Source organism: Lygodium microphyllum, chromosome 25, assembly GCF_053477565.2.
Source record: "Lygodium microphyllum isolate KBCC chromosome 25, Lygodium_microphyllum_v1.1.10, whole genome shotgun sequence".
Classification (NCBI taxonomy): Eukaryota; Viridiplantae; Streptophyta; class Polypodiopsida; order Schizaeales; family Lygodiaceae; genus Lygodium; species Lygodium microphyllum.
The window spans coordinates 23654843-23799021 of NC_141159.1; the positions used below are offsets into that span (position 1 = coordinate 23654843).

Consider the following 144179-nt stretch of genomic DNA (forward strand, 5'->3'; position numbering starts at 1 on the left):
AGATAGACCTCATTAGAAGTAGTTTTCTTCTCACAAGTTTTGTATTGCTTCCTCCATAAGTCATGCAATGGTCTCATTCATAATTGTTAAAAACATAGATCCCTACTACATTAGTTAGTAGTTTTGGCCAATGCATCAACTTCTCACTAGTTATCAATGCTTGTAACCTATATACATTGTCTACATAGATCCCTACTACATTAGTTAGTAGTTTTGGCCAATGCATCAACTTCTCACTAGTTGTCAATGCTTGTAACCTATATACATTGTCTCTATAATGAACAGTATAAACCTTGTCCTATTTTGTAGGTTTTGAAAAACTTGCATAAATTGTAGAAAAATATAAAATAGCACATACAACACTTATATGTAAGAAAAAGAGCCCAAAATCAAATTATATTTTAAAAAGAAGCAAGTTAGGACTTAGTAAACTAACTCAATAATTATTTGACCTCTTTACATGCATCGAGTCCATCCAAAATGAAGATTGTGAAGCCTTTTTATTGATGATATTGACTAGAGACTCCAACCTTCTCTAATACTAGTTGGGGGAGTTGTAAGGAAAATGAAGATTACACACACACACACATACACACACACACACACACACACACACACACACACACACACACACACACAAAAGATATTATGTTTGTGGTGCTTCTTATGAGCAATACTTTATTACCTTATCCCTTATTAAAGAATAAAGAATGAGGGCATACATATATAGTTAGGTGTAGTGCGTAAGATGTATCCCAAAAAGAGAAAAGGTCATTGTCCTTCAATAAATCACACTTTGTGAAAGATCAAAAGTAAAAGTCCAAAGAGAGAAAATAGACTAAATCTTGCAATTTATCGTCTTAATAACTAGAAACTTGAAACTTAGAGAACATTGGGAAGGGAAATTTTGAGAAAGTCTAAAGAGATATTGACAAACCCCAAAGCTTCAAGAGAGCAAAGTCATACATATAATACCATGCATCAAAGCTCAACAAGATCAATAGTTGGATGGAACTCAACATTGCAAGAAGAGTAGATGAATTCCATCCAACTATTTAGAGCACACCATGTTTTGTTGATATACTCTCACACAACAAAATAGAATCTAAGGTCTATAAGTCTTGAATATTTAAGAGTAAAAAAGGATTTAAAAATATTCGTATCTAGTAGACCAAGAGATAAAACCAATGGCTAGTGGACTGGATGGCTAGTAGATCAAGAGATAAAACCAATGGCTAGTGGACTGGATGGCTAGTAGATCAAGAGATAAAACCAATGGCTAGTGGACTGGATGGAGACAAACAAATACACAAAGGTTAGCCTAAGATGCATTGAGTGTGGAACCACTCAAATGTATCCTGAATATCCTAAGTGTAAGGCATCTAGTAACACACCATTTGAGATAAAAAGGCTTAACATTTAAAAGATCAAGTTAAAAAATATTGATCTTTATGAAGAGCTAATACTACTCAAATTTCCTAAGGTCAAACTCGTTGCTAAGAGAGTGCATCATTGAGGCTCTCACTGACAAAGGTTTAGATTTCAATTTCCTAACCTACAATGCATGGATCAAGCTTTGAAAACTCAAAGTGGTTCCAAAAACATGCAACTATCAAATGTTACAAAGGATCCCTGTATTCCCTACTAGGGAAATGTAAAAATCTTTAGGAACATGGAAACTGAAAGCATGCCAGTCATGTTCCACATAGTTCTAAACCAAGAATATGTGGGAAAGAAAGTCCTTCTTGGAACTTGGAATTTCAAGCATGTGACTAAATGTGATGTTGATTATAGGGCACAAAAGATACACTTGACCTTAGCAAACATGAAGATAATCACAACTTTCAATAAATGCCACCTTGACTATTCTCATGGGAATTGTAATAAACTACCCTTAAAATCAATCACAAATGCTAATGAGGAAGCACTTTGAGAGTTGCTCAAGGCCTATGAGGAGAAAAGGGAATGACTCAATAAAAATCCTCCTAGTGCAAAAGGGAGAACCAAGTTGCCAAGGTCAATAGAATATCTTCCAAGTTTACCATGAACATGGTTCCATCAAGAAGGAAGAGGAGACCTAGGACTTACAACTATAAGTATTCATGGAGAGTTAGCATGATGATACAAAGCTTCCCAAAGCTCTATTACATGCTTAAGGGCATTGTGTAGGAAATAAATGGATTTAATGGCGTAAATCACCCACATATTCAACATCAAACATCGGATTTCCCCAATACTGGTCCAATGGGCAAGGATCTTCAATCTATTGTTGAAGCCAAGGCTCAACTATTTCCATTAGATATAAGGGACCACCTTCGGGCTCACATAAGAATGGATTACTGAGAAATTTTCATAATAACTCTTTAAAGACTTGTATCAAGTGTCTTCCAAAATTATTATGTTAGTGGCATTGAAATGAGGTTGACTTGCCCACACTTTGCATAAGTTTCTTAAAAATGCAGGCTTCGACCAATATTTAGCACCAACATAAGGAATGTCACAAAATCCCTCTCACCATACTTCACACTTTTCCTAAGAAAATATTATATTCATATAGAGATGGTAACATAAGACTTCATTAATAAGACTATATATCGCATAAACACCAATGGCCTCCTACAAGTAGCTTTACCTGTAAGAATATTTGGGTTTTTGAAAGTGTATAGGAAGCATGTAGTCAAAATATGCATTAGTTTTGGCCTTCTACAATAGCTCCATATCATAACATTTGCTCAAGATCCTAGTGCTACCAGGAACTTTTTGGCTTTTGGCCTCACCATACAATAACATTTTCTGTTAACCTGGATTGGTTTTGACCCGGTTTAGCTACTCGTGTTTATCATGATATTTTAAATCCTTCAATAGTACCCCATTGACATCCACAATTATCAATCTTCGTTTTCTTGAATGAAGAAAATTTGGAAGCTTACTTTTGATAGCATTATGCTTATCAAGCCACCAAGGTCTCATGGCTACAAAAGAAATGAACCAATGAGATATGTACAAGAGACCAAACAAATAGTTGAACTCAAAAGTGGTATAAACAAGACACATGTGAAACATAAAATAAATCATTGAACCCAAAAGGCACAAAAAATCATGTGTCATAGAAGACACATAACAAATGGATAAGTTACTGTTGAGATATCGAGCTCCACTCGTGATATGCCAGGGTGACCGTTGTGTATTTATGTCACCGACTGGTCAGTTGTAGACGCGGTTGGTACACTGCCCATGAATAATAGCTACATGACATCTATCCTTATCTACTCTAGTTCGTGGCTCAGTTAGAATGCCACCTTAGTTAGTTGAGTTTGGTTTGAGACCCATATATAGGGTTCTTCTATTTCTTTGTATGAGAGTTCTTTTGGCTTACACAACTAAGAAGAGGAAAACTGTTTTCAGCCTCCACCTTTGTGTGTATTCCCCCATTGTGCAAGCAAGAAAGCTACAAGTGAGACTCCTTCCTTCTCTCCCACAATCTTAACATGGTATTAGAGCCTTGTTCGTGGTAAGGAGCTCAAGAAAGCAAGCCAAGCTCGCGGTGTTCTGGTAAGAGGAGCAGTGTTGCTTTCATTTTCTGTTTTAAGAGCAAATCTCTACAGGTAGCACAGCTGGAAAGTGCAGGAGTGCATTGTCTCAGGTTGAGACGCCCTTCGCGGTGAAGCAAGAGGGCAGCATATGCTATGGGCAAGGGCTTTAGCCCTCGACGACCTTGTTTTTTTTATTTGAAGCCATTTCGAGGCCTGTTTTGGAGGCGGAAGTTTTCTACACGCACTCAGGAAAAGGCCCAGTTTTATGTTGTGTAGCCACTGTTCTACAGGTCGGTGAAAAGTTACTGTAGAAATTGCATCGTATGCTTGTGTGCAGAGACATTGGGAGTTACAGAATCATCCTTGTTGCTTGTTGATGCAAAATCGTCACTAGGAAGTGACTGTGTGGTCAAATACCACTTTCGCCAGTTTTACAGATTTTCCCTTGTGAGGGTGAAGCTGTGTTTTTTGCAGTAACATAATTTTTTACAGTGTTCTGTAATGGCGTTTGATTCTCTTTCACAGATTGTCACTGAAAAGCTTGACAAGAACAACTTCCAAGCATGGAAGTTTAGAATGACAAATTTCCTTATGGGAAAAGGATATTGGGAATTTTTTGCAGGAAATGAAGAAGAACCAGTTCTTCCTGATGTTCCCAATCAACAGCAAATGTAGGCATTTAAAGCATGGCATGAGAAAGCCAGGAAAGTTATGTACTGGCTGTCTATCAGCATTTCAGACTCTATGATTGTGCATATTCAAGATGCAAGTACGCCAAAGGAGGCATGGGATACTTTGTCAAAAATGTATAGCACAAATACGCAAGCCAGGAAAATGCAGCTCAAGCAAGAGTTACACAATGTGCAAAGAGAAAGTATGAGCATCAATGACTACCACATGAAGGTGAAGAAGATTGCAAATGCACTTGTTTCCATTGGGTCGCCAGTGGAAGATGATGATTTAGTCTCTGTGACCTTGAATGGTCTAGGAAAGGTCTATGCACAGTTCCAAACATCCATTTCCGTCCGTGAAAGATTTCCTGATTTTGAGGAGCTGATTGCTCTTCTAATTTCTGAGGAGCAGAGAAATGGTGGTGCATCTTCTTCAGGAGGAACTTCAAAAGAAGCTGTCTTCTACTCAAATGCTGGAAGAGGTAGAGGCAGAGGTAGAGGAGGCTGATATAGAGGCCGTGGTAGAAATCAGAATATGCAGCAGACTCAAGAAAACCACTCCTATGGAGGAGGACGTGGTAACTCTAGAGGCAGGGGGAGCCAAAGAGGTCGTAGTGGATGGCAAAGAGGCCAAAATGCAAACAACAATGTTGAATGCTACTACTGTGGTAAAATGGGTCATATGGCTAAAGACTGCTATAAAAAGCAGAATGACATCATGAATGGAAAATTGCAACAAGGGAATTATGCATCTTCTAGTAGATAGGGTGATGACAGAAATGAGCATTTGTTTATGGTGCAGCACATGAATAATTATATGACAAGTGCAGAAGAAAGCAACGATGTATTGTATGTTGACTCAGGTGCATCAAACCACATGACAGGTCATGCAGAATGGATGGAGGATGCAAGGAAAATGAAAAAAGCAGGGCTTGCAAGTAAAATTTAACCATCATGGATGCTTTGTTGAGGATATGAAAAATAAAGGTTGCTTGATAGCAAAAGGAAAGAAGAAGGGCAGAATGTTTACATCGGATGCAGACATGTTTGAATTGAGTGTAGCAATGTTTGCACATGGGACCGGTGTAGTTGGAGATATTGATATCTGGCATAAACGCATTGGTCATGTTAATGTACAGCGACTTAAATCAATGCAGGCCCAAAATATTGTTGTAGGATTGCCCAAATTCAAGGTTGCAGAAATGCATAAGGTATGTGAAGCCTGTCAGTTTGGAAAACAGGCAAGGAAACCATTTCCTAGACATGTTCAAGAGAGTGAGAAGCCATTGGAATTAATCCACTCTGATGTGTGGACTACTAAAGCTGCATCTCTTGGAGGCTGTCACTATTTTGTCACTTTTATTGATGACTATAGCAAAAAAGTTTGGGTGTATTTTATGAAAAAGAAAAGTGAAGTTTTTGGGAATTTCAAAACTCTTAAAGCTATGGCTGAAAAAGAAACAGGCCTGTAGATAAAATGCCTAAGGTCAGATGGAGGGGGAGAGTACCTCTCAAATGAGTTTGCAAGGTTCCTGCAGGAGCATGGCATAAAGCAGCAATATTCATGCAGTCATACCCCACAACAAAATGGAATTGCAGAAAGAAAAAACATGCATATTGGAGAGGTATCTCGTGCCATGCTCAATGAAAAAGACCTGCCAGATTTTTATTGGGCTGAAGCAGTTGCTACAACAGTCTATATAATGAACAGGACTCCCACTGCAGCAATACATGGGATGACTCCAGAGAAGAGGTATACTGGTAGGAAACCAGATATTTCTCATTTGAAAATTTTTGGTTGCATTGCCTATGTACATGCGCCAGATGAGCTGAGATCCAAGTTGGATCCAAAAGCTGAGAAGTGCATCTTTATTGGTTACTCTCTGTAGCAAAAAGGGTATAGATGCTGTAACCCTTCTACTCGTAAGTTTACATTGAGCAGAGATGTTGTTTTTGATGAGATGAGCAGCTGGTATAAACTAGTAAATGTGATTGATGATGTAGATGCACAAAATGGTAATGCTGCACAGAATTTACAGCAGCAGTCACAAATATTAGTGGACTCCTGTCTCTCTAGCAGTGGTTCACATTCTTTGCCATGGACAGGTAGATTGAGATCACGAGAATCTTCTCAAAGCAATGCAGATAGTGGTATGCATGTATCACGAAAAGGAAAAGAGAAGGTAGATCAGCCCATGTTTGATGTGAATGCAAGTCACTCTTATGTGGATGGTGAATCCAGTGGCTCAGAACAGAGCATTGATGATGAGTTGGGTATTCCTTCTATTGTTACACCTGGAGTAAGGAAGACCAGGGATGTTTTGAGAGCACCTGGGAGTGAACCTACTTTGCGCAGGTCTACCAGAGCTAGGTATCCTGTGGATAGGCCGAAATATGATGGATTTACAGCCATTCACTATGCATATATGGTTAAAGTGATATAGGAATCAGAACCCACTTCTTTTGAGGAAGCCATGGGAAAAGAAAAATGGGAGAAAGCCATGGATGAAGAAATGGATGCCTTGGAAGCAAATGCTACATGGGAATTAGTACCTTTGCCTAAAGGTAAAAATGCAATTGGCTGTAAGTGGGTTTTTAAGGTGAAGCACAATGCAGATGGTTCTGTGAACAGATACAAGGCAAGATTAGTAGTCAAGGGGTATGCCCAAACATATGGCATTGACTATGAAGAAACATTCAGTCCAGTTGCAAGGATGGCAACCGTAAGAGTAGTCATTGCTATGGCTGCATCAAAGGGATGGTCTTTACATCAGATGGATGTAAAGAATGCCTTCTTGCATGGTGATTTGCAAGAAGAGGTCTATATGGAGCAACCACCAGGTTATGTGCATGCTGTTCATCCTGAGTTTGTTTGCAGGTTGAAGAAAGACTTGTATGGCTTGAAGCAAGCACCTAGAGTATGGTTTGATAAGATAGGACACTATCTTGTCACTATTGGCTTTCAAATTTCCAAGGCAGATTTCTCACTTTATGTGAGAAAAACAGAGAAATGTATTATGCTACTTGTCATTTATGTTGATGATTTGATTATGACAGGTGACAGTGATGAAGATATCCTTCATGTGAAAATGCTATTAAAGCAGAAGTTTGAGATGAAGGATTTGGGAGAGGTGCTTTATTTCTTGGGCATTGAGGTGATTAGATCACCAAGTGGGATACAGCTCTTGCAGAGGCAGTATGGATTGGACATGCTGTCCAAATATGGGATGACAGGCTGTAAGCCTATTTCAGTTCCTTTGGAGCAGAATGTGAAGCTGAGCACAGATGCAGGTGAGCTTCTAGAAGACCCTACTATGTACAGACGCATAGTAGGAAGTTTGATTTATATGACTATTACCAAGCCAGATTTGAGCTATGCTGTTGGATTGGTAAGTTAGTTTATGCAGGCTCCAAGGAAACCACATTTGGATGCGGCTAGACGCATACTCAGGTATGGACTATTTTATGAGACTGGGATTCAGATACAGCTGCATGGATACACTGATGCTGATTGGGCTGGTAGTATTTCTGATAGAGGATCTACCAGTGGATATGTGTTCTCTTTTGGGAGTGCTGCAGTCACTTGGAGGAGCAAGAAACAGCCTACAGTTGCCTTGTCGATCACAGAGGCTGAGTACAGGGGTGCAGCAATGGCTGCATGTGAGGTAGCTTGGTTGCATAAGCTACTTTATGATATGCATCACTCTACAAATGGGCCAGTTGTCATTTATTGTGACAACATGAGCAGTATACACTTGGCAAATAACCCAGTCTATCATGCTAGAACAAAGCACATTGAGGTGCATTATCACTATGTACGAGAGAGGGTTTTACTAGGTCTTATTGATCTAGTTTATGTCAGCACGGAGGATCAGGTAGCTGACATATTCACGAAGGCATTGGGTGCAGAGAAGCTGCACAAGTTCAGAGACCTGCTTGGTGTGCAGGAATTGGGATTGAGCTTGAGGGGGAGTGTTGAGATATCAAGCTCCACTCGTGATATGCCAGGGTGACCGTTGTGTATTTATGTCACCGACTGGTCAGTTGTAGACGCGGTTGGTACACTGCCCATGAATAATAGCTACATGACATCTATCCTTATCTACTCTAGTTCGTGGCTCAGTTAGTATGCCACCTTAGTTAGTTGAGTTTGGTTTGAGACCCATATATAGGGTTCTTCTATTTCTTTATATGAGAGTTCTTTTGGCTTACACAACTAAGAAGAGGAAAACTGTTTTCAACCTCCACCTTTGTGTGTATTCCCCCATTGTGCAAGCAAGAAAGCTACAAGTGAGACTCCTTCCTTCTCCCCCACAATCTTGACAGTTACAAGGCCATGTAATGCTTGCAAATACACTCCATCTTGCATGCACACATCTTAGGCATATGCAAATTAGAGCACTTTGTCCCTTTTATAGAGAAAATCTCTATTAGAGGAACATCATTTTCACATGGTTGCTACTCATTTTCCATAGGTCCTAGAACCTACTCCTAGTCTTCCTCCAACTCCTCTTTCTACTCTTTACTGATAAAAATTTCAATGGGCTCCTCCTCTCCCTCTAGCTCCCCCTTTTTCTCTTCACATATTGCAGGCTCCATGGGGTCTTTCTCTCTCCCCAAGACCCCCTTCTACAATTCACTTACGATAGGCTTAGTTGGCTCCTTCTCTATCTCCAATAATACTTCATAATTAATAGGTTCTTCCTTGAGTTCCTTGACTCCATCCACCTTGGCTTTTAGCTCAGCATCATGTGTAGCTTGCTGCCTTTTTGCATTTGCATCAACCATCACCTCATCACAATACTTAGTAACTAGGGGGTCATTTACACCCAGTAGCTCCTCATGCACATCAAAAACTACCCAAGAGTCCAAGTCATTATAGCATTCTTATGTATCTACATCAAGTCCCGTATCAAGGCCCTTGTCTTCCATTGAAATGTCCTTTTGCAAATCATCTAGCATATCTTGAATTTTGTAATGGTGTTGTGCATTTCTGTGTCACCTACATTTTTGTGGGCGTCATCAACCCCTTGCAACTCTTCTATGTCCTCATCAAAGTCATGTCAATGCTTTCAGTCCTTATTTGCAGCATGGTTATTTGCATACTCTATATTTACCTCATAAACTTCAAAGTTCAACAAGATGACCCATTACAAATAAGAGAAAGAAAACTAAGGAAGACAATATTTTTAAAAAAGTGGATAGTTACTTTTCTAAAGACATCCCTATAAGCCCAACTCTTGGCCACTTTGAGGATTCATTGATTGCATCCAGCTTCACACAAATATAATTTTTTATAAGAGTGGCAATGAAATAAAGGGAGTGGTATTGGTGCCTGCAAGCCAACATGAAAAAACCAACCACATAAACAATGTTTTAACACTCCCCACAAGCAATACAAGAGCCCAAAACATGGATTGTGCTGCCTTTATCCACAATGTGGAATGTAGGAAATAATGTGAGTCTTCTACCTCTTTTTAGTTCTAGTAGAAGCATTTTAACAGAGCCACTCTAGACCTAAGCCTCTTGACACTAGACCTCAAGAAAATCACATTCCATCTATAGGGAAAACATGAAATGTCACACTAGTAAATAATAGTAAGGTAATGCTCCACAAGAGTGTAAACATAAATAAATAACTAAACAATGGCAGCAATAACTAACAATGAAGCAATCAAGCAATACCAACAAAAAAGTAAAAAAGTTTGATAATGGTACTAAAAAGAATCCAAACTTGGTACTCAACACATGTATGCATATGATGATCCTATCAAATTGTACCAATAGATTAAAATATGTATTTTAGCTATCGTAAAACTAGCGAAAAGTACAAAAAACACATATTATGTTTATTAAATTCACACTAAAATACATCACTTCAAAATTTCAAAGATGAAGCTTAAAAACTCAGCATGTAGAGAATATAATTTGATACAAAAAAAGTAGCAAGGATTTTTAAACATCTATGAGCTCCAAAATGTACCAAATATTTTGAAACACTACAAAAAGTACATATAACTCCTAGATTGTACAAAGAGTACTAACCAGTATAGCTTTCTCCTCTTCTATCGGAGTAATCACAATCTACAACAACTTTAATCGTGACAACAATAGGTGGATTCCTACTACCATCTCTATTGGTAGTTGGGTTATGTTGTAGACAAGGAAGAGAAGATGTGGAAATGAATTCATTGATACCTACAAGGGGCGAGTCAAGGATTAAGGGGAAAATTTTGAGGTGCTTATACAACATGCATATATGCACTCAGAACTACATTTATAGAATTGGCCTATTGACGTGCCATGTCATAGACCAAACTGTAAGTTCAAAAATTTTCAATTGGCTTGAAATTGAGTTTTTATGTTTCAAGAATTTACTGAAGTTTATTTAGGGTTGTAGATATATATCCATTGGACCTTGAAGATTGACAACGTATCAAAATCATACTTCGAATCTTTAATGCCATTCATGACTCTATTGGCGAGTAGTTGTACAAGGTGACCTCTAACATGTCATTGGCTGAGGCTGGGCTTTTTTTAATGAGAAATTTTACAATGCACATTAAGCATAACAGGATTTGGATCTCTTTGTTCTCTTCCACCCCTAGCTTTGGTTTATTGCAAAAAGTACAATGAGACAATAAGATAACATATATCAAAATTTTATAAAATATACCAAAATGTACCAAACACTAAAAATGGTACAAGTAGGTCCCAAATAGTATAAAAGACACAAAAGAGTACAATGCCCCGAAGGTTTGCTGCAAAAATACAAACAGTAAGACAAAATGTTCTAAAATGTCTCAAAATGTACCAAGAGAGAGTAATATAAAATGTATCCAAAGGTACCCAACTATATCAAAATGTGGCAAGATAAAATGTACCATTATATGATGCACCAAGAGATAATGTAGCAAAATGTCCCAAACTATACCTAAAAGTGAAAAATTATATTCGTACTAACATGTGCAGCAATGTACCAAACATTATAAAAAGGTCACAAATAGTCATAAAAGGTGTTTAAAAATGTACTAATAGTAATCAAAATCTAATATAATTTTTTTAAAAACCAATTGATATGGCATTAGGATATATAAACTTCCCAAAGGTCTACCACAAAAAGTACAAACAAACATAAAATCATGGTACCAAAATGTATTAGAAGGTACCAATGATTAATTATAGACTATAGAATATTGTACCAAAATGTCTCAAATATCAAAAGAATCCAAAATTTTCATTCAAAAATATATAGAAATGTACCAAAAAGTGTCAAAATTATGTTCATTTTTGTGCAAAAAACATCAAATTGTACAAAAAAGATCCAAAATGTATCAAAATGCACCTAAATAAAAACAACATAAGCCTAGCTAAGTACAATAACTATCAAAGGAAAAGAATATACTAAAAGGTAAGGTAAATTACCATTAGACCTTCCACCTCATAGGTGAGAAGCTATAAATACTTGGTGATTCCAAATCAATAGATCGTGCACTTTGACACATTTAGATTAGCTTGAAGCTCTTTAGCATCAAGAAAACTTGCTAGTGTAGCTTGATGAGGTATTACTCAAGCATGATCATGTTGTCCTTAATTCTCTTAGCCACAACATTGGACCCCTCAACCCTTAGCAAGCTCTCCTTCTTTTGTTGGAGAGCTTCCCTTTGCTCATACCCATCCAATCTTATGTGTTGATGGGCCATTTTGTGCTACGAATTGGTTGAGTATGACGTACTCATCCATTTTGTTTTCCCTACAATACATAAGTACTTAATTAATTACTGCAAAGTATCAAAATTCATCCTATAGATTTTATATATGATCATGCAATTGCATACCCCCCTTCTTCATTATACTGATTTGTTCTCATGTATAAATGAGGATTTTCTTGTAGTCTCATTGAAGAGTTCATTTTTCTTCTTGGATAATCGACCCATTTCCTACGTTGGTGCTTCAGACCCTGTGCTTTTGTGCCACTCCTTAGTGCCTTAGGCCTCTTTCAGGCTGTTGGTGGGTGTTTTGGCCCCCTTTGTATTGAACTATTTCTCAGAAATAGCTCTAGGACTCACCCTTGGAGTGCAATGTGTGCATAGGTGTCTTCATATGTAGTAACTGCAAATGGAACTCTAAAAGCTTGAAGCTTGATGCCTTCAACTGACACAAGAGATGTTAGGAGGTAGAAGCCTTGGCACAAGATTCCTTGTGAGCTAGAAGAGGACATTTACAGTGGAGCTTTTGTAGAAGAGTCCTCACTAAGCTAGAAGAAGGCATTGGTCATTGAGGAGAGTAGAGATGGCAAAAAGGTCTCATGTAGGACCTAAAATGACATATAAAAAAGCATAAAAAGAAAGCTTTGATGTAGCCACCACTATCCACATGTTCAACTTGTCAAATATCTATACTGTGATTAGTATTCCTGTCATTTGTTTTTTTTAATTCCAAATCTATGTTATGAAGGTTTCTTCAAACTTCAATGGCATTAAAAGAAATACCAAACTTCCTCCAAGTTTGCTAAAGAGGACAAAAGGGGCAAACTAAAAATGGGTACAATTTTTGTACCACCAAACCATGCTTCCACCTAGAGATCATATGTGAAATCAAGTATAATGGTTACTAACATAACATGTAGCTAAGTTACCTCTAGGATTTCTCTTTGACTTCGATAGAAATAAACCTTCATAATCTTAATGCATTTCAAGCACGGCCATATTGGTAAGGATGGTGAGTGGTACCCTAGCTTGTAAGTTGGTACATGTGGAATTAATTCATCAATCATATATTTGGATGGTAATAGTAAGGCTTTGTGCTTATTATTCATTTCTATAGATTATGATTCTTTAGTATGATGAAGCTCTTATTATTTTTGGTTTGTCTCAAATTGTATATTCATAGTTTTGGCTCTCCAATAGTCCATCTTTGAGTAACAATATAAACATAGTCCATATGGTTTGGGTTTTTCTAGTATCTTTGTAGCGTGAGTAAGATGACAACCATGTCCCACGATGGCACTTGCAATAGGCATTAGGTTATAAGGTTATTACCTTCATCTTTTATATGGATGCAACAACTAGACCCTTCACCCAACCCCGAAGCCTACAAAGACTACTCGAAAGGACTCCCTTTCAATAAAATTCAAAATATTTTGTATTCTTTATAACAATTTATTTAACTGCATTCCAAATGACAAATGATATCTTTTTCTTGCTTTACGGACCTTAGTCAATTATAATTAAATGATTTAGTTTTTTGGCTTTCATGTACTTTTTATTTTATCCCATTGGTTATCTTTGAAATAGTTTATTGAAATTGTGTTGATTTATTAATTTTTTGTTAATATTATATGATTCATTTTTATGTGAGGGAACATCTATATTAAACATGTATGCGCGCGCGCACACACACACACACACAAAATGATGTGGGATGGTCCTCCTAGTTTGTGTGCACCATATATGAGCTCAAGGGTCAAGTGAGACATTGCTACTAAGCAAGATAATAAAGTAAACTTCAAGGAAAATAATATTGAAATACTTGAAATTAACCTAGCCACCAAATGTTTTAAATCATGTTTGACACAATTTTTGAGTGCCATGCTCATAAATGTAACTATTACTCACTCCATCTTTTTGTCTTTAAGTATTCCATGGTCATTTGATAGTTAGTAGGCTTAAACACAAACTATAGACCACTTGTTATCTCCTTGAAGGTTATATTATATTGATATTATAAAACTCCACCATCCTTTTTAAAAGGATCTCCAAGTCCACATATATGTTCTTAATTCCATTATAGCACCTAAAATTGGGATCCCATTGAAAATCTACCTTAATGTGTTAAGTCTTACCTAAGCATTGAAGTTGCTCTTGATTTAACCCCTCTCAAAGCCCATTAATATTTGAAGGCCTTAGTAGTAGCTTTTCCTTTATGGATTTCCCCCCAAGCACCAATGAGATTAACTTTTGAATAATAGTCTAGACCTTGTGATTGACATCACTTGCATCCATGACCACTTCCATATCTAGGGGATATCTATTACACAAACTATTGTACTAATTACAAATTTATGTATTATATTTCTTTGAACCACCTTGCATATCATCACCTCCTTTTCATTTTGGAGGGCATTAATGGGCTTTATTGCCTTTTAGGATTAAGTTTTGATCAACATCCTCCTTGCTCATATGTATCATACTCTTATAATCACCAGCAAATATGTATTGTACTAACCACACTTTTAATAGAGAGCTACTATAGCACATTTTATTTTTTGGATTTGTTTATTGAAGTCTTTGAAATTAGGCAACCAAGATTTAAAGTCTCCAAGTCTTACAACTCTCTTTTCTAGTAGTGTTGTTATATAGTTGTTCTCTTATGACTACAAGAAACTACTTGTCTTTTCAACTGTCCATTATCTTCTTCCTCCAACTTAGCTTTATGTATCCTTTACTCTTCTTGTATAAAAAGAAACTTAGTACAATCTTGTGGAGTAGAACTGTCCCAAGAGGCCACTGATACCACACCTTCTAAATGTTATGGCTAAGCTAGCCTTTTATGTGATGTGGTATTTAATAAAAGCAACCTCTTATGCTTGTAAACGAGAGCATACTCATCACCAAGGTCATTATGTAGGTGCTATTTCCTCTTTGTGCTTTTCTAGCTAGCCTCCTTGTTATATTCATGATGTGTATTGCTATTCACCATCACAACATTGGGGGACTAAGATGATTTGTTGAGGTTATCTAAACCAAGCCATATGTATGTGATGAGATTTCTAAAAGTTGAGTTTACAAAATCTAATTCCCTCCAAAACTGCATGTACATAAAGGCAACAAATTGTAAATTAGTTACTTTATGATAACATCTAAAACAAACATTCTTTTATACATTTTAAAATCATATTAATCGTATCAATTTTCAAATAATATTAATGAGCACATGTTCCAAGTCACATTGTTGTGATATCATGGAGAATAATATGGTCCTTATACTCTTTTGTGTACACTTTTGACTTTTTACATCACCACTAAGTTTTTCCTTTAGGACTTTACATATTTCTCTAGAGAGATCATAAATACAAACATCTTGTATTTCTTTACGAAGGCCCTCCAAATGACCTTTGACATCTCCTAAAGCCTTACACAATTTATAAATGAAGGCATCGATGATGTGGGCAAAAGGTTTGAACGAATGATCTCCTTGACCTTTACCCCTTCACATTGTTTTAGGAATAGATTGAATTAGAAGGGCATGTTTTTGTCATCTAATGTTGTGCTTTTACTAAATTTTCAATAGATTATTGGGCCACAATAAAAAACTAGATATCAATGAAACTTGAATTTATAGCCTTATCTCTTATTAGTGTGCTAGTATAAATATTTCAAGCCATTTCAGCATAACAAACATCAACCATGGAAGACACGTCCCACTAGATATTTTGAGGAGAATTGCACTAAGCCTCTACTTAGATGCATCACTTGCGAGGATATTACAGTTTCCAAGAGAAAACATACACTATATATTATGATTTGTGCCTATTTTTCATCCCTTTGTCCATTCTTCTTTTTTTTAAGGACTCTAACCTTCGATGCCTAAATATATCCAATTAAATAATTGTTTGCAACAATCAAACAAACATACTAGGACTAATCTTGCCTCTACACTAAATAAAGCTCTTGTTCATTGATGTGATCTTCTAGGTGCCAATGTTATTTGATATGAATGAGAAATTGTAAGGAGAAGGATGGTTTGAAGATATTCAACTCACTGAGTAATTGCATATGAGAATATATTCAATATGTTTGAATCAATAAAAATAGACCTCTTCCTTATCTTTTCAATATGAGGTTTATATTTCTGTGGGTTTACTTTGAGCACTATAGGTCCATATAGGTTTCATTTTGAAAAAAATTATCCATAGATCAAACTAGCTATCATATCTACTTACTTAGCCTAGAAAAAATTTAATCAATCATTGAATACTAATTGCACCACTTGTTAGCCTATTATTGATACAAAAAGTTAATTATTACTAGCACTTAAAATGAAAAATAAGAAAATCTATTTGGCTTATCACAATCATCCAAAAATAAAATAAAAAGAAGCACTACATAAGAAAGATCTTCATTGGATGAAAATCATAAATCTAACGCAAAAAGATTACAGCCTTTGTCAAAAGGAAAAAGCTACCAAATGTGAAAAAGTAAAGTATGCCATCATGAGAAGGTAAAAGCAAGATAAAATAAAGTAGCGAACAAACAAACATCTCGGAAGGTAAAAGTAAGACAAAATAAAGTAGCAAAAAAACCAAGATCACACACACACACACACACACACATTTGCCCTATTTTCCCTCTCCACACCATTGCTCTTCACTCATCTTCTCCCCCCTCACTCTTTCTTCATTTCTTTTTTCTCCTTAAGATGTACCTATGTGAAGGACCTAAGCCACCACTAATGTTTGCAACATTGTGATGATATCTTAGAAGCATAGTATGATTTCTAGCCTTGACACATGCAATGCATATACTGAAAGGGGGAGAAGAATAACCCTAGATTGCTCTCAAGCTGTCCTGTGGACTGCTTGTATTGATCGTTGTTTTGATAGCCTACAAGCACTTAGGAGATGCTTAAGGTAGCATGGGATTTGTTCTCTTTGCTAACCTATTCAAGCCATTTCTCTATTTTCCTAAAATTTTACGTGAACAAGAATTTGAATGATTTCATTTTATCCACACCAAGCATAGCTAATGATTGGTTTTCCGTAGATGTTCCTTGGCTTCTAACGACTCCATTGTCGTGATTTCCTTTTGCCCTACTACTTGGAGGAGATGACATGATAGAATTCATATCAAAGGTTCTACTCCAAACGTAAATGAGCTCTTCACATCCCTTATTGTCGATGTGCATAGACCCTTATTAATAAACCAAGCTAGCTCTAAAAGCATTAACAAAGCCAAATGTATGGTGTGCACCCTCTTGTATGGCCAAAGTTGCATAGAACCACACTCACCATCACAATTCATCTACTCCACAAACATAATAGATTAGACTAGGCCCTTTGCATGTCTAGAGTAAGTCCTACCAAAGCTTCATTATTTTAGAAATTATCTCATTATTAGCTCTTGTAAATATATTCCACTTTATTTGGTTGGACAATTTTTTTCCTTATAAGGGTAAAGAAGATATTGATCATACGAAAGGAAGTGAAAGATACCAAGACAACAAGTGTTGAGGATGTAAGATCAATATCAAACCACTTATTCTTTTAGGGTTTCTTGGTGTTTAAAACCTATCCCTTAGTATGGTTATTCTATCTCCATGTGTATTGCTCTCTCTTCTCCCACTTCACTTCTACAGCAAGTATTCAAGCTAGAATAAGGAGCAAGTATTGAGAAACCTATGAGCAAGTACTAATCTCTACCATTGTGGTCTAAATGATGTGGAAAGAAGATATGATGGTCTTCATTTTGCGATGCAAGCTTTGTAGCTTCACTCAATCCACTCTCCCTTGATCCCTTCATGATGAACATGCGAATAAGCAAGAGGAAAGAAGATAACACACCTACAATCTCAAGGAAGATCATAGACAAGCATGTAACCTCAGCATCACTCAAGCTCAATCTATGCTACATGGATAAGGGGAAAGAAGATAGACAAAGAGAGGCCACACAAGTTCTCACATAAGAATAACTACCATTTTGAGCATTTCAACATTGTATGCAAGGTTAGAGCAATGTTTCTTCTCTCGAGTTAGCATTTTGGTCCATGTTGTATAATAGCACCTCAGGTATGGCCTTGGCCACTACTATGTTAAGATTGAAAGATCAACACATGCGACATTGATGATGGACCACATACTTAGATGGAAATCTCAACACATGCACCATTGATGATGGACCACCTACTTGAATGGCAATCTCAACACATGCACCATTGATGATGGACCACCTAGTTAGATGGGTCCGCATGTCTACGCGTAGCATGTCAGTGATCATTATGATCCTTACATGGCAACTAACTTGGTTTTTTGCACCTACCTACCGGTAGTATAGCTATAGCAGCAATCAATTAGTATAGTCAATTACGCACTGTTTGACTTAGTCGGCCACTTTTCTTTATGTTGTATCATATCTATACTTTGTGTACATTGTATTGTGTATGAGAGAAGAAGAAGAAACCAACAAGAAAACATTTTGGCTTGCATCTCTCTTCTTATATTCTAGAGTGACCTTTCTCTTATGTGTTTGGTATAGAAGCTCAAGTAAATCCTTCCACCATACAATTCGTGACATGGTATTAAAGCAACACCATGGAGAGAGGCTAGTTTTGAAGGCTGAAGTGAAGAAAAAGAAGAAAGGATTCAAGCTAGTAAGTAACGGATAAGAAGATCTTCCACTCTTTCTCTTGGATAGTGCCTGTGGAGGTATAGAAAGCAGGCCACAGCAAAAATCTTAGATTGTTGTGAGTTTTGGTATAAAAGCAAAGCATTTATATTTACTGAATTGGCCTTCAAGGTTCTCCCACTAATTTCTTGGCCATCTGAGGTCGTTTCAGGCCCCATTTTAGACCCATGAGGTTACAAACAATAGTTTTACAGTATATTGAAATTTCAATTATATTTATAAAAATAGGTGCACATGTTATAAATGTTGAATATATAAGTTTTAAGGTGTTTAATTGAAAAGCAGACAAAAGTTTTATCTACTAACAAATTGTCAATTATATGTGCTATCAAGTAATTAGTGAAAAAGTTACTTGGTGTGATGTTGTCCATTTATTATGAAAGGTTGTAGAAGACTTGCTTGTTGTTTTGTATTAATTTTGTGATAATGGCAGAGAAAAGTGGAAAATACATCATTGAGAAGCTCGACAAGAACAACTACCCATCATGGAAGTTTCATCTCACAAACTTCCTTATTGGAAAAGATCTCTACGAGGTTGTGGTATGTATCTAATGGTAGTTCATTGGATGATGATCATCATTATCAAGATAATTATGTGCAAAAAGAAAAGTAAGAACTGTGTAGTCTTAATAGACCAAAAACATAATCTCATACTATATCTATAGTTAGCTTTTGGTTTGGGAGACTAAGAAGCATGCCTACATCTTCAAGTGCGTCTACAAAGAGAAGAAGAAAGTATCAGATGATAATGATATGTTTGCTAGTAACTTGGTATTTGATGAATAATCTAGTGATTTACATAGTTTGGATGATGAGTTTGGTATTCCTTTAATGATGACACTACATGTGTAGAGAGCACATGGTAATGTAAAGACTCCACTGACTAATCTAGTGGTATGCAAGTCTAAGAGGGTTAGATGCCTTGTTAAAAGTTTAGGTTTTGAAGGTTACGAAACTCACCATTATGGTTATATGCTAAAGGGAGTTGAGGATATTGACCCCACTTGTTTTGAGGATATTTTTTATCATACTCATTTGAATGCAACAATGGATGAGAAGATGGCTCCATTTGAGGCTAATAAGACTTGGATTTGGTACCATTTCCCAAGGGCAAGAAAGCTATTGGCTATAAGTGGGTCTAAAAAATCAAACATAATATAGATAGTTCTATTAGTAGATATAAGGCTAGGTTGGTTACAAAAGGCTATGCTCAAACATATGGCATAGATTATGAATAGACATTTAGTCCAATTTTGCTAGGATGGCAATTGTTAGATGTGTGATTGCTTTGGCAGCCAAATAACAAATGGATATAAAGAATGCCTTCTTGCATATTGAAATACAAAAAGAGGTGTATATGGAGTAGCCAGTAGGTTACGAGGATTTAGAGTATCCCACATATGGTTGTAGGTTAAAGAAGGCGCTCTACTAGGGACTAAGCCAAGCACCTAGAACATGGTCTAAAAAGATCAGAGATAGTCATCTATGTGAATGATTTGATTATTACAAGTAATAGTGATAGTAAGATTGTTGAAGTTAATGACTTTTTGAAAAAGAAGTTTGAGATGAAGGATTTGGATGAACTAACATACTTTCTTAGTATTGAGATGATTAGATGTGATGATGGCATATGGTTATTCCAAAGGTAGTATGGCTTGGATATATTATCCAAGTATGTTATGACACCATATAAGCCTCTTTCAGTACCATTGGAGCAAAATGTGAAGTTGAGTACTGATGTTGGGGATGAGATAGAAGACCCTACTATGTTCACAAGGATAGGAGGAAGATTGATTTACATGACTATCATAAGGCTAAATTTGAATTATGTTGTTGGCCTTGTCAGTTAATGGATGCCTAGAAAGCCTCATTTGGATACATTTAGATGCATATTGAGATATGTGAAGTTCACTTTACATTATGGACTTTTTAATGAAATAGGCAAGGATATACATATGTTTGGATACACAGATCCAAATTAGGCTGATAGCGTGTTTGACAGAAAATCTACCAAGAGATTCATGTTCTTCCATGATAGTGTAGCAGATACGTGGAGTAGCAAAAAGTAACCTACAATTTCTTTATTGAGTATATAGGGTAGGTACAAAGGTGCTCCTATGGCAACATGTGAGGTGGTATGGTTATTCAATGATTTGGATGTGTAGGGAGATGGTCTAGTTGTCATTTATTGTGATAACACGAGCAGTATACAATTAGCTAGGAACCCAATGTTCCATGCTAAGACAAAATACATTGAGGTACATCACAACTTTTGAGAGAGAAGGTACTTGCAAGAGGGATTAACCTTAGGTGATATTTTCACAAATGCATTAGATATAGTGAAGCTCTAAGAATTTTGAAGCTTACTTAGAGTTGTGGAGATACAATTAAGTTAGAGAGGGGGCGTTGAGATGGTAAGCTCAACACGTGCAAACATTGATGATAATTGACTACTTGGCTAAACGGGTCCGCACTTCTATACTTAGCATATCGGTGGTCATTATGATCCTCACATGGCCACGAACTTATCACTTATTATATTTAGTTTGTTGCACCTACCTACAATTGTCATAGTTATAGCACCAAGCAATCAGTATGGTTAATTATGCATTATTGGTATGTCGCTTTTCTTTATGTTATATCTTATCTATACTTTGTGTACATTGTATTGTGTGTGAAATAAGAACCAACAAGAAAACGTTTTGGTCTCCATCTCTCTTCTTGTGTTCTTGAGTGAGCTTCCTCTTATGTGTATGGTGTGTGTTTGGTGCAACAGCTCAAGCAAGTTCCTCGACCATTTGATTTGTGATATACTATATCTTTAATATTCTAAAATTTATATGAGAAACAACTAAAAGGCAAATTTAACACAGACTACTTTGTGCTTCACAGTTTGATGCTCATGCATCTTTAGGTTTATACATTCAACTTCGCTTTCTCCTCTTGATACATTTTCTTTGTAAAACTTCTCTTACTTTTTCATTTTTACCTTGCACATATAAATGGATAATATTAACACCTTGATAGAGTATGCAAGTCCCTTGGCACTCTATGGTAGGTGACAAATAATCCTCAAGGATGGAAGATGGGTTGATGACAAAGGTATGGTTGTGGTCAATGGGTTCCGCTGTTGTAGATGTGAGCAGCCAATGGGTTTAATTCTCGGTTGGTCAAAGCTCACCAAGTGTGTTGCTCATGTGTTTTAATTTTCAAGTTGTGGGGTTCGGCCTTCTAAGAAAAGTCAAGCGTATCCTACCTTGAAGTGCCTTTGACTGATGATGGTGAGGGATGACTTAGGGCATCAAACATCACTAACCAATGTCAAAGATAGCTTTGTGATGCTTAGAGACAGAACTTCCCCCTTATCTCTTGAGCATAATGCTTGTAAATGGAAAGCCCTTGGTCATTAACTCTATCCATTGCCTCTCTGCCTCAATTTTTCTCTATCTAAGAGGACCTTTGGAGAATCATCTCATACATCTCAAAATAAATGGAAATAGATGGGGATAAATTCCATTAGCTCATACAATAAGAAGTAGAGAGAGCAAGAAACTTGTGTCCTCCTTGGGATCCATGAAAAAGTAAATTTGTCAAGAAGATACCTCACGCTATTGAGCATCCACTTGATGATCTCATTTGCAATCTCGCGGGGTTCACTATATATATATTCTCTATATAACGTGTGTTCATGGCTTATTTATAAATATCCTAATCTGTGAATTTTTATTGAATAAAACACAACCCTTTTCTATTCAATCTGTAAGTAATCCCTTTATATGACACCCTTCTGTATGTAAATAATGTATAAAAATGGTGTTTTAAAAACCCCTTTTTTTGAACTCACGTTATATATACATATATTCATGAGTGACCCCCCCGAGTTTGCAATACAAAAGAAAATTCACTTCATAAACTCCACATATGGCATTGTTAATTTGGTAAATAGTGAATTAGTTCTCCTAAGAGAATGATGTTGGAATAAAGCTTGGAATAAAGAGTGAAGATTACATGTCCAATATTGAAGATTAGACCATTTTGTAGCCACTAGGTTTTGCCATTTGAAATCAATAAGGTCTAGCTCATTTTTTTCTAAAATTGGCATTAAAGCTTTTCCAAGGTCCCTTCCAAGAATCTTTCTTTAAGCTAACATGCTTAAATGATGTTCTATAATTTGGCTTTGCTCATAAAAGGATTCCTAAGAAAAGCCACAACATTTTACAAATAATATTTGTTTTCTCACAATAGCCATCATGTATCAAGGCCGAAAGAAATTGTGACTTAGCACAAATTGATTGTGATGATATGCTTAAGTGTAGTGAATGGCATGCTTACTTTTGTGAATGGTCACTCCCTTTTAATGACACGTGGATGGTGTATAGAAAAGGATAGATCAAGCTAGAAAGATTTTAGATGAGGATGGAGGATGGGCATACTAGCAGTGGAGGTTTTAGATAGAAAGGTTTTAGATGACGATGTGCATGTTAGGAGTAGAGGATGGGTTGCCTTGAGGATAGAGTAAACCCTACATATTATGTTTCACATGGGTTCACCAATATATTATATGTTACACTATTGAATATATTTTTTACATGCACCACATGCATGACATTTGGATAATTTATTCAAGCATGCTCTCATTTTTTAAACATAAGGCTAATGCTAACTACCTAATCACAACCAAAAGTGACATTGTTCAAGAGTTGATGTGGCACAAATTTTGTCATTGCAAGTTGATGTTAGGAAGCCATTTGAAAGCATTGCCACCTAGGGTATATGCTTATACAATGATGTAGTCACAAGGTGGTGGAGGTCCCAAAAAATTAACCTATTGTTAACTTTTGTTAAGTGATTTACTTAGCCTTAAAATGTGTGGATATCTTGCTTTTGGAGAAAGAAAGTTTATTTTAGAAAATAAAAAAAAGCTCTCTCTCGCGGAAAAAGAAGGCAATGCTCTTGTGTGCGATAGTGCGCATGCTTGTTTCAAACACAAAGGGATATTCGTTCATAGACTGCTTATTCCAGGCTGCCAAATAGCTATCAGGATTCAGAGGCATGAGTTTGGTTGAAAGAGCTAGCTGTCATAGCCAATGGGCATGATATTGGTTCAAGCATCGGGTTAGTAGGTCTCTTTGACTCCTCTAACGGACATCCGGCATTGATGTTGGGGAGGCTAGTAAGGCTCTCTGGTAACTTGGTAAGGCTCCGCATTTGGGACGTCAGGCCAAAGGCATCATGGGTGGTAAAAGATGTACACGAGTACACCAACAATAACTCTACGCCCCGCCCCGCCCCCCCCCCCCCCCCCCCCAAAAAACTCTCTCTCTCTCTCTCAAGCTCGCTCGCCTGCATGCACCGACGGCATTAGTCGTTAGCCTTATATTACTAGCTAATTTTAATCAACTCAATATATGAAGCTAGCTCATAAGCTCGCTTTATCCATCTTTCCGATTTCCGACCTCCAGCGTCTCCTCCTTCTTCTTTTTCTTTCTTCTTCTTCTTCTCAGGACAACCCTAACAACTTCTCCGATACCGAGATGCAGAACGCGGCGGCCCGCCAGCATTTCATCTTTCCATGAATGCAGGTCGAGAGGATACTGCACCGGCTGCGGAAGGCACTCAACGTCTTCCAAGCACTGTGAAAAAGCGGAGTCAGCAGCAGCTACTCCGGTTCGGCCTCTCTCAAACAAACGCCATGAATATCAAACGCAGCGATGATCATCACGCGCGGCTTAACCTCAACGAGGATATCAATGAAGAGGCAAATGAAACAGCTCCGCAAGCAGCACAAACATCACCAGCTCATGTCGCTTCAAAATATGCTGCTGACGATGAATATCGAGCTGTGCATCACGAGTTTGCAGCTGTGCCGTCGACCGTGCACGCCGTGGCCGTGCCCCGCGGGAAGATCCAGATCCGGCGCATCCCCAACCCTAGCAGCCGCCAGGTCACGTTCTGTAAGCGCAGGCGCGGCCTCCTCAAGAAGGCTCAGGAGCTCTCCACCCTCTGCGACGCGCACGTGGCGGTCATCATCTTCTCCGCCACTGGCAGGCTCTACCACTTCTGCAACACCAGGTTCGTATCGTGAACCCAGCTTGCTAGTGTAACACTGAATTTTGCTTTCAAAAGCCTTCAAACAAGCAAAGCACTGAAATATTTGCCGACCAGTGATCCACTGCAGGCACCCCAACTCCAGGGTTATTTTGTGTTTTGCTGCATTAGTTCTGAAGTTGTTCTTTTAACCCTACGTTAGTGAATGGCAACACAAGTTCTTGGTTATTCACAAAGTTAGGGCTAAGTGTTTCTTTATTGCTGCCCTCACCCTTGATTCACTCCAGGCACCCCAACTCCAGGGCCGTTTTCTGTTCGTTACATTAAATACTAAGTTGTTTTTTAACCCTACATTAGTTAATGACAACGCAGGGTCTTTGTTATTCACAAAAGTAGGGCTAAGTAATTTTTACTCCGACCCAGCCTTGGCCCTTGATCTGGACTCCAAAGATGAGGTTAATTATTAGGTCAACCTTCAAGTTGATCATGGATAAGTTATTCTCCAATACTCTAAGAGGCTCTACACAAATGATTAAGACCTTACCTAAGGAAATAGAACTATGATTATTATACGTGGGAATAAAAAGACAAACAGAGCATATGCTTACCCTAACATAAGATTCATTGCATTGGTAGTACTTTCAATTAGGGTATATGTTGCAATGTTTCATACGTTGTGTTCTTACCTACAAGTGATAACTAATCACTTGGCATTACATGCACATGGCCATAGATATCATAGGTTGGTCCCTTGATTTAAGTAAGTCTTTCGTCCCCTACAAATGAAAAGCTTGGAATATTTTCCACCTACAAACACAAATACTCGATCATAGAAGCATAGATGATTTTTTCTCTACCTTCAAGTTATTTATTATACTACAAGGGATGACGGAAATATTGATCAAATTTAAGGTGAAAATGCATGTAAGATATTGCCATCGGAATAGTCATTGATGAAAGGTTTGGTATAAGTACACTATTATTTGTGTTGATATACACTAGGTAGAAAATTTATTGATGCTCTTTTTGACGTGTGCAGAGAAATTCTCAACATGTATTTCAATGGATGTAGGGTTTTTATATTAGTGTATATACTAATGCTTATGGATTTTTTAAAAGATAAAGTTTTGGCCCTACAAGGGCTAGATCTAGGCTACTACGGCTAGATTCCTACTATCCATATTTGCTATGCTATCACATAATATGAAATATTGTGTAACCATGTAAAAAATCCATCAAAATATACAAACAAATCCGATACTTATCATAACAAATGAAACACTTAGGCTTTGTATAAAACAATGAACATAGTACTAAGTCTCTGATGAAAGCATTTTAAAGATAGCAGTGGTACAAAAATAGTGAATAAATATCGTTAAATTCAAATGATAGAAATTTAAGTGATATTACTAAATCTAGGTAGTTTTTGAAACTACCAAATCTAACTAATGTACAACAGAATGTATGTTTGCATATAGAGGCAAAAGAGATGATATATCTAATTACAGAAATAGAGATCTCTGATTAGAGAATGAAAGTTCTCATCCTCGCGCAATCTCTCTTTTTCCCAATGTTGTAATAAGAAAGAGAGTTCTCATCCTTGCGCAATCCCTATTTTACCCAATGTTGTAACAAGAAAGAGACATAGTTTATAGGTAATCTTGAAGGGAACATAATTTGCAAGTATATAAAAATTCATTAACTCTTCTCAAGTGCTCATAATCTCTCTAGTAATGCCATGATCCCATGGCATGTTGTATATTTTTTCTTTAGTTTATTTGTTGTATGGCTAGTTTTTACATATTAAAAAAACAATAGACATACCATAAATATTAGAGAGAATATATAGATTATTGTAATAAATCTTACAAAATAATGTAAGTTCGTGAAATGCACTTATAAAGTTTTCTTGAAGGAGGCTCAATCACTGCTTCCAAGATGTGATGATGAGCCAAGCTTTTGTAGCTTGTTTGATGACTCACCTTCCTTCACCGTTCATGATGAGTTGATTTGTATGGTAATTGATTATGTAAGAGAAGCCCAAAGAAATAGATATCCTAAGCTCTTAAGCTATAGAAGATGGGGAGAGGTGGTTACTAGAGCAACATGGTTGGCCTGATGATGAGGGGTAGGATTGATAGGTACCAGAGTTTGGATGGGGGTGGAGAAGTAAGGTCTTCATCCGAGGTGGTAGGTACCAAACCTTGGAAACAAGTCTACTCTCACTCCCCTTGGTGTGAGAATGGGCAAAGGCTTTGATAGCCTAGTAGACAAAGGGATTGAATGGGACAATTCACTACAACAAAAAGGGTTCATAGACGCGCTTGTAGACGCAATATTTGAATCGTGAAAAAAAATGTCAGGTGCATTTATTAGCGTGTCTATTTGCACGTCTAAAAGCGCGCTTATGATCAGAGTTACACGCACACTTAGACACGTGTTTAAACACGCTACGTAAATATATAATCATATTTATAAAAAAGTGGACATATTCATATTGTGCGTCTATACAAGCGTGTATCTACATGTCTAAAACCGTGTTTACTCTGAAAGTTTTTGACGAGAATAGATGTGCATTTATCCTGCAATTCAGATGCGCTGATGGACGCGCAAAATAGAGGTATGAAAAAAAAACCAGAGAGCATGTGGTTTTGCAAGCCACATGCTCTTTGGTTTTTTTCCACCCATCAACATCAAATTGTATGCTTAGGGAAAACAGAGAAAGATTATTTCGAAGATTGGATACTGAAAACAAAACAATGTATGTAGCACACGAAAATTCATATATATAGATGAAACGTTTTTACATTATGAGTTCTAGTGCTTGTGACGTCATGGTTGCAAGCACCAGCTCAAAGTAATACATATCAAAAATGAAAATTGCAAGCCAAGGAGAGGCATGCATGTATGGGGCTCCTCTATATATCCTTAGAAGAGGCATCATCATTGCTACCACCACCGCTGCCTGTGCCGCTGCCGTTGCCGCCACCGATATTGCTAGTCCCCCTTTCGCTATCCTCAACTGCATTAGGGTTCGCCTACACAAAGGATTCAGTTATATAAATACCATTACAAATAATAAATTAGAGTTATCTCTAATTTTCATGTAAAAAATAAAACATACCTCTTCTGGTGGTGGAATCCTCATGGCGCGATTATATTGCTCCTCCGTGATGAGTCCCTCCTCGTAGAAATGCTACCAAGTGGACGCCCAGTTATGACCTCGATGGCAGCCTACCTCTTTAGGAGTAGGCATCCTACCAACGATATGATACTACAAAACAATTTGAACATACAACGTATTAAAACACACTACATAATGAAGTGAAACAAATTACAAAATCTAATTTTTAAAAAGAAATCAAATAATACTTACAAACTCAGTCTCCCATGACTCCCTGCCACCGGATCCATAATGCGACGATCCCATGGTTGCCATCTGGATACGTTGTGTCTCTGCATATGCTGGCGACTTGTCATTTTCTCCGCTGCTCTCTTTTTGGCCTCTTTCCACTCCTTGCGGTGGCAATTGGGTGGTTGGCCATATCCAGGGCGCCCCTGCTCTTGTCTCCGCAATGACTCCTTGGCGCGCGTCATAAGGTGAGACCTCTTGTTATGAAGCGCATCTCTCACCTTTGATCGTCCGCAATCATCTGAGAATCGTGAATTCTTCGGATTAGGGTACCTTTTATGTACTGCCCGCATCACCTCTTTCCACAAATCATTTTTTTGGTGCTTGAAGGAAATCATGCAATCTTTGTATGTAGCATGCACGACACTCCTCAAGTAGGCTATCACTTCCCTCCCCTCAAAGTCATGTAAGATACCACCAACATCAGTGATAGAGTAGTACATTTGTGGAGGCTCACCTCTCTCATTTTCCAGTGAAGGTGATCGAGAGCCACCACCTAGGCAACCCCCACAAAGCCCTAGACCTCCTCGTCCTCCCGCACCACTCTCCCTCCTCCCTCAACGTGCACTACCCTCTACCTCACTCGATACACGTGCTTCTGCAGATGCACGTGCTTTGGCCGATCCATGTACCTTAGCTAATCCTTGTGTAGGCAAAGATGTGATAGGTGTCCCAGACATCACACTGAAAACCTCATCTGCAGCAGTGGGAGGGTGACCAAGATAATTTGGTTATCTCCCCCATGAATTGCTCCTTGTTGAATGGGGTGCTGGAGGATCCAGGATTCCACATCTACACAAGAAAAATCATATTACCCTGTGCAGATAAAACATATTACATACAACGTCTATACCTGCGTCTCTGTGCGCGTCTATACCTGCGTCTCTGTGAGAGTCTGTCAGCGTGTCTTTGTGAGCTCTGTCAGCGTGTCTATTTCTGTGTCTATAGCTGTGTCTACACTGTCATCTGGACGCGCTGACAGACGCGCACAGTCGCACCATTTCTTCTCAAACTTGCTTAAAAAATAAAGCTAAAAAACCTCCATAGATGACAAGATCTAGCATGTGAAGAGAGAGACAAACAAACAGAGAAACCAAACAAGATTGAGAGAGAGAAGAAGAACTCACCTTCTTTGCTTGTTCCAACGGGTGGCGGCGGCTAGGTTGCAAGCTCCTTGTCCTCCTTGTCCCTTCCCTTGGTAAGTTACTTCAATCTTGTTCTCTTCCTTGCTGTTTAGCTCTTGTTCTTTACTCTTTGGCCCTTTTTCCCTCATGTCCTCTTTTTACTATTATTTCCTTGCCTCATTGTCTTCATGAAGTGATAGATAGACATGAGTAGTGATGTCGAGCTCGAATTGCAGAAAACGCAGGAAAGCACAGGTTTGAAAAGAAAGCCAGAACTTTTTTTAATTTTTTCTATACTTGCTTGGCGCGTCTGTCAACGCGTGTATATGCACAGATAATTCCTGTTACACGGGCTTACAAACGCGCAGCAACAATTTAAGAAATCAATGCATGCATTTAGGGAATCAATTGACCTATGTGGTGACATATATAACAAAGCTTGAGGATAAGAGATAACACATTGGCAAGTCAATTGGCACATATATATGTAGTGACTTACTAGACCATCCCACTTACAATTGCATATTATCCCACTTATGTATCAATAGGTGGATAAAGCACGAATGGTTTTTAGCTAGAGAAAGATAATGCAATGAAGGTGTACACAAAAGAGATAGAGAAAGGCATATTATCCATCAATCAATCAAAGATATGTGAGCTATAAGTGCACCTTGACATGATTGGAATAGCTTGCATATGCACAAGCCAACTAATTTACATCAATCTACTCATGCTATGAATTGGCATGCATGGCTAGGTTAAGTGCACAGCATTAAATGAGACATGTGAGTATATTGATCAGTTCTCTCTCTCTCTATATATATATTGCAAATGCACAAGTCAACCTTTGATTTATATATACATCCAATCATCATGCCCTATCCAATCACATTTGTGAAGGGCATGATTGGATGTATATAGGGCATAAAATCACATATATGTAATTAGCTTTGAATGATTGGATGTATATTTGTAATACTCAGAAAGAAGTAAAGTTGGTAATGTATATCATGTCCTATGCATGTATATGTTTTAAACTACTCAGAATCTTGGGAAATTTAAAGACAAGATAGGATTCTTTGCCACCCAAGCCTACCCTGCTTACTCTATTGTTGCCTGAGAGATTGTTGCAGGGGCTTCCCCCAATTATGAGGTCAATCTTTCCCACTACATCCACAATCTTAGCCAACTTATCATCAGTAAGATCTCCAACATCATCCTCCATTTGAAATCGGCCTATTTGGAAGGTTTTGTTCCACTAGCTAGCTATTATGTTTTTACATTTATCATTGATCTCCACAATAACAACAGCCTTCAAAATTATACCCAATTTGTGCAATGCCACTTCTTTCCCACCAAGGCTCGAGAATAAGGACATAACTATTAAACCTTGCGGATATAATTCTTTCAGTGGTGAAAGACTGTACGCAATAGTATTGACCTAAAATGAGTTGCCCAATGCATCATACCGATCTGAAAGGGTAGAGCAGCCTCAAGTGTGGTCACGATCATATCCAAGCACCAGCTCAATCTCATGGGGTTCAAGTGGGGCAGCTTGGCCTGCACTGACCCAAACCAAGTTCCATATTTTGCATGCCAGGACAATCTCATGTTGAAGATAAGAAGGTATCTTGCTTTCTTTGTGGGAAGAAAATATTTTTCTGATCAATCCACATATAGTGCTAGCGGCACCCCGTGTGTTTATACAATTTAGCTTCTCTCTTGGATCCCATGGGGGCCAATACTTCTTTGTTTTCGGAAGCACCTCAAAGATTGTCATGGGAGCAGGGGGAAGGATCAACCTTCTTCCATCTATTGGAAGGTTATAAACATAACCACCTCAGCCTAAAGCATGCTAAAAAATATCTAGAGTTTGTGAACTCTGGATCTATGCCGTTAAAATGCGGTTTGATGGTCTCCCACTTTGAATTGGGAACCTTCTCAACATTTTCAAAATAGAAAAAGGGAGGGCCCTCCATCAAACTATTCATTGGTTTTGGCTTGCCTTTAAAAAAGCCAGGAATTCCAAACCCCATGCCCTTTTTGAACTTGAAGGGTAGGATAGAACCTAGATGTGGACGTGATGTTTTTCCATTCATAGATTGAGTCTCGAGCCATAAAACACTCGAGTCTTCACTGGCACTTTTATCCAAGTCTAGAGTAGGAGTAATGCTGATCTTTGTTTTAAGGCCCAAGTAAGTGTACCATCGCTTAAGGGCTCTTTCATCTACCCAGTATATTTTGCTATAGACACCTCGTGAGGGTCCAACATGTCTAGTTATTTGAACACCTCGTGAGGGTCTAGCATGTCTAGTTTGATCTTTTATCTTTTACGACTAGTGCACATTATTCAATGCACTTTGGTGTGAGGGTAGACATCTTCGAACTCAACGTATAGATGAAAAGAGAAATACCCAAGATTGTGGTGTCCTTGCTCACTTCAAGGATGCCAATGGTACTTCGAGTAATTATTAGCTCTATTTTTTTTAATTCAATGATTCAATGTGTATTCTTAATTCTATGGTTTTTATCATGCGTACACGTGCATGCTCAAGAATCAATTTCAGGTTGTTAAATAATTAGTAAATTTGATTTTTTAATTATGTGAATTGCAATTTTAGGTGCTTAAATAATTGTGCGTCTGCTGGCGCATCTATATTAGCGTCTATTTGCGTGGATATATAGACGCACAATTCACGTCTATTTACACGCACTTATAGACGCTATGATAGATGTGCCCGACTTTGCGCGTCTAACATGCGCGTCTATGCCTCGTTTCTGTTGTAGTGATTGTGGTCGTTTGGCTTGTGGAGAGGAGGGAAAGGGGACTTCATTAAGATAAGGCTACTATGACAATGGTGAGATGGCATTATTGTCTCCACAAGGTTCACAATCACTAAAGCTACAAGAACTTAAGGTGATGTGGACTATGTCGATTGTGTATATTAGGAGAGTATTCTGATGACTTTGCACGTGATATTGATTGTAATAAGGATTGTTGTGCTACATAAAGGACTCATTGTGTGGAATTAGGATTCATGCTAGTCACAAAAAGGTATATTTCCTCATCTATCACATGATGACTAATATTGATGAGCATACTACCATTCTTTATAAACAAATAAGTTAAAATATTTAGTTTGGTTCCTCTCTACCTCTTTATCTCTTTTATGCTTCCTTTCTTCCTTTTCCAATCCCCTTTGCCAACGTCTTGTCTATCCCTTGCTTAGACTAGCCTAAAACTTCCCTCCCTTTCCCTTGTTCAAGTGTTGTAGTTTTACTTATTTAAGATTATAAACCAATAATGTATCTAGACTATCCACAATGAGACTTTTCATAGGTAGGAGTTTTATCTATCTAACAATAAATATAAGTCTAAGTAATTAATTTCTTGAACTAATAGAAAAACTTGGCTTTGATACAAAAGCCATTAGATGGATTATGAGCTCCAAAAGAGCCTCGTAAAGAATTTGAATAGAGCTCCAAGAAATCTACTTTCAAAGGAGCATAGCCTTAGTACTATTATGAGAGAAAGGGTGGTTTTCCTTTGAAGAGACTAGAGTGTTTTTTCTTATGTTAAGAATAAGTGTTGTGGTTTGAGATATTAAGAATAAGAGCTTTGGTTTTGATCATGTTAAGAATAAGAGATGTGGTTTGAGATGGTGTCTAACAATTGGTAATTATTCTAGTGATAACTACCATAGCCCATAATTAGGAGACCCAAGTTCAATGCCTTCTCATAATGCTATCAATTGCTTTTGTTATGGTTGAAGAAAGTTGCAACTTCTTATTATGGAATGAGGGTTGTGTGGCCAGATGGTGGAAGCTAATTACTTCTAAAATCTCTTATCATTAGAAAGTTCACTAACTCATAAGCAAAATTATTGTCTTTGGGTCTATGTATGTACCCTATGAGACAATGTATATTTAAGATTAAAAGAACTCACACCTCTTTCTATCTCTCTTGATCTCTTATCCATCTAATCTTTTTTTCAAAAAAGTTATATATCTCTCTCTCGCTTTCTCCTCTAAAGAAAACAAATAAGCCGAACAAAGGAAGTAAACTATAATCCTTGATCTCTTTCTCTATTTTCTTAAAGCAACCAAACCATAAAACTCATCTCTTTCTCATTTTACTCTCGCTTGCACATAAAATTTATGATTAAGTAGCTAAAAATTAACAATAATGCAGTACATGATCATTTTCTCTATTTTTCTTAAGCTTGTACACACACATTCTCATTTTCTCTATTTCTCTTGAGCTTGTATACACACATTGAACTCATTCTCGATAACTAGGTTGGAATATATACTGCAATATATATTATTATATTATTAATTGCATTGGAATATATGCCAATATCTCATTCAAAATATGTGTTGGAATATTGAACCATATATTATTGATACATATACCAATGATTATTTTGACGATCTTAGCATAGGAAATATTGATGACTATATTGAGCTTTTTTTGGTACTATTGTCAAAAACTCCCATTGGTATCTTTGCAATTTGTTGTAGTGTTACTTTGAATTTAGAAATTATTAAATTTTATTTACATCGATATTTTCATGACAAAGTAGATTATACCATGTCTATTGTAGGTATTCTTCTTTCCTCTTCAATTCAGAAAGTTGAGTTATTCAAATAATAACAATGGCATTATTAGTTGGTATTGATAGATCCTAATATTGCACTTCAATATGAGCTCAATGTGAGGATACAACTCTTTGTCTTTATTGAACAAGATCTCAAACTGTAAGCCTTTCAAAAAAACTATGATCGATGTATTTGTTAGAGATGAAGTGGTTAGGGGATACCTTGGTGAACATTACCTTTGATGCAAATGTAGGTTTTTGTATTGCTAGAAAGGGCATTCGAAGGCATTCAAAAAGTCAAGCTCAAAGCCTAAATGGCTAGTTGTTTTCAGGATGAAACGCAAGCTCACTTGATCCATGCCTCATGTAGGTCAAGGCTTATCATGAACCTCTTAACAAATAGTGAGGGATAGTCAACTATGTTGGGGATGGCATCATGTCTCTTTTTGCTTGCAAATGAATCTGTACCTAGGGCGTAGTAGCTTATGGAGTGGAGATTTGATTTTGTCTACCACAACTTTGGCAAGGACCTTGTATTCCATATTCTATATGGCTAGAGAATGCCAATGGTTCACATTTTTTCTTTATATAAGTTTAGTAATTAGTTTACTAAAGCTTAAATAAATTTGGTAGGCATATTCCAAGTACGTATACAATCATTAATGGAATTGAAAAGTTGGGTTCAATGGTCCCAATCCACTTGGAAAAACTTGATTGGAATATTTTTCAACTTAGAGACTTGAATTTCCTCATTTTGAATGCAACATACTTCCATTCAACCACTGTGTAGGGGCAGCTCAAGAGTACAACTATGAGAAGGGAAATTTGCTTTATGAGACGTAATTCAATCATAACCTTCCTTCTTTATATGTTTACTTCTCAAAATATATGATAGGTGGGGTTGGAACTCCTTTGCAATATCATCATCCAAATGAATAACTCTTATCATAATTTTCATTTAAAAAAATGATAATTTTCATCTTTGCTTATATAGAAGCACCTCAAAGTAGAACTTTATCAAGATGTCACATTCCAAGTCTTAGTGTTAGGAATCATCATTTATATGTAATTGCTTGTGCTATTATTTTGTAATATCATGTGAGAGTGGGCTCGCTCCCATGTAACGTGCAAAAATACCCTACGTTTAGAAAGATTTGCAATGAATTGAGATTGTGGACATAAATCTTCTATTCACTTTAGACAAAGTTGGTGCAATTAATGTAAGGTGTATGCATCAATTGAAAAACACTAACCTAGAGATTAGAAAGTGGGTAGAGTGCCTAACCTATGGGGGAAACCCTACACTTAACCATATGCATAAAAATCAAAAAGTGAATGGACGAGATCATTTTTATGTGTGTAACTTTGAGAGAGGCCCTTCTTTTTGATTCCATCTCATCTTCTTTTGCACCTTGTTGAAAGGGAGCGTGAGAGTGTGAGAATGAGATTATAGATAAAGGACTTGGAGAGAAAAACTCCTCTCTTTTCTTGTCTTTCTTCTATAAGGGAGAACGAGAATGTGAAAATGAGATTGTGATTAAGGGACCTGGAGAGAGAAACTATTTTCTCTTCTTTTCTTTCTCTTCTTTTTTCATAGCTTGGAGGGCATGAGATCTACAGTGTGAGATTAAAAGTATCACATTTTCTTTTTGTCTATATATCCTCTCTTTATTGGAGTACATGTAGATTAGATCAGATACAATGTATTGGAGCCGCAAGGAGAATGGAGACTAGAGAGAGAGAGAGAGAGAGAGAGAGAGAGTGTGTGTGTGTGTGTGTAAGAGAGTACATTTGTGATGACTTCAATAACTTATATATATATATATAGTTAAAACTAGGGAGTTCTTAAGATGGTGGGTGGTAGGCCACATAGCCTTTATTGCAATATTTTTTTCAACTTAAAGGCCAATGTACCTTTAGGGGGACAAAATAAGGGAGAATATGTGAGGTATAATACATGTGAGTTACCCTCATCCAATGCTTTTCAACTCTTTGTAGTGTGTAAATGTTTTGAAGGAAGTCCAAGGTTTTCATTAGTATGAAGTTTGATAAGGTCAAACTCACCTATCCTCAAGCACCAAATGAATAAAGTGGTGTCTCACTTTTATATGCTTTGTTTTTATATAAAATAGAGAATTCTTTGCCAACATGATGGTACTTTGACTATCACTAAGCAACAATGGCATATCTTTATCATAGCAGTCAGAAATGTCAGAAATGCAACGTCAAAAACGTGTTTCGTAAGTTTCTTTCAAGAGGGGGTAAAATAAGAAACACAAGTTTTTTTTATATAGGGATTTTTAATAGATTTGATTGGAGAAAGAGATTCTAAGCCTTTATGGAACACTCTCTTAAACAAAGAATGGCTAATTGAGCTTGAGTGATAATAGAGTCAATTGAGAATAATACATTATACATTACATATCCATGATCCATTATTGACTTGTCATTTATGTCAAAGTCAAGCTATACTATGGTTTAGAACTCAAACATTATGATTTATACATATCATACAAAGAAAATTAAAATTAACGTGTGAATAGCCTATCTATAATATGGATTGAGTCAAGTTGCAACATTATGATTCTCATTTTAAAACAAATTGACAAAATGTCAAAATCGATAATGAATTGTAATATATCATAAATAACTTATAAATAAGACTAAGGTTATATAATATTCAAATCTCAATACAAGAATAGATACTAGATTGGCAAAGTTCAACAACTAAACAAAATCAGAAAAAAATTAGTCTCTCATCCAAAATCTTGAGCCCTCACGAGTCATTACATGTCATCATCATCATGTTTAACTTTTCCAATAGTTTTTGTCAAAAAACCATGTTTTGGGTTCCAACTTACCAAAAAAATATAAAAAAATAAAAACGCCCACGTTTTTTACTCTCATAAACATTTCCTACTTTAAGAAACGTTTTGTAAGTTTCAAATTTAAAGAAATGTGTTTCTTAGCTACTATGGTCTTTATCAAGGCCCAAGTCTCCTACTAAATGAGTAAGCTATATGACTTTTTTATATGCCTTTGCTATAATATACTTAGCTTCAAGAGTAGATAATGCCATGTATTTTTGTATGGAAGATGTCCATGAGATTGTACCACCATACAAGGTAAAAATTCATGTGATTGACTTTCTATTGTCAATATTCATTGCATAGTTTACATATATATATCTAAGTACAATATAACTATGTTTTTCAAAGCATATGCACATATCTCTTTATCACTCAAGTATCTCAAGTTTTCTTTCATTGCTTTCTAATGTGATAGGACTTGACATTTACTTTTGTTGACTACCACTACAAATGCAATGTCTAAGCGAGTGATAATCATAGCACACTTAAGACTATCCACACATGAAGAATATGGAACCTAGGCCATGTAAAAAAAAAATTATTAGATCTAAGACAGTTATTCAGATTAAGTTGCACATATAGAGGCAATGTACTAATTATCTTTTTCTTGTCTATATTGAAACATTTCGATACTTTGTTAATATAATGCTTTTGAGAGAGAGAGAGAGAGAGAGAGAGAGAGAGAGAGAGAGAGAGAGAGAGAGAGAGAGAGAGAGAGAGAGAGAGAGAGAGAGAGAGAGAGAGAGAGAGAGAGAGAGAGAGAGAGAGAGCAATCTCTTTTCTTATCCTAAATTATGCATATGCTAAGAATGTGATTTGTATCTTCTATAACCTTCACTTCAAAGGTTTTTATCAACCTTTAAGGCATCAGTCTTGTACAATTTTTTTCCAACTATGAATATCTATAGCCTTTCTAGTTCATAAACAATGGTCATTTCAAAGGTTTTCCTTAACCTTCAAGGCATCAATCTCATACATGTTTTTTCCAACTATGAATATCTTTAGCCTTTTTAGTTCATAAAAAATAGTCTATCTTATTTTTCTTGTAGCCATGAGATTACATAAAGGCATCAAACTTATTACACCATTCTCATGGGGCCTACTTTAATCCATAGAGATTGTTTTTGAGCTTGTAGACAAGCCATGTTTTACAAAACCCTTTGGCTATTGCATGTAGATCTCATTATGAATGCTCCTATGTAAAAATATTATCTTGATATTCAATTGTACAAGGTCTCAATTATCCATAACTACTAAGACAAGCACAATGCAAAGAATAGTCAATTTCACAAAAGTAAAAAGATCTCATTAAAGTCCATACCTTTTTCTTTCTTAAAACCTTTGGCCACTAACCTTGCCTTGTACTTTGATTTAGGATCACTTGCAATCTATCATAGATTTACTTGGATGAAAAAGCATTTTTTCCCTTTCGCAAAGAAACCAACTCCCAAGTTTGATTATTTGTAATGAAATCATTTTAAATTTCATAGCTAGGTCTTAGTTAAGCTTATCATCATGAGTCATGGCCTTCTTATAACAAGATGGCTCTTCACAATCTATCAACATCACATAGTTAGCCCTTGGTTGAAATCTCTTAGGAAAACAAGAGATACAAGTACATCTACATACCACAATGAATTGACTTAGAGTGGGAATTTGAATTTCTAGTCTTTCTTCATGAGGCTCTATAGGGCTCTCAACCATAGTTGCTTGAAACGGCATTTTGGGTTTCTCAAAATGCTTTGGTTCCAAAATGCATTTTGAGATTGCTATTTTGAACAAGCAAGTAAACTACTAGTTTCGTGAGGGGTTTCTCATTTTTACCTTTTACATCTACAACTATGTCTAAAGCGTTGAAACCCTACATTTCTTATCCCTCAACCACCCAATACTTTTTTTAAAATGTCCATGTACTATTTGTAGCACTTTTTTTAATTAGTTCTGGAGTGTTTTTTTTCTAGTGTTTTGAGTGAGAAATCCCTCTTCTCTCTTCATTCTTCACAGTTTGTATTGTTTTGAGCTATTTTTTTCAAGTTTTAATGGTGGTTTTCTCTATTTTCAACAAGGAAAAAACCATAATAAAGTATACATTTTGAAGCCACATATGCATCATCAGTAACTATGAAGCTAGTGATGACTCCAAGTAGTGGGAATGCAACTATTGGCATGCCATATGTGCATGAGAAGCATTACATGAGTAAATAGTGTTAAGGGTATTAATAATTACCTTGATGTGATGATGTGTTTGTTAGTTTAGAGCATTGGAGGCAGCAAAATGACTTGTGGTCAGGGTAATAAATGAGATTGATACACCATGGCTAAGTGCATTCCATGATAGTTCCACCCACCATAGGTGGTAGTGTCCTAAAGAGGAATGAAGTGTGCATAGATGTTGGTGCTTCTATCAGTGCCAACATCTCTATGGATATAGATACAAAGGTGACTTATGTAAGTGTAGGATATCTATTGAGGGTCTAGTTGCTTCAGAGATACCTTTGCTATATCTTAGGGGTGGGTAGCATGGTAGTAGCTCATTAGAAGGTGCATGTACTAGTGGGGCAGCAAGGGGATCATTGGAAAGGGCAAATAAGATAGAGGCTACTCATGAGATCCGGAGATTATTTATACATTGCATCACCCCTTTTCATATTGTACATACAAAAAGGTGAAAAAGAGGATCATTAGGGCATAACTGGGATTGGATGTGAGTGGGAGGGCCCCACCTATGAGGCTTGGTGCACACGTGAGCTTGTTAAAGAGAAATAAACTATTGAGCTAGAGATGCAACTTTTAAAGACTACTTGGAAAAAATATGACTATGACTATACTATCTTATACAATGGATGGATAGATGTGAGGAAGAGGAATGTGTATGATATCTTGGTGCCCTCTCGCAAATGGACCATGTTTTTGCATGCCATAGATACATTAGGGATAGGAATTCATCTATAGGAAAATCATGGCTGCCATTTTGGAGATTGGTGTAGAAAATATAGTGCAGGTTCTGAATGACAATAGTAGTAATTATGTGACTACGGGTACTTTATTAGAGAGAGTTCTCTAAGATCGTGTGGACTCCATCTACATCATATTATTTGGATCTACTCATGAAGATTTTGAAAAACGTTGGACGGATAGATGACCTCTTCAAGAGAGGTAAAAGCATAGTTGCATTTGCATGTGCAAATGGAAGCATCTTGTTTGATCCATCTAGTCTAGTTAGATTTGTTTGATCTATCTAGGATCTGTTTGGTAAGGATTGTACCTTGTGCAAGTGATGGTTGTTTTGATTGTTGGCCTGATCGTTTCTTCATGTTTTATGATCTTTTTTATTATTATTTTAAATTTTTAATTATTTTGAGTCTTTATAAATAACCTCCTTTCACTTCAATCTCCATCCTCAACTTTTAAGTATTTCCTTCTTAAATCTCATTGCACAAGCCTCTACCTCAAGCTCAAAAGTCATCTCCACCTCTTTCTCTCCCTTCTTCTTCCTCTTACTCTCTAAGCTACTAAGCTACCACCTTCTCTTCCTCTTTCTATCTTCTCACCTCTTCCTCTTTCTTCCAACTTCCAAGTTTCATCTCCCTCTTTCATCTTCTCTTCCTTCCAACTTCTACATTTCATCTCCCTTTTTCTTCTTTTGTTCCTCCATTACCACTTCCAAATTACTCCATACCACCTTGTTTTATCACATCTAGTTCCACCTCTTTGACCACCGTCTCTATCTATATTTTCACCTCTTATCACCTCCATCTCCACCTTTGTCTCTTTACCATACATAAAGTCCTTTATAAAATCTTTTCTCTTTACATCTCACACCTTGAGAAAGCAATGAATCATATCAATGTCTATCGTTGGACTTTTGAGTATTATAGTAAGGTCCAAGTAAGTAGTGTGACAGGGCTTCTCATCCACTTTCCCAAGATAGGTGGAGAAAGTGGTCCATGCTCAAAGACTTTTCAAGCAATCGTTAATGAGATCATCAAGAAATATGTCCCCATTCCAAAGGCATCGGGCAAGATATCTTCTAGTATGGTGCTAGCTTAAGAGGAGATAGTCTCCCTTGATATATTCTTATTTATGTCTACTCATTGAGCTATACCTTCGGTTACTATGGAGAGATTTATAGATTTCTCAAATGTCCCTTTCATTTTCACCATCTAGTCACTACTCCCATCCATGTGTCTAAGAGACTCAAGAGACAAGCCACAATTGTTGTGGCAATGGGATGTGTTTCAAGGCCACTCTCCTTTATTTGAGTGACAAAGGAATGTGAAAATTGAGATTGCATGAACCATCATCGAGTGTTATCTTCCTTTCCATATTCTAAGAGTGGATAGGTAGAGATGAATGGTAAAGGTGATTGCCACCATGGTTCATGAGGCATGTTCGAGTGACAAAGGAATGTGAAAATTGAGATTGCATGAACCATCATCAAGTGTAATATTCCTTTCCATATTTTAAGAGTGGATAGGTAGAGATGAATGGTAAATGCTATTGCCACCATGGTCCATGTGGCATGCAATTACCTACTATACCCACATGTGCACAAAGAAGCTAGATGAGGAGATGGATAGGATTACCGAATCTCTCAATCCTCTTCATGTTGGTTAGGTTAAATATGGTTGTTCCATCCTCTTCTATGGTTGGATTGACCAAAAAAAGAGAGGTATCATTAATATAGTTGTATCTTGGCCTCTTAGCCTTTACTTCTTGTGTACTGTGGATGTGAGCATAAAGGAAAATCAGATGATCGATCTATTCATCTACAAGTATTTTTGGCAAGCCACTATAGTCTACATTCTTGAATACTTTATATTTTATAAATTATTTTTATGCTTATTGAATATTATTATTTATGATTTATATTTTATCATTCATGTATTAAATTTTAAACATGTACGCTTCTTGAATCTTGATTATTGAATATATCAATCTCTCACTCTACATCTATCTTTTCCTTCATTAATTGAATATCCACCTTTAAGCCATAGTATATTATAAATTTATATGTATATGTAGACGGGACCAATTCATGAAGAGAGGATCTTCCACGCCTTGTAAATGTCAGAGAACTATGGAAATTTTGTTCATCCCAAGCAATACAAGAAGAATCCTAATCCCAAGAACCAAAAATATATCAACTATCAAATATATTCACTCGAAGAATCTAACAAATAGGATACTAATTTGTATATTAGTCATTTAGAAGCATTTTGTATGCATGCATGCTTGGCTATAGGAATATCCATAGACATCTATTTTTGGAGAGGAAGAAAAAGTACTCCTCTATATCTAGCCATGATGTCTAGGAAGTAATAATTCAATGTTGGCTCAACTAGAAGATAAATCCTGTTTCTAGCAACATTTGACTCAAGTACTTGCTTCAACAATTGAGAAGCCTCTTCTAAGACTTGATTCGTCCATACCTACTTTGCCAACCATGGTATAAAGGAATGATCACCTATGGCTCTACCTCCAATTCTCATTTGGACCAAGCAATGATAGGTTGATAATTTTTTTTACATAGAACATGTAGTTGAAGTAATTGAACATAACTTATTTATTGCTATCTTAAACTTTATGTCTTCAAAGGGAAGTTTTCATAGTATTTGAAACCAATGATTTTCCAATCAAGGGTCATCATAGCAAAAATTTAGAAATACGTAACCTTGATTCAATAGGATATTTAGAAATAAGACTCCAAAATGTAAAACTTGTTATCAGTGTCATTTTTCTATTATATGTTTTGGTAACGGTCTTTCTTACCAAATTGACCTTTGCTTCAATCTTCCTTTGGAAGATTGGAAGGGATCTTTGTGCATGCCATTTCAAGTTCAACCTTCCACTTATCCTAAAAATAAGAAAGGAAAACCAATTTCAAACTAGAATTTACTAGAAATATAAATCACAAAATAAAATTCTACAACTCACAATGTAAACCATACAACTAAGAATGGACTAGATAAGAGGATGCCACACTCTTCTTACTATGCTTGCTTCTAAGACCCATGATTTTTGAAGACTTTGTTTTCTCACCAATGAATCTATCAATAAACTCTTGTTCATCACATGAACATGAAGTACTTCTACAGAAAAAGTAGTCCTTGATGTTTGTGACCACAATAGCATGCTTTTTGAGTCTAGAAAGCTACAACCACACATGTATACCCTAATGAGAACATAAATTTGATTAGACCTAAAATATCAATGACCCATCTTTGAAACCCATGAATATGGAACTAGTTACAAAAAAAGTACCATGCATATCAAAGTAGAGAGAAGAAACCAATATCATGAACAACTTACAAGTTGAATCTTTGCAAAGTTACAATCAAGAGCAGCTCATCTTTGGGATTCACTAAAATTGAACTATGGATGCACTCTCACATGTCTTACCATATTGTTTCTATACAATTCATTAATACTCTACATCCATATTGCAATTCAATGATTGCTCTCCCAAACATAAAACATTTTTTTGCTTAGGATGTACTAATCCTCATTTACTTCCAACTCATTTTCAAACTCATCATTTACTATTTTCCAATTGTTGTTTCACTTAGAGACAGTGTTGCTATCTACCTCTTGTTATGTTTCATCTAGCAAGGTTAATGAGAGGATGAAAGATTCTTTGGTGGATATGTAATCCTCATTCTCAAATGCAACCTTCAACACATATAAATCTTGTTTAAGCTCCCTTACACTTTTATTGCATGTACATCGATACAAAAGAACCAAGGGGGGGACCTTGCCTAGATTGATTGTTGTCAATGTCTCAAGGATTTCACAATCGTAAGATTTTACCAAAGTTTGAGAAATAAAGCAATCATTATTTAACTCTCTTGCCCTTTGTTGCTCCCAATATTGGAAGTGCTAGTATCTTGATAATCACCTATTTCATTTTTTTTGGGATTGAGAATATCATCACGTGTCTCAATTGGTTTAATATCAATCCTCTTGTCTCGCTCACATTTTTCATCGTAAATTTATTTTTCTCCTTTGACTTGAGGTTGAGGAATCTCTTTGTATCACTATGTGTACAACTAATCTTGTTGAGTCAAACTAGCACATTTTAGATACAAATTCTTAAATGTGCATGAAATAAAATCCTTTTTAGTAAAGTAATTAAAACTTTGTATCTAGGCATTGTTGCTCTCTTAGAGCTATCTCATGATATTTGAGATAAGTAGGACATTGTATTCTAGACATTAGCTATAAAAGATAGGCTTCATGACCCTGGATAGCAAGATGTATTTTCTAATTATTTATCAACATTTCAAAATTGAATGCATAATTAAAATGATCTCAATAACTATGAGGTTTTTTTAAAAAATACTAGATATGTTTGACCTTGACTATTAGAATTGTTAATCCTTACATTCTTAAATGCGTTGTTCCATTGACTTGAGACTATCTTGAAAAGGAAATTGGTTATCCAACTAAAGACCTTGAATCTAACCTTGCTCATAACCCTCTTTTTCAAAAATAGCTATATATCAATAGAAGTAGTGACATTAGATAAATACTAAGTAATACTATTAAATAGAGTATTTAAAAAAAAGGATTAGAATCTTCATTATTCAATTTATGTTTAGTAGTAGCTCTAAGAGGGGTATTTTAGAGTCAAGGTTAATATTCTACAAGCCAATAGAAATGAGATCCAATCTAATATTCCTCCTCTACAACATTTAGTTATTTGCTTTTAGTAGAAAATTGTCACTTATGATAGGGTTATAACAACAATATCCTTTTTTATCTAAAGAGTATCCTATGAGAATATATTTTTTAGTCGTTAGATCAAGCTTTCTTTGTAGCTCATGTGTGTGGCACATTAAAATAATGTGAATTATGATAAAGGAAAAGAATAAATCTAGCTTGAGATGGCTAGCTTTTAGCGAGAGATGGAGATTGAACTACTAATAGATGAATGAAAACTCGAGAGTGGAATATATATTGGATAATGGTTCTATTAATGTCTCTAGAGAGAAAGTTGCTGAAGTGTTTGGATTTATCAGTAACACAATCATTATACACCAAATGTCTGATCCACAATCTAGTGACTTATCTTTTGAGCTACATTGCACAACATTAGGTAGTGAACTTATCTACCATTTGGATACTCAATTTGGAAGAACCTTTATTATATGTGGTATTATAAGTGATGTAAGTGCTGCTTCACCCTCATTTAGTTTTACTCAATCCACTAATAGTACTTTGACATTGTTAAGGTAACTTTCAGACCTCCTCCATGAAACAAATGTTTGCAATGGTAAAAGAAATTATATGGGTGGAGGAGTGGCCAAAGAGATATGATGGTAATATCTTATTTGAGCTTCCTTATGCAAAATCTACATCAGATAGGCATATATGGACAAATACTATGACTAGCAATATTTCAACCTTTGTTGGAGTTGTCAAGCAAAGAAAATGTGTGGGTCATTTACAATGCATAAATCTTCTCAGTTCAAAATTCTTGAGAATAGGCTAGAGAAACGACCACCTTGCATCTGTAAGGTGGTTTGATCAAAGTTTGTGAACCAAACCCGATCTTTTAGTCTTTTGGGAGCTTGAATTGTTTCTTTTTCCAATGCACCTCCAATATGTACTTGGACATGTCATACAAACTATTGCTATGTTTTCCATTTGGAGAAGGCAACAAGAGGGTCACAAGAGGAATCATTCATTTGGGATGTCATTTACATCCCGTTGGAGGGGGTGTTTTTCGCCTAGCAATGAAGGATGTTAAGGATAAGCTCCAATGATATGTACAATAAGATGGGCAAGGACATCCAAATTTCTTACAAAATACAATGGAGTCAATTCTATCAAAACTATTTGAGGAAAAAATGGGTGAGTTATTTTGTTGGCTAAAATCTATTCTTGATATGAAAAAGATCACAATGGAGAAAGGAAGTCCATGGATATGTTGGGATGATCATTGATGGTTTTAATGCTTTGCTTTAGCTCAAAAATAGATGTTTGTATGAATATTTCCAAAGCATGGTGTTTCTTGTACAACTTGAGTTTTCATCTTTTCAGAGATGCCATATCTTCAAGATGTCAACCATTGGCCTTGCAAGTGGTGTTAACCTAGTAGACAAAATGTATCTAGGGGGAGAGATTTCCATGTGTTGGATGTGTTTTGATTTCATGAAAATATGAAGGATTGCAACACTGTGGCTTACCATATTTATGATCCACATATACAAAGGCTACAAACAATAGCCATTGGGTATTTTGTGGACATAGAGACTCAAATTTTATTTTGGGAATTGCTCAATAGGATCATGGACAAGGAAGGCTATGAGAAAGCAAACTTTAGAGGATTTATGGTTGATGAGCAAACTTTAGAGGATTCAAGAAAACTGGCATGCAATGACGGCTTTTTCAATGGTGATCCCAACAAGATTATTCATGATAGAGAAACGTCATGTTTCTTCCATTGGGAGAAAATTCTGTAACATCATGTCAAAAGGTGCATTCCCCCTTACAATCAAGAAGAGTTCAAATTAAAGTTTAGACTTTGGAAAAATGTTCCCTCAACGTAAGCTTTGGTTTGGATTCTGGGCTTTGAACACTATATTAGAGAATTTGGAAATTTTCCAAGTCCTAATTTTAAATAAGTGATAAATATTTAACCATGTGGCTAAATCTTGATCCATATTTGAAAGTGGAATTTGGGAAGGTAGCTTATATAGCATTTAGGGTAGACTTCACCTCTAAGTATGATAATAAAATTTTACCATATGGTCAAATAATAAGATATTGGGGATTCCTAAAGTGTATGAAAAATCCCAAATTCCCAAATATAGTGTTTTTGCCATGCAGATAACTTGCAATTGCCAATGCTAGAAATATAGCTTGTGTGGTGGCTTACAAAAGTTGGGCACTGTAGTGAATATATGATCATAGTAATGCTAAACTATAAATTAACTTCATTAGTATCATTATTGATTTTCTATATATTCTTTTAACATTTTATCTCTCTTGACATAGGCAGTCGATAATGATGATAAATACCTTGTTCCATGTATAAATATTTCACAATCACTACATGAAAGTTGGTTGACCTCCCTTGATATGTTACCCTTTACAATGCATGCACTTATGATTTGACAATGGCCTTCCTTCAAAGTGTAAGAAATGTTGCCTTCGTAAAGTGTAAATATATTGCAAGTGGCCTTGGTATTGAATGCCTCAAAAAAAGAAGAGCATCCATTAACAATCCTTCCACTTTAGCTACCATCATCAATTTCACCAATGGTACTATGGAGAAGCTGCATGTGTCAAAAGGAGAATTTCAATTAATGGGCATGCAAAAAGTGTGTAATGAAAGCACAGAGAAAAGATGCAATGTGCAATAGGAGACAATGATCCTCATTGACTAGAGTATGAGTATGTAACTCATCCAATCAAAGCTTGTAAAAGAAGCATCCATAGGGTGGGTCCCTCCCTTATCATTGAGGATGTTTACAAAAAAATGTGGGCGATTCATAAAGCCAATGTTGGTAGTGAGGTAAGATGTCACGGCTATGTTGAGGATAAAGAAAAACGGTAAAATAAGCTAATTGATAAAAAGGATAGTGTTGGTTTGATTGATGTCCCAACTCTTGGCTTCTAGGAATAAGTCAATGTATATGGTTCTAGGAAGCATATGGTATGGTTTTGTGGTGATAATGTTTATGATACATGGACTCCATCAAGTATTATTGAAGAGAATCATGGGACATCTCCTTAAGAGTGGTTGGTTGCAAGGGGCATACTAAATTGATAGCATAAGAAATACAAGAGCTTGAGCAAGGGGGATTGAAGTTTAAACAAAGAGCTAACAGAAGAGTGCAACTTGCTAGTGTGGAGAGTTTGGATGCTTATATAAGAGGTCTAGATGTGAGGCCCTCACATTGTAACTTGTTTTGATATTGCTCAAATCGAATGTGTTGTTCATGGGAAAAGAATGATTGCCAAACATGAGCATGTGGAGTATATTATATCTTTTGAAGATAGGCAAAGAAGGTGAGAGACATACAAAGTTGTTATATCAAGGTTGTCGTCAATGACATGCACTTACATGGACTTCAAATTTCGAGTGGAGCAAGGAAGAAAGTGCATGCAATGCAAACACCTATTCTAAACATTCACAAAGGTATCCGAACTTGATGTAGAAGTATTTAAGTTCATACATCTAGTTGCACTCACCACACATGAACTACATCAAGCTCTTAAGTAGCTATCTCCATGCCTATGATGTATCTCTCAAGTTGCAATCTACTAAACCATGGGGATGTTGATTGTTGTCTTTGTTGTTCAAAGAGACTTCAAAAGGTTATTCATAGAGTTTAGGACTTATGGTCAAAACATTCTCTTTGCTTCATATATAACTCTCACATCATGGCTTCAAATTTGCTATTCTATAGCTTAATAGATTTCATTTTTCATAACGTTTCCAATTGTATATTAGATGATAGCTTTGGGTGACTTCAAGGCATATTTTTTTGAGTCCCAAAGTTCTAAATTTTTAAAAAAAAGAGACTTGAAAGTTTTCCAAATTTACCAAAATTGTGCTATTTAGATGTCATTCATCTCTTGCTATCATTCATTGCGTAGTTACTCTCCTTTTTGCTTAAACAAAAAACTATGCCCTTGGATTTATCAAACGCTCATTTGCATGGACTCATTGTGATTGCTTTCTTTTTTTATTAAAAAAGTATTTTAGTCACTTTTTATTGATCTCCTTTTACACATTCCAACCATTTACTTGCATAGATATACTCGTAGTTTTAGGTATACTTTGTAGTTTCTCAACAAATCTATAAGTGTGGACAATGTCTACAAGTATAATCTTTGCTTGTCATTTTCTCATTTGCTTACCAATTTGGGCTTGCTATTTGCATTCCTCCCTCTAGTTGGTGACCCACATATTGCCACGTGTGAAGGGAAAGGCTACTAATGCTAATGCACTTGAAAGCCTTCTCACGTGTTCCAGCGATGCTCCATGATCAGTCTTTGCCATATGCCAACCATCTTGCCCTCTCTCACACCTAACCCCTTCCTCTCATAGGAATTACATAATGTGCGTCAAAAGAGAGGTGAGAGAAAGGCTTAAATGTAGAGGAGGGAGAAAGACTAAAAAACTAGCATTTTTATTTCTCCATATTAACTTACAAGATTGATATCATGGCAAAGAGTAGGATATATTTATCACGTTCTTTATGAGACAAACAATGCATGTATTGTGCATAGTGATAAAAAAAGAATAAAATGTTGGTGTCCTATTGTCCTACATATTCTCCTCTCTCTCGACGATTTCTTCTTTTTTCTTATTGTTTGATTAATGTCTCGTCAATCTTTGGTCCATTTTCCCCTTCAAAATTGGTCCATCTATTTAAATATTGGCCCTTGGCCTCCTTGGCTGCCCATACCGTATTCTTCCATGAATTAACGTTTCTTGGCATGAAATTATGCTTCAAACATAGGGAATTAATGTTTAAACAATGGCTTGATATTTCATCCTTGTTTATAGACTTGACTTTGTGCTTTGCTTTGTCTCTAGCTTTAAAATGGCCTATATCTTGCACCCCAAATGCTTTCTACCAATGGCCACTTTGAATCTTTAAATATCCAATATCCATTAAAAAAGCCTTATGAATTCGTTAAAAAACTATAAAATCTTAAAAAGTGAACTATCAAACTCTCATTTAGCGACTCTTCTTATACAATCAATGATTGTAATCCATCTCTCTTTTGTTGACAATTTTGTTTCTTACCCCAAGAATAATATCAGGGATGGCATCCAAGATCATCCTACGAGCACCTTGAAGCAAGAAGCTAGCAATGAAGGCATTTCACTCAGCAAAAGGACAATCAATCTCAAGCCCAAGTCTTGGCTCTAGATACATAGAAGACAATACACAAGTGACTACTACCCATTCCTCTTAAAACAAAAAGCAAAAACCAATAAGAGATAAGGTGATAGAGTTACTTAGTATTGAAAATAACTAGGTTGATGTTTAAACCCAAGGAGGTCAGACCTAATATATGTATGTATTACATGGGTTCAATATAAGGGATTTTCAAAATACCATTTTAACACATTTTTCAACATGCATAAGGGTCCCATATAATGGGGTTACTTACAGATTGAATAGAAAAGGGTTATGTTTTATTAAGAAGGAAATCATAGATAAGTATATTTATAAATAGGCCTTGAATGCAAGTGATATAGAGGGTATACATATAGTGAACTCCCTTGGTGCATAAAACACCATTCTGGTATGTGAATGGCCTAAACTCAAAAATCAATCTCAAACAACAACCCGCAGCTTAAAAGCACCTACACGAAGTAAATTGGTCCTCTTCGCTTAATGAAATAAATCAAAAAAATAATAATCTTAGCAACAATATTGTTTCAATCCCTTTCTTTTCTCAAAATCTCTTCTAAAGCACCCTACCTAGACCAAGGGATGGGCCAGTCAAGCCCTATACTAGATGCATCAAGTTATTGGCTAAATCCCCTACATAAATAACAAGGGGCATTTGATGAATATAACATTGAGCAATCCAATGCGTACATGAAAGGATTGGAGGGTAATCAATTGATACCTCACTCATTATCCACACTAATCATGAACAACCAAAGCATGCCATGCCAGTGAGTCCCAAAGTAGCCTCGGGATGATATTATCAGGTAATTCTAAAAGACTCTTAGGACCACAATTAAGAAACTCATTTTCAACAAAGGCATTACTAGGCAAGAAATTTGCAAAGCAGCTCCATTGACAAGAAATCAAGTGACAAGTCATTGATGTGGCTGAAAGATCTCCATCATGTCCATGGATGCATGATAGTTCATCTGTAGAATGGGGTTCCTCACATTGTAGGTCCAATTCAACAAGTTGATCACTAACAATGAGTTGCCTTTCACCAATAAACGATAAATACCACTACATCTAGCTAAGTTTATTCCCATGAGTCAGGCCTTGTATTTTTCCATATTATTGGTCAAAGTGGTGCCTAAATAAACTTCCATTTTCATAATCGCTCTACGATAGGGGTCTTTAGTCATAACCCCTATACTCGCATGCTTATTAGGTCCTCGGGAAGCTCCATCAAAATACAATGTATAGATCCAAGCTTTATTGATGTGTTGTGCCATACTCATCAATCTAATTGTCCTTATGATCATCAAGGTCGAGCAGAGTGAGTGTGTATGTGAGAGGTACAATCTCTCTTTCCTTACTAAACTCAATAGGTATACTATAAAGAACCCTATAATAGTAGTGGCAATAGACGATGTTTCACATGAAAGATATGTCTAGCCACTCAGTAATGTGGCAACCCTTACTCCATCAAATGATAGTAGTGTTGCTCTAAGTATGCATGCCTAAGATAAGGAATGGCTTGTCCCATCCAATACCCTTGGTACACTTTACAGGTTTGGGCTAGATTATGGGAGATTTGCAAAGGCACTAGTCCTATGTTAGCCCCTACACATAATAGACCTTCAGCCTATTGAACTTTGGTCTTAAACTCTACCCCTTGCAAGTTTGCTAAAAGGGTTGTATAACCATTCTTCCCTATACAAACAATTTTTTAAGAGCCATTCCACTTGGGTTTCAACCCACTCTTGAAGCAACAAAGTCTACAATATGATTTCATCAAGATGTGTTAAAGAAGTGAACCACTCTTGTAATGCTTTAGTATTGGCTAAGAAATGATTTAAAGTAAATCTCACGGTAGATAACTCAATCTCAAAGGGCAAGATGCACTCTTTCCCATATAATAACTTGAATGGGGTGTGGCATATTGCTCTTCTGAATATTGTGTTGTAAGCCTACATAATCACATGAAGTTTATCATCCCAATCACACTTGCCCTATGATACATTCTTTAAAAAAATCCCCATAAGCTACTTATTGGTGCTCTCTACTTGTCCATTTGTGTAGGGGTTATATAAGGTATAGTTTAATTATGCTTAATTTTCAAAGCTTTAGTCAAATCTTCTATAATCTTATTTAAGAAATGCGTTCCACAATCAAAAACCAGCTCTTTGGATGGACCAAACAAACTTTTCAAGAATGGAACTAGCTATTTCCTTGGCATTATCCTTCATCATAGAATGAGCTTCAAACCACTTTGTGTAATAGTTAGTCACCACAATGATAAATACTTTTGCATTATAGATGAAGGATATTAATGCCCAATGAGATCAATGCACCACTTTTCAAAGAGTTTCTACCAGGTTACTTATGGATAGGTAATGCATAATAGACACATAATATAACGGGATTGAGATTACATCAATCTTATATAGATCCTCATAGTCACTAATATTAGGCCACTCTTTCTTTGGCTTACTAGAATCTACTAGACATTTACAATTCTTGTAGCTTTGTGGCTTGCTTTGAATCTCATAATCAAACTCTATGCCCTTTTCATACAAGATACTAGCTATTAATGAAAATTGAAATTCTTATTGCTTAATCTTTCTCCTTTCAGTGAAGAGTTTTTTCAAGGTTACTTATGGATAGGTAATGCATAATAGACACATAGTACGACGGGATTGAGATTGCATCAATCATCATAGTCACTAATAACACTCTTTCTTTGGCTCACTAGAATCTACTAGACATTTGATCATTCTTGTAGCTTTGTTTGAATCTCATACTCAAACTTTACATAGTTCCATCCATTCAAAAGTATGGATATGCGACAAGAGATTTGTTAGAGGCAATGAGAGCTTAGCCAATGCATTAACAAATTGACAACGATAGCCCACAGATGAACCTAAGCTATGAACCACATGAGGGTTAGTGGATAGTCTCATGCCCACAATAATAGCTACCCTTTCAGGATCAATTGTAATGCTAGCCACACTCATAATATGACCCAATAATAAACCTTACTCAAATACACACTTTTGAGGATATAATGTTATACAATATTCACAACAATGCTCAAAGTACTTTTGTAGGACAATAAGTGCCTATCATGAGTTGTAGTAGCTCCTAAAATGGTCCATAAAACCCTGAAGCTCTTCATAGTAGATATCAACAAATGTCTTGTCAAGCATTCTTTGCCAAGACCCAAGAGCATTACATAAACCAAAAGCCGTGACATGGTACATGAAGGTACCAAAGACTATAATGAATGTTATTTTGAACTTGTCCTCCTCAGCTATGATGGCCATCTGGCTATAACCCTCAAAACAATCTATGGAGTATATCTCTTGCCTTTTAAACGAATATAACATATGATCAATAAAGGGTAGAGGATAATGGTTCTTTATTGTTTGCTTGTTTGGCTCCTTAAAATCCACACATAGGTGGATTTGATCATTATTCTCACTCCTTCTCACAACCAACAATTATTATTCAATGTGTCCAATGAGAAAGATTAGACCTACCTTTCTCAAACATATTAATTTCTCAAAAAGAGGTTCTCTCTGCTCAAAAGACATGTGTCTAACATTTTGCCTTATAGGCTTGCTACCCTCTTCTAATGGGGATTGTATGCATGGAAACATTAGGGGGAATCTCCTTCAATTCATCATATCTTCATGTAAATATGTCTCTAAACTCTTATAGGAGTACCATATAGTCTATATGCTTATCATTTGATAATATGGTGCTAAGCTTGATTGGGTAGATATCATTAGGAGTCTCAAAATCTACCACTATCACATCATCAAAAGATTTAAAAAAATTGAAATTGATCTTGATTGAAAGCTCAAAATTGCATGGTCCTTTGCTTTATTAATTGAATATATCCTTATTCAAAGCCTATTCTTGTAACATGGGATTGAGGCCCCATAATAGGGAAGCACTTGGGTAGGTATTCTCACTTTCAAAAGGCTTTGCCAAAAGTCTGACTTTTCACCTCTATGGCTCATTTAAGCACACTTGATGATTTTTTTCCATGGTGCAACTCTCATCAGAATCATTAGATCTTGAGGTCCTAATGCTAGAGATTCCTTCAAGTGCCTCCCATTCTGTAGTGGAGGGTAACGCCCTTTCATTCAATGGACACTTGGGCTAGGCACCCAACATTGTTCTCTTCAATCTACGCCCAAAGATTAATTAAAGATTAATTTGCTAATAGTAGTTGGGATATCCAACGAAAAATTAGAGTGTAAGATCCATGGCTGTCCACGCAACAACTCATAGCTTGGCCTCCTTGCAAATCAAATAACGTGAAAGTCAAGAATACACTCAATATGACCTCCTAGCGAATTAATTTATATTGTTTATTGTGGTTGTCTAAAACTATTATAAGCCATTTTTAGGATAGTTATGACATCCTTCTGGATAGGTAAACCTAGCCTCTCCAATAAATCCATACTCATTATGTTCATGGAAGGCTCCATGTCTACTAATTCACTTTCTATTAGAATTCCATCCATGTAAGCTTGTACCCTTAGGTCGTGTTTTTTCACATACTCTCACCATTCACTACCCACTCAATGAATACCAACTGGTGCTATAATATAACCCATTTGTAGGATTTCCTTGAATTTATTGCAAATCTTCGGTGACAATTGGATTAGTTGTAGCAAATTCACATCAGGTTTTACTTCACATAAAGCATTCATTAGATCAAACTCTTGGAATCTTACTACTACTTTCTTCTCTTTTCACACCATTTGCTCTTTTGGTTTACTAATGGACTTAAAAGCCTCCTTTGCTTTTGCTTTTTGTTTTCTTTTAACCACATGATGCTCTAAAATTCACTCATATTGGGCATACTTAGATTTTGATATTCGTGATCTTCTTATCAACCACACTAGTCTTGGGGTTAGCTTTTCTTGTATTATGGTCATCCTCTTAATCTTGTTTCACTTTTTGACCTCTAATAAGAACTTTAACATTGTTAGAAGCTACATTCTCAAGCGCCTCAACTAAGCTAATCCCACTTGGTCCCCCTTTGCAAGATTTTCTTAGGGCCTTCCCTTAGAGAATTGATCCTATTGCAGCAAGTATTGGTTGTATGGCATGACTTTCCATATATGTCATGCTTCACATGATGATAGTTCTATCCTTATTATTAAGATTTCTAATTCCCATTAGGTATTATTGATGCTTCAAGAAATTAATATTCATAGTGATTTGTTGGTATTCTTCCATGATCATATTAGTGTAATGTTTCATCATATCCTTGACTTCCTTTACAATATTGGATGTACAGAAATCATACCTCAAGGCCTAAAGAGTAATCCTGACACTAGATTTTATGTTATACAATGGAGGTGCTACTTGTACAAATCCTTGGTTTTGTGACAAGGACGTGCCCACTGCTCATAGATATCGTAGGTCTTGGTCAGGCCATATTTGCGATAGTAGGGACATTTTTGGAGAAACCCTTGATTTAAGGCTCCTTGACTTTAAACCACTGTGTTACTAGGTAATGTAGGTAATGAATTATTACCCATTAGCACCACATTTGGCATCAATTCATTGATTGAGAGAGGGCTTGCCCTCTTGTTGCATAGGTGGCTTGAATTCTTGGCTTGAATTCTTGACTTGACCCCCTTTGCTACTATTATAGATACATCTAAATTATATAGTGGAGTGTTAATCAAGTATAGTTGGTTTGTAAAATATAAATTTGTTTTGGAAGAACTACAACTGAGGAATAGGGGAATAATTAGAGTGTTACCCAAACAATGAAAAACTTCGCATAGCTTTTGAGCATACACTTGCACACTCTTATTAAATTCTGGTTGAGTTGCATTCAAAACATGTAACCAATAGTGGCTCCCCTTTTTAGAGAACTCACTATGAAACACAATGTAGAACCCTTGCATGTCAGCAATCAAATTTGCCATAAGCCACTAGTATCATTGGGCTGCATTGCCTTCAAAGTCATGTTGAAGAACATCAAATGATATGCTTCCTCATCAACTTCGCAATTAAAGATAAGGTTTCAGAAGTCTTTGATATATAATTCTTCATCTTTGTTTGGACTTTTTGCTAAAGATAGGCAGTGGATAACCTAAAGTGGGTACATCAGTAGTATCACTGGGTTGCATTGCCCCCAAAGTCATGTTGAAGAACATCAAATGATATGCTTCCTCATCAACTTCATAGTTAAAGATAAGTTTTCGAAAGTCTTTGATATATAATTTTGCATCTTTGTTTGGAATTTTTGCTAAAGATAGGTAGTGGATAACCTCAAGTGGGTAGAGCCACCATGACAAATAGGATTTGAGTTGCTTGAGGAGCTATCAAGCGTAGGTGTGTCATTCCTATGGATATAGGAATAGGCTTAGGAAAGACAACCATGATGCTAATAATGGCACCACTAGGTGGTGGGGTTGATTTGCCGCTTTGGCTCATCCTCGAAGGATTAGATTGTCCAACTTTAGGTGTCAAGGTTAAAACTACCACTTTTGTGTATGTTGAGACTACCCTTACTACAAGGGGTTATAAGCTTCCTAACTTTAAGGGATATAAGACTAGTACAGTCGAAGGAGTATTTGCAAAAAAATTATACACATCTCTTAGAAATTCTTCATGTTTCTCTCATTGGATTCGAGATATCTCTAGCTTATGCTCACGTTCTTGCCTTAATAGCTCTTTCTCCACTTCTAAACAAACAATCATATACTCAAGAATAGAGTCTTAAGCACTTATGGGAATCCTAAAAACTCTCAACAAAACACACCATCTGTTAGGACCTAAAATAGGCTCGACATCAGTTCTCACACTCTGAACTCACTCCTAGACCTCACACAACCAACCCTATAGCCTTCTGACCATGAACAACTAGTTATAGCTAGGAGAACTCTCTTTAAATACTAACATACTACATTGTAATCCAATCAACTAACTGTCTATCCCAAACTCCAAGTAGGAGTGCCTAATCTAAGCTGCCTAGTACACCACATAAATGTAATATAAGCTCCTCCCTCATCAATTGTCCCATGACCTTTAATCACAAGAATGTTGATTCGGTTAGGGACTAGTCCACTCGATCCCCATCATATATCACAAATCAATACATTTACTTCACTCTTTCTTACCACTTAATCCTTGTATCTAGAAAGCTTGAGTTTTTTCACACACTCAGTCAATATGAAGACAAATGCTATGCATTGGTGTGTGTAAAATAATGCTTCTATGTATAAAGTGTATTAAAAGTGCACAAGCATCGTTAATTTAGAAGACAAATGCGTATATGCAACAAACAATCTTTCAATATTTTCTCATAAATATGCTCTAAGGATGTGCGGTGTTGCTACACAAACTCATAGGTACTAAGTATCCAAATTCATACCATCCTTGAGTAAATAAATAATACAAGAATAATCTATGCATGATGAGCATGAGAATTTGTTTTATTTCAATGATATTTATCAGACCATCTCCACCATTATGACATGTATGTCACCTTGTGCGAAAGCCAAGGTTGATGATGCTATCCAAAGTTGCTAACATACTTGAAAGCCTCATCATTTGCAACAATGATACTTCACCATCAATCTTTACCACAATCTAACCATCTCTCCCTCTCTTATACCCAACGTGCTTCCTCTGAGACTCCTAGAAATTGCCATTATGTGCATAGAAAGGAGGAGAGAGAAATTTTAAAAAGCTAGCATTCTTATTTTTCCAAATTGACTTACAAGATTGGTATCATGGCAAAGAGTAGGATGGGAGTAGGATCCATTTATCATATTCTTCATGACAAAAGATGCATATCTTATGCACAAAGATTAAGAAAAGCATGAAATGTTGGCGCCTTGTTTCCTTGCATATTCTCCTCTCTCTCTCTCTCTCTCTCTCTCTCTCTCTCCACAATTTTTTCTTTTTCTTCATGTTTTGATTAAGGCCCCTTCAATGTGTGAGAAATGCGGGATCTAGAGCATGGCAAAACTGGAAGCTATGGAGGATGAAATGAGAAGTGTGGACTCATGATGGAGAAGACAAAGACACTGTTTGTTACACAAGTGAATTAGGTTCCAAGATTGAGACTTGGACTTACAAACACAATCTTGTGTATGTGGACAATGACATTGACACTTCACTGAAAAGAAAAGAGTATTATCATTGCATTGAGAAAAAGGAAGCAAGTACAATGCTTTATAGGAAAGTAGGAAACTGCAGTAGGCACCATTGTGCATATGGGATAGGTTAGCTTGCATATCCTTGACCCTGAAGCTCCATACAAAGAGGCTATTTAGTGAGTGTGATTGCTGATTCTCAACACCCTCCTCAATCACAACTAGAAAGACACAAAGTGTGTAGAGGCTGTAATGAGAACCACCTGCAAAGTGTGGGCATACCACAAACATGGCAAAACACCAGAGGCTGTCGTAGAAAAGGCTAAGTGTGGGTACCGTAAACATGGTGGACATCCAGAGGCTGTAACAAGGGCCTCACAAAGTGTACATGGACTGTAATGCCAAGTTACATAAGGAGTTTACAAAGCTTATGGTAGGAAGCATTAGGGCAAGGAAGTACAAGGCTTTTAAAACAGTCTATCAGAATTATGAGAGTACAAGGACTGATGAGTCTTGTCCTTCCGATCCTGGTGGTCTTCATCTTCATCTTCTTCTTCCTTTGCTCCATTTTCTTCTTCTTCTTTGACTGCGACTAGATAGGCCTTTTGGGATCTCTTTCTTGCGTGGCAGAACTTCTCGGTGTGTCCGGTCCTTTTGCAGAAGTCACAGAAGAGCTGATCCTTCTTACCTTTGTACTTGTTGCCAACATATAATGCATGCTCATCTTTAGAGGTACTTGGTTCTTCCTTAGTTTTTAGCTTCTTTTCCTCTTCTAACAGTGATGCCTGGATATCAACAAGTTCAGGATTTGGCATGTTGATTAAAGTTGTTGATACATTATTATATTCAGGAGGCAAACTCTTAAGTAGAACACCGATGCAAACATCTTCATCCATTTCAATGTTGATTCCTGCAAGTTGGGTTAGAAGTCCTTCCATGTAATTGAGATGTGTGGCAAGTGATGTATTGGACTTCATTTCAAGTCTGAAGAACTCAATCAGGAGACCATACTTTGATGATTTAGATTGTGCACCGAACAGGGTGTCAAGTCTTTTCCATGTATCCCGTGAGGTCTCACAGTTATCCACATGGTGGATAACTGTGTCGTCTAGCTACAGTTTGATAATGGCATGGGCTCTGTCATCATTCTTTTGCCAAGTAGTTGCAAGGTCCGCGTCCCGAGGTTTCTTCTCTTTGCCATTTGTGATGGCCCAGAGACCCTTTTTCATCAAGATGAGCTTGATGCGGGTTTGCCAAGTGCGGAACCCGACTCGTTTGAATCGAGCATTTGGAGAGTCTTTGCCCATGTTAGACTTACGGGAACAGTAGCAAATCAACTTCAGACTTATTAGATTTGAGCAGCAGAAGAGTTGGTTGAGAGACACAAGTGCTAAAAAACACTAACTGAGTGCCAATGAATACCAAATCTGCAAAGTCCTTTACTCTTTTTAAATCCAAGTGTAATCTTCCCCTTCTTGATTTGATGCTGATACCTTTAAATCTGAGTGACACTACTTTAATGAACTTCAAAGAGTATTGCTCAGTGATTAAAATCACTGTTGATAACTTCAATGAGAGAAACAGTGAAAAATGCCAGAATTTTGAAGCTTTGGCTATGGCTTTTGCATTAGGGTTTCTGGGGGCAGCCTGGTTTTTTGCTGATTGCAGGAGCTACAGTGGATCATTTTCAAAACTTTTTTTATCAAAATGAAGCTTGAATGATGGGCTATCAATGCCCTATCATGGTCGTCAACATCGCGACCTGTAGCAATGGCGGCAGCAGCTCAAACGTTAGCAGGCGCAATTCTGACAGATTTCTGCGATTTCCGCAATACTGGGGTCAGGGCGCAGTAATGTCGTCAATTCTCGTGCCAGGATGAAGCGCCTTGAGTAGAGGAACAACTCCCTAGAAGAAATCCTGGGCTGAAATGGCCTGGTTGAGGAGTTATTGAAGCTCCAAGTAAGGTAGGTCCTGTCTGGCTATGGCAGACACAGAGCAAAGATTGAGGATTTTCACAATGCTGAGCTCCAGATGGTCCAATGTCCTGGATTGATGTGATACAGGGAAGCTTTGTGAGTTGGAGAATACTTTTCCAGAAGGAAGCTCCAAGAGATTTGACATGTGGAGTGAGATATAAGCAGCTCAATCTGACAGGGTGCTGTTGGCTATGGCTGCCATGGAAGCTTCAGTGAGAGTAGAGTTGGGAGATGAAGTCATGAGCTGACATTGAGATAGACTGAGGTTGAGAGGAATCAAGAGAGGCTAGAGAAGCAATGCCATGCCCAACTGGGCTCTGATACCATGTGAGAAATGCGGGATCTAGAGCATGGCAAAACCGGAAGCTATGGAGGATGAAATGAGAAGTGTGGACTCATGATGGAGAAGACAAAGACACTGTTTGTTACACAAGTGAATTAGGTTCCAAGATTGAGACTTGGACTCACAAACACAATCTTGTGTATGTGGACAATGACATTGACACTTCACTGAAAAGAAAAGAGTATTATCATTGCATTGAGAAAAAGGAAGCAAGTACAATGCTTTATAGGAAAGTAGGAAACTGCAGTAGGCACCATTGTGCATATGGGATAGGTTAGCTTGCATATCCTTGACCCTGAAGCTCCATACAAAGAGGCTGTTTAGTGAGTGTGATTGCTGATTCTCAACACAATGTCTAGCCAATGCCCTATAAAAAATTGGTCCCTCTCTTTAAATCTTGATGTTTTTGCAGCCTCCTTGGCTGCCCACACCATGCTCCTCTATAAATTAAGGTCTCTCACCATTAAATTTTGCCTTAAATGCGGTGAATTAATGTCCAAAAGGTGGTTGGGTACTTCTTTCTTTTTTGTAAACTTGAATTTGTGCTCCACTTTGTCTTTAGATTTAAAACCATGCGCATTGTACACCTCAAACACTTTCCACCAATGCCACTTTAAAGCTTTATTTTTTCAATTTCCACTAAAAATGCTTTATGGATTCACATAAAATGCTCTATAAATCTCACAAAATGCCCCTTAACATCCATCTCTTATATAGAGACTCTTCCTATATAGTTAATGATTATAATGCATTGCTCTTTTAGGTTGCTTTGATGGACATTTGGCTAGGCACTATGTATCCTTTTTACATAGGCATTTCCATCTACATTTGGCTAGGAAATGTAAACCCTCTTTATATAAGTATTTTAATACAAGAAGACATTGTAGCTTTAAATGGAAGGAGGGGAATTAAACACTCCTAACAATAAAAATCGCACTAAAAGATAAAATTAGGGAAACATGATGATAGATTTATATCTCATGTCTTCCAAGAGACTTTACTCAAGGGCTATGCACCACCTTCCACAATAAAAGCAATCATATAATACCACTTTCAACACCTCCCATGTATACTTTTTGATAAATTATTGGAGCTTTGTACCATACCTTCTCCTTATTGATCATGGTACTTTATCTTTGGAATTTCTCTCCTTTCATTTAGCATCATGTTTCAATCAAGAAACAGTAAGGGGAATCTAATTTGATCCTTTATAAAAGATTTATTTTTCCTATGATTTGTTGAGACTTAGTTTCTTACTCCAACAATAATGGGAGGTATCCTTTATGAATCATTAATTGTATACCTACCGTATATCCCAATCAAACTATGCATTATACGAAAGAGTGGAGGGTATCATAAAATAGTATGGTGCCACACATAGTCATGGTGCCAATATCTCAAAAGACTTAATCATCTTGCATGTTAAGGTAATAGTTACCCATTTTAATGTCTTCTTTGCGGGCTTGTTGTTTGCCTTAGGACCTTCCTTGGTAGATGAAGTATTCTTGGTGTTGGCCTATTATAACAAAATAGTTTTGAAGGTTAAAGGTCCATTGTTTATTGTCGGTTTAGTATCTTGGGTTTTCTTCTCCTTAAATACTTCTTCTTCCATGGGATTTTGGTAGGGTGATCTTAGGAAAAGTGATGGAATCCATTACAGAGGTCGTAGGAGAAATAGGGCAAAGTGCATTTCATTGAGGATTTTGGTACAATTGGTATCAAATACTTTGAAGTATTCAAGTATGCCTTTTCTTTTATTTGAGAATATGTGCATCCACTTCTCTAATTGTATGATCTTAAAGTTGCACTTTGAGATGTGTAGCTCCCATTTGAGTACTTCAACCAAAGATTCTTGAGCTTGTTAGTTCTTTGAGTGCTCAAACTCCATCTCTTCAAGTGGCTTTCTAAGGAAGAAAAAGAACTTTATAGGAATTTAGTAGTCAAGAAACCTTGAGAATCTTGTTGTGGAGGATCTTTTCAATGGCTTATATATTAGACTAGGGTTCTTTGAGCACATTAACATAGTCATATGAGATTTGATAAAAATGATTGATGTAAACCATTATACATTTGACTAGTAACGAATATTTAGATAATTGTTATTATGTATGTTAACTAACATACATATGACTAGTAACTAGGATTCAAATGACTATTATCTAGCATAGAGGAATCTTTTAACTAACATGCATGTGGTTTTTACTAGTATGCAAGAAACTGTAAGAAACATACAAGAAAAAGAAAACAATGCATATCAAAGTGATGTTATCTAGAGACCTAACATCATGGGATAGTTTAAACCCAACCATTGATATGCAAAAGCGTCAATCAAGCCTAATCAATGGCAAGATTATAAACTATCCTTAATTCACTCCTAAAGATGTTTAGGTTGGCCTCCATATGTCCATATGGATGACTTAAGTCTTTGCTTTATTGCTCTATAAGGGCTGTTTTTGAACCTTATTCTTTGTTGCTTCCTAAAGAAGCATGAGGAATATATATGGTTGTTTTCATTGAAATGGAGTATGAGTAGCTCTTTAATTAGCTTCTCTATCCTCAAATGCATGATGCATTTGTTGTTCATGTGCCCCAATTTTCTATGCCATACTAGAGTAGTTTGTTTAATGAGGTGTGGATGACTTCATTTTGAACAATCTTATTCCTTCAATAGTTTATTGCAAATTATCTCTTGAGTTGACTATTTTTGTGGAACTGAGGGGTTGAAGTGAATCGAATCACTCTAAGTGATGAGTCACATCATTAGAGGTCCTAGAGTCCATGTACCATGTGTCTTGAAGTTGCTGATTTGAATGGCTCATGCATATGGATATAAAAACTTGTTCATCTTCATTATTGGGCTGATTTGAGGTCGATACAATGTAGTTGTTACTTGAAACTCTTTCATTAGGTACTCCACTTTGAAGTAGGGTCCCTTCTCCATATTGTTGATTTGCCATCTTTTCTCTACAATTTATTTTCCAATGGCCTTCATAGATATAGTAGTTACATTGGCCTTATTTTCTTGGTGAATATCCTCTTGTTTCTTCAATGTAGTTGTCTCTTCCTCCTTGTAGGCAATGTAGTTAATGTGTAATAATTTGCTGAATATTATTCTTGATTTTGAAATATTGAGTTGTTGTTGGAGCAGATTTCTTTTCTCTTCCGTATCTTCTCCCTATGGTTTCTTTTCCTCTTCTCTTACCATGGGTCGATTTTTGTCTATTGGAGATGGGCATGTCTTCTTGAATCTTTTTTATTCTTGATTAAGAAGAGATTTGAGGTTTTCAAGTGAAGGAAAATTTTCTCTCATAACAATGGACATGACAAAATGCTTATAGTCTTTTTCTTACATATTTGAGAATAGCATATGAGATCTCTCTCTCTTTGACATTCTCACCCAATGTAGCTAGTTCATTCTCAATACCCTTAATCTTTAACATGAGTATCATAAAATGTTTCATTTAAATTTTTAGTTGTTCCATTTAGCTTAGATCTCAAATGCATTACTCTAATAATGATGTTCTTACTCAATCATTTTTCCAAAGAGGTCTAATTTCTCCTTTGCACATCACATGAAAGTTCAAAAGTAGATTATGGGAAAGGGGGTTTGTTTAGTGAATCAACTAACCACCCACCCTGTCTCCTCCCCTCATGGCATTCAAGTATGTCTTTTCTCAAAAATTAAAATGCTCATATATAAGTTTAAATAATTCTTAATAAAGTGCATGAACATATGGTAAGTTGAAAATTAATTAAAAATTTACAAGATTGCAAGATTGCAAGATTGCCAAAACTCCAAAAATTACAATAGTTGGTATTATAACTTGTATAGTTGAGTTTCTAAAGGAGACCATACAGTTTCTAAGATGTGTGGAGCTACACACTTTCCACTATGTAGTTAGTAATTGACTCACCTATATAAACCATTGATCACTTGATGGAAATGCAGATTGTAAGAAGAGAGATGAAGCTCTATTTTATGTAGTTTTTTGCTTCATCTCAATAATTGGATTCTTCTCTTTCTAAGCTCTCAAATTATATATTTATGGTGGGCTAAGGTCTTGCATACCCCATAAAAGTTTAAATTTTCACTATGGAAAAGGAGATTGGTTTAGTGAATCATCTAACTAACTAAACACCCAAACTAATTAACCACCCTGGGTAGTTAGTGACTTACCTATGTAAAGCATGGATTGCCTAATGGAAAGGCAAATTGTAAGATGAGAGTTGAAACTCTATTTGATGCATCTTTCTCCTTCTAGTAATTGATTTCTTCTCTTTCTCAGTTCTCCAACCATATATTATTAAAATTTTGTATTGTAGGAATTTTAGACAACCAACCGTGCTATCCTTTACATTGATATTGATAAAGCCTTAATCTTGGGTTGCTCTTTAATCCAAATCATTTCATTGTTTGTCTCTAGGAGTTGGTAATTTCTTCCTTGTAATAATCTTCCACATGTTTTTAATCATTTAGAGTTTGTATCTTGAACTTATTATGATATAGTTACTTTTTTCAAGCTTACTTGTGTCACTAAGCAAGGAAATGTCCCTTGTTATCCATTTTAGATTATGGGGGATTTGAAAGAAATACATTTTCTAAAGGGAGGTGGAGGAAATATATTTAGAATAAGCTCTAGCTAAAAGCTAGGAAGAACACATCTATCCTCTTATTAATTTTGAGTTAAACAAGCAGAGTAATAAATCCAAACTAAAGACTTAGGATGATTAAGTTTTGATACTATCACAAAATTTTGAGATTCAAGTGTCAAAATCTTCAAGTAAATTGAAAGTAGACAATAAGGAGATTATATAAGCTAGATAAACTAACAATTAAGAAGATTCCACTAGAAGCAATATATTGGCTATAAAAGTGATGTGATAAATTCTAAGAGATAATGTATCAATTAAATATGACCAATACAATTAAAAGAGAGATAAATCTTGTCTTCTTATACACCTTCACTCTCTATGCTCTCACTTCCTCTTGAAATAACATATTGGATAGTTGTTTACTTAAACATTATCAATTAAATATGACTAATACAATTAAAAGAGAGATGAATCTTGTCTTCTTATACACCTTTACTCTCTAATCTTTCACTCCTTGAAATAACATATTAAACAATTGTTTGCTTAAACATTATCAAGTAGTAAATATAGATTTAGTATTAGATGGAGTAATATTAAGATAGTCCAAGCGGTCAAGATATGGATCATGAGTAGAGGAACAACTTTATAAAAGAGGCCAACTTGACCTAATGGTTTGATCTTTCTAGATTTGTGCTCCAATTTAGGTGTGCCTTGGAGTTCTAAATGTAGGGTATTTGAAGTTGAAGTGACTATATCTCAACATAGAATGAGAATCTAGTCAATCCCAATGAGCAAAATAGAGATGATCTTAGGGAGATTTTTTATTTTTACACCAATAAAGATTAACAATTGAATATGTATTTCATATAGCTCTACAAATTACACTGTTGTACAAAGTTGAGCCTAAAATATAGAAGTTCTTTTGACTAACCAAATGGCGGTGTGAAGAAGCAATATATCCATGTTGGAATATGTACATTGAAATATGTTGATCTCATCCCATGCTAATTATGATTTTATCTAAGGATAATGTGTGAGAATCATTTGTATGCCGGTTAATAGTCACATGTATGCTACTTATCATGTACAATTTCATAGAAGTTTATGTATCAATCATCTTTCACCTCATTTTCTATAGTAGGGGTAATAAGAGTGGTCAATGAAAAAATACCCTTGCCATTCATATACTCATCAGTACTTGCCTCAGTATAAAATCGTCTCTATTCATGTTGGTGTCAACATTGCTATAGTAGTAATATTAGTATCAATGATTTTAGCACCAGTTTTAGCTATATTTTTAATGGTTCTAATAGTGATAGATATAGAAAAAATAGTGATGCTAATAGCAGCAATTGTATATCGATTGTAGGAATTATTTCATGGATAGTTGACACTTTTCTAGCCACATTAGGTTGGTGAAAAAAACTTGAAATTATTATAGTTGAGTACCTTGATTATTAAATGTTAGAGATTATATTATTTGATGCATTGCAAACACTTCAACCAAAGAAAATACAAGACGCATTGATGGCACACAGAAAGTGTGCATATCCACCATTAATAGTAAAAATTACATATACAATAATGATGGTGATATACGTAGAACAACCATAAATTGTAGACAATGTCAATATCATTAAATATATAAACATAGGGTTACAAGCTATACAAATTGTTGAATGCAATATATTAAGGCTTCAAGCTATAAATTTTTTAATGTAATATAATAAGCATATTTATTATCATTAGCAATGATAGCCTAAAAATAATCTCCATGGAAGGTTCTACATGGTAGAGGGGAGAGGACAAAGCATAAGGGCAATCTAAGTAGTTGAACTCTTAAAGAAAAACCAACTAGAAAGAAACTTCAAGATTTGTTATAGCTTTTCACTATATTCGATAGCTAATTATGACACTACGGTTACATTAGAAAGTGTACATATCCACTATTAGCACTAAAAAGTACATGTACAATAATGATGACAATAATTGGTAGAACAACCATAAGCTGTATACAATGTCAGTATAACCAAATATATAAACATGAGGCTATAAGCTATACAATTTTTTGAATGCAATATATTAAGGTTCCAAGCTATAAGCATTGTTGAATGTAATATAATAACCATAATCATTGTCATTAGTGATAATAGTCTAAAAAGAATTTGCATGAAAAGTTGTACATGGTAGGGGGGAGAGGACAAAGCATAAGGCCAAAAAGAAAGGGAGGCTCCAAGTAGTTGAACTCAAAAAAAAAAACTAGTAAGAAATTCCAGGATTTTTTATAGCTTCTCACTATCCTCGTTGTGACTCCATTGCTCCTCCTCAAGAGGGTTGACAATGCAACTAGTAATTAATCTAAAGTTAGGTATGACATAATGAAAACAATAAATGCTAGACTATTAAGAGAGTGATATCATATTGGTCCATTAGCATATAGAGCTTATCAAGGAGAGCAGTTAGGCCATGCTTTTCATCATACATTTTTCCTTGGACTAGAGAATTGCATACTTACGATGAAGTACTACACCAAAGAATTTCATTAAGAATTGTTGAAACTATGTTAAAATTATAAGAAATACAAAAAAGCAAAAAATTTTAATAATAAAACTGGAGAACTTACTAAAGTCTCCAAGTAAACAAACCAATCATCACTATTAAGGTGCTACTTTGCTCCAACTAGTAAATTGCACTCTCGCTCTTGCTTTCTCTTTCTTTTTCTATTTCTTTCTCTTAACACCTCTCTTACCTCCTTTCTCTCTTTCTCTTAATCTCTTTAAGTCTCTTTTCTCTCTCACTTTCTTCTCTTACTTTCTCTCTCTTATCTCTTTCTCTCTCTCTCTCTCCCTACTTCTCTTACTCTCCTCCTCTCTTAGTCTCTTACTCTTTTTCTCTCTCTTTCTTCTCTCTCATACACTTCCTCTCTCTCTCTCTCTCTCTCTCTCTCTTCCTCACTTTTACTCTCTCTCTCTCTCTCTCTCTCTCTCTCTCTCTCTCTCTCTTTTATACCCTTCTCTATTTAGCATGATTTTCCTTTAATGAAAAGAATGTTGAATTAATGTATAGAAATATTTACATCAAGCCTTCTAACCAACCAAGCATAATCATAGGCTTTTTGGAATACATCAGGCCTCTAGGCACACACCTCACTCTCTCTCACTCTCATTTTATCCACATCTTCCTAAAATACACTTAAATTTTATAAGTTAATATATTTTGATTTTATAATAAAAACATTTCATAACTCTCTCTCTCTCTCTCTCACTTACTCTTTGTTCCTCTCCCTCTTCCTTTTTTCTTTCCTCTCTCTCTCTCTCTCTCTTGCTCCATCTTGCTTTCCCTCTCTTTCCCTTCTCTCTCCTCCATTTCCTTTCTTCTCTCTTTGTGTATCTGTCTCTTTCTCTCTGTCTTCTCAAACCATATACAAAATGCACAAAGCAAGAAGGGGAAAGGAAGATGGGACTCATCTCAAGCTTTCATCTCAAGGCTTGATGTCATCAGTGCTCTCTTGAGTCTTCATGCTCCTCCATGCTCTTTTGTTATCACCCTTGTGCTACTCAGGCTATAGACTAAATGTTGTGTCAATTGTGTTGTTTCCCCTAGTATAGCATCACTATAATTATCACTATTAGCATTGTTATACACATCACTAATATTGCAATGCTAATAGTGATACTAAAAAGTATCATTATGTTTGAAATTCATAATTATTAGCATTTAATAGCAATGCTAATAGTGGTGACATAAAAAGCATTACATTGCAACTATCAGTATGCTTATGAACACCTTGTAGCGTGTGTGCCATGCAAGGGGTAACAAAAGATATTTGCTAAGAGCTAGAGCCTTGAGCTTGGGCCCAAAGTAAGTTTGCTATAGCATAGTTTGGGTCTTTTCTATTGGTTGCTCCATGATTTGAGGTCTTCCATTTGGTACCATGTCTTTTTTGCATTCTCTTTTGCAAAAGCCTCAAATGCCACGTTAGTTGTATGCTCTTGATTTTTTCTTGTTATGACTTCTTGCTCTTGAATATCTATAGCTCCTCTTTCTCTTTGATGTTGTGGTTTCCATGTGTTAGAGACTTCATTTCCTTCTAAAAATCTTATTGTATGGTGGTTTCGATATTGGCCTCTTCCTTTTCTATTTCTACCTTTGAAGTTGGATCTTTCTCTTTCTTTGTATATGGTCAATGCTAATGCATGCAAACAATTGTCAACTTATCTAATAAGAAAATATTAAAGATCAAGTAACCTTAGTTGGAGACCTTATCATTATGGAATACTTTTATTCCAATCATTGATATGTTAAAGCATCAATGAATCCCAATCAATGGCTAGATTATAGACTATCTTGAACTCACCATTAGATTTTAAGCATGATTGATCAATAGTTAGATTATAGACTATCCTAAACTCACTCTTTGATACTAGGACAATTGTAAAAAATAATTGCAACCACTTTTGGATAGCTAGTATATCTTAAATGGTGCAAAATTTGAGTTTGAATAAAGTATAAAGCTGTAGCTCATGGTGTGAATATTTCTATAAAATATCATTATTAATCAATTCCTCCTTAAGAAATATTATCTTTGCAATTATTCCTAGTCATGCAAAAAAACAAGGTAGGTTTCATTTCTACCAATTTGTTTATAAATCCATATATTTGATTAATATAAGTATATGAGACAGCAATATGAGACAGTTGAGAGTCAGCTTTTTTGAGACTTATTAGTTCAATACTAAGGATTGAGTCAATTCTCCTTGTTAAGACTCTTCCTTAGTAAAAAACTACTGAAGTCTTGTTAACTAATAGTAAATACAAGCTTTTTGTATTTTATTCTCATTGTTTCAAGTCCTCTTTCCTACACATTGGTATTTGGCATACTTGTATTTACTAGAAATTAGTCTAAGATAAGTCCATAAATTGGTTTGTATGTATTGCTAGTTGATAAGTAGTCTCTTACCACATTTCTAACATGATTTTCTCCCTCCTTTATCACTACTTTGATTTAGAGTCTCCATAGCTTTAACTCAAAATCTTTCAGTGTTTATGCATGGATATAGGGAAAAAGTTCAAAAGGAAGTGGAGATTACAAGTGCAAGACTAAAATCTTACTAGAAAAGAGGAAAGCAATATTTTGGAAGAATGCTACTAATGTTTGTAATTTCATGACCCATGTAGATTTACTAAATTTTATTTGAGAAAATATCATGGATCTCAATAGGGCATCTATGTGTGCATCTATTTTAGGCTAGTACTACACATTTTCATAATAGATAAGATTTAATAATGCCCAAATGCCTCTTTAAAACATCTTATAAACTCTCATATTCAAGTTACTTGGTTTTTTGTTCTTATATGGATATTGCATGTGATACATAGATTTTCTATAAAATTTGAGGAAGACATCCTTAATCTTGGAAAAAGTTTTTCGAATCTGATAATTGCTTGGGGTATGTGGACCCCTCTATGTATACCAAAATTCATTATGGTTCCATGATTGATCTTATATCAATATTTCACTTATGTGTTTCTCAACTTTGAATTAGCCTCTTTTCTTTTGATAAGGAAAATTAATTCAAGGAAGATACTTTTAGAGTAGAATCAATTGTTTTATAAATGTTCACTTAAGGTCTTGATAAGTTTCTTCTTCTTTGTTTGGTTCATTTTATTTTTCCTAGAAATTTTGGCCATATTCTAATTTCTAGGTCCACTTGCACAATGAATAGAAGTTTCAACCCACAACATCCTTTTTTTCATCGATTAAAACAAATCTAAGACTAATAAAATGAGCAAAACCTTTATTAACTTTTGCTATCCTATGAATTTTCTCTTTTGTGCTACAATATCAGAATTTTTGGCAACATCCATTGATTTATCATTCAATGTTAAAGCCTTACTTTGACTAAAAGTTATTAACATGCCATAACTAAACATATAATAGCCAAAGCTTTTTTCACTACAAGTTGAACCCGAATCCAATAAGTCAATGCATCCACATGTTTGGATTTTGTTACGATGTTGAGAGTCACCTCATGTATAGAACATCATGGATTTTTGTCTCTCTTCTAATTTGTCTCATAGCCTGATAAAGAATTGATAAGAAAATGATCTTCTATCCTTCATGATCTGATCAATTAACATGTTTATCAAGTGAGTCTAACTTGCATTCTCTCTTGATCACTTTGCCTACATGCAGGCTAGAGTTTGTATACATGTGACGTGACCTTTTGGCATGGTTTTCTTGCTCTTCTCTCTTGAAGTTCTTAGACCCTAAGCACAAACCACAAAACAATTATGAAGTATTGCTATACTTTTTCCTAACATATAAGATTTAATAATGATCAACTTTCTCTCAAAAACATTTTATCAAATCTCATATTCAAGTTATTTTGTTTTTTTAATTATACAAATATTGTATGTGATGGATAGATTTTCTATGAAATTTAAGGAAAATATTCTTGATAATCTCACATAGCTAATATATTTACTAAAAGTTAATTGTTAAAAGCAAAGAAGGTACTATCACAAATTGTATTTACATGATGTTTGATTGAGTTCAAGGAAGTATATGATTAATCATAAATCCATTCAAAGAAATCATCACATTTTCTCTTTTCTTAAATTTTGATTATTTTGAACTTTATCGATCTTATAAGCTTCTACATTTGTGCACATGACAAGTAAATCATATAGTTTTATTTCTTGTTTTGTAAAGACTCAACTATTAACTATTGTAATAATGCTAAAGCTTTTTATATAAAACACTAATCTTAGTGGTGATTTTAGGTTTTGTTATAAGGTATGCATATTACTTGATCTATCATGACTACGAGGCTTGTTGATTTAGATCAATTGTTACTAATAATATGAGAGAGAGAGAGAGAGAGAGAGAGAGAGAGAGAGAGAGAGAGAGAGAGAGAGAGAGAGAGAGAACTAACATGTAAGTATCCTTGCATAGCATGGAGTTAATATTGGATAGATATAACAAAAGCAACATTGGAAGCTTTGATCAAGCTCGTTTAGCATGCTCAATTGAGGTACACATTCAATGATAAGAAGTTTTATTAAACAAAAAATAGCATTAAAAGTAAAAATTTGATAGGTATGAAAAATATTGTCAAGTTTTGAAGAGTATGTATGTAAATGTATATTAAAGAAGAAAAATATTAAAAACTCATAATTAAAAGTATATTTTAATCCTTGAAATTGTATGAATCATCCTAGTAATTTTAGTATTTAAAATATATCACTACAAGGCAGACCTTATCATCGCTAAACACGTTCATGAAAATATTTAAAGCGACGAAAATGTTCATGATAAAAATTGCCCCCATTGTCGCTAAACGTGTCAGTATTAGCATTTCCATGAAATCGTTGCTATGGACATTGGTATTTATATTGGTATATGCGTCACAAAACTCACACAAATATTGATGGAGATACTTGCTCCAATAGCAACGGTTTGCAATGCGTATTGTGATGCCAATAGTGATGCGTGTAGGTAAATTTGTGATGCTAATAGCGACAATTACAGTTTTTTTTTGTGGTAGGGTTACATGTTAAGTGTGCAATGGTCATCAAAATGAGCACAAAATGTACTTCAATGCACAACATTGATACATAAAATAAATACAAGTTCGTTGATGAGAACTCGTGGAATCATGGTAAGATTAAAAAGGATGATAATAACGTAGTATATAGAAGATGCATGTATATATTATCGGACCAAAAAGAAAGAGGATGTGTGCTCCACGAATCCAAGCACGTGCTATAGATCCTTGTCATTCGAAAGCTCGTTCCCATGCAAAGGAACAACACCGAACAGAGTTTGCAAGAAACAATACTACACATCAATCCACCATACATAATACATTTTAATAAAAATAGTAACTACGGATAAGAAAGATGAGAGACTTACTAGGTCGCCATGTGCATACAGTCTATTGATCAATCCACTGAGATCATCTCTTTGCATATCAAGTCTCTAGGTCTGTGGGATCACGGTTTGTAATGGAAAGCTACAAAGAAAACAAAATACAACTGTTAAAACATGATTGTTAGTACAAATGATATTGGCAAAAAGAAAGCGAGAAGAATAAAAGAAAAATTTACAAAGTCCTTTCAATATCACTTTGAACCACTGCACATCGAATATGATTATGGAGAAGCTACGGTAATCCACCTTTGAGAAAACACTTTGCAAGTTTTTAAAATACACCATCTCATCTATAACAGTGTTTGGATCCATGGCTCGTTGTCAGCTCTCTTGCTCGAACTTTTCTATGACACCACAATCCGTTATGGAGCACATTTTGTCGATGGTGAAGCTACGATAATCCACCATTGAGATAACACTTTGTAAGTTTTTAAAATATTCCATCTCATCTATAACGGTGTTTGGATCCATAGCTTGCTGTCGACTCTCTTACTCAAACTTTTCTATGACACCACAATCCATTGTGGAGCACATTTTGTCGATGCGCTCGATATGAAAATATCATTCGTGCGACCACACCGCACTATATATTTTGTAATGTACATTGAAATGGTTAGATTAGTTGTCACATATAAAATCTAGATACGACAGCTTATAAAACATGTGGTCACCTTTGGACTACATCACTTCGAGAATTTCTACTCCTTAGTAGAGATCTCTACTCCTTCGTGAGAGGCTGCAATCAAAGCTCCATGTAATCATCATATAGACATAAACCATAGCATCTCCTCCATGCCCTCAAGATATTGAAGTGGCCGATAGCATGTACTTTGTCAAAATTCCAATCGCACTTGTTTCCGATCTTTCTTGGCTTGCTTGTACCTAACGAGCCACATCTGCATGGATACACAATGCAACATACCAAAATGATTCACTTTCTCCTTCATTGCAACATCCATCATTTTTTCTACCCCATTTTCAACCATATCTTTGCTTAGTCTATCATTATCCTTCAGTGCTATAGCATATTATTGTTTGAATCCACCGTTGGTAGCCACTGTGAAATATGCACTAACATCTCAGACACCAACTAATATTTAGAAATGCTATCTTTTGGCCAAGCTCATTGTTGTACAAAGCTTTTCAAGGTTTTCATAAAGCGCTGCAAGAAGAACATTCATTGTATATGGACATGTTCGGCAATCTCCACTTCATCTACAAGATGCACCAAGAGGTGGATTTGTGTCGTGAGCATGCTAGTAGGCAGGAACTTCTCAAAGAGACAAACCGTCTCCACTGATCCCCACCTTGCGGATTGAATAGAGGATGTCTTGATCTCCTTTTGTAATATCCATTGCACTAAATTTGACAATGTGTAAATTCCCCCATGTATTTCTAAAGCGAGTCATCCTCCGATCGTGATCGGTAGTACAAACTCCTACAAATGAAGAAGCATTACAAACATTGACTACACTCCAAATAGGAAAATACCGAGGCCACTTACAATCCATTTGTAGTACAAACTTGACATATCTTATGCCAATCATGGGATTTTAGCCCTGATAGTTGGTCGTCTTTAGAAAAAGCGAATTTGAGAGAAGGAATCATACCTATCAGAGTGTGGATAAACCTGATAGTTTGCTTCACAATGCACACTTCTTTAGTGGAAAAAACCCAAGGAGTGCAAGGTAGTTGCAAGTGACCATCAACACTGGACTAGCGCCTCTATCTTGCCTACCTCCTTCAAATCCATTCGTGCCCCTACAGTATCTCTTTTTCTTGTGATATGGTCCTATAGTAAGCCACTCACATTCTTAAAAATATGCATGGGATCCAACAAGTGGTTGATCTGCACTTGATCTGTAAGTTGATCCAGTACGGTAACTCATAGAAAATTGAGAACTATCCCACTCCGTTTGGATGTGACTCCATGTGAACCATTTTCAACTCATACTAGCTTTGGGCATTCATTTGTACTGGAAGTCATCCAAGAAAACCTTCCCTCCATTCATGACCCTCTCGGCAAGAAAAAGACGTGTTCTTAATATACCATCTTCTTCATGGTTCATGATCTTTTTGAGTCGGCCCATACAATGGACAGTCATGATAACCTTAGATAACAAGACTTCTCCCAACATACCTATTTAGTGAACACAAACTTGAATGAGCTATGATAGATATCACCAACAAGGAGAACAAAAGCCTACTTACCTGGGCACTCCTTAAATCTTGGAAAGTCATGTATGGTCCACATGAGAATGGCTCATCAGACCGTCGACCATCACACTTGTCATGTCTTCCATGGTGACCCCCTCCTCCCACAAAATCTTAAGCTCATCAACTAATGGACGGAGACAAGCATCCATATTCTTGACTTTATAGTGGTCAAGAATGAGCAAGCTAAGGATCAGGTGTTCTTTCTTCATAGAAATCCATGGCGCAATGTTGTAGTTAACAAGGACTATAGGCCACACACTGTAAGAAGTTTAGCGGAGACCAAATGGGTTCATTCCATCCATAGGAAGACCGAGCCAAAGCTTCCTTGGCTTTCTTACAAAGCCTGGAAAGATAGAGTCAATATGGCTCCATGTACATGAATCCGTTGATATTTGTTAGACTCCATCTATGGATCTATTTTGCGTATGCCACGTTATCAAGTTTGCCATGCTCAACGTACAAAATATATGACATATATGAGGGATAAGTGGAAAGTGTCTAAGAACTTTCTTAGGGATAGTTTACCCTTGCAAGTCCTGTCGATATCTCTAAGCACCACACTTTGGACATATCTTCATAGTCTCGTAGTCTTCTTAAAATAGCATGCAATAGTTGACACATGCATAGATGATGTTGTAGTCCATGCCAAGCTTTTGTAAAATATGACATGCATCATCACGAGACTTGGGCATGGTATTTCCAAGTGGTAATATATAATACTTTAGCAACCTAAAAAGAAATAAAAAAAGACCTTGAAAAAGTATAATTAATTTTTATAATGGTGCTGAAAAGAACTCAACGAAGCATACGTAGAATGTACTTGAACAACTCAATAACAGCCGCATTGCTCCACTCATATTTTTCTTGCATCCTTAGGAGTGTAAGCAGCATCTTCAAGCGAGCTACTCGGCACCCATCATATAATGGTATGGATGCTTTATTTCTTAGCGGATCAGATGTCTCCGCATCCATGGGCATCAATGCATCGATCATTGCCTCCATATAAGGCTTCAAGATTATAGGAAAGTCTAAAAGGCTACATTTCTCCTTTGGTATTGATTATATAGATTGAGTCCTGCCTTTCAAGTGGTGGATTGACTCAGGGACTCCATCCATCGCACGCCCACGAACTTTTTTAACTAGCCGCAATAGGTGCATTACTCCTTGGGATGAGATGTCACCTCCTTGTATAAATTTTACGGTCACGTCTAATGTTTTTGTATATGATATTCAATTAGTTTGCGAATATAATGCATGATTGATATACATTTTTCTTACCATTTGCTTAAAGTCTGAGATCGCTTGAAGATACACCTCGCGATCTTGAATATCATGACCATCATCGTTTTCCATTTTGTCTACTTTATGACAAACAATTGGCTTTTGTTCTCATTCTTTTTTTCTTTGTTTGAGAAGGGATTTCTTCTCTTGTAACTCAATAAAATTAACGTCAACTGAAACGTCTTGGTTTACAACACATAACAACTTTAGATACATGGAAATTAGACACATTAATATTATGGTTAACCATAGATTTCTTCAAAATAAACATTAAATAACTTTTAGATTTTCTATCCACTATATCTACTTAATGTTGGCTCTAATATAGGAAAGATGATCGGCACATTGATAAAGAAATATATGCCATTCCACCATGATGCAGAAATATCATAAAGTTAATCTAAGGTTTGCACAAATTGATTCTTTTTCATCCAAATTAAGTCTGCCTCGTAGGAAAAGTTTCACCTCAACCCCACAAGGATCAACCTAAAGCAAGCCTTAAACTTGACTATAGTCGTTTACCATGGTTATCTAATATTAGCTTAAGATAATGATTTAAAGAGAGTGAGAAATGAGGAGAGTAATATATATCAACTACTTTATTAGTAAGATATAGTCTCAACTCAGACCCCCTAAAATAACATTGATTTGGATCAAGGATGACCACAGAAACAAGAAACGGCCAGAACGGTCCCCTCGGCACACGGAACCACTGTCCCCGGTACGAAGCCGTAATGGGATGCATTGCTAATCGATAGACATTCCCTGTCCCATTTCAGATAGGGAACACAGCAAGGAACGTTCCGTGCTACGTTCCCTGTCTGAAAGGGGACAGGGAATGCCAGGTAGCACCCACTTACCTTCGGCCGATCGTTGCTTCCGCTTGATAGTTTGCAGACCATGACTTTGCGTTTTCGCTTGCTTCATCTACCTGTTCCCACCCTTGGTGACCAATTTGCCAGTCGCCAATCCCCCGTGTCTCCTCTCTCCTCTTCCTTCTCTTTTTCCTTCTTTATTCTCTTCACTTCTCTCTTCTCTTCTTCCTTCTTCCTTGGATCTTCTTCCTTGAATCTTCTTAAGTTTTCTTTCTTCTTCTCCTTTTCTCGTCTTCCTTCTTCCTTCTCTTCTTTTCCATTCTCTCTTGACTCTTGACTCTTGAGCCTTCGAAGTTCTCCCTTCTCTCAAGAATCGAGTTCTCACTTTTCACAAGCCATTTTTATTTCAATTTTTAGCCTGAAATGGCTTCATCTTCTTACTTCGCTTGTCAGGTTGGTGCTCGAGGAAGAAGGTCTGATGATTGGTCTTGGTGGGAGGGAGTAAATGTTGACCGCCCATTGAGCGATGGAGAAGCTCGACCATGGACTTGCAAGTTTTTCCCATACAAGTGAACTAGTGGAGCAAACAAGGTAATCCATTGAGCCGAGCATTTGTATTTCAAGTTTTTATTGATTTTAATTTTTCAAAGTTACTTAAATATTAGAATATGGAATACCAATTGCCACTTATTCTGTTTTATGCATAATCAAGTCCGAGCTCATCTCCTACATGAGCCAAGTTCAAAGGTACAGTTTTATCCGAATGTGACCTTAGAGAAGAAAAGGGAGCTTCATGATCGTGTAGCAGGTCAAGAAGCTTACCTTGTATCTAGACCACAACATGTTGCAGTTAACCCTGGAACTTTTGTGACACCATCCCCATCAGATGTGTCTAGAGCAAGGTTAGTATCAGAAAGTGCTACCTCCACACCTACTGCAGGCATTGCATCGGCCATGGCATCAACAACGCCACATATTGCACATAGATAGAGCACACTTGATGCTAGTTGGGATCCCATGAAGAAAAAAGATGTGGATACATCAATGGCACTTTTTTTTATCATGACCACATTCAATTTTGTGTAGCTAGATCAGAGTATTTTAGATCGATGTGCAAGAAGATTAGTGAGTATGGGCCTTCGTATGTACCTCCATCATCAGAGACCTTACGCATCACTTTGCTCGACAAGGAAAAGCACCTTGTTGAGCAAGCAACAGTGACTAGAAAGACCCTGTGGACTAAAAATGAAGTTTCCTTGATTGTTGATGGTCGGAGTGATACACGCAAGTGATCCATTCATGGTATGGTTGCTTATTCTTGTGGGAAAATGTATTACATATCTTCACATGATGCATTAGCGCCGATAGGAAAGTCAACAGATGTACTTGGAGCAGAGTGGGTTACATGTATTGAGCTTATTGGCTTGGTATTGACTGAGCTTATGGCTCGAAGTATGTTGTTGTATTTGTTGATGATGGAGAGCCTGCAAATAGGGCAATAGGTGCTATTATTATCCAAGGATATTATCTGCATATCATAGTTTTATATTGTATGACTCATTGCTTGTACAACCTACTAAAGGATATTCGCAACCTGTCATGGATTGCACCTATCATAGAGCAAGGAGCTCAAATGGTTAGCTTTGTTTTGAATCACGAGTTTCTTCGCCATCACTTCTCTTTGCGGTCAAAGAAGACACTTTTAAAATACTCTAATACCAGATTTGCCTTTACTTCTTAATGCTAGGTAGATTAAGAGAATGTAGTGGTGCCTTGAGGCAGTTATTTCTTAGTGATGAGTTCACCTCATCAACATTGGTAGATACTCCTACAAGTGTCTTATGCTTGGAGAAAGCAAATAACTCCACTTTTTGGGATGATGTAAAGTGGATAGATGCTATGGTATCACTTATTGTGCATGTATTGAGGGTTATGGATGCTATGCAACCTTGCATTGCCAAGGTATATGAGACTAATGGATAGGCTGAATGAAAAGTTGTAGGAGTTGGCACCAAATGATGAGGCGTATGAGGAGATACACCATTTAATTGTGACGAGGTGGAACTCCTACAACTCACCCATACATGCAACTGAATTTGTTGTGGATCCTGAGTTCCAGGGCAAGGGTTAAGAGAATGACACTGAGGTTATGGATGCATGGAGACTTATATTGTCTCATCTAGCGTCTGATCATGGCAATAGACAAAAGATCAAAGTTTAGCTTTCATTTTTTAGGACATTTTGGGGTTTTTTGGTTGTGGGGATGCACAAGAGGATAGCTGTAAGATTGGGGCAGCTTTGTGGTGGGAGGACTATGGTTCAGATGGTCCTAAGTTACAGCAACTAGCCATCCATATTTTGAGTCAGTCAGTTAGCTCCTCTTGTTTGGAGCAATTGTGGAGTATATATGCTCACATTGCTTCAAAGAAGAGGAACCGTCTTGGTGTGGAGAGGAAAAATGATCTAGTATTTGTCAGTGCTAATTTGAGGATGTTATGTAATAATATGACAACAAAGCGCAATCCATTCACAGAGTGGGAGATGCAGCAAGAAGAGTCACATGCTGATGTTGAGGGAGATGCAGCAGTTCATGGTAAACATGATGATGAGGCTAGCACTTCAGGAGTAGCTAAAGCAGCCTCAAATCATGATGATGATCTTTGATTTAGTTTACTTATCATGAGTCTCATGATACCTGACACATGTACATTGTATATGATATTATGATCATTGATGACATTGTGAGTCATGACACTTGGGCTATTGTGCCATGCCAATATTATATTTGTACTTGTAGTCTTCCAATTGCTCTTTGGACTATTTTGGCATGCCGCATTTTGCTTCAGTCTAGAGATTAGACTTTATATTTGTAGTCTTTTTTGGGGCAATGAGCATGTTCTTTCAAAGATTAGAATTTAGACTTCATATTTGTAAATTTTTAAGTATTTTGGCAATGGTACCATAGGCATGTTCCTTTAGCTTAGACTTCAAAGTTTAGTTTATTATTCATTGTTTTATCATTTATGCCATATGTATTATGCGTTTTATAATTGAATAGCATACCTCTTAATCCTTGTAAGTTGCAATTCAATTTCTAATGAGTAGTTTTAGAATGATGCATGATATCTTAAAGTTAAAACTTAAAATGATTTGAGTCCACATGGATTATGAGTGAAATATTAAAATTTTTTCATGAATTTTGTTTTTTTAAATGTTGTTTCCATTACCATGTTCCTGTTCCCTAGGTTTGGCGTCCTCGTCACCGTCCCCATCCACATTCCCCGTTCCCATTCCCTGTTTCATGTTTCATGTTTCTATGAGAGTGACACACTAGGATAGTTGACATTCGATCGTTTCTAACTTGACCTAATCTAGCATTTCAAACTTTTAATGGAATTCTCTTGGCTAACCAAAACCAATTTGTTGTATAAAAAATCCATGGGTAATTTAAACACCCCTTTTCTTCGAAGACTAGCTTTATTTTTCTAACTAACTTAACACAATTTATCAATCTTTCTTTGTGCTCTTTGTTTTATGTTCTCTCCCCCTTTTTTGATATTTCTTTCTCTCTCTCTTTCTTTGTTGCCCCTCTCTCTGTTTCTCTCCACCCCCTCGTGTTTTCTCACTCATTCTCCTCTCTCCCTCCCTCCCTCCCTCCCTCCCTTCCTCTCTTTCTCATTCTCTCTTCCTTTTCCTTTCTTCTCCCTCTCTCATTTTCTCTTTTTCTCCCTCAATGCACCTCATTCTTTAAAAAAAACAAAAAAAGAAAGAACAAAGAACAAAAACAAACCAAGAGAAGGATGAATTCTTTGTCTCCTCTTCGCAACAAACCTTCTCTTTATTTCTTTCCACCCCCTCCTGTTTTCTCACTCATTCTCCTCTCTCCCCCTCTCTCTCTCTCTCTCTTTCTCTCTTTCTTTGTTATCTTTAATTTTTATTCTCTCTCTCTCTCTCTCTCTCGTTCTCTCTTCCTTTTTCTTTCTTCTCTCTCTCTCTCTCTCATTTCCTCTCTTTTTCCCTCAATGCACCTCATTCTCAAGAAAAGCAAACAAAAGAAAAGAATAAAGAACAAGAACAAACCAAGAGGGGGCAATGCACTCACCGCAAAGGCTTGAGGATGGATTCTTTGTCTCATCTTTGCAATGGCCCCTCTTCTTCTTTTGTGCACTTCTTCCTTTTCTTTGCGAACGGCGACGGCAGCAGTGGGGATGGTGAGAAACTCTCCTTCTCTCTCTTTCTCTCCCTCTCCCTCCCAAAGCCACGATCTCTTTTGCTCTCTCTTTCTCTCTCTCTCAAACTCTTTACGGCCAAATGCTGCAATCGAGTTTTGCCTGCTTTTTTTTTCTTTGACTACAATCGCTATTTGTGTCACATTTTCAATGTAAAAAGTGACGCAAATAGCAACACCGCTAATTTGGGTCGCAAACACCCTCGCGATGCCCCTATGTCCTTGTAGTGTATCTTCATGCTATTAATAACATCAACTATTTGCCATAGCACTTTTATCACATTGTTTTTTTTTAATCATTTGATCATTAGGTTTAATACTTGTTGTTCACATTAAGAGAAGGACATCTCGAATACAATGGCTAAGTCTTTTGATGAACTAACCAATTATTTTTAAACCTTATCATTATTGTAGCATAACATGGATACTATGGTTTTCTTAATGTCTCTTTACTCGATGCTTTATTATACCTATTAATAAGACCCAACCTTCTTTGGACATATTCTAAATATGGAAGCTTTGCCACAATATATAGTTGGTGATTAATTATTGCTTAGTCATTCTTACATTTAATGCCATAATAAACCTGAAAATCCTAGCTTAATGCTTCTCCTCACAAAGCATAGAAGAGATTATACAATCATAAAATTTTAGAAAGGATAGAGCAACCTTATGAAAATGTGCAACCTTCCATTTGATAGGAGCCATGGTCAGTCATTTTTCATTATGGAATCATGGACTAGTTTTTAAGTTCAAGACTCAACTAGGTCATTTTAATCCTTGGTTTTTAAGATCAAGATCACGTAAATAGATCAGGATATATGAAAGTAAATAAATATTATTCAAGATAGATAATCTAGCCAAATAAATCTAATATTATACAAAGTAATATTTTGTGTGTGTGTGTGTGTTTTCAAAATACAATACACGATAATCAACTTATCAAATGAGAAAATACTCAACATGTTCATTGTGTGTAAGGAGTGGAGACATCCACATCATACTATGATGTAAAATTGGATGCATACACTTTATATTTAAGAAAAAATATAATGTATCTAAATGTGTGTAATACAACATTCATGTTTCCACATCTTGAGTGTCTCACTCGGGCTTCTCCCTTCAATTGGTTTAAAAGCCAAATCATTCAAGGAGCTTCTTCCTCATTTAGTTTAGCCCGGATTAAAAGCTTCAACTCAAGGTTTCATGCCAACCATGGCTTCCTCACCCTATGGTGTGCAGTTTTCTCCCCTTTCCTCTCACAGTTGTTGAGGCTTATTTCAGGGATACTATCGACTTCAGTTATCATTGCCCAAGTCTTAGAAGATGCTAACACAACCAGCAAAGGCATCAACACAGCCAGTGTGATTTGCGCCTATTGTGTTGTCATGTTTTTCTAACTCATTGCACCTCTTCTATAGCTCCTAGAGCTCCCAACACTTGGAAACTATGTTGGAAAACGTCTGAACATTGTGTAGCTTGCTCTTGACATTGGTAGAAGTGTTCTTGGTTTAGCCATTGCTTCACTGTTTGGTATAGATACTTTAGGGATGTTATTTTTTATGTTGGATGGGTATAATTTGGGATGGTACTTGGGTTTCTTAGAGCTTCATTAGCTTAGTTTTGTAGATGTTTATTGCTATTATAATAGTTTGGACATCAAACTTTAAAATAGAAAAGGCTACCTCTATTGAGGCTTGATGATATTTGGGTATACCAACTAGTATTGATGCTTGAGCTTCAATATGGTTAGATTTTATGCTCTCGGTTGTATTGCTTGATATCCATGGATACTCAGATGTCATGTACTTCATGTACTAATCCTTGAATTGCTCTTTTACACTTTGGATATACTTTAGTGGATGTGCATATTGAAAGTAGACATGCATGTCCCTAGCTGCCCATGTATTGCACAATATCTGCACATCTGTACACTGCAAGTGATCACTATCACTTTATTCTTTATTCTTTTAGTGACATTTGAATAAGGGAAGATCAAGCACACATAACACCATATTAGAGCATTGGAAAATTCCCAAGTCTCAATTTCAAATAATTGATAAATATTTGACCAGATGGCTAAATCTTGATCCATATTTGAAAATGGGATTTGGGAATGTAGCTTACATAGCATTTAGGGTAGACTCCACCTTTAAGTAAGATAACAATATTTGACTATGTGGTCAAATAATAGAGGTATTAGGGGTTCCCAAAGTACATGGAAATTTTCAAATTTCCTAATATAGTGTTACATTATGATTGTTGGAGTTTCCATATATATATATATATATATATATATATCTCTCTCTCCTTCCACCATAGCTCTTGCTTCCACTCACTTGCTCAGTCCCTTTAAATGGTATCAAAGCCCTTTTTCTCAAGAGCTCGAGCTCAACCCAGCATTGCTTCAACTTCCATTGGAATACCTACACCAATATGTTCCTATTGGTAGCCATGGCTTCTCTTTCAATGGTATGTATTTGATCGTCAGCTTCTTTTAACTTGTGTGGGGGGCTTCTTCTAGGTCTCGAGTAGGCTTCTTCAAGGTATGTATTTGATCTTCCACTTCTCTCAACTTGTGCGGGCTTCTTCTAGGCCATGAGTAGACTTGCTCCAGCACGCTAAAGTGCTTTCCCAACCCCATTGACATTAGCCAATACACCAGTAGTAGTAGTAGGAACAACCTGAATTGTGCTTGCTACTATTGTTGTCCATTTCCTGTCCCATTTGGCATCTCTTCTAGCTCTCGTATGGTCATTGGCACTTGGGAAATCATCTCAGGCACCCTTGGCACTAATATTCGACATTGAGCATTGATTTTGAGGCATCAAGATTCAATGACATTGTACAAACAGAATAGCTATTGTTATACAATTCAGGATAGAACTCACCTCATTGTTTGGAGGTCACTTATGCTTTTCGAGATGTGTATTTGATGTCAAATCACTTGGGGATGCTATGTCAATGTTATGAGATACTATTGAGATGATTTGAGTATACTTTTGACTCAAATTTCTCAAAGATTTCCTTGCTGTAAATAACAAGGCTGAATGTCATTTATGTGGGCAAAGCTTATGCCTATCACTGTTTGATGCTACAAGGATTATTTATTGGATATATCAATATGTATGATGGATGCTACATGCTTGGTAGTACTCATAATATATTGATGACCTAATTTTGGAGTTAGAATACATGGACACTGGCTGTTATTTACTATTATGGATGCTACTTGGATACTATGGTAAGAGTCTTACCGACTCCTTATGTTCTATGCTTTCAGATGTCTATCACTTGGATCTTGGATGCATGGATGCTATTGACATGATGTTTTGAGCTTTATTTTCTCATCTAGCATTCGCCTTTTCCTTTGATGGGAGCTATTTTGCTTTATGTATGGAGCCGCTTACTTGACATTGGATGTTCTATTGTACATTGGATTGCAATTAAGCTTGAGCTTCTTATAGTGAGATAGTGGGATCTTCTCTTCGTGTCTATGCTCTCTTCATACTATATATGTGCTTTGGATGCCTAGCGTGCTCATCTTGATATTTTTCTTTGGACCGACACCTACATCTGTTAAATCGTTGTTATTGATGTACACACTTGACATGGCTATGTATTGAGCTTCTATTTCTATCACTCAGTCAATTGTGCCTTTGGCAAGTCTCTTTTGTTTCCTATGAAACCTACTACATGCATCATTGTTATACCATTGGAAATATTCCCCTTTGACACTCTCAAGTTGATAGTTTTGGATATTGATCACATATTTCCTAATTTCTAGTTCATTTTATCAGAACCAAATATGGGCCCGATACTAGCTCTATCAACTCTCTAACTGAGCTCCTACACATTTCAAACAACCCTCACGACCTTGAGGTTAGGAGTGTCTAGATGATATGAAGTGATTTATGTAAGTAATGCATTTTTAGACATAAGTTTTAAACTAGAGTCCAAAAGTTCACGCATCTTGACTCCCAGCATAGGGAGCTTCCCATAAATAGGTGACTACTTCACCTCGATTTTCACACACATAGGGCATCTACCAACTAAATGATGTGGCTCCTATAGCTCTTTTACACCCTAGGGATTGGACCAGTGCGATGCAAGATCTAGTACATGAAGAATAACGAAATATAGTTTGCCCTTTTTTTTCTAATCTAAGAGATTTATTGTTTCCTCACACAAACTTGCCAAAGATAGCTGTTTTGACCTATGGCAAAGGAACCTCTTTCACACAATCGTAGGTCAATAATTTGACAGACAAGTGATATGCATCCAAAAGTTTTTTATTTGATACCATGATTCGTGCATATGCAACATATCATGCAAGAACATGCTCAAAAATTTTTAACGAACAATTAACCACATACTATGTAGAGACATTTTTTTCATGCTTTTTCCTAATGTAGTTCGGCATTGATATGATGAAACTGGGCTAACCTATACTTTAGCTCCTTAGATATTCAATAGAACCTAAATGCTACACTTTAATACATAATCATTAATTATTTCATGAAATTAAAGTTGGCATTTCAATCTTCATTCCATATATTGATTCATTGTATGGACCATTCTTTACATTATACAATATTTTTCCATAGAGACATTCCATAAACAGGCACTTTAAGATGCAAATGGATGTACACTCAGGCTATACCTCATGCCTTAGAGACCACCATACATGCAAATATATTCTACTATTTTCTCCTATTTTCTTGGCTACGGCAAAGAAACCTCTTTCACGCAATCGTAGGTCAATAATTCAGCATACACTTTATATGCATTTAGGAACTTTTTCTTTAATATGATGCTTTGTACATATACAGTGTGTCATGCCATAACATGGTCAAACAATTTTCACTAACCATTAGCCACGTATTGTGTAAAGACATTCTTTTCATGTTTTTTTCTAAAGCACTGCAACATTGAGAACATGGAATCGGGCTAACCCGTGCTTTCACTTTTTGGATATTCAATGCAAACTAAATGCTACACTTTAATGCAAAATCTTTTTTTTTTCAAAAAAGAAAAGTTGGCATTTCAATCTTCATTGTATATTGATTCATTATATGGATTATTCTTTACATTATATGACATTTTTTCATAGAAACACCTCCTAAACAAATACTTTAATATGAAAATGGGTACTGAGGCTAAACCTCATGCCTTATAGCCCACCATACATCCAAACCTATTCTAGTATTTTCTTTCATTTTTTAAAGATTTAAAATTTATTCGTTTTATTTTTACTATTTTTAAATTATTCAAAAAATATAACTATTATAAATACCTATTATTTTGCAATTTATTTTTTTTAGTCCTCATTGTATATTGATTGATTACATGGACCATTCTTTACATTATATGGTAGTTTTTCATAGAAACATCCCCTAAACAGATACTTTAATATGCAAATGGGTATTGAAGCTAAACCTCATGCCATATAGCCCACCATACACCCAAACATGTTCTACTAATTTCTTCCATTTTTTAAAGATTTAAAATGTATTTATTTTTTTAAATACTATGTTTAATTATTTCTATTATAAATACTCATTATTTTGCAATTTCTGATCACACAACTACAAGGATAAACCATGCAAATCAGCCTATACTATTTCACCCATCTATAATATTTCTTTCAATCGCTTCTATCAATAATTAGCAAAATCACTTCATTTTGTACATTTTTTTATATTTGAAAGAATTACTTTCTCAATTATGTGATGGTTTTTGAATTTTCTTTATGATAGTCCTCAAACACATAACATTCTACTCTCATATCAAATTTCATGCCATATGCACATCATTTCCATGATTAAACATTGAAAAGAAACAAATTTTCATTAAAAATAAGACTTATTGAAATTTTTCGCCTTCTATATTTTATAGTTGCATAGATGGCTAGTAATTTGGTCTAAATTCAGTCTCTACTTAGTTCTGGTCTCGTCACATCTTAATATTAGCATTGTCTCATCTTCATCTGGTTCAAGGTGGATAGCCATATCTCATCATAATCTTCTCTTGATCATTCCCACAAGAACAACCCACAAGAGGAGAGAGAAATACTACAAATGTAGATTTTTTATCAAGCTACTATTTCTGAAGCTAAGTGTCGCAATATAAAGCAAAAAAATAGAGAAGAATCGTGTTACAATCAGTTGCATAGAGTATTTGTTGGCTCCATAGTCTCTCTCACCCCCATTCTCCACCATTATATTGTTTTTTCCACCTCGCTTGCACACTCCCTTTTTTTTTACATGATAAAAGCATCCCCCCACCCCCGCTTTGCGTGAAAATTTTGTGAGGGGAGGCCTTAAGGGTCACACCCTCCATGTAAAGTTTTTTCAAACTTCATTTTCTCCTCTTCCACTTGGGTACTCAATTTCTCATGTGCATCTATTGTTCTATTCAAGGTCCAAATTTTTTTGCCTACCCTAAACTTCTACTAAACAAGGACTCCAATAGTTGGTTCATTTGAATTCATATATTTTCACATATTGCCACATTCTTTGTTCTTCAAGACTTACTACTTAGATGTGTAAAAAGGAGGGAGTTGAGCATATTGTCATGCAAGAAGAACAAGGCACTCGGATGTGCTATACTTAATGTACTAAGCCTTGCATCACTCTTTTACAATCTGGATATGCTTCAGTGGATATGCATGTTGGAAGTAAATATGCCTATGCCTAGCCACTTACGTATTGCTACATTGATACTATCTGCATACCTCTACATTGTAGGGTAGCAGGCACATATCAGTGTCACTTTATTCTTTATTCTTTCAATGACATTTGAATAAGGAAAGGTCGGTCACGCATTGTGATTGTTGGAGTTCCCACATCTATCTTTCTCTCACTTGCTCTTGCTCCTTCTACTACAACTCTTGCTTCCACTCACTTGCTTCTAGTCTAAGCTCACTCCCTTCAGCTTTCATCAAAGCCATTTTCCTTGGGAGCTCGAGCTTGACTTGACATTGCTTCAACTTCCATTCGAATACTTACAAAAATGTTTCCTTGTTGGCAGCCATGGTTTCACCTTCAACTATATGTATTTGATCTTTAGCTTCTTTCAACTTGTGTGGGTTTCTTCTAGGTCTTGAGTAGGCTTTTTCCAAGTATGTATTTGACCTTCAATGGTATGTATTTGATCTTTAGCTTCGTTCAACTTATGCAGGCTTCTTTCAGGCCCCAAGTAGGCTTTCTTGAGCACTCCATTGACATTAAGATCTTTGGACGCTCTATCAAAATACATTGTATAGGTGCATAAAAGGTTTACATAGTCGAGAACATGGTCAATTCCTCTACTTGTGACTATGAGAATTGAAATTTAGCATACTGAGAGGGTATTCGATAAACTAAAGGTTGTATCCCACCTTCATTGAGATCTACAAGGATGGTTTTCACGAGACTCGTATAGTGATGGCAGAATACCTTGCTTCTACTACAACTCTTGCTTCTACTCACTTGCTTCTAGTCTAAGCTTACTCTCTTCAACATCCTTCAGAGAATTTTTTCTTGGGAGCTCTAGCATGACTTGACATTGCTTGAACTTCCATTTGAATACCTACAAAAATGTTTCCTTGTTGGTAGCCATAGTTTCACCTTCAATGATATGTATTTGATGTTTAGCTTCTTTCAACTTGTGTGGGCTTCTTCTAGGCCTTGAGTAAGCTTTTTCCAGGTATGTATTTGATTTTTAGCTTCATTCAACTCATGCAAGCTTCTTTCGGGCCCCAAGTAGGCTTTCTTGAGCACTCCATTGACATTAAGATCTTTGGATGCTCTATCAAAATACATTGTATAGGTGCATAAAAGGTTTACACAGTCGAGAACATGGTCAATTCCTCTACTTGTGACTATGAGAATTAAAATTCGGCATACTGAGAGGATATCTGATAAACTAAAGGTTGTATCCCACCTTCATTGAAATCTACAGGGATGTTTTTCACGAGACTCATATAGTGATACCTTAATCTTCCAAACAAATATCCCATATTCTTGTTCAATCACCTTATATCCTTTGCTCCACCAAACGAGCCTTCCTTGATAGTATCGTTATTCTAGGTATGGTGCTCCAAATAGGGAACCCTACAATGTCAATGCTCCACTTCTCAAATGGTAATAAAGCTATAACAAGAGAATGGCTACTTTATGTTCTTTTTACTTTCGTGTCTCTAGCATGTATTGCACCTCTTTACATATGTGAATGCATCTTGGAATATGGATAGCCAACAATATCTAGCTCTGAAAGCTTTTTGTATAGTCAACCATCCAAGAAAGTGTCCTCCACAAGTGGGGTTATGACTTTCTAAAGCTTGTTGGTTAATCTTTCTTTTCTCAGTCTTATAGACAAAGAGACTCTAGTCTCTCCTATAGATAGGTAATGTGTTATTGCAGCATACTAGGATGGAATGGAGGCTGTGTCTATTTTCAACAGACCATTGAGATTGCTAGCTACCTCCTTTCAACTCCTAAAGTCTACAAGACACTCCATGATACCTTCCAATCTCAGTGGCTTATCTTAATCTCATAATTGAATTCTTGCAAAGTGATTAACCACTTTGCTAGGCAATTGGGTGGCTACAACTTATTCAGTGAATAATCTCAACCCCTTAGCCTTTGTATAAACTACTACTTTCTTGTATAGAATATAGTGCTTGAATTTGTTGGTATTCCTAGGCACAAATTTTCTATATACATATAATTAAGTTTAGGCACACCCAATTCGGGATTGTGAATGCAATCAGATGGTACCATTTCTCCTCCCATATTTGAGCTAAACAACAACAACTGATACTATACATTGTGGTTATGGACACATAGAACCTCTCACCTCTTTTGGGTGCTTTTAGGACTGGCACTTTAGCAAATTCTTGATTCACATCCTCGAAGGATATTTGACACATCTCACTCTAAACAAACAAACAATTAAAGGATAATAAATTTGTGAATGGCAACATCCTTTTAGCAAGTTTATTAATGAATCATCGATAATATCTGATTGATAATAATAAGCTATACACTTCCTTAGAGTTTCTCGTTGGACTCATAGTAAGAATGACTCTAATATTTTTCAAATCAGTCATGCAATTTCAAGCAAACTAACCACATGGCCCAATAATAATCCAGAAGATACTCCAAATACACATTTTCTTGGATTTAGAGCAATGCAAAACTGCTTGCAACGTTCAAAGAATTTTCACAAAATTATCAACTATCTTTTCTAGGTAGTGGTTGCTCCTAGATCATGAATGAAAACTTTAAGCTCTTCGGAAAAAATGTCACTAAAGATTTTGTCAATAGTATGTTGTCAAGATCCGAATGCGTCACATAATTCAAAGGCCATGAGATTATATGCAAAGGTTCCAAATACGGTTAAGAATGTCATATTTAGCTTGTTCTCCTCTGCAATGACCATTTGATTGTAGTCAGTGAAACAATCCAAAAAGAAATATATTTTTCTACCTACTAATTAATCTAGGATTTGATCAATGAATGACAACTAGTAATAGTCCTTAATTGTTTGATGTTGAGTTCTTTGAAATAAATGCAAAGTCGGATTTAATTATTCTTCTGCTTAAATACCACAATTGAACACCACTCTCTGTGTGTTGCATAAGAAATATTAGGCTAGTCTTATGTAATTTTTGTAACTTCTCGAATAGCCCATCTCTTAATGCATGTGCCTCACTTTTTGTTGGATAGATGTTTCCTCTTTTAGGAGAATAGTATGCATAGCTAAACTAGGGGAAATTCCTCTAGGAGAATATATTATGGAATTCTTGGATTAAGGACACAGTCCTTTTTTTCTTCTGTGTTGAGTAGACCCTAATTTGATCTATCATGAATCATTCAACATGTCAAGGTCTCACATTGCATCTCAATTTTTATCTGGAGATTTTACAAGCTCATTAGTAGTTACTTAATAAGTGTCCTCCATAGTAGACTTCTCTCTTGATTCATCATTGACAAAGTCTCACTATACCAGAAGACCCCTCTAGTGCATCTAGTTTAATTGAGAATATGGGTGGTCTTGATTTGAGTTGATTTCGGATAAGCATCAATTATAGCTTGTCTGCCACCTTTGCCAAAGATCAAAAGACTATCCAGTATGTCGACTTGGTAGTTGGATTGCAAGTCCCATGGCCTTGCTAATAGTACTTGATAGCTTAGCCGCCCTATAAATGTAATGACCGTTAAGTCTAAGATACATTCAACATTAGTAACAATTACATGAACTTTATTAATGCAATCTTTCAATTGTCTCAAACTGTCGCTAACCATCCTTAAAATTGTGAGGACATCTTTTTGGATCTGTAATCATAGCCTCTACACCATCAATTATGAGGTCATAATGTTGATAGAGGATCTTGTATCCACAATGACATGATCCACCAATATACCGTCAACATATACTAGCACCCTTGGGTGATGTTTTTCAGTATGTTCAAACTAGTCATAATCGATAGAGGGTATATCCAAGGGTTTGATAATATCTCCAATGTACACACTCCAGGGGATAGTTTAATTAGTTGCAAGAGAATGGCATCAAGCTTGACCTCACAAAGAGGACTTGCTAGATCAAATTCCATAAAGTAAGAAATAGTCCTCTTCTCCTACCAAACCATGCACTCTCTTGGTCACTTCTTCAGAGGATTAGGTGTCTCTTTCTTGGCCTTCACTTTCTTATTTTTTGGCTTCTTATTCCAGTTTGCTTTGTCATTAGCGGCTTTCAAAGGACCAACTTACGCATCAGGGTTAAGAATTTTATTGTCCTTATCATCGTGTTTAGGAGTTTCCTCAAAAGGTCCCACATTATGTGTATCTCCTTCTTTGACCTCTCGTAATTACTTATAAAAGGCACCATTAAGAGGAGTCGACAGAATAGGTACATTATGCATGACATATCCTCTTGCATTAGGGTTTGTTATGGGTTTGACCTCCTTTGGTTGTAGCTAAAGCCAAATTATTGTTAGAACCTATACATCTAGATTTGCAATAGATGCATAGACCATTTGTAATTGCGTCTCTATCTTCTCTGCGTGTGTAATGGAAATACCTATTTTAGCGCGAGAAACACTACTCAACTAGACTTGGATGCTAAAATCAAATCCACATAAGAAGTACTTTAGTCGAGAAACATGTGGAATGGGAATAGAGGCTTGCAATTTGTGAAACACCTCCTTCAATTTCTTAGCATAAGCTCAAGCATTCTTAGGAGACTCTTAAAATGTTACATTCAAAACACGCAACTAATATTGATCACCTCTCTCAAGGGGAAAACTCTCTTCGGAAGGCTCTATCATAGTTATGGTTCTAGCTTCCAAGCCATGATACCACACCATAGTTCTTTCTTTCAAAGTTATATTAAAGAACATCATAAAATGTCCTTTGTCTTGAATCCAGATATTAAATATTAACATTTGGAACTCACTAATAAAGATCTCTACATTCTCTTCTACTAACCCATTAAAAGTGGGTAGGAAAAAACCAAGCACCAGTAGATCCGCTGTTTGTATAGGGCTTGCAATTTGTTGTGCCATGATAAGGACTGGGCTTGTATTGGAGGGGTTACACTCCCACTCAAAGTAGATTGGCTTTTTGGAGAAAGAGGAATGCTAGAGCTTCCCTCGGGTAAGTTACTTATGATATATGTGTGCATCACGTGGGTTCAAAATAATGTATTTTTAAAATACAATTTTTATACATTTTTACATACAAAAGGGTGTAATATAAAGGGGTTATTTACTGATTGAATAGAAAAGGGTTATGTTTTATTCAAGAAAAAATCACAAGTATATTTATAAATAGACCTTAAACACACATGATGTAGAGTATGTATATATAGTAACTTCCCCGAGGAGCTTCTGTCTTTCCCTCACAGGACAACTAGAGCAATAGGGTCAATAACACCTCTCACTTTTTGATCTCGTAAAGATTCTTGCTCTCGATCCATCTAGCCCTTTCGGTTCTTTCTTATCATTGAATCTCAGCTTGATGGTTTCTCTTAGGATATATTGAATCTATCTTGATACTCTTTGGTATACACTACTTGACTAGGTCCCTATTAGCCAAGGTTTGAAGATTACCACTTATTAGTAGCTCTTGGGAAACACACCATATATCGAGACTCAAAATGGGTCTATCGGCTCTAGTCGAGCTCCTACAGACAAAAAAACCCTCATGGCCTTGCGGCAAGGAGCTTCTGGATGATACGAACACACACAAAAAAACCCTCATGGCCTTGTGGCAAGGAGCATTTGGATGATACGAAGTATTTTATCTAACTAATGTGTTTGTAGACATAAGTTTAAAACTGTAGTCCAATGGTTTGTCCATTTTGACTTCAAGTATAGGGAGCTTCCCATACATAGGTGACTACTTCATCTCAATTTACACACAACAGGGCACCCAAAACTGAATCTTGTGGCTCCTACGGCTCTCTTACATCCTAGAGGTTGACCCTTTGATGCCACCATCCAATACAATAAGAACAATGAAACATAGTTTGTTGTTTTTTCTTTCCTGATCTAGGAGGTCCTCACACAAACTTCTTCAGAGATAGCCGCTCTGAGCTATAGCAAAGGAACCTCTTTCACTCAATCATAGGTGAATAATTTGACAAACAAGTGCTATGCATCCAAAAGTTTTTTGTTTTAATACCTCACACAAACTTCTTCAAAGATAGCTGCTTTGAGCTATAGCAAAGGAACCTCTTTCACTCAATCATAGGTAAATAATTTGACAAACAAGTGCTATGCATCCAAAAGTTTTTTGTTTTAATACAATGCTTCTTTATATGTAGTGTATCATGTCATAATGTGCTCAAACAATTTTATCTAATAATCAACTATGTATTGTGCAAAGATATTTTTGCCATGCTTTTTCCTAATGCAGTGCGGCATTGAGAGGACTTACCCATGCTTCTGCTCCTTAGATAGTCAACAGAAACTAAATGCTACTCTTCAATTCACAATCATTGTTTTTTTATGTTTGTATATTTAGTCATTATATTCCATCTCATTTGGATACTTAATTTTTCTTGTCTCTCGCATCTAAATTGAGGTCTGAAAATCTCTTCCTGCCCCTCTACAACTCATACACTACCTAGCATACTTGCCTTCAATAAACCTGTCACTTAAAAAGAATTATGAAAATCTGAAACTGTTGCAACGTCCGTCTTTGAAAGTGCTCTAAAAACCCATCTTCCACAACCACTTAAAATGATTGGATCTGTCTCTCTTGCCTCTAGTGACTTTGCATTTTTACTTAAAAGAAATGAATTTTGGCATGCTTTTAGTTCTTGGTCTGGCTTAAAATCACTCTCACTTCTGTGCCAAAGTCTTTCTTTAAAAGTGCATTCGAAACCCATCTTCCACGGCCACTTAAAATGATTGGATCTGTCTCTCTTGCCTTTAGTGGCTTTGCATGCTCACTTGAAAATAATGAATTTTAGCATGCTTTTAGCCCTCAATCTGGCTGAAAATCATGCTCTCTTTGGCAACCACAAGATAGGGTAACTCAACTCGTCGAATTTGCAAACTAATCTGTACACAAAGGAAATCATAAAAATCATCGAGCTACTTTAAAAATACACAACATAACCCAAAACATAGCTCTCACCCTATCCCTTGACAAAATCAAGGTATGAATTCCATAGCAACGATCCCAATATTCATTACCCACTGCATCCTCAAAACAAGTTGATTCCACATCTTGCATAACCTTAGCCATGTATGCATAATGATGAGCTACATAGCTATTATATGTCAATCAATGCATTACTATTTGGTTGTTAGGTTGTAGAGAAGGTATGGTTTGGAGAATCTCCGTTATCTGCTTATTTTAGAGTCTTTGGATATAAGGCTTTCTACTATATATCCAAGGATAAATGCAATAAGATGGATCCTAAGTTAATAAAATGCATCTTTCCTCGTTATGCCGATATAGGTGAGATAGGCTATTGTCTAAGGGATATATTAGCTTAAAAGGTCATCTGCAGTTATGGTGTTTTCTTTCGTAAGGAGAAGATACATAAGCAGCCTCATCATGTAGTGGAGATACATAAGGTGATCTTCCAAGAGGACCCTCCTATTGCTGTACAGTTAGCTAGATAGCTTGCATTTGATGCAATGGTCTATAACCATGATATTAAACAAGATGTACATGCCCCACAACCTATTTTGAGATGATCTACTAGAGAAAGACATCAACCGAATCAGTTTGCACTCTTCATGGACTATATGTTATGGTGACAGATTGTAATGAGCCCCTTACTTATGAGGAGGCCATGTGCAAAGTAAAAGTCATTGTTGGGGAAGGGCTATGCAATTCAAATTTGATTCATTGCAGAAAAACCATACATGGGATTTAGTTTCATTGCCTAATGGGAAACATGCATTGCCATGCAAGTGGGTATATAAATGGAAGAGTACTCTTGGATGCCCCAAGCTTGTATATAAAGCCACATTGGTTGCTAAGGGTTTTAAATAGGATCATGGCGTTGACATTGATCTGAACCTTTTTGTGTGGAGATCCTCTTCCATGAGGCTTCAACCCTACCTAGATAGACACTAAACAAAAGCCTTGCACATTTCTAGAGAGGATCCCCATTGCAAACATCTAGTTGTGTCTTTTAGATGGTCATTGCTTCTCCATCCATGCCCATCTTTTGGTGTAAACCTACTCTTTCCACCTAAGTAGACTCTTCTTCAAAATCAAGAATATTGTAAATCCTTGGCCTCTAACTCTTATAGGTCAACCTATGCAAAGTGCCAATAAAGTCTTTGAGGTGGTTTCTAGGTGAAGTGACCAATGTGGAAAGGAGGTATGATTTTTGAAAAATGTAAAAGCTACAAGCCTTACGTGCAAGCATTGGGAGCGATTGAATATTTTTTCCATGAAACAAACTCCATGTGGCATGGCCAAATACCCCTCATCAAAGCCTAAGAATAACTTTACAACTTGAGTTAGGTGTAGAGCCTTTTTGCAGAGGCTTCATTTCACAGCTTCCAAGGGTAACCCTATAAATGCTCAAAAATAAAAAAGAAACTCAAGTTAGGTGCAAAGTCTCTTTGCAACTTCAACACATAGATTAGAATCTTCTTATAAGTCTTTCTCGAGAGCACAAATAAAAGAGAGAAGAAATGAGACACTACAAAGGAGGAAAAATGAAGTAAGAAAACTCAAAAAGAGAATGCTTGGGAAATGGAATCCACACAGCAAGATGAGAAAATACAAAATAATATTGAGTCACTGACTAGAGTGCTTGGTCATTAATAGGCCTAAAAGCATGAACAAATTCGCCAACATTTGGAGCCACCAAAAAAATCAAGTTAGCTAAAACAAAGTCACTAGGGGAGCCATAAATTGGTGCCCAAAATACAAGCTACCACATCACACTGATAAATATATGTGCCCAATCTATTAGGATATGCACCCTCTCTCAGATCATAGGTCATCTAGTACAATACAATATACAAGGAGAAGTGCAACTCATTAGAGTACATACAATGACACTTAAATATGACCATGGATACCCAAGTAGTGGGTACACAAGCCACCATCAAGGTGCCTAGGAAAGAATAGGAACCATTGTTGATCATACCTACTCTTGAAAATAGAAAGGAATCATAGCAACGCTTTATGTCTATCAACAATGCCTCGCATACATGACCATGGACTCCCCACCTTTAGCTAGACTGCCAAAGTGTCCCATCATGTGAACTCAGACTAGGAACAAAGCTTGCTCTTCTTCCAAAAACAACCCATCATAAACTTGGATGTATCATATCAATCCTAGCTGCAAGATTTCAAAGCTTGTGAAACTTTGTTGATGCAGAAGGGAAGCCCCTCTCTTGGTCCTTTGCACCTGTATGCAACATATGGATGAGATTCAATTGCCTCATAGCTGTTGCCCTCTCACACTCCCTCTCTCACATTGGAAAGCCACGAGGGATGACCACATCACCAACACTACAAGGTAGTAGAGGATGGGGCAAATATGCCATTTTCCTTTATTGCAAAAGATGAACATCTCCATGCCTTTGTCTTTGTCTTTGCCGAAGGGTCTGGATCTGAGTTAGAGTTAGATGAGGATGATGATGACTCCTTGGGGAGGAGTCTATATTCCATGCCTTGGTCTTTGTCTTTGCCGAAGGGTCTGGATCTGAGTTAAGAGTTAGATGAGGATGATGATGACTCCTTGGGGAGGAGTCTATATCCTGCTTCCTCTTCTTCATCTTTTCCCACAATGCAGCTAGATCATAACAATCCTTACAAAGATATCCCTTCTTCCCATAGTGATAGGGTTGTACCTTCACCTATCTTTTGCTTCCTAGCACCCCTCTCTAAAGTTGCAAAAGCGTCCTCATGACCACCATATCGAGATGGAAGCCTCCCTTGTAACTAGAAAGATGCATTCCTTGTAACCAGAATGATGCCTTATGCTTCAGCAACATGGAGGTTATATGAGTAAAGTTGAAGGGGTCCGATGCCCCTAAAGCATTGGCTACTCCACAAAAATCCAGCGGAAACTTATTAAGCATAGTCCCCACAAGATAAGTCTTTAGAAGGGTAGACTACATATGCCAAAGTTGATCTTGTACCTATGTAATCTGAAGTAGAAAAGACTTCATGGTCTAGAGCTCACCATAGAGGCTTGTACAACATCTATGGCTTTTGCCACGCTTCTGAATTTGTCTTGCAAGGATGTAACTGCCGTCGAAAGGACCTTTTTGGACGTGCATTTGAGAACTTCAAGAGTAGAATAGGCATGAACGTCATCCCACTCTCATGTAAGAATTGTTTCCTCGTAGTTGTCACGGTCCCAATATAAGGGAATAGGATCTAGCATCCAAGGATGCATAATAGCTCCTGAGACAATGTAACATAGGTGCTTCTACACAAACCAAGCTTTGATGATGGCACTCCAGGTCAGATAATCAGAACCATGAAGCTCACCATCAATGGAACAAACTATACGAACGTGCAATTGAAGAGGGTAGAATGAGATGATGAAACAAAGAAAAGATGCAGAGAAAAACCTGTTAACACCGATGCATGTCAGCAGAAAACAGATGAGAGGAGCATTAAATGCTATCGTACTGCCTACAGAAGGAACAGATCAGCAAAGCACAGGATTCTGGGGCAGGATGCAGGCCAAAAATGTGCAGCAGTCAGGGAAGATCAGCAGCAGCAGTGGAAGAAGCAGGCAGGCCTGCAACAGCAGCAAACAGCTCCATAGGACCTGACATAGACGTCTAATACCATGTTAGAAGTGGTTGTAGCAATGAAAGCCTGAGAATGTACTGTAACAGACTGCACAAACCAAAGAGAGAAGAGAGACATTGCAAAGAAAGCAGAACACTGCAAAAGAAATAAAAAGAGAATGCTCAGGAAATGGAAACCATACACCAAGACCAAGAGACAATACAAAACAATAGTGAGTTGTTGTCTGTGTGAGAATTGGCACCAGCTCCCTCTCCTGATAAAACCTGCTTATATGGAGTTCTACAGATTGAATAAGCTCACAAAGAACAAGCTCCTGCTTCCCAGCTTACTATAGTTTACTTGTTCCATTATAAAATCGCTGAAGTTGTTTTGTTAGGATGGCTTATCGAAACGAATGCTCCACACTTGCAATCAAATCTCCTCAATTATACTGCTAATATATACTGGTGTCCACCGTTCAGATCAATGTTTCTAACACGGACTTCATCAAATCTATCCAGTATGATTGTGATCTCCTTTAGAAACTCAACCGTGTACAAATAATATGACGGTGAAAGATTTTTGCCTGATCGGATCTTTCTCCAGCAACTCATATAAGGATGATGAACCAACTTCTGTAACCACCCTTGCAGGTAAGTATGTAGGTATCTATGTACATAAATATTTGTGCTCGGGACTAACAGCATAACTCCTTTTAAGGGTACTTTTAACCACATTGATTAAATAAATATTGGGAGAAGCCATCTTCCTTACCGATTTCTCTGTATATACTTAGATAGTTATACTAGAAATTTCCCTATCTGACAATTAGCTACTTTGGAAAACCATATTCCATGTTGATTTTTTTGTTTTGCTATCTGACCTGTGAAAGACACCTTTTTCAAAGGCTTGTTTATTCCTGTAGTATTGGAAAGAGGAAGTTGCAAGGCGTAACAGCAAGTTGAAAGCCATGCAAAATGCTCTCAGGTATGGCAAGATTGCAACGATTAATGCTCTTCCAGAGAACACGCAACTAATGGTCTGTGAGAGGCAAATTGCTTTTGCTGGAATAATTAGCGATAGTGGTACAAGTTCTACACCGCTCCTGTTTGAATGTTGCAGGCGCTTGATGGGTGAAGACCTTGAGTTGTCACCTTTGCAAGAGATAGAAAACCTAGAAAGCCAGCTAAGAGAAGCTATAGAGCGTGTGAGATCAAGACAGGTGAACTCAGAACCGCATGCAGGTTGATTGGTTATGGTGCTATGCTATTACCAATCATGTCGTAACAATTGCGTCTCAATTTGTTGGACAGACCAAACTACTGATGGAACAAGTACAGGGACTGAAGGAGCAGGTATGCACAAAAGACTTGTGTCTCAAAAGCAAGGGTTCATTATGATGCTCAAGAGCAAAGGCTAAGCTAAGCCGTACACGCTACACACGTACACACAAACTTGGTTATGTATGATTTGTCAATGTACATACAACTGACATGCGATTTAATGGCGTGCCTCTATTACATTTTCAGGCCCAATTGCTGATAGAAGAGAACAAGATGCTTAAGGCTAAGGTAAGTAATAATAATGACCTGAATTGTGGATGTCAATATGGCCACCAAGCAAGGCGCATGATGATCATTGCCAGCAACCTGCAGCAGCAGGATGGCGGACAGCACATGTATGTGTTACTCTGTGTGAATGCATGTGTGTTAGTCTGTGTGTGTTGTGTGAATGCAGATGTTGGCGATGGAGGGAGAGCAGAGGTCGTCTTGGACGTCAGGCAATGGCATGTGCAGCAGAAGGGAGTACTTCCTTCGCCTTAATTAAAATCTTCGAGCCCTGACCCAGCAAAAGGGGCTGGAATGCCAAAGACCTGATGGGCTTACTGGTTTATGCCAGTACTGTGTTTGCGCGTTCTAGCTGGTTCAATCCCAGGGATGGCTCAGTCGCCATTAAACAGTTGCCTCACCCACATCGGGGGTCTTGGCATCCTAAAATCTATCCCATTAAAAGAAAAAGGGGAGCTCGGATTTGAAGGTTTGAGCCCCCTGTAACATGTAAAGGAACTTATAGGCTTAATAATGAACAGTCTACTTTACCTAGTTTAACTGCTCCCATTCCAGATTTGGCATCTGATTTCCCAAGTTAGCAATAGACGTTAGAAACAGGGCCAATCCAATGCACCCCTTCGGATTGAAAGGGCATACAATGTAGAACCTCTGCTCAAACCCAACCCTTCGGATTGAAAGAGGGGATACAATGCAGAACCTTAATAAGGCTTCAGGATCAAGGCTAGCTCACAGCTTTAAAAAAGCAGCAGATGTTTATCCTCCACAAAGAAGGGTAGAAATGAATTTTCTCCTAAGATTTATGATATACTAAAGAAAATGTAGTCATATGTGTAACCCTTCCAATATATTTTTAGTGGGGATTTAATGGAAATAGTTGGTTTTCATCATCTTACGGATCTAAGAACTTACTCGAGCTCTATGAAAGCAATGCATTCTTTCGGTTATGTTTGTTGCTAGATGTTTAATGTGGCTCGTGGTGTTGCTACAAAGCATAAAAAACATAAACTCTTTGATCACTTTGGAAATCAATGGCAAAAGATAATAGCTCTCTATAAATGTGTAGTGCATTGACCTATATGAGTGATGTACAGTATGTATGGCAAAGAATAGGTAAAGTTCTCCCTAAATTTATAGATACAAGGGCCATGCTCATTGTCATGTCAATGTGTTATATATTATATATAATATCTAAGTATTGTAAAAATAATTCAATAGATAGGGCGAATACAACAATGCATGTATCTTTAAATCATAATGAGACAGTCTAACTATAGGGTGCCCTTGCAAGCCTTAGTGGTTGCAATGTACTTAGCCTTGATGGTAGACAAGACTACATTTTTGCACCTCTAGCAAAGGTGAAGATATAACCAAATGTGTACTTTCCACTATCAACATGGCCCATAACTCCAATATCTTGCTTGCCCCATAGCAAAGGCACATGTTTGTAGTGCCTTTAAGGTATTGCATGATACTCTTCATGGCATCCCAATGTCACTTGCCATCACATTGGAAGGGTATCATGCTCCTCCCTTCCAAGCAACATTATCCACAGCTTTAGAAGAATTGTTTGTTTTCATACAAAATGGATAAGGCAATGATGCTAATACCTTGGCATCACAATTGAACATATACTTTAGAGTCTTGAGGTTGCTACCCAAGTGCCAATTAATATTGAATTCTATGACTCCTTCCATGTAGAGCTTCCTATCACTTGTTTGCTTGGAAATAATATCCAAATATGGGCACTTTAGCTATTGCTAGTCGCCAAATTTCATTTTTCAATAGCAAACTAAATGGTTGGATAAGTGTATTTTCTTGTCTTTTGCATAGGCCATGGCATAGTTCATCAATGTAAAATCCACCCTCTCCAACTTGCATGCCTTTTCAATTTAGCATTCATCGAGCCTAATAAAAAACTCCCAAGTTTGAAACAAAACTTGTTAATTATAGCTAGCATGAACTTAGTAGAAACAAGTGTACTATATTAAATCTATAATATTATATTGGACAAGTCAACACCTTTCAAGCATTACACCTTGTACTGTGTAGACACACATCATGGCACATTACTACTTAACCAACTCAGCAAGTGTAATCATAAAAAACAATTCTAGCTTTAGTTTCCTAGATTAGTTTTATTTTGTTAGTGATTAAAAATAATTCTTATATTGAATTAAAAATGAATATATTTATGCTCATCTTATAGCTCTAAGCCAAAATGGATGAGGCAAAGTCATGTGCTTTATTATGCTACGAGCTAATGCATTTGCTATTATAATGTATATGGCATCATAGCCTTGTCAATTATAATGTGTATGGCATCATGCTATTTGAACTTCCATGGATAAACTATTAATAACATCCATAAGAATCTCATTTAATGTAGCAAGGTGGAGGGCTCGATGGTGAGGGTCTCTCAAAATTCCAACCATATGCTTTTTTTTAAAAAATGCCTTTAGGAGCTCTCTATCCGTTGACCATCACCTTTTAGCCTCTAGCATCATCATTGAGGTTTCTTTAAGAAAATAGATATTATCAAGGAATATAGATCTAGATTATTTTTCAAGAGAGAATAATGATCCTTAATGCTTGCATGTCTTTTTCATGCTTCACCATGCAAAGATAGTGATACCATTTGTGGTAATCAATATTCATTTTTTTAAATAACCATGAGAGTTTGGTTACATCTTTGCAACTTTACTTCTACAATGTTCTTATTCTTCTCCATTTGCTCCAAAAGTGATCTTAATAAAGCATTCTCCTTCTCTAAGGTTGAATCTCTTGGTGTGTCATTTGCCATCTCTTGTTCCTTGTCTTTACACTACTGCAATTCTTCAAGCTTCTATGCATTGATTTCTTAACTTCGTGAGGCTTTTTGCAGCACATTTAAAGAATCCTGGGATTGTAACAAAGATTGATAAGTATTATATAACATTGGTTGATAATACTAATACATATGAATATTTCCATCTAAGCATTTACAATAACCTAGTAGATCATTTTCACCATCCCCAACAAAAGTGAGCAACAAAGAAGTGGAATTGAAAGGTTTTTTAGCCCAGTGCTAGGATCATTAGAATATGAGGAACCATGTACACAAAGATCGATATTTTTCTTTCCCTTTTAGCAATATTTGAAAGCAATTGTTGCATATCCAGGCCATGCTTGCTATAAGGAGGCTTTGCAATAGCATACTTTTTGTCTATAAAAACATGCAAGTCCACCTTCTTATTATGATCACATATATCCCTAAGTAGTTCCATTAGGAAATGCAAGTAAGAGAGGAAATGGAGTAGATTAAGTTTTCAATATAATATTTATTTGGAAGGGTTACAAGGCAAAAGAGAGCATGAACATTGCTTAGATACATATATAAATATGGTTTGGGAACTCCTAGAAATGGAAAGGACCATGTTTTGATAGCAAAGTAAAAAAGTCACTTTTGGGGTTATAATTAATTTTCCCTACTAATATAACACTTAGGAATAGTGGAGAAAAAAATGGATATATAACTACCTCTACAGGTCCTTGACCACATGTGTAGGTATTAAAAAATATAAACTGATTTGGAGAACCTTTAATACAAACAAGTGCATAAAAAATAAGTATTTTAGCTTGCAAAGTGATTGGATATCTTTTGAGAAAAAGAAACCCATTCTTTATTTTAAAAATATTAGTGATTTTGGATGAATAAAAATAAGTCTAACTTACTAATGTGTCACTTTTGAAAGAATGGTGGTCACATCTTGAAGGAAAAACTAATTTGAAGGGCATTTAACACAAAAGTTATATGGAAAATGAGGATGTCAACTTGTAATATGATTGGATGCCTATTGAGAAAAAAATTATATTTTTTGTAAAAAATATACAAGTCATTTTATGGGAAAAAATAAATGTGACATCTTAGTATGTCACTTTTAGAAGAGTGGTTGTCCCCACCTTTGAGGATGAAAAATGCTAGTTACTAGGAGAAAAGAAAGGAGAACCCCCCTTCTTTCTAGGTAGGATCCACCACCACAAAAGGTGAATAGAGCCTAGGAATATAGGGGGATCAAGGGACCAAAATGCATACAATGATGACCATTGAAGGACTAATCTAAGATTAAAGAATTCTAATTAATTTCTTACAAAGCCCTTTTTGAGTCTATATTCCCCCTAATGAAATCCCTTAGGCTACTACATATAGATGTCCTCATGTACATCCCTATGTAGAAAATCCATTTTAACATCCATCTAATGTACAAGTCTAGATCCAACTATGCAACCAAGAACAAAACAAAACAAAGAGTAGTCATCTTGACCACAAGTAAGCAGATTTTATCGAAGTTAACTCCCTTCTTATATTTAAAATCCTTTGCAACCAATCGGACCTTGCATATAGACTTAGGATGACCACATGTACTGTAGCTTATATATCCACTTGGATGGCAAGGAAACCCAATCGTAAGTATGATTCTTTTGTAGTGAGTCAAACTCAGACTGCATAGCCCTTTTACAAGAGGAACTACAACCTTTGTGCATAGCCTCCTAATAAGTAAGTGGCTCATCAAAATCAAACAACATGATATAATGCATAGTAGGCTGATAGTAATGAGGAGGACACAAGGCTATAGTATAGCCCCAAGGGGTCCACTAGGGTCTACTGTATGGTACCACATGAGTGTAAGGGAGGGGGTAATTTGAGGGAAGGAAGGTACATTTTATAAGGTAAGGTTCCATAAATAGGAGGTAGATAAGGGGTATTTTCATATATTTCTTGCACGTAGGTGACGTCTCCTTATTACTACTAGTGAATCCCCCGTGAGTATAGCATCCTAAGACTAGCTCTAGAGCTTATAATACATGCTCTCTAACTAGGGTTGCTTGTACGATAACACAAGGCTCCTCTTGAAATATTACTGTAGGCACCTCAATTGCTTAATCATCTTTTCCTCATGAAACACATCATAGATATAGATAACTTTTTTAGTCTATGGATCCCAAAGGTGATAGCCATCTCATCTTCATCATCATATCTAAGAAAGATGTATTTGATAGACTTTGGATCCAACCTATGCTTGTTTTTTGAAATATGATAGAAAGCCTCAGATCACTGGAGAAAGATGCAAATGAGAAACAAAAAGAGACCAATACTCTTTTTCCTTCTCACGTGTAAAAGAAATGGTAGGAAAATCAATTTTCATCATCATAAATAAACACAACCAAATTACATCCTTTGAATGTTACATGGAAAGCTACTATCTAGATTCTCTTATGATCTTCTATTTGAACTTTCATGACAAATATTGTGAAGTTATTGTTATGTTCAAGAAATGATGTGGCTATTATGACTTTTTTTCAAGGATGACAATCTCTAAGACTATCACCATCTTATTGTTGAAGATTCTAGTATTCAATTTTTTCTTTTTTAATAGTAAAACTTTTCTCATGAATTTTAAATTTTTGCAACTCTTTCTCTTTTTAAAATATAGTAGCCCTTGTTGAATGAAAGACTACATAATATAACCTCTCTCTCTTTCTTTCATTGTTCACTCATGGTTGAAGTTGCAATCAAGTGGTTTGTTGGGTTTCAATGCCTTGAGTGCATGGTACCTTTAACGGATGGAAAATTTCTAATTAGCTATTTCTTCTTGCAATCTCTTCTCCCTCTTGATATAATGCTTATGGGAGTATATACAATGGTCGAGTCTACTCCTTGCATAAAAATCAAAATTCATTCCCATTTTGAGCTAGATGCAGATGAATATTTCCCCGATTCTTCCCTATCATCCAAGTATCATATATTTACTCCATGGTAACACGATCCTATTGAGACAAAAAAATTTCATAGAAAGAGGAGATATTGGTTAGTTTGGATCGTGCAGTTGTAGGAAATTCAAGTTCCATCTCTCATTCAAATTCTTCAATGTGGAGCCCTTCAACAAAATACCAACTATTGACCTAGAGATGGGAACCATGGCATGCAATGCAACTACACCTAATCTTCCATAGAAAAAATTACTCCCATGGATTTTTCAAACTCATAAACAAAATACCAACTATTGACCTAGAGATGGGAACCATGGTGTGCAATGCAACAACACCTAATCCTCCATAGAAGAAAATACTTCCATGGATTTTTCAATGTTACAAAGGTAAGAAGTTGAAGGAGTTGATGTGAGCATAAGTTAAGGGCGTCATTTAGTTAGCGAGCTCTAACATAAGTATAATGGAGATATGTTTTTATTTTGCCACTAATGTTTCGAATCAATTCTAGAATGGATGGGATGCAACACCATTATGATGGGTAGTAGCTTTGGTCTAGGCCACATATGATTAGCATCTTTCCCAGATGCATTTCTTGCGTAAGTCATTATTTGGGATTTTTAAAATGTCACCAAGTCAAATGTCCATATTATGTTACTAGAAGTCTTGTAAAGTCCTATTGGATGTGGATCATCATAGTGGCCAAGAAAGATTCAAATGATTGTAGCATGAAAATTGATACTCGATTTGCTCACCAAAGAACATGAATCCATCATCAAAGTTAATGAGCTAAAACAAGCTCTTAGATGATTTGATACTATTGCTACAATATCACTGGTATGGTTCAAGATAAATCTCATACACCATGTTTATTTAATGATGTCAATTATTTACATATGTGTGATTATAATGGAGGGTTCAATAGCATTGTTACAAGTGAGAAGAAAAATGATGTATTCATTGTGAGAGAAGGCTTTGATAACATTATGGACTTTTAAAAAGGTGTCTATTTTCCTTTTTTCATGGAAGTTGGTTTCTTGGGCAAGGTGAACCAGTAGAAAAATATTCTATCTTTAAAATTTCCAAAAGGGTTCTAGTTCATAGATTGATTGGGTGAATTAAGATAGGGATCTTTGTAAATCTTGGGTGCGCTTTGACTTCACCCATAGGATTAAAGGATGGTGTACAATATCATGCTCCATGTTTAAAACAATGTATTTTTTAAAAGTTTAATAATTTTATTCCATGTTCATTTTCCTTATCATGAAATTGGCATTGCTTAATCAGTTTGAAGGGCCTAATGGTGATCACCATATGTGATACAAGGGAGAAGGATGCAAATACCTTAATCTCGTTTTGGGAATGCTTGAATTGATTTTCATGTGAGACAATGATTAACCTCTAGCAAGCTTGGTTGGCTTCATGGCCAATGAAGCAGGGCTAATTGGATGGCAATCAACATGCTATTCAATGGGAGGCCTAACTATGTACTAGAAATGAGAGAGCAATCATACTTGTTACATTAAGAGTAAAGTCTACTAAAACATTTCAAAAAGCTAATCCCTTCCACTCTAACAAATGAGCATCTTACACTGTATGGAAAATGACGGGTTATCTCAAACATGTGAGATAACAAAGAAAAATGCATTGCATATAAGACAATGTTGGCATTCGTGTCAGGATGTCAAGCTCTACATAAGCTAGTATCCACTATGTGCCTTATTCACTAGTGTGTTAAGTGTCGACATGAGAATACGCTAATGATTCTATAGCTAGACTACACCCATGCAATCCATCCTCGATTAGGGCACATTCATTGTGTCACTTCTTTCTTTCTCAGGGGATTCACAATAAGTAATCATGTGTATATACATTGTGGTACTTTCCATATAGTCTTTTATCATATTATAGACTTAGTTCTTTTTGTATCAAAGAAGGGAGAAAGAAGAAGAAGAAGAAGAAGATTTCAACCATATCTCTTTGTGTGCTCAAGTCTCCACCGTTGCTTTTGTGTGTGTACCCTTGGTCTCTTCACCTCTTTTCACTCTTGTATGTTTTCATGGTATCAAAGCCGTGCCATGGCTACATGCTAAAGGATGAGGTGAAGGCCTTGGAGCACGAAAGAATTTAATCAAAGAACGGGTAAGAAGCTCTTCCACCTTACTCGATTTGCCTTAGGTCATTGCTGTAGGAGACTGTTGCAGGTGGCTGGTAGGGCTATAGTCTCCGATTGCAATTAAAAGTTATGAGTAGAAAGAACGTTGTATATATTGTAGACCAGCACTGTAATTTTTGGCATCCGAGTTCATTTTGACCTCCATTTTAGACTTGCAAGTGGTTATGATAGTGATTTCTACGTATACTGCAATTTCAACTCTGTCCATCATTTACAAGTGCACATGTTACAAATTGCAAGTCTACAAGGTTTTAGGTGCTTGCTAGGTTGCAAACATAAAAAACATTTGGATATAAATTGTAGATTGTAGTTATTGTTGTGCAGCTAGCGAAAACTGCTGTGTTTAGTTGTGGTATACTCGGTATCAACTTGCTTGTAGATTGCATGGTTTTGCAAGGTTTTTTGTTTTGTCAAAATGGCTAACAACTTCAACCAGATTGTTATCGAGAAGCTTGATAAGGACATTTATCTTGCATGGAAGTTCAAGATTATAAATTTCTTGAAGGGCAAAGGTTAAAGGTATGGCAATAGCGCCTAAATATCACATGCATGAAATGCTACTGCAAAATAGTTAAAGGCTAAGAAAGAATGGGAGCAAACATAAAGTCATGTATTGGTTGTTTGTTAGTGTGACAGATAGCATTCATGTTGAAAATGTTCCTTTGAGTATGCAAGATGGCAAAACTAAGTACTTGGATGATGTACTACATGTACCAAATATTACAAGAAATTTGGTTTCTGTTGGTCAAATGGTAGAACAGGGATTGCAAGTTTGATTTACATCTTATGGTTTTTATGTAGAAGATCTAAAAATGATTACAAGTTGATTGCAAAAGGGAAATGTGCTAGCAGATTGCTTGCTCTTAATGTAAGTCTACCTGAAATGGATGCTGCCATGTTTGCAAAGGGCTTAAGTGTTGTGATTGATATTGAAATTTGGCATAATAGAATTGGTCATGCAAATGTGCAATGGATGAAAGACATACACTCAAAACAAATAGTACATGGCTTGTCCAAGTTTAGGGTTGATGGGATGCATAAAGTATGTGAAGCATGTCAATTTAAAAAGCAAGCAAGGCATGTGTTTCAATATGAAAAGAATGATTGTAGGAGGCCACTTGAATTGATATATTCTTATGTGTGGGGTACTACAAAGATTGTAACTTTGAATGATTTTAGGTATTATATTTCCTTCATTGATGATCATACTCGCAAAGTATGGGTTTACTTCATGCATGAGAAAAGTGAGGTGTTGACTCACTTTACAAGCTTTAAGGCTTTGGTTGAGAAGGAGACAAGGTTCCATATTAAAAGCCTAAGATCATGTGGAAGGGAAGAATATCTCTCCAATGAGTTTTTTTTTTTGCTAAAAAATGGTATATAGAGATAGTATACATGTAGGTATACTTTGCAACAAGATGGAATTGCTAAGCAAAAAATAGGCATATTGTAGAGGTGGCTCCTACATTGATGTAAAAAAAAGCTTGTCTCATTGTTATTAGGTTGAAGCAGTTGCTACTATTGTATACATTATGAATAGGAAACCCAATACTACTATACATGGTATGACACCGAAGAAAAGTTTACATGCAGAAAGAAAAATCTATTCCATCTGAAAGTATTACTTTTGTGCATATTCCTTGTGTGTTGTGTAGTAAATTAGATCCCAAAGTGGAAAATTTATATTTGTTACATATTCTCTTGAGAAAAAGGGATATAGATGTTATAACCCTATTGCATGTGAACTGAGAGTTAGCAAGGATATTTCTTTTAATTAAATGAGTAGCTAGTACAATAATGCGTGGAATGCAATTGGTATTGATGAGCATGAGAGTGTGCCTATGCAGAAAACAAGTCAACAATCAAAGATATTGAGTAGACCATAAGAGTCTCCTAGTCATGGTTTTGTTGATAGACCTTAGAGTGGCAGATTAAGCTCACAGGTTACTCCACCAAGTACATCACAAATGTCAAGAAAAGGTAAAGATAAAGTTGGAGGCTCACCTATTATCTCTCATGTTCATATTGATTCAAATAGCTTTAAGCATAACTTTGGATGAGGAGTTTGGGATTCTATCTATTAAAATACTTAGTGTGCGAAAGGGACAAGAGGATTTTAAAGCGCCTAGTAGTGATCTAAGACCATGTAGGTCAAGTAGAGTGAGAAAGCTAGCACAGTGATTGACATTTGATAGCTATATAGCTCATCACTATGGATACATGGCTAAGGTTGTGTAGGATGTGGAACCCACTTGTTTTGAGGATGTGGAACCCACTATGGATACATGGCTAAGGTTGTGTAGGATGTGGAACCCACTTGTTTTGAGGATGTAATGTGTAATGGGCATTGGGATCATGCTATGGATGAAGAAATGGCTACACTTATGGATAATGACACATGGGAGTTGGTACCCTTACTTGAAGGCAAGTATCTACCATTAGGGACAAAAGTGAGGCCACATGAAAAGTGTGAGATTTTGATTAGTTTCATAATCACATCCTAACTAGATAAAAGTATGGCAAAGACATCTCATTAATTGCTTATTTTTCTCTAACTTTCTATTGAGAAATAAAGCACAGGATAAGCCATATCCTATGTATGCATAAATGAATTAGAGACTGTGTGTGAAGAGTCCTAAAGGTTGAAAGGTATCTAACACTTTAGAGAATATTTTTGTGTGTATTGACAATGAGGAAAGAAGAATAAAGAAGAAGAAGAAGAAAAACTCTTGAGCCTCCATATCTTTGCCATTGCTCCTTCCATTGTGCATCCTTCTCTACTCTTTTAAGTTTGTATCAGAGTGGCAATATGGGATTAAAAGCTTTGATTGAGGAGCATATCAAATCAAGGTCTATAGTGAATTGAAATCTTGCTATCTTCCATTAATTTAGGTACTAATCTTTGCCTAAACCATCCACCAAAACAAGTACATTGGGTTATATAGTCATTGAAGCTTGGATTTTGGGCATTATTTCTCACTTTGAATGTATTTGAGAAGCCAAAGCAGGCTAGAAATGATGTATGATAGCAAGGTTTTAGTTGGTTTATGGGTTTTGGATAGTCTCGTGTTTTAGTTGCTACAAGTAAGGGGGTAGCTTGAGCTTAGTGTTGAGATATCGAGCTCCACTCGTGATATGCCAAGGTGACCGTTGTGCATTTATGTCACCGACTTATTAGTTGCAAATGCGGTTGGTACACCACCCATGAATAATAGCTAGATGACAGCTATCCTTATCTACTCTAGTTCGTGGTTCAATTAGTATGCCACCTTAGTTAGTTGAGTTTGGTTTTGAGACCCATATATAGGGTTCTTCTATCTCTTTGTATGAGAGTTCTTTTTGGCTTACACAACTAAGAAGAGCAAAACTATTTTCAGCCTCCACATGTGTGTGTATTCCCCCATTGTGCAAACAAGAAAGCTACAAGTGAGACTCCTTCCTTGTCTCCCACAATCTTGACATGGTATCAGAGCCTTGTTCGTGGTAAGGAGCTCAAGAAAGCAAGCCAAGTTCGCGGTGTTCTCGTAAGAGGACCGGTGTTGCTTTCATTCTTCTGTTTTGGGAGCAAATCTCTGCAGGTAGCACAACCGGAAAGTGCAAGAGTGCATTGTCTCAGGTTGAGATGCCCTTCGCGACGAAGCAAGAGGGTAGTATATGCTTTAGGTGAGGCCTTTAGCCATTAGTGACCCCGTTTTTTTAATTTGAGGCCATTTCGGGGCCTGTTTTGGAGGTGAAAGTTTTTTGTACGCACTCAGGAAAAGGCACAGTTTTATGCTGCGCAACCACTATTCTACAGGTCGGTGAAAAGTTACTATAGAAATTGCATCGTATGCCTATGCGCAGAGACATTAGGAGTTACAGAATCATCCTTGTTGCCTGTTGATGCAAAATTGTCACTAGGAAGTGATTGTGTGGTCAAATACCACTTTCGTCAGTTTTGCAGATTTGCCCTTGTGAGGCTAAAGTTGTGTTCTTTGCAGTGACAGAATTTTTTGCAGTGTTTTGTAATGGCGTCTGACTCTCTTTCACAGATTGTCACTGAAAAGCTTGACAAGAACAACACCCAAGCATGGAAGTTTAGAATGACGAATTTCTTTATGGAAAAAGGATATTGGGAATTTGTTACAGGAAATGAAGAAGAACCAGTTCTTCCTGATGTTCCAAATCAACAGCAAAATGCAGGCATTTAAAGCATGGCATGAGAGAGCCAGGAAAGTTATGTACTGGCTGTCTATCAGCATTTCAGACTCTATGATTGTGCATATTCAAGATGCAAGTACGCCAAAGAAGGTATCGGATACTTTGTCAAAAATGTATAGCACAAATATGCAAGCTAGGAAAATGCAGCTCAAGCAAGAGTTGCATAATTTGCAAAGAGAAAATATGAGCATCAATGACTACCACATGAAGGTGAAGAAGATTGCAGATGCACTTGCTTCCATTGGGTCGCCAGTGGAAGATGATGATTTAGTTTCTGTGACCTTGATTGCCTAAATTCAAGGTTGCAGAAATGCATAAGGTATGTGAAGCCTGTCAATTTGGAAAATAGGCAAGGAAACCATTTCCTAGACATGTTCAAGAGAGTAAGAAGACATTGGAATTAATCCACTCTGATGTGTGGACTACTAAAGCTGCATCTCTTGGAGGCTGTCATTATTTTGTCACTTTTATTTATGACTATAGCAGAAAAGTTTGGGTGTATTTTATGAAAAAGAAAAGTGAAGTTTTTGGGCATTTCAAAACTCTTAAAGCTATGGTTGAAAAAGAAACAGGCCTGCAAATAAAATGTCTAAGGTCAGATGGAGGGGGAGAGTACCTCTCAAATGAGTTTGCAAGGTTCCTGCAGGAGCATGGCATAAAGCAGCAATATTCATGCAGTCATACCCCACAACAAAATGGAATTGCAGAAAGAAAAAACAGGCATATTGGAGAGGTATCTCGTGCCATGCTCAACGAAAAATATTTGCCAGATTTTTACTGGGCTGAAGCAGTTGCTACAACAGTCTACATAATGAACAAGACTCCCACTGCAGCAATACATGGGATGACTCCAGAGGAGAGGTATACTGGTAGGAAACCAGATATTTCTCATTTAAATTTTTTTTGTTGTATTGTCTATGTTCATGTGCCAGATGAGTTGAGATCCAAGTTGGATCCAAAGTTGAGAAGTGCATCTTTATTGGTTATTCTCTGCAGCAAAAAGGGTATAGATGCTATAACCTTTCTACTCGTAAGTTTACAGTGAGCAGAGATGTTTTTTTTATGAGATGAGTAGCTGCTATAAACCAGTAAATGTGATTGATAATGTAGATGCACAAAATGGTAATGCTGCATAGAATTCACAACAGTAGTCACAAGATATTAGTGGACCTGGAGCATCCTCTAGTAGTGGTTCACATTTTTCGCCATGGACAGGCAGATTGAGATCAGGAAAATCTTCTCAAAGCAATGCAAATAGTGGTATGCAGGTATCACGAAAAGGAAAAGAGAAGGTAAATCAGCCCATGTTTGATGTGAATGCAGGTCACTCTTATGTGGATGGTGAATCAAGTGGCTCAGAAGAGAGCATTGATGATGAGTTGGGCATTCCTTCTATTGTTACACGTGGAGTAAGGAAAACTAGGGATGTTTTGAGAGCACCTGGGAGTGAACCTACTTTGTGCAGGTCTACCAGAGCTAGGTATCCTGTGGATAGGATGAAATATGATGGATTTACAGCCATTCACTATGCATATATGGTCAAAGTGATACACGAACCAGAACCCACTTCTTTTGAACAAGCCATGGGAAAAGAAAAAGGGGAGAAAGCCATGGATGAAGAAATGGATGCCTTGGAAGCAAATGTTACATGGGAATTGGTACCTTTGCCTAAAGGTAAGAATACAATTGGCTGTAAGTGGGTTTATAAGGTGAAGCACAATGCAGATGGATCTGTGAACAGATACAAGGCAAGATTAGTAGTCAAGGGGTATGCACAAACATATGGCATTGATTATGAAGAAACATTCAGTCCGGTTGCAAGGATGGCAACAGTAAGAGCAGTCATTGCTATGGCTGCATCAAAGGAATGGTCTTTACATCAGATGGATGTAAAGAATGCCTCCTTGCATGGTGATTTGCAAGAAGAGGTATATATGCAGCAGCCACCAGGTTATGTGCATGCTGTTCATCCTGAGTTTGTTTGCAAGTTGAAGAAAGCATTGTATGGCTTGAAGCAAGCACCTAGAGCATGGTCTGACAAGATAGGACAGTATCTTGTCACTATTGGCTTTCAGATTTCCAAGGCAGATTTCTCACTTTATGTGAGAAAAACAGAGAAAGGTATTATGCTGCTTGTCATTTATGTTGATGATTTGATTATCACAGGTGTTCCAAGATGGAATCTAGACTCCAAGAAGCTTTCTCAAGTGGTAAATCCTTCCACTTAATTAAATACTCAATGATGGAGTGAGAGTGAAGCTTTTTTTCATGCTGACTTATAACCTCCTCAAGAATGTACTAAATAAGTTCTTCTTCATCCATATGAGACAGCTCATCAAGTATTTCTACTTGAGTATCATAAAAGTGTTTAAGCTGACTAACATGGAATACATTATGAATCTTAGTAGAAGAGGGAAGTTCCAATCCATATACCAAGTCTCTAATATGCTTTAAGATCCTATAGGACCCATAGAATCTATGAGCAAGTTTGTTGTTGCTAGAGCCATCCTTTAGAGTGGAATATTGAGACTTGGGTACTTTCAAGTGAGCTAACTCTCCCTCTTGAAACTCCAAATGTATCCTCTTCTCAATAACATGCATACACCTTCATTTGATCTTGAGCTTTTCTAAGATATTTGAAGTGGTTTTGGTTGAATTTGTATGGTTTTTATACTTTCTCTTGACCCTCTGTTGAGATTTTGTAAAGCTTCTAATTCTATTGTGGGAGCTTTGGCTCAACCGCCAAGACCCACAAACTCCTTATTGCTTCAAGCATTCCAAGCCGAGCACTAATGGCTACCTCTCACATAGCCGACGCGCCATCCATATCTATGGGTATAGTGAGCTTACCTCCATGCCGATCCAGTTACCTCCTCTCCCGCATGCTCCGGTAGCTCCACGATCCAAGTGCAAGCTTCAAGCAAGCTCCATCCTCAAGCTCCATGCTACAAGCTCCGTAGCCATAAGCAAAACAAGAGAAGAGAAGAGAAGAGAAGAAGAGAGGAGAAGATGGAGAGCTTCTCCTCCCCGGTCCCTCGCCCTCACACACTCACTTCCTCACACTTTCACACTCCCTCCCTCAAGCACAAGCTTAAGCAAGCAAGAAGAAGAAGAACAAGAAGAAGAGGAGAGCCACTTTTTGCCACACACAAGAATGAGCTTCTCATTCACTTTTCAACTTTTTATACAAAACCCTAAATCCCTTTTGGACGGTCATCCCCTTATCCCCTTTTTTACATGGTCGGCCGTGGCCTAGGCCTTTTTTCCCATTGTCCTTCTATCTTCCTAACTTCCTTTCCACCGCCCGTCTACATTTACAAATTGCACGGGTGAGATCCCAGCACTCCTTAAATTAAATCATGATGTGCTTGCACTCTTTTACAAAAGTATTGACTTCTGCTTTTCCTTGTGCATCTTTTTTCCTTATTTAGTACTTTTCTGCGCTTCTTGTGTTTCTAGATTTTTCTTAGCGCACCTTCATCTTCCGTTTCACTTTGCCTTGCCCTTTGTCTTCTGTTTTAGCTTTTCCAGATTTTTCACCTTGTTCGTCTACCGGTTAACATTACCCCCCTCCTAGACGAGTGCCAATCCCATAGCACTCACTATCGTAGGTAGCAGGCTTTGGCATGCATTGAAGACGTGGGTGGAAAGGACCGATCTGAGAAAATCACAAAAAAATATTTGTCTAACACTTTGTTGATTTTTTGTACATTTGGAGGTTTGAAATAAAGAAGATGGTGGGAACAACCTTTTGGGAAATCCAAGAAATCACTGGATGGAAATATTTCATGAACCGGTTTACCAACAATGGGGGGTGAAGAGTAAAGATCAATGGAGGAAGGTGAAGGAAAAATGTGTAATGTGAAAATAAAAGACATGAAATGGATTTGGAGCTATCCAAAGGGTATGTGAGGCTCATAATGTCATGGCTTTGGAGCCTTATGATAATTCAAACAAATGGGACCCTTTTTGGAAGCATTAGTGGAAGAAATATCAAGAACATGATTTTGTAAGATTTTTTAAAAATACTTTCACTCCGATCCAAAAAAGCTTTTCAACATGAAAGTTATAGCGCGTGAGCTGAAGTCTTGGCTGGTATTTTTTCATAATTTTTTGGAGCTAGGAGTCAGGAGATAAGGCCAAAATGGTGGACGCCAACAGTTTCCAACTGTGGTGGAGACCACCTCCCAATTTTATACACACCCACACTTTCTTCCCCACACTTAATACTTCTGTAAAGTATCATTCATTAGATTCCCAACCCTTTTCCCTCTCTTCTCCTCTCTCTCAAGCTAATAAACCATTAGAATTTTCCTCCTAAATCACCCTCAAATCATCCTTAATTGTAGTAGTAATGTATGAATTCTCACTACTCTCTCTCCATTATTGCTAGATATGATCTTATTTTATGAAGATTCTCTATATTTTTTTATAGGAGAGCTCTTGGACTCAAGCTATGGGGGGGAGAATGGAGACAACTCACCTATGATGGAACTTGATGAAGTACAAAATTGGTCAACAAAACATCTAGATGGAGCTTCCACATTAGTGGAACCGTCTTAATGCAGCTGTGGTGGTGTTAATTCCTATTCTATCTTAACCTCCTCCCTAAACACCATCAAGGCCTATATATAGAGGCCTTCTCCTTTGTAATTTTCAAGAGAGAGACAAGAGGCCTTCTTCAGCCCTATTGAGCCTTCCCCATTCTCTCGTAAGCTTATGCAGTTCATTCCCTTACTATAGCTTATGCATGCTCTACAGTGTAATAAGCCCATGCTATTAGTGTCCATATTGTGTATATTGGTTATGTCTTGAGGATTCTCCATCTCTTGTGCCCTCTTAAGTTTTATTGATTCATATTTTTTTTTTAGTTCTCTCTCTCTCTCTCTCTCTCTCTCTCTCTCTCTCTCTCTCTTAGTTTTCCTCTCTTCTCACTCACAAGCTCCTCTCCCTCTTGCATAGCATCCTAGTCCGCTCTTCCATGACTAGGTGGCGCCCTTACATCATTTACTTTGTGGGAGAAGGGAGTTTGGCATAGTATAGAGGCTGCCATATCGAATTTCCCTTGTCATAAATTGGTGCCCCCACTGAGGACATTCTCATCCACAATTCTCTTCCTCCTTATGCGGGACGATACAACACATAGTGGTGTATTCTCTACAACAAGTGCTGCGAGTGGCTCTTCTCCAACGCCTTCACCAACTCTTTTTGAAGTTGGTTGAAGTCCATGACTCCCACAATGGTCTTCCAAGGAAGCCCAAGAAAGGAAGTATGCCTATCGGATGATGACACGTATGTGGGTAAAATGTGTTCACCTTAGAAATTCTATTCTCTCACAATGGAAAAAATCATATTGCCATCAATTGCTAGGTTCTCATAATTGTGGTGAGTGTTTTGCAAACAAAGTAAAGGCCCTTTCAGGAGGTCCTCGTCTCCAAATCATCAAATCCCTCTCTCTCTCTAGCCTAATCCACATCAAAGGAGGACAACTATGCATGAACGGTGTGGAGTTTTGTAGAGGCGCAAAGTATGGAGACTACCTTCAATTGTTGCTAGCTCGAAGGTTGGGTGTGGTTGAAAAGGTGGCCATCACACCTTATGAAATATATGTCGCCGAGGATGGACACACTAAGGCAAGAACAATCACTAGTGAGTAAATTCTGTGTATAGCAAAGTTGGTGCATTCCAGAAAGAAACACTCTGGGAAAAATCCTTTATAATTCAATAAAGTGCATTTTCTCTACTCCCTTAAGTAGTCTCCACTTATGAAAAATAATAATGGCCCAAATTTCTACACCTTGCACTCTGTACAAAACATCCGAGTTAATGTATGCATCAATAGGAAGATTTTCTTCCAAAGCAATGTCTTGTGATGTACTTTGGGACTAAAAGATTAAGGGAGATTCTTGTATCACCAAAACCTATCATCTTCCCAATGCTAGACTACAATGCATCCTTTAATGTACATGTCTTTATTTTATTATAATAGTTCCTCACGAATCACTACGAGTTGTATGGACCAATTCAACCTTTTGCTATGCAAACTGTGCATATTGTACCCAACACAAAGCTTAGATTCCAAGACATTATTAAAAGTATAATGGGGCCTAGATGTCTTACTGAAATCAATGCATCTGTGAACCCATTCATCCTTCCCCTCATAAAATACAACTTAAGTCTAGACATATTCATCTTTGTAGGGAAAAATGCAGTGGATTTTTTGGACAACCTTGAGATGGCCTTCCTTGTCTCTGGGAGGGATGATGAAGCATTAAAGTTGAGGGCTTTTCCTTTGGTGCTCAAGGAAGAAGCTAGAATGTGGTTCCAAACTCTAAATTCGGCCTAAAGAGCTGAATGGGAGGGATTGAAGGCAGCTTTCTTATAGAGATTTCAACAAACTAATTCAACTGAAGAGTTATGTCAACGGCTTTTGTCCCTCCATCAAAGTGATCCTTATGGTTATGCAACTTATGAGAAAGGGTTTTTGAAGCTTTGGGGGCAGTGGTTAGACTCACTGAATCCTGGTGAGAGAGCTCCAAGATACCTTCAAAAGGATCGATTTATTTCACGTTTGTACCCCTTGCTCAGGAAGAAGGTATAATGTGAAAATTTCAAACACTTTTGAAGATGCTTTGAGAATCACTAGGGAAAGGAATCAAAAGATTCTTTACCAAGCCCAAGCTAGCCAAGCAGTTTTGGAAAACAACATAACAACTATGGAGGCCTCTCACGTTCCCCCAAATGTATCTAATACACCAGGCCTTGTTAGAGGTCAAGAAGACATGATCCAAAAAATAAACAACCTTACTAATCAACTAGAGGGTTTGAGAGTGAATCTTGTGCAAGGTGCAAGAAGACCTATCGAGGGGAATGGTGGGAATCGACCACAAATGTGGCGACAAGCAAGGGAGATGTTGTGTTACAACTGTGGAGAAAATGGACATGGCATGTACAATTGTCCTCACCCTAGAAGATATGATCACCCTGCCAGAGGTCCTCAACAACAAGTTGTCAAGATTGTGGGAGAGAAGGAAGGAGTCTCACTTGTAGCTTTCCTGCTTGGACAATGGGGGAATACACACAAAGGTGGAGGTTGAAAACGATTTTCCTCTTCTTAGTTGTGTAAGCCAAAAAGAATTCTAGTACAAAGAAATAGAAGAATCCTATATATGGGTCTCAAACCAAACTCAACTAACTAAGGTGGCATACTAACTGAGCCATGAACTAGAGTAGATAAGGATAGCTATCATCTAGCTATTATTCATGGGCGGTGTACCAACCGCATCTGCAACTAACAAGTCGGTGACATAAATGCACAACGGTCACCCTGGTATATCACGAGTGGAGCTCGGTATCTCAATACTCCCCCTCGAGCTCAATCCCAATTCCTGCACACCAAGCAGGTCGCTGAACTTGCGCAGCTTCTCTGGGCCCAATGCCTTTGTGAATATGTCAGCTACCTGATCCTCTGTGCTGACATAAACTAGATCAATAATACCTAGTAAAACCCTCTCCCACACATAGTGATAATGCACCTCAATGTGCTTTGTCCTAGCATGATAGATTGGGTTATTTGCCAAGTGTATACTACTCATGTTGTCACAATAAATGACAATTGGCCCATCCGTAGGCTGATGCATATCATAAAGTAGCTTATGTAACCAAGCTACCTCACATGTAGCCATTGCTGCACCCCTATATTACTCAGCCTCTGTGCTTGACAAGGCAACTGTAGGTTGTTTCTTGCTGCTCCAAGTGACTGCGGCACTCCCAAAAGAGAACACATATCCACTGGTAGATCGTCTATCAGAAATACTACCAGCCCAATCAACATCAGTGTATCCATGCAACTGTATCCGAATCCCAGTCTCATAAAGTAGTCCATACTGCAATGTGGACTTCACATACCTGAGTATACGTCTAGCCGCATCCAAATGCGATTTCCTTGGAGCCTGCATAAACTAACTTACCAATCCAATAACATAGCTCAAATCTGGCTTGGTAATAGTCATATAAATCAAACTTCCTACTATGCGTCTGTACATAGTAGGGTCTTCCAAAAGCTCACCTGCATCTACTCTCAGCTTCACATTCTACTCCAAAGGAACTGAAATAGGCTTACAGCCTGTCATCCCATATTTGGATAGCATGTCCAATCCATATTGCCTCTGCAAGAGCCGTATCCCACTTGGTGATCTAATCACCTCAATGCCCAAGAAATAACGTAGCTCTCCCAAATCCTTCATCTCAAACTTCTGCTTCAATAGCATTTTCACATGAAAGATATCTTCATCACTATCACCTGTGATAATCAGATCATCAACATAAATGACAAGCATCATAATACCTTTCTCTGTTTTTCTCACATAAAGTGAGAAATCTGCCTTGGAAATCTAAAAGCCAATAGTGACAAGATACTGTCCTATCTTGTCAGACCATGCTCTAGGTGCTTGCTTCAAGCCGTACAATGCTTTCTTCAACCTGCAAACAAACTCAAGATGAACAACATGCACATAACCTGGTGGCTGCTCCATATATACCTCTTCTTGCAAATCACCATGCAAGAAGGCATTCTTTACATCCATCTGATGTAAAGACCATTCCTTTGATGCAGCCATAGCAATGACTGCTCTTACAGTTGCCATCCTTGCAACCAGACTGAATGTTTCTTCATAATCAATGCCATATGTTTGTGCATACCCCTTGACTACTAATATTGCCTTGTATTTGTTCGCAGAACCATCTGCATTGTGCTTCACCTTATAAATCCACTTACAACCAATTGCATTCTTATCTTTAGCAAAGATACCAATTCTCATGTAGCATTTGCTTCCAAGGCATCCATTTCTTCATCCATGGCTTTCTCCCATTTTTCTTTTCCCATGGCTTGCTCAAAAGAAGTGGGTTCTGGTTCCCGTATCACTTTGACCATATATGCATAGTGAATGGCTGTAAATCCATCATATTTCAGCCTATCCACAGGATACCTAGCTCTGGTAGACCTTCGCAAAGTAGGTTCACTTCCAGGTGCTCTCAAAACATCCCTGGTCTTCCTTACTCCAGGTGTAACAATAGAAGGAATGCCCAACTCATCATCAATGCTTTGTTCTGAGCCACTTGATTCACCATCCACATAAGAGTGACCTGCATTCACATCAAACATGGGCTGATTTACCTTCTCTTTTCCTTTCCGTGATACCTTCATACCACTATCTACATTGCTTTGAGAAGATTCTCTTGATCTCAATCTGCCTGTCCATAGTGAAGAATGTGAACCACTACTAGAGGACGCTCCAGGTCCACTAATATCTTGTGACTTCTGCTCTGAATTCTGTGCAGCATTACCATTTTGTGTATCTACATTATCAATCACATTTACTGGTTTATACCGGCTACTTATCTCATTAAAAAAACATCTCTGCTCACTGTAAACTTACGAGTAGAAGGGTTATAGCATCTATACCCTTTTTACTACAGAGAGTAACCAATAAAGATACACTTCTCAGCTTTTGGATCCAACTTGGATCTCAACTCATCTGGCACATGAACATAGGCAATGCAACCAAAAATTTTCAAATGAGAAATATCTGGTTTCCTACCTGTATACCTCTCCTTTGGAATCATGCCATGTATTGCTGCAGTGGGAGTCCTGTTCATTATGTAGACTGCTATAGCAACTGCTTCAGCCCAATAAAAATCTAGCAAGTCTTTTCCGTTGAGCATGGCACGAGATACATCTCCAATATGCCTGTTTTTCCTTTCTGCAATTCCATTTTTTGTGGGATATGACTGCATGAATATTGCTACTTTATGCCATGCTCCTGCAGGAACCTTGAAAAACTCATTTGAGAGGTACTCTCCCCCTCCATCTGACCTTAGATATTTCATTTGCAGGCCTGTTTCTTTTTCAACCATAGGTTTAAGAGTTTTGAAATGCCCAAAAACTTCACTTTTCTTTTTCATAAAATACGCCCAAACTTTTCTGCTATAGTCATCAATAAAAGTGATAAAATAATGACAGCCTCCAAGAGATGCAGCTTTAGTAGTCCACACATCAGAGTGGATTAATTCCAATGGCTTCTTACTCTCTTGAACATGTCTATGAAATGGTTTCCTTGCCTGTTTTCCAAACTGACAGGCTTCACATACCTTATGCATTTCTGCAACCTTGAATTTAGGCAATCCTACAGTAATATTTTGGGCCTGCATTGATTTAAGTCACTGTACATTAACATGACCAATGCGTTTATGCCAAATATCAATATCTGCAACTACATTGGTCCCATGTGCAAACATTGCTGCACTCAATTTAGGCATGTCTGCATCCAATGTAAATACTCGGCCCTTCTTCTTTCCTTTTGCTATCAAGCGACCTTTATTTTTCATATCCTTAACAAAGCATCCATGAGGATTAAATCTGACCTGCAAGCCCTGCTCAACCATTTGACCAACAGAAACCAGATTCTTGGTGATATTCGAGACATAAAATACATCGGATAGGTATTTCTTTTTCCCATCCTACATAGACAAAGGAATTTTTCCAATCTGCACAATAGGATGTGCAGTATCATCACCAGTCTCCACAAATCCTGGTTTTTCCATTTTCCTTGCATCCTCCATCCATTCTACATGATCTATCATGTGGTTTGATGCACTTGAGTTAACATACCATACATCGTTGCTTTCTTCTACACTTGTCACAGAATTGTTCATGTGCTGCACCATAAACAAATGCTCATTTTTGTCACCCTGTCTACTAGAAGATGCATAATTCTCTTGTTGCAATTTTCCATTCATGATGTCATTCTACTTTTTATAGCAGTCTTTAGGCATATGACCCATTTTACCACAGTAGTAGCATTCAACATTACTGTTTGCATTTTGGCCTCTTTGCCATCCACCACGACCTCTTTGGCTCCCCCTGCCTCTAGAGTTACCACGTCCTCCTCCATAGGACTGGTTTTCTTGAGTTTGCTGCATATTCTGATTTCTACCACGGCCTCCAGATCCGCCTCCTCTATCTCTGCCTCTACCTCTTCCAGCATTTGAGTAGAAGACAACTTCTTTTGAAGTTCCTCCTGAAGAAGATGCACCACCATTTCTCTGCTCCTCAGAAATTAGAAGAGCAATCAACTCCTCAAAATCAGGAAATCTTTCATGGACAAAAATGGATGTTCAGAACTGTGCATAATCCTTTCCTAGACCATTCAAGGTCACAGAAACTAAATCATCATCTTCCACTAGCGACCCAATGGAAGCAAGTGCATCTGCAATCTTCTTCACCTTCATGTGGTAGTCATTGATGCTCATATTTTCTCTTTGCACATTGTGCAACTCTTGCTTGAGCTGCATTTTCCTGGCTTGCATATTTGTGCTATACATTTTTGACAAAGTATCCCATGCCTCCTTTGGCGTACTTGCATCTTGAATATGCACAATCATAGAGTCTGAAATGCTGATAGACAGCCAGTATATAACTTTCCTGGCTCTCTCATGCCATGCTTTAAATGCCTGCATTTTCTGTTGATTGGAAACATCAGGAAGAACTGGTTCTTCTTCATTTCCTACAATGAACTCCCAATATCCTTTTCCCATAAGGAAATTCGTCATTCTAAACTTCCATGCTTGGAAGTTGTTCTTGTCAAGCTTTTCAGTGACAATCTGTGAAAGAGAATCAAACGCCATTACAGAACATTGCAAAAAATTCTATCACTGCAAAGAACACAGCTTCAACCTCACAAGGGCAAATATGCAAAACTGACGAAAGTGGTATTTGACCACACAGTCACTTTCTAGTGTCAATTTTGCATCGATAGGCAACAAGGATGATTCTGTAACTCCCAATGTCTCTGTGCACAGGCATACGATGCAATTTCTATAGTAACTTTTCACCGACCTATAGAACAGTGGTCGCACAACATAAAATTGGGCGTTTTCCTGAGTGCATGCAGAAAATTTCCGTCTCCAAAACAGGCCCCGAAATGGCCTCAAATAAAAAAAATAGAGATACCAAGGGCTAAAGCCTTTCCCGCAGCATATACTGCCCTCTTGCTACACCGCGAAGGGCGTCTCAATCTAAGACAATGCACTCTTGCACTTTCTGGCTGTGCTACCTGCAGAGACTTGCTCCCAAGCAGAAAAATGAAAGCAACACTGGTGCTCTTACTAGAACATTGCGAACTTGGTTTGCTTTCTTGAGCTCCTTACCACGAACAAGGCTCTGATACCATGTCAAGATTGTGGGAGAGAAGGAAGGATTCTCACTTGTAGCTTTCCTGCTTGCACAATGGGGGAATACACATAAAGGTGGAGGCTGAAAACAATTTTCCTCTTCTTAGTTGTGTAAGCCAAAAAGAATTCTAGTATAAAGAAATAGAAGAACCCTATATATGGGTCTCAAACCAAACTCAACTAACTAAGGTGGCATACTAACTGAGCCATGAACTAGAGTAGATAAGGATAGCTGTCATCTAGCTATTATTCATGGGCGGTGTACCAACCGCATCTGCAACTGACAAGTCGGTGACATAAATGCACAACGGTCACCCTGGCATATCACGAGTGGAGCTCGATATCTCAACACAAGTAAGCCCTCCTCATGCTAGGACTCAAGAGCAAGAGTAGTCACGACCTACAATTTTACAACCACCTTATGTTCAAGCTGAAACCCTTGCTGTTCAACCAAATGTTAATGTCATAAAAATAGAGGAGATGGTTAGGGATAGAAGGCTCCAAGAAGAAATAGTGAGAGGTAAGATGAAGGTAGATGTAGTAGAGACCATGCCTATCAAGCGGGTACGTGTCCAAACTGAGGCAAGCAAGGAAGCAATCAATGAGGCAAGTACATCACGGGCACCTAGAGATAAAGGAAAGAAGAGAAAGACTCGAATTTATCCTTGTGAAGCAACATGGATTCATAAACATGTACATAAACAAACAATGAATTTTGTGACCTTGTATAGATAATATCAACACACACAAGCAATGATAGTCAAGCACAGGGAGAAGACTTGGGTTTGACAAACTAAGATCCTCAGGTCCTCCTCTCACCACACATTTAGAAATCGTGTGACCATTCTCGCATCCAATTGGAGGGCATGCAACCCTCATTATTGCCATAAGAAGCCTTGACCAATATCTTTGATGGTGTAGATGGGGCACCATCCCTTTCTATATACCTTTCCCCTTTTTCGGTCTATCCTTCCAGGGATGAGCCCTGCTCCACTCCATGACAACCACTCTATGCAACTGAGCATAAGCCAAGATCTGCTAATGGCTGGAGGCAAAAAGAACATCATCACGGGGGCCATCCCTCTCAATGACTACTTCTCTAACAACGAGGCTAGGGCACAATCATCACTATAATATCCATTTCCTGAGCCGAAGCTTGATATTTTCCAACCCATTGAAAGACTGATATGCTCACCATATTGCAATGGTTGTACTTAGGCAAGTCCCAAAAAAAAAGAGAAAAAGAAAGAAAGAAAGAAAGAAAGAAAGAAAAAAGAACAAGAAAAGGAAACGAAAAAGAAAATGGAAAAGGAAGAAAGAAAAGAAAAGAACGAAAATATACAAAGCACCCACGATCATAGCACAACACCTAGGGGTCCTCAAATTAGGTATGTCCAATGACCTTGGTCGGCTAGCTCTGTCCATAGTCCCCTAGGCCTTTAGCATCACCCATAATTGTTTAGGGCACATCAAGGGAAGAACATACCTAGGGAGCTTGTCTCGCCTATAGTTAGACCTGTCACCCTGACCCATTCGCAAGATTCCCTCTTGTACTCTGCCTTATTACCATTGCAATCAATTGTGGTAAGCACCGCACGAATGGCCATGAAAAGTACACCGTCCTCATCAAGCAAGTCCAATAGCTCCCAGCTACCGAAAGTGCAGTGTCCCTATATTCAATTATGCTATGGCGTGCAGTCACAATGCAAAGGATGTCTCATAATTCTTCTCAACATGGACAACTTTGCTTTATTCACACATTGTCATGAGAAACCAGCCTGCAGTCTTCTAACTACGTAATATCTAAGTATGCACGAGCACTCACATAATATCTCCATCGAAATATATACACAGTTTGGGTCCTCAAGTGCAAGACAATACTCTCAGCTTGCTTAGAGTTTGAAATGTCTCCCAAACTAATTGAACTATGTCTTGTGCACGATAGAGAAGACTAGCACTACCCCTAGGGAGAGACCACCTATGAGAGGTTTTCAATTGTAGGTATTGAAGACTCCAACGAAAGTGTTGTTTGCTCTTCATCGACAACCCAACTCTAAATTCTTATCCTTTATCATCCTGCAAGCCCACTAAGAATCCTCATGTGCAAAATCCCCAACAAACCAACACTTGTGTTGGCCATTAATGCAATCCCCAACAAAGAACAACCATACCACCAACTCCAACAACCCTACCACCAGCCACCTAGGCTACCAATGTGCCCCCAACGACCTTCCTCCACACCACCATCACCATTAGCTACTTGTACTCTTATGGGTTGTTATAAATCACTTGAAAAGTAATGTAACATGTCCATAGCTGACTTATTTACAAAACTCTATGTAGTGCCATTGTCTATCAGGATAAACACATTCTTTCCATGAATGCTACCCTTCATACAAAGCATATTAGGGCTCTTCAAACTAGTCCAAGCATCCATGGTAATAGAACAAAGGGTAGTGGCAGTAAGAGGTAACTTTGTCCCACCAGGGTCAAAAGAAATGTGCCCACTTAGGTCAAATGGAAGCCTTCCGCAACCTCATAAGACTAATCCAGGATCAGGATCCTCATCATGCTCTCCAAATTTAGCTTGTGTACTCATTGTTAGTTCATCAAAAACCTCATCATTCCCATCCTCAAGAACTATCATGCTATAGTTCTTAGCCTTGGCAATCTTGAAAGTGAACTTTGATGTAGGATCAACCGTATACTTTTCACCACATTTGAAGCATAGGCCCTTTTCTTTTCTTTCCTTGAAAAGATCCATGGGTATAAACTTGGCACTTTTTACTAAATTATTATAGGATCTATTGTCACCTTGCTTAGGCCACTTTACGGCTCATTGCTAGCTTTGAAGCATCTTGAAGTATTAAAAGTAGGGTATGTAGGGACATTGGGATTGCTAAATGAAGTATTGGAATCTCTATAATTGCTACCAAAGATGCCATGTTTAGCAACATCCCTTTGCTATCCAAAAGGATCCTACATAGGAATATCCCTCCTATACTTACAAGCATACCTCTTAGCTAGCTCAATAGCATGGAATAGTGTGGTAGGTTTTTGGGCCATAACATCAACTAACAAAGTAGGCTCCAACCCATAGATATACTTATGCAACTTTGCATCATCACTCACACTCTCTACATACATGGTAAGATTCAAAAACCAATTTGTATACTCTCTAAATTAATAGGCTTCTTTTATCCAATTGATATCATCTTCTTGCCAACTTCTCTTTTTCAATGGGAGATACAAACACCCAAGCCATCTTAGCTTTGAATTCCTCCCAACTATCAACCTATTGATTTTCTCTCTTTATATACCTCCACTATGTATGAGAAAATCCCTCAAGGTAAAGAGTAGCAAAGTGAATCTTTTGGTCATCTGACCTAGGGAAAATATTAAAGTAGGACTCCAACTTGAAAGTTCACTCCTCCAAATTAGCCAATGATGATGAATGACCACTATATTTGGTTAACACAATCTTATCATGCAGTTCTCTCTCAACAAATCATTGCTATCCATTAGTTAATTTGGGCTACATGTCCATATAACTACCATTGGGGTTTGAAAGATTAGATGCACTCCTATGATAGTTGGTTTGAAACCTACCTAGAAGAATAGTTGGGGTTGGTTTCTAGTGACTTGAGGAGGATTTGCCCATAAATGCTCAAAATAGGCTCATCAAATCTATGTGGTATCCCTTTCTTTCCATTAATACTTGATTAAGGGTTACTATTTGATGGTTGGCTGAAAGGATTGTTTATCTCTACTCTCTTTGTCCATTTATGTTACCACAAGCATAGAAATCTTAGAGCTAACTTTTTTCAAAGAATCTTTTGTAGATTAAGCCATATGTTCCATGAATTTCTTGGTTTGCATATTTGATTGAACTAACTATTCAATTACCTGATCCAATTTAGAAATAGATTACATGTGTTTGATAGAATGCCTAGTCTCATGGTTACAAAAAGTGGCACTAAGAGTACTATAAATGTCATATTCTTGATAATTTTCCCTATCTTGATGTGCCTTAAGTATTATCTCACATGCTTCTCAAATTTTTTGGTGAACATCATCATTAGGCTTGTTCTTTTCCTTGTTTCTTGTCATTTCTACTCACTCGTATGGTACAATCCTAATAGACCATGTATTACAAAAATGGCTATAAATTCTAACCTCAATGTAATAATCAAGAAATTTTTACTGGAAATTGAGGCCCACAAATATCTTTTTAAGATGAGCTATTGAACTCAAATTCAAAATTAAAAAAAAAAGAGAATATTCTTTTACTGCTATCCAAAACAGTCATGCACCTTATAAAAACATTGTTTTAGTTTATGCATCTCTCTCGAGTCAAAGATAAGGTATTTCATGTTGAGAAACACGGATCCTTGAGCAAGGTTTAGTTATTTGGACAAAAAACAATGACAAGAAGCATGATGACTGAGACTAGACACACTGACTATTACTCAAGTGAATTAGGTTCCAAGATAGATTAGCTTTGAGGCATAAACACAATCTTGAGTAGAGAGAGACAAGACTGAAAGTACAAAGTGCAATTGCATTCTCATTCAAATGATTGTCAAGTACACTCTTTTATAGTTGCAGGATTGTATCACTTTCCTCATTGTGCCTATGGGATAAAGTTAACTCTTCCTAGATTGAGTAGAGAGAGATAAGGTTGAAAGTACAAAGTACAATAGTATTCTCATTCAAATGATTGTCAAGTATACTCTTTTATAGTTGTGGGATGGTACCACTTTCCTCATTGTGCCTATGGGGTAAAGGCAATTCTTTGTAGATTGAGTTGCATGTTCCTTACCTAGTTGTTCCATACAAAGAGATGCATATGTGTGTGATTTCATATTTCTCAACACCCCTCATCAATCACAACCATAAAAAGCACTGAGTATATAGAGGCTATCATAAGTAGAACCTTGCTAAGTGTAGACATGGAAAAACCAACCCTAAAAACCACTTAGTATAGAGAGGCTATCATAAGTAGAACCTTGCTAAGTGTAGACATGGAAAAACCAACCATATAAAGCTAGAGGTTATCAGAAGGCCTCAGTAAGAGTGCAGAGACTATAGTGCACAAGTTACATGAGGGTTACAAGGCTTATGATTGGAGTATTAATGCAAGTACATACAAGGCTTTTGAAAAAAAAGGTCTAGTAAAATTTGGAGACAAGGACTGATAGGCCCTTGTGGTTTTCTTTTAGCATAATAGATCTTCTTTCAAATATGACATTGTAAGCTTTTTGTGATTTTCTTTCAACATAACAGATCTTCTTTTCCTTGTCCTTCTTCACTTTGATGCTCTCCACTTTCCTTGCTTTTTCTTTGTCTTTTATCTTTTGGTCCCCATCAAGCAAAGAGGTCACAAGCTTCAGGTTTTTCATAATAACTATGAGGGCTAAAACAGCTTCAAAATCTTCAAATAGAATCATTGATTGCACTTCGATGTAGGTAACTTCATTTCTTCCCACCACAAGCAAAGAAAAAACATATTATATGTAGTACAAGTGAGCAAGAAGTGTTGTGTCACTCTTCATAATAGGTACCCACATAAAAAACTTCATTCCCATGTCTGAGGATCAGTCTCAAACCTGTGAGTTTTGACCTACAAAAGAGTTGAAAGTAATAGTGTCAAAGGACATAAGTAATGGCAATGTCAGATAACACTATGTAGTATCAAAAGATACTAGCTTGAATCTTAATTTTGAATTTTTATGCTTGATCTTTAACTTGAATCTTCGTCTTGCTTATGATTTTGCTAGGAATAGATTGATACAATAGATAAGAGTGACAGACACTTGAGTGAGCTGAGAGGAGTGCGAAAATAAAGTGAAATATGAGCTTTGGTGAAAATGGCTATGGCTTCCTCTTTAGGGTTTCCTACAACAAGTGATTGGTTTTTTACTAATAGCAACTCGCACAGGGATGATTATTTTGAGAGGTGAAGCTATGAGCTACAAAATGGTGTGATTGTCATTGCATCATTATATGTTTGAAAGGATTGTTTGTGTTTGCTAGAATCCAAATCTCTGATTAAAAACATTAATAAACATGATAAAAGAAAAGATCGCACTAGGCTACCGCCAAGCTAGCTACGAGACCCTATTCCAAGGGGGTCATGGTTATTGCTTCAAGAGGCTTAGACCGGATCTGTAGGGGAGAGGTCTGTCCGTAGGGATAGTCTTGAGTAGTAGAAAATGTGGATGCTAGGGGGGGGGGGGGGTGTCTAGTTGTAAATCCTAGAAGCCTACTACTCAATTCGTAACACTTATAAAATATGCATCTACGATGGATGTTTCACAGCAAGTATCCAAATTTTGCAATGGTCTAAATTTGCCCCTGAATATGTGCCTTGAATCAATGAGACCATCGGCTTTACAAGATGCATTGAGTCAAGCAGCTCTAATAGTTCAAGAGATTGAACAATGGCTAAGAAATGCAAAATTTTGAAACAAAAACAATCAAAATAAGGGCAACTTCCAAGGTTATGCAAAAAGAGCCCATGGACACTATCATTCAAACGAAATAAAGAAGGCCAAATCAAATGTTGTGGGAAGATTTATACCCACACGAAGGAGCAATGAGACTCCGAGGTGTTTCTATTTCAAGGAACCATGACATTTTAAGAGGCAATGCCTGAAGCTTGGCCAAGGTCAGTTTTGTGAGCAAAGCCAAGATGTCAAGGGAAAGGTCACCGGGATAAACATAAAGGACATCAGTAATGATAAAGATCCCATGATGAAATCCGATATGGAAAGAGCTAGAGTACATGCTACTCTCAATAAGAAGGGTTGAAATCACAATTCACAGTAATTCAAACACCAATTGATTTTCAAGGTAAACCCTTTCGAATTTTAATCAATTGTGGAAGTACCCACTCTTTTGTATCACCAAAATGTGCAAAAAGGCTAGGCATAAACACTATTCTTGCACCTAGAATACTTGTGGAATTATCAAATGGCAAAGAATTTCTATCAACACAACAAACTAACAAGGTAGAATTTAGCTTGGGTGGCAATTCTTCCAAAATGAACTTCCAAATTATGAACCTCGGGGCTTATGAATGTCTACTATGTGGTTAATTCCAAATAATTCCCATATCCATTGTGGAAAGGGCCAAATCACATTCCAGGAATCAAGCAGAGAACAAGTAACCACTCAAGGAGAAGCAAGAAACTGTAAGATTTAGCTAGCTAAAGCCTCTTGAATAGTAAAGGGACTAAAGAAAGGATTACCTGTCTATATAATTAAACTCAACAAGGCCAAGCAAGATAGTGAAGCCAAGGATTAACCATCTTGGCTAAAAGAATATGTGGATGGTTTTCCAGAAGACCTGCCAAAGCTCCTACCAGCACCAAAAGTAGATCATGAAATTCAACTTATTCTGAGTGTTGCCCCCAACCAAACAACCCTACTGAATGTCAATTCCTAAAGCCATTGGGGTGAAAGAACAACTCAAGTAGCTATTAGACCAGGGATACATCCGGCCTAGTAATTCACCATGGGGAGCCCGGATTTTATTTCAGAAAAAGAAAGACGAAACACTCCACCTTTATATCAATTATCGTGGATTAAACTAGATGATAATGAAAAATAAATATCCAATTCCTAGGATAGATTAGTTGCTTAAAAGGCTATAGGGAGCAAAGGTCTTCTCAAAGATCAATCTCATATCAGGATAGTATCAAATAATAATTAGGGAGGAAGATATCCCTAAAATTTCTTTTCACACAAGGTACTGTCATTATGAGTTTATTGTGATGTCGTTTGGGTTAACAAATGCTCTTGTCACCTTCAACATGTTGATACAAGACATTTTCGAACCCTACCTTGATGACTTCATCCTTGTCTTCTTTGATGATATCCTAATGTATTCCAAGAATGAAGAAGACCTTGAACCATAGCTACGAACAATTCTCGAAACAATGAGAGCCCACAAACTGTGTGCTAAAAAGAAGAAATGTGCTTTCTTCAAGAAGTAAATTGAATATCTAGGGTTCATAGTATCGACAGATGGCATTTCAGTGGATCCTACCAAGGTCCAAGATCTACAAGACTGACCAACCCCGACAATGGTCAAGGAAGTGCAAAGCTTTCTAGGGCTAATAGGTCGTTATAGAGTCTTCATTAAAGACTATGCATCAATCATCGCACCTCTCACCAACCTCCTCAAAAAATAGGTCTCCATTACATGGACTTCTGGCAAGCAATCTAGCTTTGAGAAGCTTAAGCAAAGTTTGGTAACTACCTCTATCCTAAGGCTACCCAACCTCATCAAAGAATTTGAAGTCATAACTCATGTAAACTCTCTTGCTTTGGGTTGTGTGCTTATGTAAGAAGGACATCTAATAGCCTATGCTTTAAGAAAATTAAAAATCCACAAAAGAAACTATGCCACGCATGATTTAGAATTTCTTGCTCTAGTTCATGTCTTTGAACTATGGAGACATTACCCGCTTGATAATAGGTTTTCTCTAATCACCGATCATAAAAGCCTAAAGTGGGTTTTTACTCAATCAGATCTCAATATGAGACAACAGCAACCGATTGAGACCTTGCAAGAATTTGACTTTGAAATCAAGTATAGACCAAGAAAGGAGAATGTGATTGTAGATGCCCTAAGCTGTAAATCATTCCTTAATGCTCTAATCTTAGAAGAATCCTCTAGGGCTGGAACTCTTGCCACAATGATTTCAATGCCTACTAACCCTCTCATAGAAATGGCTAGAGAAGAGGCAACGAAGGATCCAAGCTATCAAAACTTGTTAAGAGAAATTTCCATCAAGGATTCAAATCCAAAACTCAAGACTAAGTATCAAGATTTTCCATAAATGAGGAGCTTGCGTATTATACGACAAGACTATGTATTCCTGCAAGTCAGGAACTCAAAAAGAAAATATCTGGGAAGCTCATGATTCCCCACTTTTGGGCCATCCTAGTTATGCTAAGACTCTTAATACAATCAGAAGAAGCTTCTACTCGGAAAGACTCAAGGGTGATGTACTCAAGTATGTCACCAAATGCCTAAACTATCAACAAATTAAGGCCGAGCATGTCAAGTTGCTAGGAAAACTCTAGCCACTTGACATCCCTCAAATGAAGTGGGAGTATATCAGCATCATGAACTTCGTAGCTAGATTACCCCCGGTACAAGGAGGATATAACTCCATAATGGTAGTCATTTATATGCTAACAAAATTTACACACCTTATTTCTCTAAAAACCAATTACAAGGCTTCTAATATCGCCAAGCTTTTCATTAAGGAAATTTTTAGGTTACATGGATTACTCCAAAGAATCATTAGCAACCGTGATTCTCTCTTCACCTCAAACATTTGGAAGAGTTTATTTGAAGCTCTAGGAACCAAGCTTTGCTTCAGTACTACTTACCATCCCCAAATCGATGGTCAAACAAAGTGAGTTAGCCAAGTTATTGAGGACATACTGAGGGCTTATTGTAATAGGGAACCCAAACCGTGGATCTAATACCTACCCTTAGTTGAATTTGCCTACAATGCATCATACCATCAAAGTATTCAAATGACTCATTTTCAGGTACTGTATGGGCAAGATTGTCTTACACCATTAATTTTTTCCAATCCTACCCTACAGGTAGAACCATCTAGGCAAATGCTAGAAGAAATGGATCAACAAAGAGAAAGCTATAATGCAAGATATTCAAGCTGCCAAGGATTGACAAAAGGCATATGCCAATCAACGAAGGCAAGAACACATCTTCAAAGAAGGTGACATGGTTTTCTTATGAGTTTTCCCAAAGAAAAGTTCCTTATCTTTGGGGGATTCAAGAAGTTAAGTCCCAAGTATTGTGTGCCATATAAGGTGCTAAAGTGTCTAGAAAAAAATGCCTAGAAGTTGCAACTCCCTAAATAACTTAAAAGTACATAATGTATTTCATGTTAGTCTATTGAAAGCATATATCCCTAACCGAGACCATGTACTTAATGACCAAGAAATTGTAATGGCTAGTCAAGAAGTCCTCTAACTTCAATCAGAAAAGATATTTGACATGCGAGAGAAGACTGTAAGAAGCAAAACCCTTAGAGAATATCTCGTCTAGTGGAAAGACTATCCTGAAGAGGATGCCGCTTGGATTGACCATGAATCACTATGTAACCAATATCCCTAGTTTCATTCGAGATGAGGACATCTCGATTCCTCTAAGGGGTAGAGGATGTGATATCGTGACTTTGATTTAAAATCTTTCCCACTTCTCACAGAATAAACTTGAATAACTCTAAAATCATTAAATAGAGAAGATCTCAAGCGAAAAGACCCGACTATCGTAACTCAACATTTTTTGGGTTTGATAAGGACTATAGCCATCCATCATGAAAGTTATCGCGTGAACGAGAGTTATGAGTCATATTAGTCATTAATGTCAATGTCTAAAGTATGGATGGTCCAAAAATACTAGATTTTTGGACAAAACTAGGATATTTTTTATATTATTAATTATAAATATCCTAAAAAGCTATGGAAACTTCTAGAATAGAGTGTCATGTTTTTTTTTAAAAACAAGTAATTTTTTCAGTCAGATTTGGAGATTTCACTCAAAAATAAGGATTGGTGAAATCATGTTTATCGCGTGAACGAGAGTTATGAGCCATATTAGTCATTAGTGTTAATGTCTAAAGTATGGATGGTCCAAAAATACTAGATTTTTAGACAAAACTAGCATACTTTTTATATTATTATTATTATTTATTGTAAATATCCTAAAAAGCTATGAAAACTTCTAGAATAGGATATCATGTAAAAAAATGAGTGGTTTTTTAAAGCTAGTTTTGGAGATTTCATTCAAAAATAAGGATTCCCAAAATCATGCGCATCATAATCACATTTTACAGGCAACAAACAACACTCTGAATGGGGAGAAGAAAAAGGAGTGATTTGGAAAAAGTCTGAATAGGTGTCCTCAGGTTTTACCCATTTTCAGAGCCAACAAAACCATCAAATTTGAGGTCTGAGCAGCAAAGAAGAAGCTTCAGATTACGAATTTTACTAAGATCCCCTCCATAAATAGCTCTTCTTCTTAGCCACAACCCTTCTTCTCTAATTTAGCTATAAATAAGAGGCATGGGAAGTCGTGGAGAGTAGTCTAAGCAAGAGGGGAGAGGCCCTTCTCAAGAGTATAGAGCAAGAGGAAGTGGGGCAAGACAAGTGTGAGCATGGGAATTCCTCGTCAAGAAGACAAGAAGGATACTCCGCAAGTTCTTGAATTCAATTCATCCATCCCTTCTATCCTCTTCCCCCCTTGTGGAATCAAGACTTTTCTCGATTTCTCGAAATTATTGGTGATCGCCTTCTCCTCCCCCCTTGATTCAATAAAAAATTCTATCAATCTAATTACCCCTAAGCTCCTTCATCGAATTTCCCTTTCTTTGCGGTCTCGCAATTGAATACCATGGCCCAAAAGAAGAAAGTAACAAAGATCGTGGATGCAGGAGCTACCAATAGCATTGTGGACACAATTAGTACAAACGAAATGGTGAGTACGAGGATTACAAATGAAGCGCAAATACCATCAACCAAGCACCCGTCATGGATCCTCATATACTATTTTTCTTAAATAAAAATAGCTAGCATGCCTTTATCCCATTAATAGGTAACATAAGCTACATGCATAAAATAAGATTTTTTTAATTTCTCCATATAATTTCTTTGAGTAATTCTTAACCATGGATTCCAAGGGGTAACTTGGGTCTGTAAAATATGAACCTAAGTGAGTACAAAGAAGGTATTGTGTCCCTAAAAATTTAATTATTTCTAATTTTTGTGTTGATCAAACAAAATCTCTGATGGGTAATAACAAACACTAATCCTCGGTATATAAGAGACCTTGAGATGCAATCGCCGAATGATACTATGCTAATTTGCCTCAATTTTATTACTTTTGGAAAGAAAATATTTGTCTTAAAAATAAATTTGCTAAATTTTTTATGTATAATGCATTCGAAATACAATGTTTGTGATTGTAAGCTAGGTACTGATCTTTCTTGAAATCATCAAGCTAAAATATTGATGATTGAGTACACATCGCCAACTGAGGCAATATTCCGGTGAGCAAAGAACGTCGACTAAGGTAGTGTTCTTGATGGCACTAGACCTCCCCAAGGCCAGCGTGAATAAAACCTACTCCAAGGGTTATTTCCTTTTTTTTTTTGCATTAGTGAGTTTAGACCAATCATGACGCAAAAGGTCTTGTCATAAGGAGCTCTAGTAGCCAGGAAGAGGTGAGGATACTAGGGGGCTCTAGTCCTTAGGCTCTTATGAACTGCCAACTATCCTTCGATTTTTGGACTCTATCTAGAAGTTCCATTACTAGTTAGGGAACTGAACTTGGTGAGAATAATACCTTCGAATAAGAAAATATTTGTAAAAGGTCATTTTTTTGAAAGGAACTATTAAGAAGAAATTGCTTTACTCTGTTTTTGTGTCATGAATTAAGGGTGTGTAACGAATTTGTATCAAGAGATAATTCAAAGAATCTCTTTTTATATATTGGACCTAAAGTGGTAGGTAATTAGATAACTAAAACTACTCTCTCAAGGGAAGTGGGACGATGAATCCCCAACGGATCCAAACCTATGGCTAGGTGGTCTTGGTAAGTCGAGATCTTTCCTAAGAATGAATAAAAATTGCACTTGATAGACCATTAGAAACCAAAAAGCCTAATTCACGTCACTTTAGAATCTACTAATACTAATTAGCTGCTAGTAATAGATTTGACCAGAAAAATTTAGGTCGATCCTCGTGGGAGCGGACATAGCTTCCACTGCGGATAGACTCAAGCAAGCCTAGTTAGCAAACTCCGAGGGTTTTATCAAAATCCCAGATGGCGCTTCCTAGGACATCTCTTGATGGGCTACTAAGAATGTACCGCTACGAAAAGCTCAGGCGGTACATTACACTCATCCATCTCATGGATTACCCCAAGCAAACAATACAACAACATTTGCTACCAAGCCAAAACCTAGAGCAAGTATTCACCAATGCACCGTGGCTAGGTAAGGATATCCCCAATTTCACCTAGAGGATAGTCTCTAGTACCACAAGTTCCTCATCTAGCTATAGTCCCTTCCCCTCTCAAGCCAAAGGCACAAAGTCCCTCCCTCAATGAGCCTCAAAGACTTTGAAAAGAGCTCATGAGCAAGAAAATTCTTTTGAAGATGAAGAATCAAGCTAGGATGGGAAGGGTACAAACAAAAAAACAACCACAAAGATACAAAAGAAGGCAACACCTCCATTGATGAGCTAGATAACGATAGTGATGGTTAGGAAAAAAATGGTGGTGAGGAAATTATAATGGTGACAATAATGATGGTGAGAACAACAATGGTGATGGAGGTAGAGATAGAGAGGAAGAAGACCATGACATTGAGAAGCCTAAAAAATGGGATAGATAGGCTTGAGGTGAGTGCAACCATAACTAAAGAATACTCAATAGGTGGCAACAACCCAGTGCGACAGTCCAAGCTACAAATTAAGTGACCTTGAGCAGCTCCTCCTCCTCAACTAACCCTCTTCATTTCTCCAAAGAGAGCCCAGACTAAGCAACCCCAATCTCAGTCCCAAGCTCCAAGCCCACAAGCACAGCAATTCCAACCACCACTGAAGTCCCAAGGCAAAGACTAAAGAGAAGAAAGGACTATCACTTGGTAGCCCTTAAGGAGATATGCAACTAATATAGGAGCATAAAGTTGCTGACCAAGAAAGCACCCTTTGTAAGTACAGTGAAGAACATCCTTTAGTCTTATAGAGATCAATTTCTCATGCAAGGATTAGCACTGAAGGCTATGCAAGAAGTCTCAGAAGTGTTTTAGCCTTTTTGAAGAATATGTACTTGTGAAAATTTCATGCCAAGTGAATCATATCATGTAGAGAGACATTAATTAGCTTGAAGGTTGATAAGGGAGAAAAATTAGTGATCCCTAGGGCTTAACAATTTTGTAGTATCCATTATAGTGCAATGTGCTTTAGAAACTTTAATATATAATGAAAAGCTGTTGCTTTTAATTCAACTTCAAATGTCTCATACTATAAGATTGTGTAATTTTCAAGTTCACTTGATATATTTTTTTAAAGATATGGTTAAATAAGGTGGAAACTTAGTCATTGAAGCAACTCAATGTATTTCCATCTAATCTTAATAAATGTCTTTTGTTGAGAGTGGAAAAAGATTGAATTTTTGACTGATTTTTGTCATTTTTGAGGTTTGAATGGTTGATTTTTTATGGATTTAGAGTGATGTTTAGTTGTTAATGGAAGTGTTTGAGAGTTTTTTGGATGATATTTATTATGTTTTGGAAGTTCATGATGATTCTCAGTAGAATATGAAGCTCTGTGATGTTCTAATAGGTTCTGTTGAGGTTCTGATCGGTTATGATACCTTCTGTATAGCTTCTGTTTTGTTCTGATTTTCTTCTGTATGAAGCATGGATTGATGATTGATGAAGGTTGAAATATTTTGGAAGTTTATTGAATAGTTTTTGAGAGTTGTGAATGGTTGTAGTATGAGTTATGAGGATCTGTTGTTCTCTGATGACCTTCTGTAACCCTCTGTAAACCTTCCGTAGGGCCTCTGTCTCTGCTCTATTCTGTTTTGTAGATCTTTTGTAAGTGCTCTGTAGAATGTATGTGTGACTTTGGAAAAATTCTCTACCTTTTGAAAAGGATAAATTTAAGTTCAGAAGAGCTTAAAAAAATGGAAGAAGCAGCTGCTGAAGTCTAAAGAGAAGACTGAAGTAACAGTGACAGTAGTGAGCTATGAAGAGACACTGTAGTGGCTCTGGTGCCCTTTCATACCTCCCATACCTCTTGGCAGGTGCATCCACGACCTAAGAGGGATTTGTAAGTGCCATTATTGAGTATTGTAGTGAGGATATCATGTATTATTGAGAGTGCATGAGTGTGTGAGAGATCATATGCGAGAGATAGTCAAATCTATCAAAACAATGTATTTACTATGAGAGATTGAGGGAGAAAACTATGAAGACATTGAATATGAATACTATGTGATTTATTTCCATTCAAAAATGGTGTATTCTTTTATGTTCCTTGTTCTATTGATAGATTCTATGAAGATGTTGAAGATTATGGTTAATTCTATCAAATCCGTGGGAGATATCTACTATGATACTGTATGAAGAATTGTTATTTTCTTTGTTTTGGTCATCAAAATAATGAAATAAAAGCTATTTGATGTTACAAGATAGATTTTCTTGCAGTAGAATCCCCTTTTCCTTGGTATCTCTCTTGGGGCTCCATGTCTTTGGTGCACAGCCGGGGAAACTTGCCATCAACAAGCATCAGAAGAGGCTGAAAATGAAAGAAATGGCATTGCCAAGAAGAAAAGAATTCAATGGATGTTTGCAAAGTTCCTTCTTCCACTGAAGAGTTGGAGATTCTTATTATCAAAGCCACTTTTTACAAGAAGCTCATCCCACAATGGTGAAAACATATTACCATCATGATGCAAGCTCTATATGGTGGACTATTTCATCTTCCTATTGAAGCAGCAAAAACATGCATCTTGGTGCCAAATTGTTTGGAAACAAACTGAAGAGTAGAAACAGAAAGAATGACTATCCATGGAAGATTTGGTATTCATTGAGAAGTTTCCAGAAATCATCAAGTGGGAAATCATGAAGAAGCTTTAGGATTCATAATCTGTGGAGGTTCACAAAAACAAGAAAGAAAAGAGTTGGAATTTGTTCGTGGATGCTCAACAGCAAGATACATGGGATGCTTGGTGCACTGACAATCTTCTGGCATTATTATAATGATGGCACAACAACGATCCTAAGAAGAATGAGTTTTGATACTTTCAAGACGGAATATCTCTCCCTTTGTAGTGATTTGAAAGCCAAATTCAGAGATGTTGAAAAGAAGGAAGTAGAAGATATGTTGGCCAAAGAATCCCCCAGAGATTGATACCCCTCTCTGATTCTATTATGTTGAGTACTGAACAACTGGTTGGAGCCAAGCCCCTGATGAATGATGCAATCAAGAGGCAAGCGTTAGAACGAGTCCAGAGGTACGTGAGAAGAGAGAAGGCAAGAATCAAGGAGAACGATCTTGGAGCAGAAGCCTCCCTTGAAGCCCTAAAAGCAATCTTTACAGAAGCCCCCATGGTGACTCAAGGTCCCCTTCCTAGTTAGATTCGTCTTGGAAATATTGATGATAGGCCAAAAAATGTAGTCCCATTGCCAATTTTTAAGGAAGAGTACAATGAATACCCCGATCTTCATGTAGCAGAATTTATGGTAGCTTGTGTGGCTAAAAATGCCAGAACCCCTGAGCATTGGTTAGCGATATTCCCCGCCACTTTCAAAGGCGTGGTATTTCAATGGTATGAGAGACAAGCTACAGGAACTTTTGGCACATGGGACAACCTGAAGTTGGCATTTCTCACTAAATTCAAGCGTGAAGGTTTTGAAGAGCGAATGCGAGAGGAGTTCATGAACCTAAGTCAGTCCTCTGGAGAAATAGTAAAAGCTTATGTCTCGCAAATTGAATCCATCTTGAAGAGATGGACTAACCATCATTTGGATGAAGGCATCCAGAAAGGAGTGTTCGCTAGAGGCCTACAACGAGAAGTTTGCAAGTTTGTGGAATTGAGAGGACCAGTCAATCTGCAAGCTGCAGTGGAAGGTGCAAGATTGTATGACGAAGTTGAAGCAAGGTTGTCAATGACTCAAGGAAATGGAGTCTTACCTCCTCCCATGCCAGAAATGGTATACCCACCAAATGTAGTCCTAGGGACAGTTCCCTATTCCTATCCCCAAATGCAAACAGTGCTGCAGTATAATGCACCTAATCTATTGTGGTTGCCATAGACGAAAAGGCCTCAAATGATGGTTCAACCACAACAACAATGGCCTCAAACAGTTCCTCCAATGGTGACTCAACAATAGTGGAACCCTACCAACTGGAATCAACAACCCCAAGTCTCAAGAGGAGTTTTAAATCAGAACCAAAAAAGGGGACCCTCTAGATCAACCCAACCAATGTATGCACTAATTATAGAAGCTTCACAAAACCCTACTACAAGTACTTCAAGAGGTGAAAATCTGAAGGACTAATTATTCAACTCAGTTGCAAGTATCAAGAAAGAGCTTATGGATGTGATTACAGAGCAGCTACAAATGTTGAAGGTGAATACCGCTAATATATCTACTCCTGTGGGAGCTGGGAGAGATGTGATGTGTTCTAATACATGGTGTGAAAAGTGTCATCAAGGGGACATTCAGCCACTAAATGTATCCGAAAACCAACCATTCCTGGAGCCTTTTGTTCCTACTATTTTCGGAAGAACTATACAGAAGATATTTACTCTCTGAAAGAGATGCACAAACGAAGACAGAAAGATGAAAATGCAAGATTCAACTTGCTAGAATCCAAAATGACAACACAAGATATTGAACCAAAGCCTAGGAAGTTTGGTCCAAGGAGGTTTCCCTCTCAAAGTTACAGAGGACGACAGTCTAGCGGTGGTCAGAGATCCGAGGTGGAATGTTACAAATGTGGAGAAAATGGTCATACCTCACCAAATTGTCCAAACCCTAGAAGATCTGTGGATTACAAGCCCTTATGCAACCGATACAAAAGAGAAGGCCACACTTCAAAGGATTTTTTTAAGTCCAGCCCCTGTCAAGGCCAATGCCACTGATAGCCAATAGAAGGCACAAGAGCCTGCTTCCAATTTGGTAGAGTTAGAAGTTTCCGCTATCACGCACACCAAGAAGAAGGAATCAGATGTCTAGAATGAGAATAATTCCCCTGCCAAGATTGTTAAGTTCAACCTGCCAACAAAGGGACAAAGCAGTACAGGACATAATAGTGCTGTATAGAGCACTGTAGTGTCACAGAGAGTCACAGAGACAGTCCCAGAAATAGGACCAGGGGTCCAAGAGATAGACGATACAGAAGCACCTCCAGAAACAGAGAAAGTGCCGATGTTGTCATTTCTAGAAGAAAAAGGAAATATGAAAATATGTGTAGCCCCATTCCCCAATAGGCTAGAGAAGTCTGTGGATCCTATCAAAGAATATGACTTGGTAAAAGACCTAGACACTTTTAAACCAAACTTAACATTTCGATAGTTGCTGATGCTGTCTCCCAACTACCGAAAGAAATTCAAAAGCATCTTGACTCAAAGACATGGATTAAGGATTGCTCCTTCAACAGCGACTAAGACCAATAAGGCCCCAGCGCCTGTAAAGGAAGTAGATGTGGCTAATGCCTTCCTAGATCCTGAAACCCCAAAGATTAGTGTATGGATAGAAGGATGCTTTATTTCAGATGCATCGATTGATGGGGTCTCATCAGTAAACATAATGACAGATGTGACAATGAAGTACTTAGGGTTGCAAGGATTTCAACCTACACAGTTGCTTATCAAATTGGTAGACCAAAGCAAAATTAAACCGTTGGGTATCCTCCCATACATAAAAACAACCTTTGCAATAGGAAGAGACTATTGGATGACATATTTGGTGGTCAAACCAAATTCTTACAGAACCTCATACCCTCTGATGTTGGAAAGACCTTGGATTTTTGAAGCGAGAGCCAAGACGGACTAGTTCAAAGGAACCCTAACCCTAGGTAGAGAACCCAACAAAGTGGCATTGAAATTGTATGGATCGCAAAAAGGCAATGGATCCACATCCATCAAAGTCATAATTGACTCCTCCAATGAAGTAACAGATGGTACATCAGGAGACGAAGAGGCTGTTAAATAGATCTTTCCCAAGAAAACAGAGGCACAGTCCCTAACAATGGGCATTGTAAGCCAACTACCGAAGGAAGCAAAGTCTTTGTCCATGGGAGAATACTTCCTGCCTCAACCCGATTTCACTTCTAAAATCACCTCTAACAGTGAGATAGAAGCATGGATGTAATGTTCTCCCTATTACATGGTAGTCGCAGAGAGTGAAGCAGAGGTAGTCACAGAGACAGAGCTAGAGACAGAAGCAGAAGCAAACACAAAGATGGAAGATATGTTCTTCTCCTATAGAGCCTCTACAAAAAACAGAGACATAGCCTCCAGAGGAAGAGGATGAAAATGATGAGGAAGAAAACGAAGCAAGTGATGAAAGTGCAAATGAAGACATTCCTCTGATAGCGGACAATCTTGTTGATGTCCCTACAGAAACCTCAGAGACCGAAAATATCGGGGTGTTGGAAGTGTTGGAGGGAATGACCATGGTTCCATTTGGGTTGACTAATGGACCACAAAGTATGTAGAATCTGCATAAGCAATGGATCAAAGGCATAAAAATTAAGTTCACCAGTGGCTTCTGTCGCCTTGACCATTCATTTGGGAGAAAAGATGATGATGATGCCCCTTGTTAATAGAAGCCAGAGCCATTAGAGCCACGGCTTCTAGAGAAATCACCACTCATACAGAAACAAGCAAAGCTTTGATATCCTTCCAGCAATCTCAACAGACAAATGAGTAATCTGTTCAGAAGGAGGACACTGGTTCTAGTGAAACATCAGACGTTGACACTACTCCCTTGAAAGAGTCACCAAACCTCTATCCAAAAGCAATCCGTGGGACATTTATCTGCAAAGTGGAAGGTGAAAGGCAAGTGACGTTCCTGGATAGTGACGGTGCTGAACGTCACCTGAAAGTGGGTCTCAATCTTCTAGAAGAAGAACTAGTGATCCTGCGAGATCTACTAAAGGAGAACTTAGATGTGTTTTCTTGGTCATACAAAGACCTAAAGGGGATTTATTCCACAGTATGCCAACATCATATTGACCTAGAGCCTGATGCCAAAGCTATAAGGAAAAGACAAAGGCGTATGAATCCTAATTATTCTGCTCTGGTGAAGAGTGAATTATTGAAACTTCTTGAAGCCAAGTTCATTTATCCCATGGATAATAGTGAATGGGTTTCGCCTATTGTGATAGTACCTAAGAAGAATGGGAAACTT

At 37.1% G+C, this 144179-nt stretch overlaps 1 protein-coding gene across 2 annotated transcripts; it reads left to right on the forward strand.

The window, feature by feature from the left end:
* The first annotated feature begins 23943 nt into the window (after nucleotides 1–23943).
* LOC148013980 (agamous-like MADS-box protein AGL11) lies at nucleotides 23944–100145 on the forward strand. Of its 2 annotated transcripts, XM_087666618.1 has the most exons (7): nucleotides 23944–24678; nucleotides 71537–71615; nucleotides 99200–99261; nucleotides 99397–99496; nucleotides 99588–99629; nucleotides 99804–99845; nucleotides 100012–100145. In XM_087666618.1, exons 1-7 carry the CDS (start codon nucleotides 24179–24181, stop codon nucleotides 100099–100101), a joined length of 915 nt encoding a protein of 304 aa, XP_087522744.1. In that variant the 5' UTR covers nucleotides 23944–24178; the 3' UTR covers nucleotides 100102–100145. The 2 variants fall into 2 exon arrangements, with proteins under 2 accessions (XP_087522744.1, XP_087522743.1); XM_087666617.1 differs by having other exon boundaries at nucleotides 99200–99496.
* Nucleotides 100146–144179: the final 44034 nt, after the last annotated feature.

What these genes read in the sequence shown, in the direction of transcription:
- LOC148013980 (XM_087666617.1), top strand. Translation starts at nt 24,179, where the DNA reads ATGAATGCAGGTCGAGAGGATACTGCACCGGCTGCGGAAGGCACTCAA. An exon ending in TACCACTTCTGCAACACCAG is followed by an intron (nt 24,679 to 71,536) that starts GTTCGTATCGTG and finishes ATCCTTGCATAG; the next exon opens with CATGGAGTTAATATTGGATA. An exon ending in AGCGTGTGAGATCAAGACAG is followed by an intron (nt 99,497 to 99,587) that starts GTGAACTCAGAA and finishes TTTGTTGGACAG; the next exon opens with ACCAAACTACTGATGGAACA.